General features: G+C 38.8%; 5 protein-coding genes across 7 annotated transcripts; 3 read left to right on the top strand and 2 right to left on the bottom strand.

Annotated features, from left to right (window-relative positions):
* Nucleotides 1-2596: 2596 nt before the first annotated feature.
* Nucleotides 2597-11768, bottom strand: EXTL2 (exostosin like glycosyltransferase 2). Of its 2 annotated transcripts, none has more exons than XM_014250924.2 (5): nt 11268-11768; nt 9597-9667; nt 7240-7667; nt 5826-5896; nt 2597-5242 (listed from the first exon to the last, which is right to left on the bottom strand). In XM_014250924.2, the coding sequence occupies exons 2-5, from the start codon at nt 9599-9601 to the stop codon at nt 4751-4753; spliced, it is 996 nt and encodes a 331-aa protein (XP_014106399.1). In that variant the 5' UTR covers nt 9602-9667; nt 11268-11768; the 3' UTR covers nt 2597-4750. The 2 variants fall into 2 exon arrangements, with proteins under 2 accessions (XP_014106399.1, XP_005520998.1); XM_005520941.3 differs by having other exon boundaries at nt 9597-9664.
* Nucleotides 11769-11842: 74 nt separating this feature from the next.
* Nucleotides 11843-40280, top strand: SLC30A7 (solute carrier family 30 member 7). Its single transcript, XM_005520938.3, has 11 exons — nt 11843-11980; nt 12148-12249; nt 16334-16447; nt 17873-17960; nt 19648-19774; nt 20737-20886; nt 23078-23128; nt 24849-24984; nt 32726-32816; nt 33677-33826; nt 34622-40280. The coding sequence occupies exons 1-11, from the start codon at nt 11901-11903 to the stop codon at nt 34667-34669; spliced, it is 1137 nt and encodes a 378-aa protein (XP_005520995.2). The 5' UTR covers nt 11843-11900; the 3' UTR covers nt 34670-40280.
* Nucleotides 40281-40415: 135 nt separating this feature from the next.
* Nucleotides 40416-59740, bottom strand: DPH5 (diphthamide biosynthesis 5). Its single transcript, XM_005520940.3, has 7 exons — nt 59606-59740; nt 56347-56471; nt 52995-53103; nt 43612-43732; nt 42668-42707; nt 41519-41622; nt 40416-40657 (listed from the first exon to the last, which is right to left on the bottom strand). The coding sequence occupies exons 1-7, from the start codon at nt 59738-59740 to the stop codon at nt 40434-40436; spliced, it is 858 nt and encodes a 285-aa protein (XP_005520997.1). The 3' UTR covers nt 40416-40433.
* LOC102113734 (uncharacterized) lies at nt 59697-104817 on the top strand. Of its 2 annotated transcripts, none has more exons than XM_088060588.1 (8): nt 59697-60102; nt 72817-73065; nt 79461-79499; nt 91475-91566; nt 96639-96821; nt 97350-97409; nt 99561-99662; nt 104542-104817. In XM_088060588.1, exons 1-7 carry the CDS (start codon nt 59697-59699, stop codon nt 99654-99656), a joined length of 1125 nt encoding a protein of 374 aa, XP_087916714.1. In that variant the 3' UTR covers nt 99657-99662; nt 104542-104817. The 2 variants fall into 2 exon arrangements, with proteins under 2 accessions (XP_087916714.1, XP_005520994.2); XM_005520937.3 differs by having other exon boundaries at nt 79461-79562.
* A 4208-nt stretch (nt 104818-109025) lies between these two features.
* Nucleotides 109026-113347, top strand: S1PR1 (sphingosine-1-phosphate receptor 1). Its single transcript, XM_005520936.3, has 2 exons — nt 109026-109159; nt 110549-113347. The coding sequence occupies exon 2, from the start codon at nt 110681-110683 to the stop codon at nt 111818-111820; it is 1140 nt and encodes a 379-aa protein (XP_005520993.1). The 5' UTR covers nt 109026-109159; nt 110549-110680; the 3' UTR covers nt 111821-113347.
* Nucleotides 113348-119191: the final 5844 nt, after the last annotated feature.

Here is a 119191-nt window from a genome sequence, read left to right as displayed (position 1 = left end):
GCCCCGCTGCGTTGGGGCTGCTTTTCCCCGCCTGGGGGTGGCCCGTGGCAGGGCGCCCCACGGGCTCCAGGCGGGTGTCGCGTACCCGGAGCGGGGCTGAGCCGGAGCGCTGCCTTAGCACGCGGGCGAGCTCCGCACGTGGACGGTCGGAGCGGCGGGGCCACCTCAGGCACGGGGGAACCGGCGGAGCGCCCATTGCGCTACCTGGGACAGACACCCTTTGTCGTGACAGACAAGCCGATTGACCAATCAGAGGCCGCCCTGCTACGCCTGCAGCCAATGAGCTGGCGGCAGCGCGGTGAGCGCCCCGCCCCAGGCCCCCCGCGGCCGCCGCTTCCCGCCCGGGCGGTGCCGGCCGCCCTCGGGCGCGGGGCTGGCGGGGCCGGGAGCCGCTTTGCGACCAGCGAGGGACGGCGCGCACAGCTGAGGCGCGGGGCTCTCCTCACCCGCTGGTTCGAGCGCCGGGCGCATTCTTCCGCCTCTCCCCTTTAGAAAGAATTGGTAAGAGCCAAATAGGGCAGACGGGCCGTCTGTTTTACAACTAAAGCAAAGATTGCAAAGGAGAGGCTCCTTGAGGAGAGAAAAAAAGGGGATAAAAAAAGTTACGCTTCCCCCAAATAAACAAAAAAATCCACTCTTGAAATGATGTTGTAATACAAAGCCATATGCAGCCCTGAGGTTCACATTATTATCACCAGCTTTCCCTAACACTATAAACAACCTACTGTAAGCACCAGTTCATATAATTAATCCTGGTGTGTCTGCTAGTGAGGCTAAACATGAGCGTGAAACACTTCTGACTCTTCAGTTTTTAATATGGTGTCATGAGCACTGGATAATCTTTAAAGCTTTACAAATAAGGTGAAGGACTACAGAAGACAGTGTAGCTGTTTATGTATTTGCTTACTTAATTTTTGTGTTAATTCCAATGCTTTTCACCCTATGTTATTACAGTGCTTTTTTTTTCAACTTTTTTGGAAAAGCTCCAAAACTAATGTGCTAAATATGACAATAATTTGTGACTGATTTCTGAAACCTGAGAAAATCTCATTTTCAGTGGTACTATTCCATACAAGATGCTTACAAGAATGAGATTGCAGTCTAACGTAGCAGCAACTTAAATGAAGGTTGTTGGAGCGTATTTGCTTTTCATGGAAATCAGTGTCAGTTTTTATTTAGACTGTTCTTTACAACTTTCACTTGTGTGTAACTCTTAACAGAATCTAGTCTTTCACTGATGTTTTTTTATTTACAAGCAATTCTCTAAGGAATTGCTTGTAAAGAGATGTAAATTGTGTAAGAGATGGGGTATTAAGGTATATTGTCCAGAATATTGTCCAGTTTTTTTGATGTCCTTTTTACTCAGACTTTCACTACAGTTCAATGTAATACATTTCTAAGTCAGTGCTGCCCTCTGCTTAAGGGGAGTTTGAATGAGCAGACTCAAAATAGCTTTAGCAACACTCTTTGGCAACGAAAGGAAAGACAGAATGGTCTACAGCTTGCTATCCAGTATCTAAAATCTATAGAAACAGAGTTTGTGTTAAAGCCTAAGATATGTAAACCCATCCAGCTAGACTGGTGAATCAGAAGGCAAATACTAGACTAGAAACTGAAACTGAAGCCCAGCTGTTAAATTTTTGTATACTGCTTTATATGCCTTCTGCAAAGTTAAAAATAGTTTTCATTTGCAGAAAAGTTTTCATTTGTGCCAGTTAGCCTTTGTAAGCATCAGAAATAAACTAAGCTTTATTTTCTTCCCTGTAAAAATATGTGCAAAATAAGCTCTATATTTTTTCAATTGCAGTGTCTCATAGTTATTGATATGATTATTTAATGAATTTCATTTTGTAAAATGCTAGCTTTAAGAACATTTCCAACTAGTACAACTTAGTTATTCTAATGAATACTATGCACTCGTTATAACATTTGAGATCAAATATCAAGGCTGCAGTGACATCTTGTGGCATTTTTTGGTAAAGAAGCAATTTTCTTGTGCTGTTGTATGTTAACACTATATCCTGATTTTTTATGAAGGATTTTTAAAATGTACATTTAGATACTATGTTTAAAATGCTGTGTTGCATTAACAGTAATTTCAACAGAACATTCAGAGGTGGTAATGATTCTGCTTAGACTCCAAAGTACTACCAAATGACATATGGATAATCCCTCGGAAGAAATAATCACATGCAAATTATTTTGTTTAAAACACAATTTTTTGGTAATGTGTTTCCAGTAAGGAATCTTAAGGTATTTTATAATTACCAAGAGATAAAAAAGAAATCCACTTTTAAAAAATAATCAAACAACCCCTTTTTGGTTCCAAAGTACAATGAATTATGGCTGGAGCTTAAGTCTTATCTTTGTATTTTCTTTGCTAGGTAAGACTAAATGATTAAGGTTGTTGGTTTTTTAATGTCTTTTCTTCCTTCATAAGAAGGCCTTACCTAAATTAAATGAATGTATGTGCCAACAAGTACACATTTTTTTAAAAAAAGAAATCTTGGTGCTGCTCATGAGTATGCAAACTGAGCTTACTTTAGACATCTTAACACTGAAAAATTTGGTCAATAATCTGAAAATAAACACATCAGAAGTTTGCTTTCTGTATTTTATTTTACAGTGGTGCAAATTAAATTTAACAGTACCATTAAAAGCTTGTTCTATTAATTCTTTCACTGACACAGAAGACCAAAAAAACACCCCCCAAACCAAAACAACTCCTTCACTCCAATAAGGAGTCCAATACTAAGACTTGGCTGAGTTGACACTTCATTTCACATTTCAAAAGTAAGGTTAATGACAACTGTGAGTCTTCACAACTCTAGTTGATACTGCACAAAACAGAAATCATGGAGAAGAGTAAGTAAATGAAATACAGTAAACTACCACTGGGAAATTTGCAATTCTGGAAAGATCATAGACCTGTTTGTATACTACTTATCACTACAGCACAATAATTAAAAACTACTTTTCACTATTATAACAAAATTAAGCAGATTTTACATTGCCATGTTAAGATTCTGCCCTTTAAATCTTACAAAAGTACTAGGAAGACTTCACTGAACAGAAATCAAATCCTTTAATACTGATAGAAGACGGTAAAAGAATCCTTCATTCCCCCTAAAGACTCACACCCTGCTGTAAAGAACTCTTCATATATTTCACTCTTTGTTCAGCTAACTTATTACAAAAAATGATAAAATTATACACTATTTTTGCAGATGCTATTTGTGTACTAGGTATTAGCTGTGACTGGTTGCCCACAGCTACCTTTGAACTGATTCTAAGAATCAATTAAAAGCTGATGCAGAGGAAACTAAATCTGCTTTGGATGCCAAATCTGATTCTGTGATCCAGGAAAATCACTGTCTTTTATTCTCTCCTCCATACTGTAAAAAAAGCCCAACCCTTCTGCAATTTCATTGGAAATGGTTTACCCTTTCTATGTCAATAGAAGGTTTCCAGGACTAGAAAGTCCCAATCTAACAAAAGCCATTAACAGCAGCTCTGTTTCTTGCTATAAATAAAGTCAGGGAATTCAGAGACTGATAATAGTCCATCCCTGTCAAATATCACTGTACTTTAAAGTACTTTTTTTTTGTCATAATGCTTTACCTATTGTACATTTTAACTCTGTTGTCATAGCCACCAAAAACAGAGGAAAAAAGGAACTAAAAACTAAATACTCATTGAAAGAATAGCTAAAAAAACCAATAGACCTGTAAAATCACAAAATGTACACAAAATGTTATTCTGTTGAACACCTTGTTCTTACTAGGAACAGTAAATAAGAAATTTTTAACAAAAACAAAATGAACAAAGTGAAGATTTTCCTGGGTGCATGTTTGTAATTACTGTATATGCAAAATATCAAAATAAAACTAAGTATTAAAGAGAATATTAATAAGTAACATTCCATCCAATTCTTCTGGCTGCTTATATAAGTTTCATATTTCATGTATTCATGTTTCTTGTATTTCCAACCACTAGGATTTACCTTCAGCTGCTTGCAGTGTTTCAGCAACTCTAGGCAAATCAATAATAGAAAAAAAGCCACATCAGAGATCATTTTCCATTAACTCAGCAAGAATAGATATTGTAGGCAATGGTTTAAGGACTATCTGAGATTAAGGTGAGGTACTCTTCTGGCTTTCATAGCAGCTTCAAGAACATCTCAGAACACCAAGTAGCTTATATACAAACTTCAAAGGGGTTTTATACAGGAGGCCAGAAGCCTGGCCAGCAGATCACTGTAGCTCTTCTACAGCTTCACCAGAAACTGGGTAGGAGCAGGTGAGGAGTGGGAAGGCAAGGAAGCATCTCAACATATAACTGTCAAAAATATGCCTAGACCTCATTTGACAGGATATGTATACTCAAGGAAAATAAAATCCAAATGTTAAGATCTGAAGAGTAGGAGTGCATTTTTGTCTGCATATTTCTGAAGAACTGGCCTAATTAATTAGAGTAGCTTTTCAGGTTTTAAGGAAAGAGGATGATTTTATCACAGCTAAGCATGACTTTATATTCTTTAATAGAATGTATTTTTTTCTATATATTCTTTTCTCAAAACTTACCTTTGTGAATTAGTTAGAAAGGAAAGAAAATACATAAAAAGCCTAGTGGAGAAAAATCAGAGGCAACAAAGAGGGATGGCCAAGATGCAGTAGTTACACCTTCTCTCCTTGAACTCAGTACAATTCACTGAGTATTGTTTAACATTTAACACCTTAAATTAATTGGCTTATATTTTATTTTTGTGATTGGCATAATTAGGAAAACCAAACTGAGAAATCATGATATTAGAATATTTTAAGGGCATGCCATCATAAATATTAACCAGTTTATTTACACAGTAGGATCTCTGTAACAAATGCTCTGCTCGGTGCCACATTCCAGAATAGCCACTGTTAGTGTCTTTTTCTAAATTTCTTATGTCAACAGGCTTCACAAACACTCCTGAAGGCTTTCCAGTATGCTTGGCTACCAGAAAATTCATGGCAATATCATCACAATTTTGAGTTTCATCTATTAAGGCATAAACTGCTTCTGGCTGCTGTTGAAAGTCTTCTAAATACCCACTATGAAAAAATGCTGCACCGATAAGCACCATAGAATACTGATCTCCATTCCCGAATCCAGGGTTCTGCAATTCAAAGCTGCCATAACTGTATACACCTGAAGGAGTAGAAATATGCTTTCTAGGAACAAATCCCACTATATGCTCTGGAAATTGCTGAAAAAGAAAAAAAGAAATTCAACACATACTTCACAGTGGGGTTCACTTAAGTGCATTCATAAAAGAGATTTATGCATTTTTTTAAATGAGAGGAGGACAACATTATTGCCAAGAAACAATTAAATTGTTGGCATATAGTCCTTTGATCTGCATAAATGTTTCAATTAAATGCAGTTTCACAAAACTGACAGTCTGCCTCATTCCACATCACATAGTGCCAAAACACCTACCCTCAATTGGCAGCTGTGTATTTGGCACTGAAAATAACTTTAGAGACAATTTCTTGTGTTTTGCAAAACAAAAAACACAGACTACTACACATTTAAATAAATTCAGCAGTTAACAATTTCATGGTTTTGTAAAGTAAGAGTTAAAATTTTGAAGTTATAGATTACAGATACAGATACTACTAAAGAACAACTTTGCAATTTCTACTATTCAACACTTCAAACTTCCTAAAATCTAAGTTTAAAGCTAGAAAACCAATGGTAAAATAGTATGGATACAGTATTGCTCAAATTAAAACTACTAATATCAAGTGCAGCTCACAAATACTGCCTGCCAAGGTGCAAAACATTACCTGCCAAACGGAAAAAGCAAAAGCAAGGTCATGAGCACTGACTAGTGTGTCATCATCCATCATTAAAACAGCTGAAGGGAGGAAAAAAAGAGAAAAACTTTCAATTGATCAAACAATTATAATATATGAGCACAGTATGCAGCACAATATTTGAGAAATGAAACATAAAACTTCTACAACTATTAAGCTGAATTGCAATTCATTGAAAGTAGATTGATAAAACATAATTAGATTTCAAAGCTAAAGCAAGGTTACAGCTTTGTGGTAACTGGAAGCCGACCTAAGTTTTAGATTATTTGCCAGGCTGTTACAAAACTCAGCAACCTTTGATCATCTGTAGTACAGCTGGAGAAATATGTGTTAGAAAACTTAGGAGTGTTTGGCAAAGCAACTTAAAATTTTACTAATCTTGTGTAAAGATATAACTAGAATAGAGTTAGATACTTTTCTTTATCATATGAGACTTACAAAGGATTCTTAGTATAAAATTTACTCATCTCACTACATAAGCAAGTTAAATTGCCCAGGCAACATTCAGTATTATTAACTACAGAAGGAAGACTGTTTGCCTTACGTTTTAGACATAAGACTACCAGGAAGTGGAAAAGGAAGGATATTCTTAGGTCTAAATTGCAGATGTATTAAAACTTTTGAAGTTTACAGTTAGCACAGATCTTACTACAGTAAATAAAGCACTTGGGAAGTTGAAGTTTCCAGTGTCTTCCTAGAAATCATGTGTTTGGATTTACAGGCATGATAGAAAGGGGGCAGTAAATACAGTTACCTTTACTAATCATCAGTAAGGTCAGGTCTGTAATGCAACATATGGGTTTTTTTTCCACTTGAAACAAACAGGATTTATTGTTGTACACCTCCTAGAAAGAGCTTAGGAAGAATATTTAGATGAATACCCAAGAGACTGGGGAAGGTACGCTTAAATCAAAGGGGGTGTAATTTGAGATAGAAAGCCAGACAGCTAGGGAGAGAAGCTTCTCAGAAGAACAGAACATGCTTGAGAACCTAGTATTAAGAGGAATGGATTAAATCAGGTCTTTAACAGATGACTTAAGTCCAGTTTAGTGCAGACATTCAACAAATACATGCATTTTGAATTTCAGTTTATATGAGAAGGAAGAAAAGTTGAACTACCTATGTCTGCCTCACAAAGGAAAGGGAGAACTGTTGCAAAAGACCTTGAAATGCATTTGACATTCCTTTTTTCCCCTTACTCTTCACTGACAGCCTGGTGGTGGTATGCATCTGATATAACACAGGTTTCCTCTATACTACCCACATTCTATTAAGTGACTCAAAAGATCCATTGATTTATTACACAGTATACCTCAACCATCTCTCTTTTAGCATTCAGATTTCAAGCATGAAAATAATATTAGTGATATGAACTGCTGATTACCTTTTGTTTCCAGGTCAGGGAAATTCTGCAGTCTGTTTCTCATACGATTTACAGTTTGAACTTTAAAGACAACAGGGACAGGATGAGGCCCCAGAGAATTCCACATTTCCTCTGGTGTCTTCTCACCAATGTTGTTCCACACAACAATTACTTTATGTAGGTGGGGGATTGCTTGATAATGATTTAAAAGCTTTAGCAATAAGTCAGTTCTATTGTATGTCTGCATAATAAGAGTGAATGAATCCAAGGCAGACTGACTCTGGGTTTTTGGTTCCCTTCTTGAATTGGGCAATTTGTCATCTTTGATAGTGGGAAGCAAAGCTGTTAAAGCCCCTGCCACAAGAAGCAAGACAATGATCACCACAGAGGTGAAGCGCAGTAGGCGGATTCCCATAACTCTTCCTGGAAGCTTACAGAAGTGAAAACACCTTTAAAACAAGCAACAGGAAAAAAGTCATTAAACCCAGGTACAATTTTGTCTCTTGATCAAAACTCACAAAATATTAAGTACATTTTAATTTAAGTAAGTAAATAAGGAGGACTTCAGCACTTTGGCAAATTACTTTCAATTACCAAGACAGGTGTTTCTGTGTTTACTTGCTTTTTATGTTTTTTGGTTAACTTTGGATTTCATTATTTTGTGAAAATAAATCTAGAGTAGTTCTTCAGAGTGTTCATTGTTTCCTGTTTTCTTACTAATACATTTTTGATTGAACATTTACATACCTCACCAAATCTATCCAGCTGAAAGTAGAAAGCAAATTTGTACAGAGATTCAGTGTTTTCAGCATTGCAGGAGCTCTACCTTAACTGGGAAGCAAAAAGCAGAGAAGGTGCCATCTGAAAAGCTCTGGCAGGAAGGAGGAAACGCTCACTCTTTTTCTGTTGCTCTGGTACCACGCAGAAGGAACAATAACTGATTTGCTGGACATTTTGTCAATAGTTTGTATATCTGCTTGATAACAGTAATCAGTACAGAAAATGTGATACTGATCATACTAAGGTTGTAACACACAGGTGGAGCAAAAGAAACACGCCAAATGCAGTAACACAGGAATGCAACAATCTCAGCAACACTGAACTGATACATCTAGAGCTCCTGAGAAAATGGCAACATGCTACCTATCAGCTAACTGGGAGTGCAGATTTCATTTCAGTCAGAGCTTTCTGGATCCTTGTGATCTTGGAACTAAACAGGTCTTAAAAAGCAGCTTCTAGACAGACAGTCCCTCAAATGTTCTTCACAGAGTGATAGGATATCCTGAGTTGGAAGGACTCATGAGGATCATTGAAGTCCAGCTCCTGGCTCTGCATGGGAACGCCCCCAAAATCCTATCTCACCATGTGCCTGAGGGCATTGTCCAAGCACATCAGGCTTGGTGCTGCGACAATTTCCCTGGGGAGCCTGTTCCAGCGCCCACCCACCCTCTGGCTAAGATGGTTCGATATTTCCTAATACCTAACCTAAACCCAACCTAAACTCAGCCTCATGCCATTCCATCGAGTCCTGTCACTGGTCACTACAGTGACCACTACACTCTATTAGAGAAGAGATAGGTGCTTTGCCCCTCCACTTCCCCTTGTTAGGAAGCTGTAAACAGCTGGGAGACCTCACAGACCCTTCTTGCCCAGGCTGAAAAGACCAAGTGACCTCAGCCACTCTTCAGACAGTTTCCCCTCAAACCCTTCACCATCTTCGTAGCTCTTCTTTGGACACTCTCTAACGGCTTTATATCCTTCTTATACTGCATTCTTATAAAGCTGTACAGAACCACCATGAGGTGAGGCTGCACCAGCGCAGAGCAGGTCAATCCACTCCCTTGCCCAGCTGGCAATGCTGTGCCTGGTGCCCCCAGGACAAGGATGTCCCTCCTGGCTGCCAGGGCAACTTGCCATCAACCAGGACCCCCAGGGCCCTTTTTGCAGCACTGCTCTCCAGCCTCTCGTTCCCCAGTCTGTCTGTACATCCAGGGTTGCCCCATTCTAGGTGCATTTTGGCACTTGTCTTTGTTGCACTTCATACAGTTTTCCTTTTCTCCTTCTTTACTTGCAAGATTAGTACAAATTGAATAGAAGATGAACATTCTAAGCTTGCTACAAACTCATTTTACATATTATTGTAATACCATTACTCATCTATGCATATTATTCATGTTACTCTGTGAGTAATTTCTAGGTTTTCAGCAGGGAATTCTGATCAAATTCAGTGGTCCAGGAGAGCCAAACAAGTACAATTTTTGAGAGAGTATCTGTGTGGTTTTTTTCACAGAATTCTGAATTGTTTTTTCCAAAGTGCAAATACCATGCTTAAAAATCTGAATGTAAATTATTTTAGTCTAAAATGCCTTGCAACTTACCTCATTGTTGCCACGTAGGATTGTTTTCTGGCTCGTTTTTACTGGGCAGTTGTTTGTGATCCTTGAATCTGCTGGAAATTAAAGGGACTCTATAACTGGAGTTATAACAACAATTATCCATATGCTAACCCAGCATTCTTTGACAGGTAGAAGTTACTCTCAGTTATTGACTGATACATGCATTCATGGCAATTATCCCATTCTTTTTCCTATTGCTCAGTTGAATAATTATCTCTGCCTTTCAACGAACACTCCTGAAAGAAGTTATTACACCAGATGGTTAAAAAGAAAAGAACAGTCTGTTTCTCTGCTTGTAAAATTGCTGCTTTGTGACAGTGCAATGTCTGTGTGTTCCATCCTTAAGTTCAGCTATGGAGATACAAGCAGGTCTCCCAAACCTGACAGCTGTTCTTTTGCTCACCAGACACCACTAAAATATGTATTTGGCAACCACAGTCAGGCAAATAACATGAATTTTTATCCCAATAATATTTTATTTTCTGTGTCATCCCCTTCACACTCTCCTTTCACTAAGATTATCAGTTACACCAGAGGTTTAAGACACAGTGTTTTGGTCTTCCCAAGAGGTTTGGCAGCTTGGAAAAGATGAGTGCAAGCACATAAAAGAAGAATATACAGGATGCAGGACAGCAATATAAAAAAGCTGTGCTCCTAGGTTGTTGGAGGGATTTTCATTCCTTTAAAACTCGGTGTACAACCAAAGTCATTAATTTTGATTTGAGAATGGTACTGTGAAAACTTAGAGAACAAGAATTTGTGGAAATTGTTGAATAATTGAACCTCTGTGGAATTCCGTAAGAGTAATTTGTTTGAGCTATATAATTTTGCTTCCTAAAACTACAGATTTGTTATTTGTGTGTATACCAATCTGAATATGTCCACATATACAGGTCTTCCCAAATTTGAGATCAAATCTTACTATTACTATTATTACTATTACTTTGTGACAAGAGGTCACTGAAACTATTTCCAGAAGCTAATTGCTTGTTCTGGTTGCTTCAGTTCATAGGAACAATCATGCCTGACTTCTAAAAAATTATTAGCAGCAGTGGCAATACAGCATTTATGAGGTCCACTAAATCCCCATCAAATGTGCTTTTGAAAAAGTGAACTTTAGATTCTCTTTCAGCAGTTTGCATCCTAGTTGCAACACTTACCAGTGCTAATATAGTGACTAACTAAACTTTAAAAGCATACCTAAAACGAAAATATAAATACTGTTTAAGAGACTTTACTTGCCATACCTTCTAGTATTTACAATAGGTGTAGTGACAGGCAATGATAATATTATTATATATTCTCAAAATAAACATCTATTTAGGTGTTTTAAAATTAGTATCACGGCACTTTCCAACAAGCAAATACAGATAAGTTTTACCAATTAAGTTATGGAATTGCAATGCCAGATTGACCTCTTTTTAAAAACCCTATAACACTACCTACAAAAACATAAAATTGACGAAAATAAAGCCCCTACATCAAAGATCAGTATTTTAACCCTCGTTCCAAGAAAAAGCTCTCGAACGGGGTCCCCTCCCTTGGCGGGCAGCGCCTTTTAACAGCACCCCGCAGTAGCTGGGCGCAGCCCGGCACAGCACCGCGCAGCACCGCACGCCCCGCTCGCCGCCCCTCGCCCACAGCTTCGCTCACGTTCCGCAGGTGCCGCTATCGCCGCTTCCTCCGGCAGGGCTGTGCTTCCCAGGGGTCACCGGCAGCACGGCAGGGCAGGGCGGAGGAGGAGCCGGCCCAGCCCCGCCGCTCGGCCCCGCAAAAGCCGCTCCGGTGACTCAGTGCGGCCGTGCGGGACCGCGGCAGCGCTACGGCGGCGCCGCCGTGCCCCGCTTCCTGCGGCGCGTCCCTGCGCTTCCTCCCGGCAGGCTCCGGGTTGTAGTCCGGGGTCCTGCGGCGGGCGGAGCGCTCCGGCGGCTCTGGCTGTCACGTACCGAGCGCGCTGCTTCGCCGCCCCCGCCCCGTGCCGGGCGCTGCTACCACAGCTGCACCGGGAGCAGCTGGCATCGCAAGCGGGACGCGAGCGAGCGGCTGGCACGGGATGGAGAAGAGTTCACGTTCGGGGCGTGTTGTGTTTCATTAGCGGGCGGCGCGGCCCCGAGCCCGGGCAGCTTCGCAGCCGCGGCCCGGCCCCCGGCGCACCCCCTCAGCCCCGGTGCCCAGCGGCGCAGGCGCGGTGGCGGCCGGAAGCGGCGTGTGGGCCGGTCGGGCAGCGCTCCCGCCCCGCCTGCCCGTCCTGCCGGTCCGGCGCGCCGCGGCCCCGCCGCCGGAAAGATGCTGCCCCTCTCCATCAAAGACGATGAGTACAAGCCGCCCAGACTCAACCTGCTCAGGAAGGTGTCTGGCTGGTTCAGGTGAGTGGCCCAGGGCGGGCCAGGCCGAGCGCTGCTGGCGTCGCGGCCGAGCCCCCGCGGAGGGGCTGTGCCTGCTGGTGCCGAAGCGCCCCGGCCGCCCGGCGAGCGGGTCCGGCCTCCTGGCGCTGTACCGGCTGCCGGTGACCCGCGGTGTGCTCCCTGCACAGGTCTATCCTGGCGGACAAGACTTCTCGCAACCTCTTCTCCTTCCTCTGTCTCAACCTCTCCTTCGCCTTCGTGGAGCTGCTCTACGGCATCTGGAGTAACAGGTAACCGGGGCGGGGGCGCGGCGGGGCGAGCGCGGCTGCAGCGCGCAGGAAGCGCCGCGTCCCGCAGGCCAGTGCCACGTCTCCTCTCGGCGGGGCCGGGCCTCCTGGCCCGCCGTCCGGAGGGGCCGCTCCGTAGAGCCTTGGGGGCCGCTGGAGAGCTTCCCCCGACCGGGACCGCTCTCGTGGGCAGCGACCGGCGCCGCCGTCCCCTCTGCCGGTTCCCGGCGACGCGGGGAAGGCGCTCTGGCGGGGGGCCGCGACTCGGCGCGTTGGGAGAAATGCTGTTTGGAATTGCCATTGTGCTCTGTGCTTTGCTGAGGAGGAAGCCTGGCCTTGGCCCGATGTACGGGACTTGGGGGCTGTAGCTGCTGCTTGCCACAGAGATCCTCTGTTAGAGTGTGGCTTCATCTGTAATTTGATACCTGGATATCGCTGCCTCAAACATCCTTGTCTTGAGGGAGAAACAGGATTTGACACATTCTTGTATAGCTGAGTGGTACTTTACATAGCACAAAAATTCACAAGAGTGGAAAAAATTGAGGAGACCTGACTAAATTGCTACTGAAAAATCTGTAGCAAAATATAAGCAATGCAGAATAATTTCAGTATTTACAGTATAAAGGTAGAGAACAGGCAATGGTGCTAGTATTTCTGTCATGCTTTACTAGTGGTAGAGAAGTTGTTTTTTGATGACTTCTCAGTCTCTCTTAATAGTTCAGTTCAGAGTGGAGTGGTGTGGAATGTCATTTAAGTCCACCACTGTCCTCCTTACCAAAAGCTGTAGTATGGACACAAATTACTGGAGCTCCTAAAAGTTCTGAGTGAATGCAGTGATGTGGATTTGGAAATAATTGCTTCCTAATGTTTACCATGTTGTTCTGAATCTCTCAAATGACACTATAAAATCCTCAGCTTTGATTACAGTAATCGTTACTGTGGCACTAGTGAGTATGCAGTGCTGTCATGGGCACAGACTATCCTGGCAGCACCCAGACCATTCTGAATGTCTTTGGTTTTGGCTTTGATGTTGATTCACTTTGTGGTTGTGTGAGTATTATTGTGTGCATATCCTGCCTATTTGAGTATGGACTTTTTTTCTAATAACTCAGCAGATGTAAATATTTTTCTTAGCTGTTCTGATATAAAGAGCTTTGTGTTCGTGTGACTTTGTTCTGATGTCTGCATTTTAAACATAACAGGTTTTTTTGGTAGTATGACCTTAAAAAGTCCTGTAGATGAGATAACTAAACTGAGAAGCTTCAGTGACACAGAACTTTGTCACTGAAAAAATATGGCATATTGAAATTCAGAAGATACTTATTTTTGTTCATACTTGAGATTAAAAATTAGCATTTACTGCATAGTTTTTGTGTATATTTCAAGTCACTAGTTTTGGGTATCTCTAAATCTAGATTTTGGGCTAGAGCAGTGCCTTAGCAAGTGATTCTTTAGTAGAGAGGGGTAGCAGAAATTAAGATAAGGAATGTCTTCAAAGCAGACAGGTCCTTCCTTGGAAGAGCAAACAAGTAACAAGCAAACAAGGAACCCTCTAGGGAGAATCATTTTGTCATTTTGAAGATACAGTTCCATTTCTCCTCACATGAGAAATTCTCCTGAGCTTCTGTTTGCCAAATAGATTGTTTCCTGAGCTCACAAAAGAGGGTTGTCCAAATGCTTCTTGAACTCTCTCAGGCTTGGTGATGTGACGACTCCCTGGGGAGCCTGTTCCAGTGCTCAGCCACCCTCTGGGTGAAAAACTTTTTCCTAATGTCTAATCTAAACCTCCTCCAACTCAGCTTCATTCTGTTTCCTTGAGGTCTGTCACTGGTCACGAGTTGCTGGCTGAGAGCTTGTTTGCTTTTTAAGGTTGAAATTTGCTACTTGTGCACATTTCTTTAATTTGATGTAAAACGAATCAGCTGTGGAAGTTTATTTAGAAACAGTGCGTTTGAGTACAGGGTTTCTACTAGTTTATACTTTGGATGATGTGTTTGGTTCTACAGGAGTTCTTGCAAGCATCCCATGTTGCTGGTGGTTCATGGTATTGCTGGTCATTAACTGGATCACTTGATTACTTTAGTAATCACTTTGCACACATTTTTTCTAAGATCTTGTTACTTTACAGGTCACTTAAAAAAGCCTCAGATGTAATGAGATTGGTCTCTTACCAGGCTTCCTGACATTTGTGCAGCTCAGTCACTTGTAGTTGTACCTAGGGTACAGAGCACAGTTACGCCATGAGGTGAATTGCATTGCAGATGCAATTCTGCTGACCCCTGCTGATAAATCCACGTGCCTCTGGCCACCTGGAATTGTTAGCTTAGGTCTTGAAAGCAGTACATCTGTATTGCTGTTGCACTTAAGGTAAGTCTTGCCTTACTGAGATTTGCAAGTGTGAACACAGCACCGTGGTAACTTGCTGCATGATTTCTGCTTCTAGAACTTGTATGGATTTTTGTTAGAGTAGCAGTCCTTATACACTTCTTTCCCAGAAGGTTCTGTAAAAAAACCAAAAAAAAACCCCAAAAAAACCACCACAAAACCACCAAAACCCAAACACCTCAGAAAGCAGTAGCTCTCTCTGCTTAGCCATGCTTATTCCTTCCATTTCATAGTCCATTTCATAGTACAACTTAGGGTTACTGTCTCTAGTTACCTTCTGTCTGAATGTTTGATGTACTGTGTGGTTGGTTTTTTTCCCGCACAGGATCTTCGTAACTGCTTAGAACCAAACCCAAAATGAACTGTTTTCCTAAAGATGTCATCTGGTTTTGGGGAGGGGGAAGATGTCACCAAAACCCTTCAATAATTTGATAGTCAATTCCATTTTGCTACTTCACAGGCATGCAGCCTATGAGTCTTGTTTTAAAGTTTGTTCAGAAGAGCTTTATCTCTCCTGCTTACAGTACCTAAGTACAATATACCATGCCTTCATCCCTCTACCCTAAATGTTATAGTTGAGTGTATGTATAACTCTGTATGTGTCCATAGAGTAGATATAAATATATAGAGCAAGATACTTGGACCTTCCTCTCCTTCAAACCTACTTTCACTGTTGAGATTTTAATCTGAAACATTTAAGATTAATTTTGTAATTGTTTTCAGTAAGGCTGAAATGGTTTGGCTCTTTAATGTGAAGTGGTTGGAACTTTGGCTAATGAAACTTTGTATTTGACTTCAGTCGGAATATGTTTCTATCCTCTAGAATTTGTTAAACCAGTAATGGCTTCTTGTGCTTCAGTTTCCAAGAACTGAGTTGCATTTGTAATTAGTCTTAGTTAACCAAAGAACTGGGAAAATGGACCTTTCGGGACTGTTGATTAACAATTGGTCAACAGTACCTCACTAGCAAATGTCTTTTAAAATACGAAGTTTTTGTTTTCATTTCAATGCACATTACAGACTGCAGACTTACAGAGCCTGTTCATGAGTAATTTGGTAAGCTTTGGCAACACTTGTGTGTGGCATTATCCCAATTTTACCTCTAGCCTATAAACTGATATGACTTCTACTGACTGGCTAACTCATGAACTAATTTAAGTTACTTTGAACTTTTTAGCATGCTGTAATTTTAACTGTCTTTCTCAATCAAGACTGACAAACAGTTGTGCATTGGTCTTTGAAATAAGCCATTTAACATGTGGTCTCTCAGCCTTCTGTTCCCTTCAGCCTCTAGACCTCAGAGGTGTGTATCTCCTAGTCAGTGCCTTGCCACTGCTAAGGCAAAGATTTAAAGTTGAATTATATTGATGAGAGATGTGGCTGTGGGTACATCTACTCCAGGTACTTTGGTTTGTGTCTGTGGAAATCACCTTTCACTATCACCAAAATCATATGCTAGGAGGACTTTTTTGCCGAGTGCACTTTCTAAGTGCCTTCTCTAAGCTGTCAAAAGCAGTTTTGGCATCATATTTGTGTTGGTGATGAAGCGTGGATGTCTCCTGTGTGCTAGCAAAACCATGCCTGAAACTTAGAAACACAGTGTATTCTGCTAGTGAGTAAAAGATTAATGTCTGTGGGGTTTTTTTTTCATACTCAACATGTGGCATATGGAACATAACACTCTATTTCTGTTCTCTTTCAGTTTAGGTCTAATATCAGATTCTTTTCATATGTTTTTTGACTGTACTGCTCTATTGGCTGGATTAGCAGCTTCAGTTATTTCAAAATGGAGATCAAATGATGCTTTCTCATATGGGTAAGAAACTTCAGGCTGTTACCTGTTATTATAGTAAATGCTTAGGTAGTCATTTTTCACTTAAAACAAAAGCCTTTTGCAGGACATGGAAAAATTATGTTGAAAGTGAGGGTTTTTTTAAGGTGAGCTATGTAAACGTCTAAGTTAATAGAAATAATAAAAATATGAAAGCATTGCTTTTGGGAAGAAGGTTTATCACTTGCAAGATCTCTGATCATACTAGTGGAAACAAGTTAGAGAGCAGAAAGTTGCCCGGCATTACTGTATATTAATGGCAGCAGTGAAGAGCAAGCAGCCACATCCTGGGTTTGTCCTCACAGTGCATTGAGGAACATTACAGGGATTCCCAGACTGCTGGTGTCCCATTTCTCCTTTGGAACAGAAAGCTACAACTGAAAGGACCCAAGTCTCAGTGATGCTGCACTGGAGATGATATGCCATGATTCTTGGAAGCAGCAGGATCCAGGAGCTGTGGCTGCCATTAACACAGATCCTCAAGGCTGAGGTGTGTCATCCCATACTGCCCTTGGTGGATTTACCTGCTGCAGCTGGCATTTGACAGGCACTTGGTTCCACTGAACATGGCAGTTGTGCCCTATAAAACAATACTGGCACAATATTATTAATTGGTAATGATTAACAGCAAATAAGTTGTAACATGAGCATTCCCCATAGCATTACTGACCTGTCAGCATTTAGCTTCAGCCACCTTGCTTAAGTGTGAATCATGTAGTTTGAAACTTAAAGCACAGTTCAATTTAGGTGGAAGCTCCAGTGTACATAGAAATCAGTTTAGAGAGAATCATACCATGAAATAATTGCAGTGAAAGCACGTTCTGTATTAATTACTGCTGAGCATTTAAACAGCTGGTGTTTCATTTATCAAAGGACAGCCACACTTTATTGTCTGATGTTTGCTACATTGAAATTACATATTATTCTAACCAGGCAGTTTATTATTGTCAAAATTTGATGTTTGAAGTAATTAATCTTTACTTAAGACTTCTACTGAAAGTCTACCTTTTAGAGGTGAAGCAAATTAATACGTGTCTGTTTGATATTATAACACCAGAAAACTTTGATTAGATTTTGCATGCTTATCTTAGTTTATGGCTTCCAAATTATGTTTATCCCATAACTTTGAGTAGACATAATCTTAAATGGAAAAATTTTGACATATTGAAAGATTTCTTTCCTCTAGATCAGTGAACGGCTGATCTGGATCAGGTAGTTTTCTGTCTGAGTACAATGTGGTCAGTTTTATATGCTCATCCCTAATTTATATGCCATCTTCCATTTAGCAAATTCCTATGTAATATAACTGCTTGAGAGCTAGAAGATTGCACTCCAGTCTCCTAAGTTCTAATTTTCAGCATGTAAATGAAAGTAATAATATCTGCTATTACTTTTTTTTGTTTCTTGCAGTTATGTTCGAGCAGAAGTACTTGCTGGTTTTGTAAATGGTTTATTCCTCATCTTTACAGCATTCTTCATTTTTTCTGAAGGTGTTGAGGTATGTTATGAAATCAATTACGCTATTACATTCTATAATTAATATGGATAAACATTTCTGGTTTTAATAGAATAAATTATTGAAATCAGTGAATTGGAAATTTAAATTATGTTAATAGTTGATTAAAAATCTGTGATGTGAACAGAGAATAGGGCCATCTGACGTTGCTGTTTCATGACAGAGAAACCCAGCTTTTTCAGTGTATCTGTACTAGCTTCTTAAATTGTATTTTGTTTATGTGTAAAGATTCTGTGAGATGGAGCCTGTCCTTTTTTGCAGCCAGTTAAGGTTGTCTTAGAAAGATCTTCCCTTCTCATTGTTAAAGAACAAATGAGGCCAAGAAAGAAAGGCCTGAACTAGTCATTTAGAGGAGAGAAGTTAATGATGAGAAGTTGGACCAGCTTGTTAAAGAAAGAGCACTGTTCTTCAAATCTTGAAGTCTGATATATATGGCAAGTAGTAATAGCTTAAACATTTACAAGGGCTCTTTTCTTGCAGTTTGTTTTTTCGGTTTTTTTTACATGATGGTTTGGGTAATAATTTCAAGATTGAAATGTAGACATTAAGGGCAACATCAAGGATTAAGAGTAAAACTGATAACTATTTCTAACCAGCTTGAATTAATGCTTGTACTTTTTAATGAAAGATAGAAATAGAAATACACTATAAATTTGTTTAGACTTTTAGTTCAGAAAAAGTCTATCAAGTTTTTCTTTTATTAACAGAGAATTGGGAAGAACTTTTTCTACATTAAACATTTTTTACATTGATAGGCTTATTAATACTTCAAAATCAGTTAAAAGTTAAAGCTGGGCTGAAATTGCCTAAAAGCCTGAGAAAGCTTCAAATCTAGAAACAGGAGCAAAACTTACTAAAAAAATTAAAAACTGTGACAAGGGCAAGGATAACATTGAAGCAAGATTCTCTTCTTGCTGATCTGATCTCCCATGCTAAGTATTCTCTTTGCTTGTGATGGTGACTCTCTTTCTCTCAGTTACTTTAAAATTTTACTGTGCCAAATGTTTTGTTGTCTTGCTATTTACTGCCTGTACCTTTCGTCCTTGTGCAGAGATGGTGAGTGTTTTTCTCCTCTATCAGTAATAATTTACACTCCTCAACACTTAGCTTGAGACACAAATTGTATTAGGTTTGTAATGTCTCATTGAGAAAAAAATTCCAGAGGAAGTAGGGTAAAAAAAGGAATTGGAAAAAATCAATCTAGATTTGAGAATTTCTAAAAAAAGTCATAATTTGTCCTGAGTCTTCATTTCATTCCCCTCATTGCCTCACCTTTCTAAGGAGAAAGGAAGAAATGGCATTCTAGACTGTTAGAAGGTGACTTAAGCAATCCACATACTGGAACAAACCTGAATATTTTCAGATAGTGTTGAGCCACATCCCACAGCATAACCAAATCTCATGATAAAGCTGAGCTAGAGTCTCAGAATATTCTACTGTACTTTCACAGCTTTAATAATAGAACTTTATTTTCAGACACTGAGAATTGGTCTGTGTATCATCCCAAAAACTGGAAGTTCTGAGTAATTTCTAATTATATCTGTATATATGTTACATATAAGAATGCTCCTTTATCTAAGTAGTTTGTGGTGTCTTTTAATAATGTAAAGGGATTGTAAAACTCTACATTTGCTTTTTGGTTTGTTTCTTTTTTCTTTTTTTTTTTCAGAGAGCACTTGAGCCTCCCGATGTGCATCATGAGAGACTTCTTCCTGTTTCTATACTGGGATTCATAGTAAATCTTATAGGAATATTTGTTTTTCAGCATGGAGGTCATGGGCATTCACACGGCTCTGGTAGGATGTAACTTCCAGTACTGTTTCCTTTCTTGGCAGCCTGTGTTCCAGGGCCTTATTATGCCCCAGTGAGAACCCCAGTATTGCATTTGATGTCTTGTTAATGGCAATTCCAGCCACATGTGTATGTGACCTCTTGCTGTGTTGACTTCTGTGTTTTATTACCAGCCCTGGTAAGCCACTGTTGTACTTCTCATGTTAATATCCATTAACTGGAGCACCTAGGAGTCCAGAAGCTGCTTTCTGGAGTTCATGCACTCTCCTGCACCTTATTGAAAGAGATTTGCAGAGCACCTTTTTGGACAAATTTAAGCTGGTCTTAAGCAAGGTTCTGGCTGGAAAATTTAGAAACAGTATTTGAACCAAATTTTAAGCATGAGATGATTCTGCTTCAGATGCTTCTCAACCCAGTGTCTTTTGAATTGAAATGCAGAATTTATTTGCCTAAATACACATGGTAAACTCTCTGCATTTTTTTCTGCAAAGCCTGTGGGTCTGTCTTTGAGCTTAACATATTAACTTAGACTGGTGGAAGAACATAGTCTTTGGTCTTCAAGCACAATCAAAGCTTGAATTTTTAATTATTGACTGTCATTTGCATTAATGACAGTCAATTTCTGCTTTCTTAAAACAGCTATTTTTAAAGTGCTTATATCTAAGGAAGTACATTTTTCAAATTGTACTAGAAGTCTAGCACCACAAGTTGCAGAAATGGGAGTGTATAAAACTACCTGACTTCTCAAACCTGGTGTATTTTATGTGTCCATTTATATATAAAATATGTCTGCACAGCAGAGCTATAGATGAAAAACACCTTGTGCTAAGTTTTTTATTTAAAGCTATACCTTAAGATGACCTAAAAAATGAATAGGTTTTGAGTAGCTGAGAAACAAATGTAAATGTACTTTTATTCATCATTTATGTATTCACAAATTCACCCTGATGGTGGTATTTGTCTATAGGGCATGAGCACAGCCATTCTCTATTTAACGGTGGTCTCAGCCATGGGCACGGTCACGGAGATCGTGGACACAGCCATGAACATAAACATTCCCATGGACACACTCATGGTCACGGCCATGGACACTCTCATGGTCAGGATTATTGTCATGGTAAGTACTGAGCTGATATCATAGACCATCCTGACTCAATCTAAATAACTTAGAGAAAAATAAAAAGAGAGTGTTGTCAGCTTGTTGTGATCATACATGGAAGTAGCTTCATTAAATGCCTGGTATGCTTTGCCAGCACCGTGTTTTGTGACTCATTTTGTGTGTTGCACTTGCAGTAATTTCAATGTTAGTCTTTAAAGATTTTGCTTTACCTCTGGTTTTTGAGTGGGCACTGTAATGTTGCATGTTGGCAAAAGATGGAATAGCTGTACACTATTGGAGTATAATGAAATTAGTTATCAAGTGCCCTGTTCCAATTCTTTCATTAAAATAAATTGACAAAGTTGAGCTGTTTTGCTACTGTTCTCCATTTGTATAATTTTACAACTCAAGATATTAGAAAAATGAACTAGTGAACTTTGGGTACTTATGGATTGTTAGTTGTACTTGGTTTGTTATCTCAAATATGACTTTCTCAATTTTGTGTAGTTGTAATCTGTTTTAAGATGGTTATGGAAAAGATACTTACTATGTTAGCTATGCTGAAATCTTTTCTATGAAGGCAAATGGTCTGAGAAGAGACATTCATGTAAAATATGGTCAGTAGCCTTCACTATGGGAGAAGAGCTTGTGTAGGTACCACCTATTTGAAACAATGCAAATGAAAAAAGCCTTGTGGTAATGCAGGGTCATCAGTCCTTCCTGCCTCAGCCATAAGCTGAGATCTGTCATGACTCAAAATTCAGAGCAGGGAATAGTGTGGGAACTGGCAGACAGGAGGTGACAGAGTATAAAAATACTTACTTAGCCCTTACTTGCTGTCCTGGTTTAGGGCAAATTTGGGGGAAAACCTCCAGTGGGGCTCCCCCCGGGAAGCAAACCCACGTGGCCCTTTTCTCCCACCCCCCAACCAGTTCGGGAAGAGATTTCTCTGAGAGAAGTGGAAAAAACCTGTTTATTTCACAGGCTCAGCACTACCCAGCACAAAAATGAATGATATCAAATTACAAAACCTCTCGCCCTTCAGAAAAGATGACAAACTTCAGAGGGTCTCTTTCCTGTGGGTGTTCACTCTGTTATCAGTCCCTCTGGCGCTGGAAAATGCCGCTGCCCAGGCTGGGCTCCCGGTAGTCCATGGGTGCAAGCTCCCGGTGCTCCCCTGAGTCCCCAGTCCAGAGCAGGTTTGATTCGTTTCAGAAAAAGGGAAATAAAACAGTCCAGGAAGACCTCTCTGCTCCGGCTAGTTGGAAAGCCAAGGCGATCTGTGTCTTGTTGTCTGTCTGTGCTGTAGTCAAAACTCCCGATGCAGGGGGAGCAAGTACAGTCTCTGATAACAGACTCAGTGCTTCTTTTCCACTCACTTTTACTCTTAGATGGAATTTTAAGAATACAAAACCTGTGTCTGGGTTAGGTGGACGAATGGGGATACAATTTAACATCATAATCAACCCAGGACACTTGCTATTCTTAGAAAACTGGCATTTCTTTTCCAGTAGTTCTGGAATTTGGTTGGAAAGCAGGAGTTCCCTGCTTCTGCCTCTTCCTTGCCATCCACATGGCCCCCACCCCTTGTAAACCAGTGATTGTAGCTATCTGTCGTGTGCAGTTTGATATTCAAATCAGCTGTTGTATAAATTATGTATATCTTCACTAGAAGCCTATTGCTATTCTTTAACAAGTTTTTCTCAAAATATCTTTCAGATTAGTGCTACAGAAGCATTAATCTGCTTGGATGAGAAGATTTTTTTACTTACTTGTTCCTTCTCTCAGTCTTATCCTTGTTTTATACATTAGGTAAAAATGCTTGCTTAAGTGAAGTATTTCTAGTTAGCAAATTTGTTTGAATCTACTCTTCTCGCTTGCATTTATGGCTTGGGTTCTTGAGGGGTCTTATATTGCTGTATACTAGCAAGGTCTTACCTCTCCTCTTGTTTTAATTAAGAACAAATGTAGATAATTTATGTTTATATACCTATGTAGAAGTCTATTGTGTAAAGTGATATTATATTTTAAAGAAATGCATTTTAAGACTTTTAACTTAATTGCTGCATTAAAAAACAATAGCTTGAGTAGAAGCTGATCATTGTGAGCAGCCTGTCTGTCCAAGATATTTCAGAAAGGAGGAGTGTAACAGAAGGACCACTAGAGAGAACCTTTGTTTTGGTTAATATGTCAATAATTGCCTTCACAGATGACCATTCCCTTGAAGTAATGGCTGGATCCAGCAAACAGATTTTACAAGGTATGATGAGAATAAGTATGATGGTTTATTTGCTTTATCACAGTCTGCCTGCCTGGGTCTGTCACACATCTGTTTTAGAGGGTTCCTCTGGATAAATTCCATGTTTTTCTTGAAGGAGCTATTTAATGAAGTTCCATTCCCCCTGTAAATAGTTCTGCTGTATCCTGTGCATGACTAGGTGTTGAGACATTCACAGAAGCTAAATGAAATGCAGTGTCAACACAGTTTAAAAGAGACATTTCAAAAGCTGGGATTCAGCTTCTGTTATTGATGCTAAAAAATCAATGAAAAACTAAGAAAGAGTTAGGTTAAAACCAGAAACCTAAGGAGCCTAATTGCAATATTTGTTCTGTAACATGAAGATACAGATTGATGTCATGCAGATTGTTGCAGATTGATATAATTGTTAAAGAGTACCTGAGCTTAAAACTTGCATTTCATCAAGCTCTTAGAGTTGGTTTAGAACAGATGGTAATTCATCTAAATTTCTTAAAGTAGTATTGGAGTCCCTGATCTCCTGAGCATTAGTTATGGATAATTTAAATGTTGGTTTTGAGCTTTGGTTGGCTGTTTGTTGGTTTTATTTTGATTTTGATTTTGATTTTGTCGTGTTAATGTAGTGGTTTAGATTTGTCAATTTCATTTCCTGGCCAACGCACCAAATAAATGTCGTGGTTTTAAAGCAGTAATTAAAGAATTACTAGAAAACTTACTTATTTTTTGCTGTGAGATATGGATTAGAACAAGAGCAAAACAGGTTTAGGTCTTAAGGTGTTCACAGGTTGATCTCACTTTTTCAATGGTTAAAACTGCTGTCAGTTCTTAGAAATGGCCAGCTGTTGGCTAGGAGAAAAACTCCCATCAGCCTCCAGCAGTTTTAACTTCCTTAGGTGTTTCCTCTTTGTTTTCTTAAATGCCAATCTATCACAGCTTTTTTCAAATGTTCAGAAGTTAAAGGGAGACAATTATGAGATGTAGGAGGTAGTAATTATTTGGCATACCCAAATGTACATAGGGTTTTATTCTTGGATGATTTTCTGGTTTGTTTGCAGTCCTTGAGAAGGAATATTTACAAGTTCTTCCAGAATTTACAGTACGCTGTATTGTGTTTCTGAATGACTTCCAGTCACTGCCAGCAGAGAGCTCCAAAGGCTAAACTTTGACTAGCTGCAAAGTATGTGTTTCTTTGTACTTGAAGGCAGTGTTATTCTTAAGAGTAAGGCTTTCCATGCCTGCAGTATTGTTTAATTCTCAGAACTATTTGTCTTGGATTTCTTTGCCAAGTAACTTCTAGAAGGTGTTGTCAATTAAACATTAGCATGTATCAAAGCTTTGCAGAACTGTTTCTGTTAACAGTTTGTCCACCTTATGCAGAACTCACGACTGTAGGCATCAAGGACTATGAGTTTCTGTACTAAAATAAAGGTGAGTATTGAGTGAAAAAAGTCTAGCTGCAGCTGTTAATCATTGTTCAAGTTAGTAGCCTTGCTATGAGATACCCATTACTGCTAAGTGCATAAAAGAATGTAAATTCTTCAAATGTCTCATATTCTACAAATACATTAAAATCTTTGTGTGTTTGACCCAAAACTGGCCACAAACTTGAAAAGTGTAGATCACATTATTTAGTTCTTGAAATTCACTTTTGTAAAACATCTCTGAAATGCTCCATTAGCTTTAAGAATAGCAAGTTGTAATGGTATCACTTGATCTCTTACAGGTGTTTTTCTGCACATTGTGGCAGACACGCTGGGAAGTATTGGTGTAATCATATCTGCTATACTGATGCAGAACTATGGTCTGATGATAGCAGATCCTATTTGTTCAATGCTGATAGCACTACTTATAGGTGTAAGGTAAGTATTGCTATCACTGGTATTCGGTAGGATTTTTGATGCTAATTACAGGAGAAATCACAGCTCAGAGGAAAAAGGGGTTTTGTTATGCTAATGACTTACAACATTTGCTTTTCTTCCAAGAGTGGTGTGTTACTTCTGTTCTATACAGACATTCTGGTGAGCTCTTACATGAGCTATCTTACCTTTTTCTACAGCTACAACTTTTGCTCTTAAATCTGCATATTTTGTCCTTCTTTGCATAGTACTACAAAAATGTCTTTCAGGTTCAAACTGTAGAGCTTCATCTCTGTATTTAGTACATGCTTATATAAACCAATGTACTCCAGTAAATGGAGCAGAATGGTTTCAGGACAGCAGAGTTGGGGCTGCTGGCACAGGATGTGTGCCCTTCTCCTTGACAAATCAAGGCTGTTAGGTTTTAATTTTGTTTTCTTATCTCAACAAGAATTGTCTTTTCCTTTGTATTTGCACTCTTTTTTTAAGATCTGATGGAAATGCTTCACGTACTTCTGGATTTCACAGTTGTTTCTTACCAAGATCACTGTGAATGTGAAGCTATTTGGATTAGACTGGTCAAGCAAATATTTCATTCAGTGATGTTATGAGGCTTTTTTGGCAGCAGTTTCAATGGTGCCGTAAGGCAGCGTGCCACAACTCCAGTTACAACCTAATAACTGAATACCTTTGTCTGTTCAGCAGTGGTGAGTGTCATCTGATGGACTGGAGCTACTTCTGCTCCTACCATGTATGGCATGTTTATGGCTTTGCATGGCAGCATTCACAGGATTATTGATGTGAATCTCCCTGTTAGTCAAAGTAGGGCAGCAGGCTTGAGATACCGCCCAAGAAATGTCTGTGCTAGAAATCACTGTGAAATCACTTTCATATAAACTTCGGGGATTTTGACTGCAACATTCTGTAATTTCATAAAAGACAAATTATTACAAACTACTTCTAGTACTGAAATCTCAAGAAATGGGAAAGAAAATGTGCAAGTTTCCAAACAGGAAGAAACTGTTGCTGAGGTAGAGGTAGTAGCTGAGTAACACACGAGTTTCCATGCATGTTGTATTTTAAGGATCCAGCTTTGTGTACAGTAGAAAATACCACATGAATGACAATTCATTTTATTCTTCCATTCATACAGTAGTTGAAATAACACTGAATTCCATAATAGAGGTGTCATAATAATGCTGTTTATAGGTTTTCTAGCACAGATAGAAGGAATGTTTGAGACCCATGTTCTATGCTGAAAATGCTGGACAAGTTCACTGTTTGATGTGTCTTTTGATCTGATGCCAGACTTCAGCCTGTAATGCTGTTTTGCTGGTCCACAATGCTATAAATGATCAGTAGAATAATCCTGCTATCAGTGTAGTCAGCTGCATCATAGCTGATAGAAGCAGGCCTTCATTTCTTGCCAGCTGACACATCCTGGCACATCAGTGGAGCAAACACTAATAGCAGGGTTGGGTGGTTTTGTGTTGGTATTTTATTTGTTTTCTAAGCAGTCCAACAGACTGAACTATTGACGGTTTTGCTTGAAATGCACTTTAATAATAAATAAGATTATTGGCAGTTTCAGATGGCTATTGAAAACTTGAGTCCCTTTTTGTGGTGTTTGACTTTAGTAGTCTTCATTTATACTTCTGGACGTAGAACCACTATTAATTTTGCCTTATTCTTCACTATGCTGTGTTTGAAATGTCCTTTAAGAATTAGTGCAAAAGGGTTTTCAGATTTTCCCATAAGCTGGTCTTCTGTAACAGTAACATGGGAGCCCAGGTGTTGCTTGCTAGGATATATAATACTTTTGTACTTAATCTTTTAAAGTTATCTAAATCTAACCCAGAGAAAAAAACCTACTGAAGTTCTGTGAAATTTAAAATTTGAGGGGAATAACATTGCAAAAATAATTTAAATTGGTAATGGCAAGAGCTGTGTCTAGTTCCAACTGGGGGGGGCGGTGGCAGGCTATTTGGGTTTGGGCTTTATTTCTTTGGGTTTTTAAATTGTCTGTCTACTCATGAGATACTTGTGTATTTGAGGTGGGACAGACAGGGATGTTCAATTTCTAGTACAGGAGTTGCTGTCAATTTCTGTGGGCCAATTTGAAACCTTGATAAATAATTTTCAGGGTAAATTTGGCTTCAAATTAAATAATTGTCTTCTGTTTCAAATGAATATTTCTTGATTTTGTTTGTGTGCCTTTTACTGTTAAACCAACTTTGATAAGGTAAAGTGGAGTAAGAGTATGTGTGTGTCCCAACAAGCAGACCCCATTCATGTGTGTTTAAAAATCAGGATCTGTTCTGTAATTAGGATCTTTGTGGCTGTAATAAAAGATTCATAGTTTTGAGCCAGAGATGTAAAAGCCAGTCTGACAAATTCATTCAAAAGTTTTAATGGTGTCTGAGGACTTTGCCCTACTTGGAACTGTATCCTCCGAGTTATTGCTTAATGGTCTGAGTTTGACTTACAGAGTCTGCAGGGTATGAGTAGGGGGTAGGTTAGATGCAAGACTTCTGCTTCTCTGTTATTTTGTTAGGGTGTTTTGTTGTGGGGTTTTTTTAGTTTGTTTTAGTTTGGGGGTTTGTTTTCATTTTTTTAATCTGTATTCTTTTTATGATACTTTTGTACACAAAGAGGGAATAAAGGCAGAACAGCAATTCTTACTACATTTTATGGAATTATGTCTGGTGAACCAGTAGAATATCAAAGCTATTGCATGAGAGTGCAGAGGAAAATCATTGCTCTTAATCCAGGATTGCTTGTGTCTTTGTGAGATAACTATTCATTTGTTTTATATTGAGTGTTTGCTTGCTTCACTGTTGGGCAGCTCTGTGGTTTATTTGAGGCTTGTCTCCTCCTATTAGTGGGTCTTCTCCGTTTAGGTTTTTGAAATGACGGCCACACTTGCCAAAGAAATCACAAAAATACCTGTATAAGATGACTAAAAAATTCACTGGTGCAGTGTAAAACTATACAGATTTCACCTGTTTTGCCTTGTGCATGTACAGAAGGGTTAAGCAATGCTTCTTCAGAGAAGTCAAGAAGTGCTTTTAAATCAAATGGTTGAGCCTTCTTGTAGACAACATCTCTAATTGGTGGAAATTGTCAGCTGCTGACACAGTTGCTCTGTTGCTTCTGTGATCCTTTGCTAAGGGTGCTGTAGGGTGACATTCTCTGCCTGACTCCTCATGAGTTAGCACAGAACATTCTCACTGCACAGTGAAAATCCTGTGTGGCATCTGAATTTTCCTGGATGCAACCACTAACATCTAATGACTCTTTCTTTGATAACTTTGTACTATTTCATGCAAGTAAAGCATAAATAGGACATGCTTAAAATAGACAAGTCTATCTTACCAGCATTTTAATTTTTTCTTTTTAACAAAAGCTTGACTATTTCACTGTAGTTTAGGCTGACGTTCTTCAAGTTTTTTCCAAAGTGTTGTTCACATAATTATATGTGCCTTGACTCAATAAACAATTTCTCAAGTCTCTAAACTGCTTTTAATATTTAAAACTCAATACTCATTTAGTTTTTAACCTTAGTATTCTAAGCCTTATTCTGAAATCTTGAAGCAATTTTAGTATTTCAGTCAGCTATATGAAACTAGTCATCACGCAAAAGCCACAACTCTGGTATAAATCAAGTTTGTCCTAAACCACTATTAGGCCCACATGTTTCTAGAAGGGCACAGCAGACTAAATCTGATACTAGATTGCACTAAGCATGCAGACTTCATATTAAGTGGTCAAAGAAATGAGGCAATTTACTTCAGTCATTTAGTGAAGTTGTTTCCATGGGTTACATAATCTTTTGCATAAAATCTTGAGCTGCTTCAACATGATATAATATGAAAGCTTTGGGGGAGGGTGTGCCATTGGGAGCATTTCAAGTTTGGGGCATAGCAGTATAAAAAAATTACTTTTTTTAAATGAAGTGCTGCATTCATTAAGATTCAGAATGAATTTTATATAGGAAAGCTCCTCCAAACTAGCATGTTTGTTGTTGGTGTTACTTTAAGCCATTATTGCTAAATGTCAAGCACTGCCTTTATTTACAGGGTAATGGTACCTGCCAGCCTTGCTTGAGAATCAACGTACTACATTGTTATGAGAACAAAGAATTCAAAATCAGTAAAGCAAATGTTAAACCTGTGGTCCTCGTCTTGAGCAAAGCTTGCAGTCTGACTAAAATTGCCATTGCCTAATAAAAGAATTTTATTAAAGTTCTGAAATAGGCCAACAGTCTTTACATTGTGGATATGGATGGTGGCTGGGAAAAAAACCCGGAATTTGGAAAATTTGCTGTAGATTTTGAGCTATACTATTTGAAGAACCCTTGCTGGTCTTGATCCTCAGCAATGTTTGTTTACCTTCCACAAAACCTGTCACAAATACCCCCTATTTTCTGTAGTGCTGAGAGCACTGAATGAATTTCCTGCTGCTCTCTGCACGCAGTGTCTGTCTAACGGGTTCTTTACCCAGAGTTGTTTTCAGCTTTGCAGTCCAAGATTGTGACAGTGCCAGGGTCTTGCTGGCTATGCCTACAAAAACAGTGGCATAAACAGGATGGCACTGGAAGGGGCAAGAGTATTATCTGAATTTGATGCAGGTTAAATAAGAGTCTGATGCTTTCATTCCTAATTTTTAATCAATCCATGTGTAGTAGTGGCAGGCTGGATTTATCAGATTCGTGTCAATAGTTAGTTTGTTTTGATTTGTTTGAACACCTTTCACTTTTTCTGTAGCAGTGTTGTGTGCAAATGTGATGTGCTGTAACCTTAGCTTCCTTTGCTTTTCTGGCCTTTGTAAAGGATATGTTTTTTTTATTCCAAATCTTGCTGTGGGTTAGTTCCTCTTTCAAATCTATTGTCTTGTAAAAGAGTGTGATATTTTAGATTTAAGGCTTGGTAATCAGAAAGCAATAGAATTGTGTCTGCTTTAATAGCAAAGCTTACTGACTGCTTATGCATGAGAAAGCTTTCCACTTGGTGGGAATTCAGCATTATTTGTTTTCCTCAATAAGCTTATAAATAAAAACAAACAAGGGGGAAGCACCAGTGCCATAGTTGTTGTGGAGGCAGACACTTTTTTTTTTCCACTAATGACTAAGCCAAAAAAAAAAAGAGAAAGCTTGGTCAAAATCTCTAACTGTATTTTCAGCCACCTTGGTTTTGTCATCTTCCTTTATGTTTTCTTCAGTCACATGATGTAGAACTGATATTTCTATTGCCTCCTAGTGATTAAGTAATTCTAGTTTTAGTTAATGTTTGAGAAAAGAGCTCCTCTGTGGAGTTCTGGCTTTTATACTGATGGTTTTCTACTTCAGTAGTATGCATGAAACAATGGAAAACATTAGGCATCATAAAACTGGATTCTGTTGTTTGTTATGTTAGTTTGGCTTACAGTAAGATACCATGTGAATTAGTATCCCCCTGGTTGCAGAGGGGCATCCGTGGCTGGTTTGCTGTGAACAACATTTGTGAGGGCCTGTCACATCACTGCAGCTGTCTTTTGGTTTTTCAGCTTTGCAAAAGACAAACTTTATATCTTAACACTGGCTCTAAGATAGAGGAAGAAGGTGTGACCTGGGATAAGCTTCAACTTTCACCAACAATATCAAGCCACATCCTGATTCACTTCTATTCTTTGGACTTTTAAGATGTTCTTGTTTCATAGCCTGTCTCTTCTAATCTACTTTACAATTAATTTCTCTTCCATCAGATAATGTATATCAGTTTTATTAAATACTGTAAATAAATTGTACAAATTAGACATTTTTATTAGCTTTCTTTCATGGCTTTTCTCACTCTTAGTGGAATGTTTCAATAAAAAGGCAGACTTACTACATCTCTATTCCTTTAGTTGTTTCCCTGGGAAAAAATACGCAGCCTGTACGTGTGTGGTTTTTGAAATCTTTGGATGCATATGCTAGAGAGGCCTTGTTAAATTTATGGGAATGGAGTAGTGTTCAAAATTCTTGCATTCACTTTGCATCCTGAACTGGTGTATTGGTCTTTCAAGTTTTTTATTAAGAAGCAAACCTGCATTTTAAATAGGGAGTTAAACTGAAATCAATTCATCAGTAGAGTGTGTTGGCAGCTCCAGCTCTCTTTGATTTAATGCTTGTGACATGGACATTATTTAGTGAGATGGGTCCATTAATAAGAGAACCTTTTTTCCCTAAACTTCTGTAATCCACTGTAGAATGTGACACTCCAATTAAGCTTCCTTTAGACAGATTGACAGTTATTGCATTGCTAAATGTTTGTCTTGGTGACAGGTCTAGTGTAGGCAACTCCTGCTTGCCCCTAATTGCTTCTTCCTGTTTCTGAACCAATGCCTTGGTGGCAGTGCAAACGTGGGAGGCCATGTGCTGGAGAGCACCAGGCAGTGAATTTGGCTGAAACAACCATTGTGCCTGCAAGAAGACTTAATTTTAGGATGGTGGTTTTTCCAGGGGTTCATTAGACAAGAGTCACGCAGTCTCTTGCTCCCTCCTACCCTGGCCAAGGTTTAGCCAGGGAGTGAGCTGAGCAGTCCATCAGCCAGCACTGCCCCATGTTCAAATGGAAATACCTTTCTAAAATTGATTAGGTCATTTGTTCACATCTACAAATACACAGCCGGTCTGTGCCATGCATTCCATGTCACTTCATGAGATTTTAAACAGAGGTCCTGCAGTGTCCTTTAATAACTGGTCCAGTTAATCTCTTACAAATGTTTCAGGTGTGCTTTTAATCCCGTAACTCCATATACTGCAGCTGTGATGCCAGTGCTGAACTCTGAAATGCAGCTTACAGTTTCTGAAATATATAATCATTTTCAGTCTGGAAAGTTAGGACTTGTATGCTCTTGAAATGAAATTGGTATTTAAGCTTTACTGTTGCACTACAGATATTTGTTATGCACTTGAAAATTTTATAATGCTCTACTGAACCAGACATGATGCACTACTCCTAAACAAAAAAATCACCACGCTGAGTACTTAGTAAGAGTATAACTTATTAGTGGTAGCTTCAGGGTATAGGCTTACTGGTCTCCCTGTTTTATTAAAAAACAGAAAGTAATAATAATAAAAAAGGGTATTAAATGTCTTCTTAGTTTGCTGATTAAACAAGACCATTTTGCCAGGAGGAGGGAACCTCTAATTGCTTCAAAATGTTTAACCCTTGAGCTTGGATGAGACCCTACACTTAGTTCACTTCAAGAATATGCTAAGTTGTCTCTTTCTGACAAAATAACTGTTGTAGCTGGACTGTTCCATACTAATTTTGTTTTATGATTACCCCATTATTATCTTAGTTCATAAGAAAAATATGCCTTAAACCAAACACAAAAGCAAACACAATTTCAGTTGAGTATTTTTATGGTTGCTTGTGAATGATTTGCCATTGCTGTTGGTTTTGAGCTATACAGCTGCTTTGTTGTATAACTTCTAAGATACCAAGAGATTTCATCTCAAGTCCCGTGATTAAACTACTAATCTTTTGTGACTGACCACCAGTTGACTCTGGAAACGCTGGGAGAGAAATAATCTTGCCTTTGATAGGACACCATAGCAATTTTGTCAATCCTTTTATTTTCTGCACTGGGTTTTCATGGTGACTTTCTCAGCTTCTGGTGGAGGAACTAAAGAAAAATTTCTCAGCATTAAGTAATCTTAGGTTGCTCCTTGTACCTTTTGAAAATGTAATAATAGCCAATTTCCTTTTTTTCTTTCTAGTATTGTTCCACTTTTAAAAGAGTCCATTGGGATTTTGATGCAGCGAACTCCTCCTTCCCTGGAAAATGCCCTCCCTCAGTGCTACCAGAGGGTGAGCTCTTAAGCTGTTTTTGCTCTGACTGATCAAGCTGCTGACTGACTGAGCCTCAGCTGGGTGTATGACAATATTTTATGTTTTTCCAGTAATGTCATTCAAAGGTACCGTAGAACACACAAATCAAGGTACCAGTTTAATTTATGTTAGTTCAGAAAAACAGATCCTGAAGCTATTCCTCCCAGAGTACTTCGTGCTTATACGTAACATTGGAAGTGTATTTATAAGAAAACAAAGATTACTCTGGATTTGACCTGTTCTCCTACTTAACTTTTCTATCAGTATGCCATGCCTTTGCAAAGTTAATACAAAGCACTTGAAGGAGTGCTGCCTTTCCTTGGGAGTTACAGGCTGTAATCATCGCATGGAGGGTCCACTCAAAGTGGAAGACAAAAAACCAAAGGGATTGCCAGGACACATCTAAACCCTCACAAAATTGTAATTGATATATGAATATATTTCTGTTAAAGTTAGAATCTCACAAATTGTTTCATGGCAAAATTTGCACATTTGCAAAACGGGCAGTTTTAACTGCATGCCATCTCAAGTCCAAAAGCTCTGACTTTTTGCTTGTGAATGCCTCTATTTTCAGAAATTGTCTCAGTAAAACATATCTAGAATATAAATGCAGCAGGGTGCAAAATCACAACACATACAGAAAATCATAAATCCATATGTTTTCATCTTCCTTACAATAACTGAGATAGTAATAAGAAATTTTGGTAAAAGATGACAAAAGGCACAGTGAATTAGAAGTAAAAGAATGCATTGGCTTTCATAATATTTTCTGTAAAAAAAACATAGTATTAACAAATATTTACTGAAATACACTTTCTAAAATTTTCCTCTATTTTTAGGTGCAGCAGTTGCAAGGAGTCTACAGTTTACATGATCCACATTTCTGGACCCTCTGTACTGATGTTTACATAGGGACTTTGAAGTTGTTAGTAGCTCCTGATGCTGATGGAAGGTGGATTCTAAGCCAGACTCACAATATTTTTACTCAGGTACGTCTTATCAGTGGAAATCACATCTCAAAGTGTAAAGTGCTTGTTACATTATGTGACACTGTAATCCATATCAAGAAAGGTTAAGTATTTCTGAGTTTCATATCTGTTTTGAAAAGCTTCCCTGCTCCAGCTGTATCAAACAATTCGAAACTACTCAGTTGTGTAGATGAAATTACTGTACCTCTCTGCATTAGTTTTTCATGCCACTTTATGAAATAACAGATGTAATTGTCTCAGGTGTATCAAATGGGGTTGATCTATATTGACCTATAAGGAACTAAGAAAACAGATGAGCCTTCTCTTAGGATAGAGTTTCTCACCACAGACTGGACCTACTCAGGCTTTTCACTGCATTGGCAGCTTGCACATGTGGTGGCTTTCTGGATAGATTTGTACTGTAGAACTGGTTTGAACAACAAGTCCCACATTATGCTCTTGTCCTTAGCTCCGTTTTAAACTGACAGTTCTTCAAGCAGCTTGCTTTTCAGGAAGTTAAACTGGCACAAAAGAAAGAATTACTTTTGTGCAGCTTCACATGTGGCAGTTATTTAGGATGAATCAGAAGAGGTAATGTGGCAAAGCTAACGTTAATACATCATTATCTGTGTGCATTTGACTGCATGAAGAACTCCTTATTCATCAGGTGTTCTCTGAGTGATGTGCTAAATGTGGAGATGAATTACAGAAAAATAAGATGTTGAGTATTTTTGCTAGGTCACTTATTGATGTGGGCTGATGCTCAGGACAGGAAACTCCTTTGGCTTTACTTAACCCTCCTTCCCTTTTCCACAGGCAGGAGTAAGGCAGCTTTACATACAGATTGATGTTGCAGCCATGTAGTCATTTTCTGGAATGGTGCTGTTGGACCAAAGTTTTCAGTACTGTACTGGTGTAACAACACTTCTTGAGACAGAGCCTGCCTCCACCACGTCTGGAATCGACTAAATAGATTTCTGCCCTCGGGCTATGGAGGGAGTTCACTTCTAAGGAGTAAATATTGAATGAATGTTATGGACTTTGGGTCTTGTTTTTTTGGGGGCCCCCAAAACTTGTAAGTTTTTGAGGGTTTTTTACTTAATAAGAATGTGGTACTGGAAACCCTGTCATGTCTTCAGTAAAGCTGCTGAAACCACTGCTCATTCCCATAAAACCAGTGTTATCGGCAATTGGAAACTTGTTTTGTAGACAATGTCACAATGGCTGACATGCTTCAATATAATTGTATGTTTGTACAATTGTTTGTACTTTGCAAACTTAATGAACCAAACCATATTGGGTTTTCAAAGTGCCTTTTATATCAGGAGAGCTATTTGCCAGCATAAATATGGAGCATCAAAGGGTTTTATTACTTTTACAAATAATCTTGTATGCAGTCTGATTATTTACTAGTGATGTATGCGGGGGGTTGTGTACTTACATAACTGTAGATGCTAGACTTCCATTATATTTGCATCTTACCAGACAGAAAAATTCTAAATGTAAAAGACAAAGTTGTTGTGAAGAGACTTGCTTCTGAGACAAGCTGGGTATTTTGTTGCACATATCTTGTGAACATTTTTTTAGTCCAAATATTAGGTTTAACTCCAATTCTTAGTCTCTTCATACTGTTGAGAGTAATGAGACATTACATGATGCTGTTCATGTTCAGTCACTTAAACAATGGGCAGTTGAAGGAAGATGCTGGTGATGGAAACAATGCTTGATGCTTTTTATTTTCCAAATTATGTGGTGGAAAAAAACTAAATCCTGAAATTGTGAAAGGTTAAGTCTCCTTGATTTTAATAGGTTGTTATAATGTTTATTAAAGTGATCAAGTTCAAATTTTTGCCTTTCCAAATGTTAAAAATGGTTGTTTCTGGCAGTTATATCCAAAATGGAAATAAGGACCACTTTTCATGCTGTTTTAGTTTATGCTTTTCCCAGGGTGACAAATCTTACATCTTTGACTATTTTACTGTAGCCTTGTGTGTTTTCTTAGGGGAGAAAGTTCTCAATGCAGTAAAGGTTGTTAGATTGGGTTTTTTCCAGAAACATTCTTCTGTCATATATTTTCTAGCATTTGTAATCACTCAGCTATCTGAGTATCACTTTGAAAAGCAATCTGCTGTGTTTGGTGTTACAGATGATAGTTCCACTATGCTGTAGTAGTTCACTTAGTAACAGAAGTCTTTTTAAGAGGACATTTTACAAACAGAACATGCTGAAGTAAAAGGACAGGCATTTTGCTGAGAAATCCTATCTGTCACTGATTGGTGCAGATTTTATGTTTATTTTGGTACTCATCAGAGGTCATAGTAAAATCAAGGCCCTGAAAAGCTGACAATGTCTGTGTAGTAAGTGCTAGGCACTATGAAATTACTGAAGATTGATTTGCAGAAATTGGTTTGTTTGCCATTGATATTGGTGAAGCAATCAAAGATGTGAAGAGTTTCTTGCACTCATTCTGTTGTTCCTATATAGCACCTGATTTCTTTTTATGTGAAAACACAACACTTGCCAAATTTGATGGTGGTTCCTGAATTTTCCAGTTGAGATACTGAAACATGAATGTTGATTTTGTCCAAATCTTGCAGGTGTACTCTTGTGCTTGAACTGGAAACTGGGTGCAAAAAAATGGTAGTACAAAGCCACCTATAATACTGGTTTTAATCTTTGCTGCCTCTTCCAGTCTTGAGATCCTTCCATTGCCATTTCCAATCCTGTTTGCCTTCCCTGGGCATGCAGGCACAGAGTGGCCTCCCAGCAGGCTGCGCGTTCCAAATCTCTCTCTCTCCTGGCCTCCTGCCTGGCACTCTGTCAGGCCCTCTCCCTGTCCCACCTGGCAGATGCAGTGCCAGGCCAGAGTTCCTGACTGAAAGATGGAAGTTACAAGGCACAGGGTGGGGTGCAGGAATCTGTAGAGCAGATTTGAGCGCTGCAGTTTATGTCTATGTGCATGTATGTTCACAGACAAGGTGATGAAAATCTGCTTGTGATTAGAGGGTGGAGGTACTGTTTTGTAGTGTGGTGCATATAGACTGCTGCTTGCTGGCTGCCAGCAGGACTTCCTCATTTTTTAATAGTTACTATTACTGCTATTTGAGGCTAGAGAAGATCAATTGATACAATTTTAAAGGCAAGCACCAGACAGATTCATTGCAACTGTGTCATGATCCAAGAGCTGGCTTTGGTTAAAGTCATCTCTACACCAGCATGTTTCAGGACCGACTGCTCCAGGACTTGTTGAAATACTGTAGTGCTGCCCAAGTTGCTGAGTTTGGCCACTATTTTAGTTTCTTAATGAAAAGACAATTGCTACTATTTGTTTCCAAGTGGGAACCTGGCAGAGTAGCTGTTTGATGGTGGTGATAGTGTTCTTTTAAATGTACATCTACCAAATTTTTAAAATGGGAAATGGAGTGAAAAAGCTTATAAGCTTTTTGTATAATTGTACAACTATTTTAATAACTTTTGATAATTTTTTTGCTTATTATGATTTAGCTGATTGTTGGAAGCATATGTACAAGTCTGAGTTTTCTAGCCAAGCAAGATAGCACTCCATTATGTTTAACTTTTATAGTAAGAAATGTATCATTTGTTTGTCAAATATAATTAGGGATAGTGTAAGGAAGTCAGTCTCAAAACAGAAATTAGCCTTTTTAGACTTTCTGAAAAAGGATAAGCATCACAAAATTCTACAAACACATGTTTAGTCAGCAACTGCAGTGACATGTAATATGTCAGTAACCAAGGGACATCTGATTTTATTTTTCACCTCCTAAGGGGATACTTGCTCAAGTTTTAGGAGAGTACAAACCATGCAGTTAAAAGCAAAAGTGCAGCTTTCCTAACCCTGAGAGCCAAAGCACCATTATTTGTGTTTTGCTAATTACTTAGCACTGGCTGCTTATGTAACACTTTGCTATGACACTTTATTGGAGATGCAAGGCATGATTTAAACAAAGACTTGTGTGAATGACTGACATCCAGAGTTGGGTGAATGTCTGCAGATCGTGTGCTAAAACTCAGCTTCCTGGTATCCACATCTTAATTTTGAATCAAGTTTTTAAAGTGTGGTTTTCTCATATTTTCATGTAGCTGATATTTACAGTGGGGTTACTGGTCTGTCTTCATGGGTTATTTTTTCCTGTGACTGAAACCAGTAACTTAAAACCCTATTGTTCCAAAGACCAAGCCTGCAAACTGCATGATTTTTACCACACCTACAGCAAAATAAGAAGATAAAACAAATGTTAGTGTGTCTATATTAAGATGCCTCAATGTTTTTTTGTGCTAAATAACAGTGGAAGAAAACTCCTCTTATGAATATGCACAGTGAGGACTGGTCCTTTATAGGCTAATCTGGTAAGTGTAGAGCTCTGGATAGACTGGCTCCTTTCATCAGGAGGGCCCCTACAGAGAGCTGAGTTACTTGTGTGATTTGCTAAGCTAAGATGAAAAGTAAATAAACGACTCTGCTTTTTATGTAATAATGCCTACTAAAGCAAAAGTTTAGTTCCATCATTAGTAAAAGCTGCTGACACTATTTCTACACAAAAATTGAAGCTGCTACTACTAATAAAATGGACCTTAGTGACCTAACATTCTTAATTTACTTTTGTTTTAAGAAGTAAAGCTGGGTTTAAAAGTGAAGGAAAATTAATGGTTTCTGTTTTAACTGTCTTAAGTGAACCTGTTCTGGGAATGTAAACAAGATACAAGAGGGGAGAATCTGCTGCTGAACTGCAGTTTTTCATCTTCTGCACAATGTGCAAACAAATTGTAAAGTCCATGGCTTTCCTTTCACATTGCAGATTTCAGTTGCAGTTGCGCATTGCAGATTTTCAGTTGCATGCTTTTATAAAATGCAAACCCTTATCTTTCTTCATGACACGAAGTTTTTAAATACCTGTTCAGAGCAACAATTTTAGTTAATAATTAAACCCTGTCCTGTTTTGTCCAGCAGCCATCAGATTGCTGAGTCTTGATTATCGCACCCCTTTAAGCAGGATATTTTTGTTTCTTTCTTTTTTTCTTTCTTTTTTTTTTTTTTTTAAATAATCTCTCTGATCCTCAATACTGACTCAGTAGTTAATTCCTCCTTTACAATTCTGTGAAAATCCTTATCTGCAGCTTACTGGGGTTCCCTTTTGGATTTGTCCCCTGTTCAAGCTTTGTTGCGATGTCCATCCCTGTGGGGACTTCCTTGGCCAGACACTGCTATAATGTGAAGCGATGCCAGCCATGCTGTGCCTGGCATGCAAAGACTGAGTCTTGCTGTGTGCAAATACTGCTCAACCTACTTGTCTGTTTCAGTGAGCCACAAAAGGTTCCTGCGTATGTTGTAATTTGGCAGAAATAATGCGTAAAAAGAGCTGGGTATTTCACTTCCCATGTGCATTGGAGCCTCTCACATGTATGCTGGGATCTTGTACAAGAGTTAAGTGAATCCCTACAGTATCTTGGCTGAAGTGTAAAATAATGTGAATGAAGCAATTGCCAAAATCATTCCTGGTAGCATACAGCATATTGCTTGCCTTTACATTACAAGAATTACTCTTAGCAGTGAGCTTCAACTGAAAAGCAAAGTGTGTCAAAGTACCTGTGAAGAAATCTTGCAGGTAACACAAGGCAGCTCACTAAAATTCTGAAGATTATATATGATTTTGTTCTGGAATGGTAATGTCAGTAGCTTAGCCACGGCTTGTCCCAAGTGCAATATTAAGAAATTTTTAATGTAATCTTTTCTACTTGAATACAGTCTATATAAAATGTTAAATATCCTATATTGCTGAAAAGATATGGGATCAAATTTCTTTCCAATAAATCTTCAGTTTAAAAAAAATATGCATACAGGTCTGCTTTGTTTTCATCATACTGTGAAGAATAGTTGAAATAGCAACCACTATCATCTACAAGCTGATTTTTAAAAGAATTCTTGCAGTCTGTTTGCTGGGACTTGGCTTGAGGTTAATTGTGGTTGCTGCAGTTGAGTCTAGCTCTTCATAAATGCTAGCATTAACATATGAAGAAATACAGTTCTATTTTAAGTTGCAGTCTTCTGAACTAAGAAATTCTGTGCAGCTTCTCCCCCCTCTTTCACCAGCTGTCCAAAGGGAAGATTCTTGGTTTTCTCTGGTTTAGAGCATTCTCACCTGTCTGTACTCTCCCAAGGCAAAGATGGACACAGACCTAACAGGTTTTGCACACTAATGTTCTCTATTGATAAGAGAACTCCTAAGTTTCTGCAAAGATGAAAGGCCAAATTTAACATATAATGCACTTACAACAATGTATGCAGTAGGCTGGGTTAATGCACTACAGCAAGTGATGCCACACAGATACCTGGTACTCTTATCCTAGTCAACAGTCCAAGACTGGTGTGGATGTCAATGACCTGAATGAAAAGTTTAGAAGTTTCTGGCAGTGTCTGCAGGGTAGAAGCTTATACCAGCAGGTGCAGTTTGGAGCCTTGGGTAAAAGCAGGTCCATGGTCCTGCAGTGTTGTCCTCTGAAGCAATATACAGTCTAACTACAGTTAGACAAGTCTTAAATAGTCACAGCAGTAACTTTATGCTGGTACGCAATTAAAGATGGAATAAAAATGTAAATGCCTCATTTTTATTTAAGTAGTCCTTTGACATGCATTATTGTCAAAACTGGAACTATCTACAGAGAAAAGTTTAAGCATTTCCAATTCCAGAGGATGCATAGTGCCTGTAACAATTAAGGAATGTAGTGGATCACCCAATTCCACAGTGGACATCTGCTGTAGTGTGCCTGAAGCAATCTTCTCATCTAGAGCACCTACACGAGCAAGGCCAACACAAACTGTGTTTTCAGTAATTTCTGTAAGAAAGAAGATTAAATGCTTATTGACTAATGGTCCTATCATAAAGGAAAAAGTACTCAAAATGCTTAAACCTTAACACTGCTTTCTTAAACCTCCAATTACTAAATTATTGGAGTGGCCTAGAAAGAAACTTCCTCTTCAAAGAAAATAAAGCTTAAGGATGTTGATAAGGAAGAAAGAATTCATTCAGGAATTGTGTTCACTTTGAAGAAACTGCTGCTTCTAATTCATTCTATGTAAAGGATAAAATTAAGTGACTTTAATTTTAACAGTATTGAAGGAATAAACTTTTTAAAAGAGGAGTAAAGCTAGATGAATTTGTTAAAAAAAAATTCTGTGACACAACTGCATCATCTTTATTAGTTCCTGTGATTTTACCCTTGGTCTCAATAAATATTTCAGTTTGCTATTGACTAGTGTTAAGAATTCAAGGTGGAAATCAGTTCTGCATCTTTGGGTTAACCTCTGCTCGTGTTCACATAGAGCAGAGTGTGACCAGTCTAAGTAAAACCAGAGCTGAGATTTTTTTTGAAGCTTGACTGATCTAAAATGCTCAGAATCCTTCTGCCTCCTGCAACTTTAATGGCTCAAAGAGCTCACAGTTCCACATGGATAGAAACAGTGCAGGGTTTCCTGACTGAGGCTTTGACTGGAGCCACCAATGCACCTTCATTGAAGCTCACTGAACTGTGCTGTGCTCAAGCTTGGCCAAATCCACCTCGTGACTAGGTTTAAGGCAGCCCAAATCCTCTGCAGAGCAGAATTCTGGGAGTCAGAGGAAGGGAATGGAGTTCAGAGGCTCATCAGGAGGTGTGACTGGAGAGGGGTGGTAGCAGACAGAAGCAGTGCAGTCATACCTGGTTTTAGTCCTTGGAGCCTTCTGTTTTGAATAATGGCAAGAAGCTGTTCTGCAGCTTGATTGACGCTCATGTAGCGCGGTGGCTCATAAATCTTTCTTCCTCTGCAGGGAAGGAAAACAGAGAAATTTCACATATAACCCATTTTCTTATCCCCAGAAATCTTACAGCTTATTTCAAGAGATCTCTAGACCAGCAGGTTGAACTTAAACAGGCCCAGGCTCTCAGGTTGGGTCTTTTAGACAAGAGTAGAATTTTTAAAGAATACAGAAATCTCACCACACCTGTGAAACAGCTGGGCTCCAGCTGCCATATCATTTAGAGCCTAAAAGCAAATTCAGCTGCTAGAAGCAAGTTGCAGGTTTTGCAGTTACTCTTGAAGGCTGTATTAGACTTAAATCCAAAGGCATACAACTGTTTTTCTGTTAAATGCCCTGTAGACAGATGATTATAGACTAGAAATATATTCTTAAATGAAATGCTGCTTTCTTTGCCAACTGTGGATTCAGTCAAACAGATTTTATTTTGAAACTCCAGAATAAACAAACCTCAATGATACTGTGAGACTTCACAAATGTTAATTTAGACCAGTTACAGCATGTGTATAAAGGAACCATTTATATTCACCATTGTCAAACCATACAGATTGCAGAGATGAGTAAGATGTGGCAAAAGCTTTTTGAATACAGTTAAACAAGCGTAAGAGCATTTTCTGTATATTGCTTATTTAACTCTTTAAAAAGGGTGTTATGTATTCTGCACTTTGCACTGTTCCAGCCAGTGTACAGAAGAATAAATTTAGAACACTTTTTCAGATATTAATGTTTCAGGAGGTGACAGAACAGTAGAGAAATAACACTTTAATTCACCTACCCCTTTCTGACTTAGTGCTTCTCACAGGAACAGTTACAGAAAAGATCATGTTCTGCTGCAACTCAATTCAGTTACTGTAAATAAAGCCAGGCCCTATTGCAAGGAACAAGAGTTTTACCCCTTGTAAGAAACAAAAGACAGTGGCCATTGAGAAGCACTAGAGGAAGACAGGTAAGTTCAGTATTAGACTATGGGCAAAGAACCTTTGTTCCTTGTACAAAAAAACCTTTATAGGGGCACTGTGTATTTCTATGTATTTTCAAAATGGTGACTCACTTCATGAGATTCTCCAGAGACTGCTCCTTCACTTTAATATCTGTAGAACAAAACACATTAAAACACAGGTTCCCTACAAGCTTCCCACTTAGTTTTCTATGTAGTTAAAGCTTTAACAACATTTTAGCTATTATAATATTATTATATTTAGCTATTAGAATATGGATCGCACTGTACTGTTTCATCTGTTAGTTAATCACAAAATCCTGTGACTTTATGCACATGGTTTTACCCAACAATAGGACTAATTTCACAGATTTCAGAGCAACACAGCCAAATAAAAGTCCTGGTAAATATACAAATAGGCATATTTACCGTAAGATAGTTAAATACTAGCACATTTAAGCACACCAGTTCATTGGGTCAATTCTTAAATTATGAGCATATTATGTCACAGAAGGTAAAACAGTCTGACTGCTCGACAGTGATTACATCACTGCTATGCAGGAACCTGACTTTCGTTAGCACTTCCTTACTGTCCCAATCAAAATTTAGAACAAGCTTCTGTTATGGGAAAAAAAAGGATTTGAGCAAAACTGAAATAGAGAAGAGGTCAGGTAGGTAAGACTCTGAACAGCTGCAATTTTATGAAACAAGTTGACCATAATCTTTCTAAGAGGAATGCAAATGTTACCTGTACTCAAATGCCCCCCCCAAATTATTATACTGAAAGCTGGATACATTTTTAACTGTGAATAAGCATTCCTTGTTGCATAATCAACTCCTAAACCAAAGTGACTCAGATGAAAAAGGTTAAAATGCAAAACTCCAAGATTGTAAATGCCCAGTTTACCAAATTGCTTCTACATCCATGAAGTCACTTTCAGTTCAAAAGTTTATCAGCACTAAACTTTTTAATATTACATTTGCTTATCTGGTGATCGAGTCAGCTGCGTAAACACTCAATACATAGACTAAAAGGCAGGAGAGTGGCTGCTGCTCACCGAGTAAGCACAGAGTGTGCATTCCATTCTGACTGTTCTTTTCAATCTTGTCAAAGAAGCTCTCTGGCTTCCATGTATCTGTCCAGAACACTATGGAAACCATTTCTCCGAAATTGTACAACTGTAAAACAGAGCAAATGCAGTAACACACATGTGCAATAAGAAAAAATAAGAACATGCAAAAATGTTAAAGACCAAGCCATGAACTACCTGTAAAGTTTTTACTGCATTCACCTTTCCAATGCATAATTAGTAACTTTTAATATACTTTCTATTGTTACTTAATTCTGAAGTCCTTTTAAAGGTAAAAACTTTGTAAGATTAACACCAAAATTATTATTTGTTATTTCTTACTTTGGTTAAGTGGTTTTTATTTCTTACTTTGCTTAAGGTTAGACAGTTTTGAAGAATGCCATAATTTGATGTTTTGGTTCTACTGATACAGTAGTGTTTATATTAAAATGGCATTTTGCTGCAGATGGAAGCTCTAGCAGACAAAAGAAGTTACAGTCAGGAGTAGGAGACAGTGGATACGAAGATCTGAAGACAGATTGTGCAGGAAGCAGAGAGGTACAACATGATTTATGCACATATGGTAGGAATATTGCTAGCAGAACACTCCTAGCAGATTCTATGTCAAGCATACTCACTGTCTCTGTTCTCAGTCTTAAGACATTCATTACCCTAAGTCCCTCATCTTGGTGAAGCCATTTGAAGCAATAGTCTTGCCAATCATCTCTGGTGATGCAAAAGTGAAAGTTGTAAGAAAAGTTAAGGCAGTATTTGGCTTGGAAGCAGTTTCTGCCATGAAATAGGGGAAAACCATGCATCAGTTTTGGTCTGTTTAGCTCTGGAATGGGGCCACCCCAGATGGATTTTACAGCTTGCCAATATTCTGTCTGCTCAAGCCCACCAGAGAAACAACAGCTACATGGACTACCCTTCCCACTTTCTCTGTACTCCTGGAAGGAAAAACTGCTTTTCCAAGCCCAGAGCAGGAGACAAAGGCACTGTGTGTGCTTTGGCAGAGGACCCTGCATAGAAGCAGCTCTGGCAGCCCTGTGCCATGTGGGGATTCCCCTATACATACTTCTCTTACTGTGGCATTAGGCTGTGGCTTTAACTCCTTTATGCTGGTACAGCAGAACTTGAATCACAGCAGAAACATGTTTATTTTTAAAAGCTCAAATTTTAACCATTCATGATGATAAAATTTATTCAAAGATTCCTGGAATAAAACTGAAAACATTTCCTCTTTTTAAGTATTTCATTCTAGCACAAGGACAAGAACATACCGTGTACATTTCACAACCTAAAGGTTCTTCCAGTAAAGTAAATACAGGTTGAACCAAATAAGTTGCTCCTGATGCAACTTGTTAGCTATTTCAAGGCTGTGTTCTAGAAAATGAAAAAAAAACAAACCCAAAAAACTATGCTTTGCCTATTTTTCATGTGGCTGCCTAGAACTCATTCCCATTTTGTACCAAATCTGAAAAACTAGTAGTACAAGAAGTTTCTCTCCTTCACTGTTACAGCATCTGGGAGCAAGATACCTTTAATTTCCCTGGTAGCATTCCTGCAATCTTCCACTAGTGCTGCAATGTCTGATACCAACCTAAGTGCTTGCCTTCAGCACCTGCAACCACTGCAGCCACCTCCCTAAAGCTGCAGTCCTTGTTCAGGACAGAAAGTGCCCTCAATTAACCTTAAATCTTACCTTGTCCCTTTGGCATTTTGATAACCCAAGGAAGAAAAACTTCCACCTCTGCCCTTTAGGAACGGAAAGGATGTGCAGAAATGGGAAAAATGTTATTATCTGAGAGGTATTTTGTTGGGAATCAGAACTCCTAAACTACTCTGCCTCATTCTGTTAAGAATGAGTTGGACATTCAACTTTATAGCCTAGAGTGCTTGTTCCAAGTGTTCTCTTTTCCATTACCCATTACAAAGATTCTCCATCTTCTTTGCCAACAAGAAGTTAAACAAGTTATCCAGTCATTCACTAATCTGTCCTTTGTTTACTGGGTTTTGCATTAATACTGAAGCCTGGATGTCAAAAAAGAGTAAAACATTTTTGTTGCCTGTCTCTTTAGTAGAAACACCTTCAGAACACCTTCATGAAGTACTGACATCGTAGAAAACTGTACTTAGTCTCAAAAAAATACACCTGTTTTCTCAGCACCTGGAAAGTACAGAAGTAGTTTCTACACTAATAAGGTAAAGTGGGACATATTTTATTAACCTCCTAGAAATGCTTTTGCAGTTTACACCCCTCTACTAACTAAACTTGTGAAGAACAGATTTCCTAGGATTAATGCACACCTGTTTTTACTTTAAATTATAGAGGGGGGAATACTACTTTTGAAAGTCCCTGGTACACCATCAATCTGAATGCTGAGGAACTGAAGCAGTAAGTGGATACCTCTATTTTGCTTGAATACTCATAACCAATTACCTTACAAACACTTCTACAGACACAAACCAATATTTCTTTCTCATCCAGTATTTGATCTCTGCAGGTGTGTGACATTTAAGCAAACAAAGGAACTGCTCTTCACCAGGGCAAACCTACATTAAAGAAGGAACTCATGACTGTATCAGAACTTACACTTAAAAAACGCTCTCCCTGTATCCATGCAGGATTCAATTTGTTCCTAATTTAGTTTCCTCTGCTGTGTTCTAATTTCCACCTCTTGAACTTGTGCATGAAGTATCTGACTTTCAAGAAAAGCCCTGTGGCAGAGAGAGCAGTAAATGCCAAAAATTGCACTGCTATCCTAAGGATACAGAAGACAGCAGGTCCTCTAAAGACAAAACCCACTGAAATGAAAAAGCATTTTTTCCACCAACCATAGAAGGCTGCAGAGGGTCCCCAAAATTCCAGGAATCATTCTTTTCACTGAAATAGAACGGTCTGACATGTTTGTTAACCAAGGAGTGTTACAACACAACTAAGGATTACTGCCATGCTTTGAGACTGTTCACGAGTTCAGTAAGATGATGAGCTGTGCATATTTGCAGAGACAGGATCAGGCTGTACAGTGGCTGGCACAGCTCTAAAGAGAGGCAAGAGCAAATGAAATTTCACAGCCAACTTGTGTGTGCTGCACTCTACATGAAGCATGTTTAGGAGCAGGCAATGTGTGTTCTGTACAAGCCCAAACATCTCAGGCATCACACTTGCACTGATGAGCAGATCTGTTAGAGTGCCTACATTCAGCTCAGGCACAAAAGTGCCAGAATTTCAAAGGGGCACAGTGAAATGGTTGGACAAATATTTTGTCTTTTCAGCTTGAAACCAAACTTCTTTCCTTCTCCTCAATGCTCAAAAACTTCACAGAAGTTTCAAAAGGTCATTTTGAAAGACCTCAGTCTTTGGAAATACCCCTTTCTCTGCACCCTCCCCCCAAGTAGTAACTGGCTTAAGTAAAACTTTGTGCACTCAAATTTTGCAATGCAATAGCTCAGGTCAGCAAAGGAAGCCAGAACTCTCTACTCTGAGGCAATGCCCTGCTGCTATTTTGCTCACAAAGTTGAGTTCTTCAACTCATAGTTACATCACCTCAGAACAAGATGTAACTTCCTATTTTATTGACATGAAAGAATGATTAACAACTTTTGGTACTTGTTTTCTGATAGTATTTTAACCCTTCTATTAATGCCATTTCTTATTTACTTCTTGTTTATACAAGCAGAATTGATTGCAAATTGAGAGGCCAGAATGAACTGTGAAAGTGCTGTACCATGATCTCGCCTTGGAAAGTCTTCATGCGAGTGGAATTTCAATGAAACTGCTGAGTTACTTTGTTAAAGACCAGTCTGAATGATATCAGATACCTGAAACTGTCCTGATCAATTGTCCTTACTTGAAATAGTGGTGTGGTCAATCACCACAAAAATTTAGAGCATAAAAGACGGAACAAACTGAGACTAAATAGGGAAATTAAAAAAGGAAGATCCATCATCCTCTCTAAAAAGTACTAAAGCAAGCAGGAGAGAAGATGCAAAATAATATTAAAGGTCAGTTGGCCAACAGCTGCAGAGAAACCAAGAAGTAAACATTTCAAAACACAGACATCTATTTTTACAGCATCTTTCCCAGAATTATTGCTGTATCAGCTTCAATGGTGACACAGCAATTTTTCACTTATGAACCTCCCTCCTTTCCTAACATTTCAAATAGCTTCAGAACTGGTCACATATCTGGGGTTCTTCCCAAAAAAAAAATAAGTTACTGCATTCTTCAGACCTGCCACCCTACATAGCCAAATACCTGAGAGCCTGTAGGGCTGAAATGCTATGGAGCTATGTTCCGGTCACAGATTACATTGCAGATAGTTCTCACAGCACAGGTAAATTATGGAAATTCAGATTCTTCTCAGCCTAATCACAACCCACTGGTAGGAACTAAGAGGCTTTTTCTCCTAAGACTATTCCTCAATGGATTTAGAGACTGCAGAGCACCTTGCATTATCCAGGTTACTTCCTGATAGATCTCAATGAGCACACCCAGAAAAGCTAAGACAGATTGTCTTTGTCATAGGGTTTCTGATGTAATGCTATGCAATGTTCATCCTCAAAGATAAGGAACCTGAGTTAGGTTTTTCCCTTTATTCTGCCTAACCTGTTAACAGCCCTCCAGACCATATACATCAAATTAAAGGGCTCCTACTGTTTTTTGTACTATCTATTGTTGCTTGACAGCAGCTTAAGAAGTAGAACGATTGTCAACAAAGAAGCAGCAAGAATCACTCAATCTTTTTTTTTTTTGCTTGGAATTGATCGTATGAAACAACCACAAGCCTAGCTCTAGCCCTTTACACTACCTTATTTAGCACCACAGACCTATAGCAACTTCAGATGCCTCTCATGAGAACCTTCACATGAAACTGAAATGTTTTACCATTCACATATATGTGTATTTGTCTTCTTTTTGTACTGCAAGCCAAGAGATTGCCCCAGCTGTCCCAAAAACTTCCAGTCCCCTTAGTAACCCCGGAGAGAAAGAAGCTGTGAAGAAAACATATTTGGCTGAGAGAAACCCACTCCACATAATTGCAGTCTTTAGAAGGCAGCTGAGACAAATCACATAAAATCAGTTGGAGGGACAAGCACATTTTGCTTTGGCTGCTTCTTGGATATGCTTAGGAAATAGCCACTCCACAAGCAGAACAAAATTCAGCTATCAAAATACTGAGAAAATAAACTTGAATAGGAGAGGATTCGCCCCCCCAAGGTAATGTCACCTTATCTTTAAAAACCTTCTAAGATTCTTTCCATCAATATCAAGCAATATTTCCTTCCTGCCCTGAAGGTGACTTAGGTTACTAATATGAAATGAAAATATCTAAAAGAAAAGAAACCCCCAAACCTGATGAAACAGATGTTTCTGGGCCATGTTTGCTGGTGACAAATGGCACTAAGCTGGACAGCAATTGTGAGTAATGAAGTAGTGTCACTAGCACTGATCTAACATTTAATTGGCTTGAGACACAAATGCCAACTTCTTAAAGGCTCAGAAGCTGGTAGTAACTGAAAAAAACAATCAGAGATGGAAAACAGTTTAACAGTCAGTCATTTTGTGTAAAGTCTCTCCTGTTAGAGCAAAGAATGTTTTTAAAGATGAAGGCACACCACGGGTGGGACTCAGAGGCTCCACTCTTGTACAGGGTTTCTATTTGACTGTGAGCACAGTAATTAATGATAGCATCCTTCAGCTTCTTCATCTTTAAGTAGTATTTTTTTAACTTGACACTGGAAATGTACTCACCTGTTCAGTGAAAACTCAAAAATAAAACAGTAAGCATTGATTTTGCATTTAAGTGATCAGCTGCTAGCAAAAAGGCTATTTTCTAACTGTAATTGTCTTACAAGAATTAAGTGGACTGCAAACAAAAAACCCGAGATGCGTCACTGAAAGAAACAAGGGCACATGCAGATGTTTGTTCTGAAGCTATTCAGGTGGAAAGTGGGTACATCTCAAAAGAAAGGCAGCTCTCTGCTAGAACATGTTTTTTTCCTAGCTACCCAACCAAAGGCTTTCAAAACAAGCAACATCAGAAACACTCAGAAAGGAGCGTCTCATTTTAGCCTTTTATCTCATCCTGTGACTTGCCTCCAGCTTTGCACTTCAGTTCTCAATCCTCTTTCTTTATGTTAATGTCACAATCTCAAGCCATTTCAAGCTGCATCATTCCTCCACATGCACCACAGGTCAGCATGATGCAGAATCTTCCAGATGTGTTTGACCACCAATAGTTCTACCTCAAGGATACATTACCAGCACTGGGTCAGAGAATTCTGTCCTGAGAGTACCACTCTGCCCAGCGACCTCCCCAGACCAACCCAGATGTCATGCAGATTAGAAAGGAAGGAGAAATATGCAAACTAGAGATCCTCAGTTTCCTGCATCTTTATTCTAGGCCTCAAAAACCTTAGCAATCAGCCCTATTCTGAAAAGCTGAGAGTGGGCACAGGTAAAGCCTGTTTTTCCTTGGCAGTGTGTGCAGATACCAAAGTGCCTGACTGTCCTCCACCACCAGTGCCTGGTTGTTCTCCACTACAACAGAAGTCAGAGTGACAAACACACCCACGTAGCAGACTCCAGACAAGGGGGTGAACCTGCAAAGAACATGCTAGGAGGCACTGACATAGGAGCACTTTTCTTGGTTTCTTTCCCATAACCAGATTTATTTGTTTTTTAAGGGAAAATAGCTTCTTCAGCCTCAGAAAGAAAAAATCTGGTACAGTGAAGCACAGCAAAAATATAAAAGAGGGAGGCACAGCAAATCACAGAGCCTTATGCACAGTCAGACTACCAGTTTGCTGAGTTACACTATCCCAGCACAGTTTATCAATATGTCAGAACTTCCAAGAAGTTTAATTTTCAAAATTAAAACCCCACTCTTTTCTTCAGTATTCCAAAACAGCTTCACTAATTCTGTTACATGAGCAAGACAGTTAAAAAAAAAAAAAAATTATTTGAAAATAGATATGCACCCCTCTTTATTATTTGGCAAAAACTACAGCTATTGAAAGGTAACAAACCATCACTGATGCTCTTCACTAAATCATTGTACAGGCAAACTGCACAGTACCAGAATGTTGTTGGCTGCACAGAAACATTGCTCTGATGACCAGAGACATTCTTTTGTGACCAGACTGTGCTGTAGCTGCATTTCACTGATGGCCTAATCAGCAGTTACAGCTCACTACGCACATGGCTCTCTGAACGGCGCATAAAGGTGTTTCCTGTTTTTCTCTACTAAAAAGGAGAGAGGGTTTGTATTACAATCAGATTAGAACAAGAAAAAAAGCAAAGCCTTTTCTGTGGTGAAGCAAAAGAGGAATCCCTCCTATACTTGACAGGAACTTTACAATTTGAGACACAATAACTCCAAAAGTAAACCAGTGGAAGTAGAAAGCCATGAACTTAAAGGCTTTTGAATGAAATTATAAACTTCCAACACAACTCTAGTTAATAAAAGGCTGTTTTTTTGTGAGATACACCTCACTTGCTGTTTATGCCAGTAAGAAGCAATCAAGAGTTAAACATACAACTGATTACATTCTGCCTGGCAATACAATCATTATTTCCTAAAATGCCTTATACGACAACAGGAATGTTGACTTAGGAGAAGGCAGCCCCTCTCAAGCCAGAATGGAAAAGGGGACTAATGCCAGAGTGAATAACATCCCATTTCCTTTATGGTCTGCTCCCTTCAGCATGGGATAAGGAAATAGCAATCTAATCTCAAAAACTCTGCATATGTGAATAACCTTAGGGACTGTTTATAGTATACTCACATTAGGTTTCTGGTCTATTTTTTTAAATTAACCTAAAAGCTCTATACTCTTCCTTCCCATGCCTGCTGAATTGTGGGGGAAGAAAACTTCAGAAAACTTAAAAAACTCTTTGGGCCTTGCATCTTCCTTCCTAATGAATGTAAGAGAACAGTAAAAAAGAGAGCAAGTAGTAGAAGCTGCTTGTCAACAGCCTGACAACAGAAGCAAACTGCACCACCATCAAGACAAAAGGGGAAGGGTGAGCCCCAGCCACAACTCTTGTTATACCCACCCCAGTAAGTGCAGTCATGTGGCAGCTGCTCTCTGTCTGTAGATTTTAGACACCAAGAAGCTTATTTCCTTCCTAAATGATAATTTTGCCCAAGTCTTGCAGCAATAGGCAGGTATCACTAAGAAAGTACAAGAAGAATTATTAAGAGTGTGAATGCTGCGCAGCATTCCCTTTAGCATTAGCTAATGGGACAGGTCAGACAGGGCAAATTAATCAAACTAATCAAAACCAAAGATAATACCCAAACTCACAGCAATAAATTTTCTGCTGCTGGCCAGCATAATTATTTGAATGGAGTACTGGAGTTGGTCAGTGGAAATTTGAAGGTACCAGGTGTTTGCTGAAATTAAAATAAATTGTGTTATTTTGTGTAGGAGGAATTCCTCCTTCCTGGTGATGGAAAGACACCAACTTGTCTGTAGTACATTTACATTCCTCTGCTTGCTTTGGGCTTTTGTAAAGTGGGAACTTGGCTTAGGGGTCCCATACACAGGGAACCATTCTAAACCTTGAGAGGGCAGGTTCTATGTTAAAGTGATGAATAAAAACAAGAGGGGGAAGCTTCATCTAATTTATATGTGATTAGTTATGATTTAAACACTGCCACAATATCTTTCATGCAGTAAAAGTAATAATGGAGCTATACGTGTGTAAAAGGAAATACTTTCTTGGGGATCACTAGACCTTTTCTACTTCACTCATTCAAGATGCACAAAAACTGTTATTTGTTTTATTAGTCCTTGGCTAGGCAAATCCCTCCTCCCTCATCAGATGGGCAGAAAGTGGAGACAGATCAAATTTATTAGAGAAAGAGTGCATCATATTCAAGACTTTGGAATTAGTTATGATCTAAATTGGACATATATGCAGGCTTGTGCATGTATTTCTTATATGACAAGATCAGCATAATTCTTTACAGGATAACAACCTTATTTAAAAATAAACTTATCAGGTATTACCTGATACCTGATGCTACCATCGGTGGTAGGAGGAAGCAAACATGAGCAAAGCTTTATCTGTAAAATAACTTTAAATACCAAAGGCTCCTGGGGGCAGAGGGAAGTTAGCAGAGCAGAGCAGAACAGAACTGCTACTATTAATTTTCATGTGAGCTCACTGAAAGGGGCTTTTGCTGACATGTGGCATGCTAAAAGGAAGTGTTAAAAATTTCTAACATTAAGTGTACAGTTGGTACAGATCTTCAAAACTGGGATTGCAACATGCACTGCCACAGCAGTAGAAGGAGCTCACCAATTCTAAGCTTAGCAGCTGTGAAATAATATATATGCATATAGAAAAATATTACCTGTAAACCACAGCAGCCCACTGCATTCATTATTGAAGCATTATGGATGACCTTGTAAGGAATCCCCAATTTTACTGCACGTAGCACTAAATCACTGTGTGTTGTGGCCCTGTGGTAAGAAAAGGAAGGAATTAAACATTGAAAACATGATGTTACCAAGTGTTACTAGCATTGCAGTTTGTTTTGAAATAAAATTAAACTCTTCAAAACAAGGACAATGCAGAGGTGGCAAAATGACAACAATATCCTATTGGTTACAGGAAAATAAAAACTCCAGTAAGGCTTCCATACGTCATCTGCCACAGATGAAATGCCAGGTATCCTCAGTATGGTACAGCTCTTTGCAACTTTCTGGCATCATTAAAACTGTAACACTTCTACAACTGTTACTTTATAAAGTAGCCTTGGCAAGTATTTGAAAAGGGAAGCTCCATGTATCCTTTGTCTTCTGCAGGTGTCTGTAGAACACCCATTGAACTGTAAATGTCAACTCTGGCACAAACTTCCACAAAACTCCAGGATTTCATTACTGACTGCACAGCCAGGCCCTCTCCCATCTGCACCAGTGTGTGCCAGGAATGCTCCATGCTCAGACAAGAACTCTGAACAGACAGAGGTGAACTGCACGTTTACTGAGAAAAAACATCCTTAGACTGAATCAATTTTCATATTTAATCCAGATTACTCAAATTAACAATGCCTAAATCTGAGTGATGAAGTTTATTCTGAAAGAGGTAAAATACTGTTGTTTCAAACAGAGCTAAGTTCAGCTCCAGGTCTAAGGCTCAAGAAACACCTTGCAGTGACTAACTGCTGCAAGAATTACTGGGTTTGCAGTTAAGCAGTTGAGATAGAGCCTTTCTAAAATGGTCAGTACATACAGATTGAGCAAATCTTTGAACTGCAACAATGTTTACATATGTATTTTGCTTGTATGTATGTGAAATATGAAAATGCACCTACCCCTTGCCTAAATTTATCAAACCTGATCAATGACCTTAGACATCTCATTCCCAAGATGTACCACACACTTTATGTAGCTATTCCAAAGAAGGAAGGAAAGAAATAACATGTGGCCATCAGAACAATGAACTAGGAAAATTGCTTTCACCCTGGCCTTGTTCAGTTACCCTAACAGAATTCCCCTGGTTTTAGCCTGATAATTTTGGTGCTGTGTCTGACCAGCACCCAGTCAGCAGATCAGGTGCTTCGGACTGGAACACAAATGTGGCAGCAACTGGCAAGGCTGTAAAGATCAATATTGAAAAAAAGAAATCAATTTCAGTGGAGGTTAAAAAAAAGGAATTTGAACTTGGGAAATCTGAAACCCTTATACAAACAGGCTCCCAGACCTAGGAGAAGCCAGTAAGTGATCTGAACCAATACCTTAGTTACTACACAAACATTGTTCCTGACTTCTAGAAGCAAAAGTGATGTAAGAATGTCTTCTCTAAGAGAAGAGGAGACTGGTTTTACAGCCTTGTGTTATTGCCTGCACATACCAAGGACAAGGAGCACTGGAGGATTTTGTGGTTATGCTAATAATGACCAAGGCATCAGCTGGCTTTATTCACTGAAATTTGCTCCAGCCAGCATTTTTTTTCTCACAGTAAATCTGCTTATAATGACTATAGCTAAAGGCAGAAGTGCCCTTATGAGCACTCAATTCCAATACCAGGAAAAGTTTCATGAAGTCATCCCTCCACAGCCAAAACCACAGCAGTATTTTCTGTCACTGATACAGATGTTAAGTTTGATGGGTAGTAATAATATGAATGTTAACACCAGCCTAGAGTGGTGGGCTTTCCACTGTACTACTCAAGTTGTCAGACTCTTGTAGCACATCCATGGGTGTTATCACATACACAGATAAAAACTTGCAGAGAAAACAGTGAGGATGACAGGGCACAGCCTGCTTTATTGCTTTAACCACTAACCACCAACACCTGGCATCTCCTGTGGCTCCCAAGTACTCTGCTCTCCTGCAAATATACTTGGAACTCTGTGATCAGCTGCAAGGGGCTTCTATCCTCCTCCCCTCTGGCCTCTCTTAGGACAGAAACATTCAGTACTCTATCCTGGTAACCTCACAACTCCCTAAGTCCTTAGGGTTCTATGTGAGCATAGGAGCAGTTCTAGCTGTGACAGCAAGAGCTAAGAACATGAACATTTATAGAGAAGCAACTAATTAAAAAAAAAAAAGGTAGTTTTTAACAATTATGTAGTATGTTAGCCATAACTGAAGTATTTGGACATTGAAACTAATGATAATGAGACAGGTCAGAGTACTGCTTACAAGTAGCAGCTACATTTCAATCCATGTCGTTTGTATTTTTCATCTTGAATGCTTGTATCAGTCATGGATCAGAGCACAAGGGTCCAGGTAATGTGGCTCTACACTCTGCACAAATCCTAGTTTTAATGTAAACATGGACTGCAAGTATTATTAATATTTCTGAAATACAGGGTCATCTGCCCATAATTAGTTTAATATAATATTCTCTTGCCAATTGCCTTCAACCTGTATTTACACAAATTATCTGCTTTTGACAGATGTGCACATTGCTCCTTTTTACATAAACTCCATTTTTTCTCTCACAAATAAGGTGCTCAGATTTCATTCTTCTTGTGCCCCTTGACACTGTGGTATAAATCCTGCACCACCAGCTGGAGATGAAAAGCTCTTCTGCATGGCTTGACATTACAGATTGATGATACCTGACCAAAGAGACAGAAGGACATCCCTCTGGTCATAGAAAAAGACTATACTTTCCAGCAGGAATAAAAAGTGAAAACAAAAGGCCTAATAAACCAACATGAGAAGACATTTATAATGACATAAGTGATTTTAAAAACTAGCATATATTAAAGTAGACAATACAAACAGTAATCTGTATTGATTCTAAAACAACTGAGTATAAAAGCTCAAGTTTATAAGTACAGTTAAAAGAATATTCCCCCAAAACAGCACATTTCTTATTTATGTCATAACCTAGAATTTCTTCTGTTATAAGACAAATAATGAGGCAAAGTATTTGTTATAAAAGATAGCACAGAGAATAAAATGATAATGAATGAAATTATAAGTATCTGCTGAAGGAAAGATTCACACATCCTGGAGGGTCCACATTCCTATCTATAATGGACATCTGGGAAAGGAAACTCCAAAGCAAGATAAAGCATAGACAAATGCACATATATTTTTAATACAATAAGGAATATACAGACACAAAAAGTGTTTCTGGCCTGAAAATCAGTTTCCTCATACAGAATTAGAGTTACAGAGAAGGCTTCTTCCTATAGAAAAAAGTGATGAAGCTACAGCAATTATTAAAATGTTGCTCTGTCTTACCCAAAAGGATCACCAACCACAAGAAATGCAACATCACAAACATCAGCTTCTTTTAAAAGGCTATCTGCTTCTTGTTCCACCATTTCTCGGTCAGCCAAAATCAATTCTTTTCCATAAAACTCTTCCTAGAAATTGAAATTAATAACAAACATCAAAATAAGACACTTAAGAATGTTTTTGTATCTCTCTGAGTGCTCACTCAAGAGCACAGCCAATGGACACTGGAATAGGTAACTTCATTATTCTCCCCAGCAACCTGCCCCATGTCTTGGTGAACCTCACCTCTGCTTGCAGGAACACCTGAGCTTCCCATAAAGCAGCTCCTGAGCTGACAAAAATCAGTGAATGTGAACTTTATCCTGAAACCAACTTGATTTTCCATGCTTTCTGTGTCAGTTGAGGAGCTGCACCTAAAGCAGCTCAGTCATGCTGAGGGTACCTGGGGGGACTCCGTGCAGAGTTAATTTAACCTGCTGCTGTAAGGCATCCTCCCTCACAGCCCGAGCCTAGTGCTTAGGCTACTGACAATACTGGCACCAAACCACATACAAATACCACACTAGCTACACCACAACCTGTTCTCTCAGATTTTTCCTTAGTACATTTTAGCTAACCACATCTAAGGCATGACTTCATATTAATCCTTCATCTTGAACTCTCTTTAAGAAGTACTTTACAAAGTATACAGGTAAACATGTATTTGATCATGTCCTTAATTTTTCTTCAGCAGCTCAGTAATCATTGTGTCTCTTTGTACATTTTAAATGCCTATATTTCCAGCATGAACTTCACACTTGTATATAAAACTTCAGTTAGTTCTAGAACATATTTTCTGATCATACTGAAAATATCTGCCATGTTGTGTCACCATGCATTTTACATGTTCTTTACATGATTAAAATTTTTTTCCAGGGCAAAGACCAAGAGAGGTATTTTTGTTCTAAGTAGTAGTCAGCAAATTTGTGTGGTATTATGAATATTAATAGATTGATAAAACTATTAAAGTCAGTTATCACCCAGAAAGGTCTTCCTCTGACTTCTGTGACTTCGCCCACACAGAACAGTGAATTGATGAGGAACTATCACACCTGTACAGAAGCAGAGTGGTGCTTCCATAAAAAAAATCCATCCCATAGTGAGTAATAGGTATGGGACCTCTGTTACCAGGTTACATTCCCTTCCCTGAATATGAATTCCTGCCCACTTTTGGGTAGGTTTTCCTAACTCTATAAAATCAGGTTATTATTTTCCTCATGAAACAGACCGTAACTTGTACAGATTCAACACAGAGGGGACCAAATAAATGTGTAAACAAATCTTGCATCTGTGATTTGGAACCACTGATGGTCACCCTGCAGTAATGCTGAGATCTGTACTAAACCAACTACAGCAAATTTTGACACCCCACTGGTTTTCATTAGGTACCTCAGCCCAGATGCACATCAGCACAAGGGGAGCTTGTCTGTAAAGCAGAGCACTCCATAACAACACCACACATCCCCTTCCGTGGGCTGCCATCATACCAGGCTGGCTTTGGCCCAACACTGTGAGCAAATGCACACTCCAGAACAGATTGGGTGCAGTCTCAGGAACACACCTTTCAGTTTGGCTTCATCCACGGGAATCTATTTGCATGCTTTGAGACTGTTCCACAATGCTAATCACAGCATGCTAAGTAGAGAATATACAGAAAGTAAAATGTAGATTCACTGGGAGCTCACTGCGTCCAAAAAGTTCTTTCACCAAGCTCAGGGTGGATTTGGGTGGTCAACATCAAATAACTTTCAATAAACATTTTAGGCCAACACAATAAACAAGCAAGACTTGTCATTTGACTTTTATAGCCTGATTTTAATACCACCAACACAGGAGGATATCTGGAAAGTCTCTGCAGGTAAATATCTGCTCTTTACTACTTGAGGGTTTTCCTCTAACTTTTTGTGGTGCTTAGGAGAGACTGACCTTCAGATTAGTAAATAAACTATTCAGCATTGTCACTTGTATATAAAACAGGCTGTATTATAAACACTTGGTTATTAACTCCTGAAGTCCCTCTTGGGACTTTAGGTATTTCAGGTAAGACAACGTTTTTGTTTTTATTGATCTTTTTTCCCCACTTATGTCATCTTTGGCATCTCAAGGTTTGCAAAAGCCTTAAAACAGTAAGAAATATATGACAAGAAAACCCAAAATAACCACATCAAAAATCATCAGCATTTTCCTATTATTCAGTGTTTTATTTTCAGACGGATAGGAATCCATTAATTTTTCTTTTGATAACAAATGCTCTTTCTGAAAAGTAAAAATCTCCAAGTAATCATTTCCATTTAGCAGTTTTCCAATTATCAAACCACAAAAAAGAACATTTTGTTTTGAATGGACTGACTACAATTTAGACTGCTTCAGTGTACTGAAAAGAGACATAAAACACAGAGCATATCTTCATATAGCAGATAAACCAGAAATTCTTTCCAAATATTCTAGCCTACCTTGTAGATGGAAACCACATAATGCTGACCACAAGCTAAAAGTCTCACATACTCTATGAATATGCTGCTCTGCATACAGGTACATTATGGGCATACAGAACTCAAGACCCAGATAGCATCAGCTTATTCAGAGGCAAGATTTCTGGTCTGTGGGCAGCTATGCTATTTTTTGGTATTATTGCAGCATTAAACTTCATCTTTCTGTGACCATCTGTGAACTCCTCAGAGCTACGATTTGCAAATTTTTACTACCCTTGTCTTCCATGAGGTGTGTTTACTTTAAAACTTTATCTCCACGTTGTCCAACAGCCCATCTCTGACTGAATTGTGCCTGTTCGGGGAATCCCAACATGCTGAGGCAGCTTGGCCCACGTGGAAACGTGAGATAATCAAATTGTAATTCCCAGCAGGCATGTCATAACACCTCCGGCTGATACAGAGATGCAAGGTTTCAAAGCATGTATTTTTCTGGTATGACTTGTTTGGTTTTTTTGTTTTGTTTTTAAACAGATTAGACACTTTCTAACCAAGTCCTCCAGTATCTCAAGGTCTGCACGTATTGGTAGGTTTTGAGATGAAAACTTGTGCCAACAGTTGTAGGAAGGAACATTTTATTTTTGCTGTAGTCTTCTTGCATGGCAGCAAAACAATTTCTCCTATAAAACACAGTATGTGAAAGTGACGTACACACTTCTCCCACGGACCCACCAGCCCCAGCACGGCCCCGTCTCCGTGGCACGAGAGGCCTCGGGCCTCGTGGCCAGACCTACCAGCGCTTCCTTGCCCACGGTGAGCACGGACGTGTAGGCCTCCAGGTACACCCTGCGGCAGCGCCGCACCGCCTCCAGGCCCTTCACCGTGATGTCCTTGGCATCCCCCAGGCCCAGCCCCACCAGGTACAGCATGCTCAGGGAGGGCCCGAGCCGCCACCTGCCTCAGGGGGGGAAACGGAAGCGGGGTCAGCAGGGGCGCCCCACCGCTCGCCAAGCCGGCCCCAGATCCGGGGATAGCTTGGCTCCCAGCTGCTCGTTTGCCGGCTCCCAGCTGCTCGTTCCCCGGCTCCCCGTTTGCCGGCTCCCGGCCGCTCGTTTCCCGGCTCCTCTCGCCCGGCTCCCGGCTGCCCGCGGCGCCGGTGGGGCGCAGGGGCCGCCGGGAGTTGTAGTCCCGGGCCGCGGCCGGGTCATGGCAGCGGCGGGCAGGCTCGGTCCGGGCGGTGTGCCCGCCGTGCCGGTCGCCAGCGGCCACAGCATCCCGGTGCTGGGGCTCGGTAAGTGGCGGTGGGCCCGCCCAGAGCCCGCCTGCCTGCCAGAGGCGTTGTGAGAGGGCGGGGGTCACGCCGGGGCCCGGCCTGGCCGGCTCGGCAGGTTCCACGCTGCCCTTGGCCCGCAGCCGGACTCGCCTCAGGCAGCTCCTGACCGGCGCTCCTCCGAGAGCCCCTGTGCTGCCCGGTGAAGCCTCGTGCTCCTGCCAAACGCGACCAGCTGGGCCTGCTGGGGAGCCGTGCTTTTGTGCTGCGAGCACATCGCTCCCCTCCCACCTGACCCGGGGCGATGTGCGGTGGTTTGGTGGTTTGGGTGTGTTTTCTTACCAGGCTTGGGAGCAGACTTTTCTTTAGAGCAGACTCTCATGATAGAATTAACCTTACTGCACCTGTGGAACTGAGATCCCATGTAGGAACCTTAGCATCTGTGAGGCACAAGGGAATGGTGGTTGATGATGATGAATATTTGATGCAGCTTAGTATTTCTTACACAGTCGCTATGTAGTGAGCAAAATGGCTTATGTTGTTCAAAAATTACTATTTTTTTTTCTTTTGGTGTTTTTTGGTTGATTATTTTAACCTGCAACACTTACTGCCAATTTACTTTCCTTGGAGATATTTTTATAACATTAAAGGAAAAAGAATGTAAATAGTCTTTTTTAGAGAATGGACTTGGTTGTCATATGTTCATTGTTTCAGTATATGCTGAACTGTGCTTCAGACTGTCTACAGAACCACCTTTTTATTGGAGGTAGTAATACATTTCTTGGGTTATGGGAAGAATAAACTGACTAGAAAGTAGACATGCAGAAAGATTCCTTTGTGTTGTCCACCCAATAGCTGCTCCCTGTCCTTTTGCTGTATTGGAAAGTTCTGAGTAGTCTATTGTTACACCTGAACTCATACCGCAGTGAATGGGTAGTGGCATACAAGAAAATCAAGTTTGATTTTTTCTGGCCCAGTAACTTCTGGCAGGTATGGCTTTCCAGGAGCTTCTCTTGGCTTTCAAGGAACTTCTCTTGACTTACAGTGGTGGTGTTGTCATGAGCAGGATTTGATTCTTTTGATTTCACTTGTTTGTCTTGCTAGAGTAATGCTTTACATATTGCTTTGTACAGTCTGCAGATGTTTGAGGATTGTGTAATAGATAGGAACCAGTCAGGTCATTTTAGGAAATCCTTGATATATGCTGCAAAATGCTGAGAATTTAAGAAGGGAGAAAAAAAAGTTGAAGACTTGCCACAGTTGCATTTGTGGTCAGGCTATAAATACCACAATATGCAGGCTAACACAATAGGATCTTTATGGTAGCTGTTCTCACTTCTCTTTTCCACATTAATTGCTTATTTTCCTTTCAGTCTTACTGCATTAACAAAAGATTTACTTGGATATGAAGTAGAAGCAAACTTTCTTAAATGAAAATGCATTTTCTGCAAGGCCATTTTCTGCAGGATTTGTTTGTCATTTCTTATCCCTCTAAACATGCAGACCTAATTGTTATCTGGTGCCTCAAAGACAACTTTAATAGATACGGTTGTTGCCTCTATTGCTAGATAATCTTTCTAAAAGCTTCAGAGAGATGAATATGCATAAAGATGGTTTCAACTATGCAGTTGTGTCACCTGGAAGGCAGCTCAGATAGCTTTGCAAGTTATTTTCAAAGTGATGAAACCCCTTTTGTAGTATCTGAGAGCTGAATTAGGAGACAGGTAGTGTGTTTCTTGGCCAGAACATGTTACTCAAGAGAATGCAACAGCACACTGGAAAAGCATTCTGTCAATAATATCTCTTCTTCTTGTTCAAGTTTCATTTATCAAAAGGTATTTGTGATGGTGGTTTTTTGGGTTTGGTTTCCTTTTTTTTTAATGGGTTTCCATGCCACAGCTTATTTGTCATTTGTATACAAGTTCAGTAAGTTGGTCAAGGTTTGATGCAAAAGCGGAGATGGGGGGAAGGAGGTTAAGTCTTTCATTAGGTTACCATTCTCTTTCTGGGGCTCTGTGCTCTTGCATAAACTGTTCCTAATGAGAAGGATCCATTTCCATTAAAATCTCTAGTGGGCAAGACAAATTTTTACACCAGAGAAGGCCATGGAGTATGCAAAATTTATGTTTAGTCTGAAGGGCTACTTGGAATAACATGCCAAATTGTGTATATCCAAAATTTCGTATCTACTTAGATGCATATTCTTAGTGTCTTGTGTCTGGCAAAAAGACCAGTCTACTTGCAATGGTAAAGCAAGCTGACTTTCCTGAGACACCAAGCAATTATATTATAGGGTAGCTCACCTCTATGCTAGTAATATGTTGTATAACTAAAGTTTTAATTAACAGATAAAAATAATCTGCACCTTGTTTATCATATAGCTATGAAAACTGCTGGTAACTTTATGTTTCATATGGTTTAATGCTAACTGTTTTGTTAGCCAACATTATTCATGTGCAGAGGGTCAGGCATGTTTATGGTAAATTTTCATTACAAAGGCTGCTTTCTACTTGAGTAGGCTTAAGTCGAAAAGAAATTGACATTTTGGCCCTAATAATTGTCTCAAGTGTAAATCTATGCCCCAGACAGTACATTACCTCACAGTGGCTGTAGATTGCCTTAGAAAAAGGATACGTTCACTATCTTGCTAGTAAGATTGGTGGGTGGCAAACAACTGATATAAAATGTGGCACTGTTTAGAAGTTACAGATGTAGTTACACTTTTTTATAGGAGCTACATGTGTCTGAGAATCTGATGGTGAGACTTTGTACTATAGTAGAAAATTATATTCTTACAGTTTTCTAACTGCAGAATACTTGGTGCTTACCTAAAGCAGCATCCTCAAAAATGTATCACTTGTCAAAATGGCATATGCAGTATCATCCTTGTCAGGTTTTGGAATAAAAATGCAAAGTTTGAATTGTTCATGCTTACTTCTGTTAAGTAGGAAGCTCTCACTTGCACAGTTGTCACTTCCTTTTTTTTTGAGTCTGAGGAGTGAAAATGGCACTCTCTATAGCATTTTATTATAATTCAGTAGCACAAGGGCTTTTCTTCCTGTAACTGAAACATTACAACCTTTGTCAATGTCATGTGCTGAATTGTTGACATCTCTTCAGGATTGTTTTGGTACTTTCTATTGAAACTCTCTTCATCCCCTTTGTATGGTAGTTATATACCCATTAGAACAGGATTTTGTATGTGTGTGTTTTTCTTTGTTAATTTGTGTTTGTTGTTTTGTTTGGGCTTTTTTAGGGATGGTAATAATTAAATTCAGGTGGCTTGGTCAAGTAGCCAGGGATTTCTTGTAAAGATGTGCTGGTTTTGATACCAAAAATGCATAGAATCTTTTTGTGTAATGTTGCTTTCTATGTAATCTTTGGGGAAGCTGAAATTAATAACAACTTGATGATATAAAAAGTCTCAAATGATACCCTCCAATTAAAGAATAAAATTAATTGCAATTCCATTGTTTGGGAAGGGCCATCAGGATGCAATTACTAAACAAAATCAAGTATTTATATTAATTTTGCATTACTCAGGTTAAACACAGTATTTTATCAGTAGTTAAAATGTTCTTTACAGAAGGTCATTCAAGATTGCCCAGCATCATTATTATAGGTACTGTAGCTGGAAAAACAGTCAGGTACTGCTTAGAGCAGCTTTTGGTCAAACAGCCAAGGCCTGGAGGAAAGTAATACACACACAGTCCTTCCAGACTCAAAGGAAACCACTAAAGTATCTCTGTCCTCATTTCAGGGTGTTTCATAGATAATGTTCCTGATACTCTGCTGTACCTTTGTCTGAGTAAATAAATTCATAAAAGTAAGTTTTGACTGATTTTTACTTTGCTGATTGCTTTAAGACATTGCATCATTTGCATTGCAGCCACTCAGGACTTCTTGTATTGTTCCCAGCTCTTTTCACAACAAATAGACCTCCTGGCAAAAAGCACAGAATCAGATTGCTCCACTTTCATTACATCAGGTTGTGTTGGGTTTTTTTTCATCAAACTGCTACATAAATTTAATGCTGAATGGAAGTATTTTAACATTCCATTATGTATTACTAATCCAGTTCCTTCTTAATTATTAATCCCAGAGTTGCTTATTCTCACTTTTAAGCTTAGCTGTGGTCAAAAAAATACCCAGTGCTGCTGGACTGGAATAAAATGAGATTTTTCTTTTCAATTCAATGGCAGTAGAGTCAAGCCTTTATTTTTTTTTTCATTTTCTACTGTTACTGCCTTTTTTTTTTTAATTCATGCCTCCTGTTTCTTCATGGCTTTGGTTCTTAAGGAAATTTATGGAACAGTGGTCCTGGTACCAAGACCTATGGCACTCGCTGCTATTAATCTTATCCTGTAATAAGAATTGGCTGTTTATTTCTTCCCTTTGTTTTATGTCCTAACCATTTTTTTTTATTCTCTTGAGGCTCCGCTTTTCACCCATGGTTACCAAGTTGCCTTAATAGCCTCTTGTGATGAACAAAATGCCACCTTTATAAATCTTTCTGTCTCAATTCATACACTGTTTCAGTAGATCTGACCTTGAGAAGTTGTACTTGATCTTTGGGGGCCTCCAGATATTTAACTTCTCTCCTGTACAGAATGTGGCCATATCCCAGGCAGCTGGGTGTTTGTAGACAGTGGAACAAAGCAGTGTCCTCTCCCAGCCTCACTAAACCTGGTGAGCTCCTACCTTCTTTGCTTTCTTCCAGCTTCACCTCCTTCCAGCCTGGTGCTGTTTTACTCCTTAAAAAAGACTGAATGCTCTACAAGTGTTGTTCTAAGGGATACTAATAAATGCATCTGGAGCAAAATGCCAGGCCAACTTTTGCCTACATCAGAGTCTACACAGTACAGAAATATTCTTCTTTTTTATGAGGGAATTTGCTGCTTTGTCTCTGCTCTCTTGTACACCTACAAATCTATGAGGTCAGATTTTTATATGTTTGCTGGGGATTTTGCCTTATATTATGGCATATAAACTGTGATTTAATAGCAGAAAAATAGCTTCCTTTCTCACACTGGATTCTTTTTGGTAATCACTGTATTACTGATGTGTTACAGATGAATTTTAGATGTCCTTCACTAAGTCTAAGTAATAAATCAATTTAGGTTTCTACCACTGTTTAATAATTAAAACTTCTACGAGTAAAAGCAGAGGCACTTCATGTGTATGCTTTTAACATTCCTTTGCCATTAAGACTTTTAAATGTTACAAGCGTAATTGCCCAAGAGAAGAACAAATGATTTGTAAGTAGTTTGAAATTAACAGAGAAGCAAGCTCCAGTATATATAATTTTTGTGTTTCAGTGTGTTCCTTTAGTGTAAAAGAATTATATTAAAAAGAAAAATAAAATTTAATATTAAAAAAATAAATTGGGGGGTGGGTGAAAGAAAGCCAAGCTTTATCTTTCATCCTTCATGCAGCAGATTTTAGTCATCATACCTTTTTTTCTTTGCCAGAGCTTGCTAGCATAGTGTTTTGGCAGCGTTGAATGGTGATGTCACATGCTGCTGTAACCTGAATTGCAGCAGTTCCTCATGCCACCCAATGGGGAGAAAGGAGGTACTAATTCCTGAACTCTCTTCAGTTCTAATGTTTATGCAAAGTACAGCACAGAGAGTAATACAAAATCCTTGTTAAAGGGGAAGCAGGGAGAGAAAGGGGAAAGCCCTCTTTGTGGCTTTGCAGCAGTTTCATAACTTGAAGGTCTGTTTGTCATTCTTAGTGCCTGAATGGAGGCACTTTGCATTCTAATGCGTAAAGTTCTAAGGCTGAATGTGCAGTGTGAGAGGAGGGGCTAGAGAAGATGTTATTTGTCATAGAAACTGTTAGAAAATGCATTTTAAATTCTAAAGATGACGTGGGGAAAAAATAAGCATTTATTCAGCAGTATTCTTTATTGTTGCACTAAGGGGAGCTGGGTTGTTGCTATCCTTGGAGCTCATGAACACAATTAGTTACCAGTAGGACACGTGGGTCTCAGCCCTCATAGTGTCAGGTGGTAGTGCAGGAGGAGGATCTGTCATCATTCACAAGTGCACTTTGCAAGAAAAGGGCACTGGTATGATGTCAGAAATTACCCATCAGCTTGAATTACAGTGTCACAATGGTAATTATTGTACATATATTTTCATTGTGTAAAGCTATGAGTCACTGCAAATCACAGTTCTCTTTATCTTTACAGTATTTTAAGTGGCTTTGACTTACTGGCCTCATGTTCAACTGCACATCTTAAATTTGCTGTCTGTCTACATAATTGGATGTTGGCTAAGTATAATCATAAATAATTTATATAACTTATTTTTAAGTCAATCTTTCATAGGAATGATTTTGATAATGTTCTAATTAAGTACAAAATATGGGCTTAATATTTTATTTTCTTTTGATCATTCCTTTTTGTGGAAGTTTTATAGAGGAGAAAAAATTTGTTGTGGGTTTGTCACATTGGGAGTATTTGTCTCATTTGTAAAATATTTCCAAATGTCTAATGTTAATTAATCAATGTCATCCTTATCAGATAGAGTGGTCTAAGTACATGTTTTAAAAAGGAAGGAAATAATATTTTTGTTCAGTCTGTTTATTTGCTGCACATAGTAAATATCCTTAATAGTTATGAAGTTAAAGTTTCTGTCCAGGTATGGTAAGTATTGGAAGTCATTTCAACTGAGTTAAGGGAATAGAATGAAAATAATTTAAAACTGCTTCACACCAGCAATTCTTCGTGCACTATTAACTGCTCAGATCTAGTCACAAAACATTATTCTGAGGAGAAAAGGTTTAGTGAACCCTAGAAATTGGATTTGATTTATGCCAGAAAATCTGCCTTTTCACTGCTTGAGATTTCTATGGAAGGAAGCCACAGTCTTTAACCAAATGGTTTCTAAGGTAACATCTTATAGCAGAGCATCTGAAACCAATTTGGTTGTTAATGAGAAATAGTTCTCACGGTGGTGGGAAAGTGGGGAGTGAAAGAAAGGCTTCAAGATTTGGCAGTCTGTCTATAAAGACATTTAAATAAATGTGTGTTGCTGCTCTGCTTATGAAATTTGTACATGAATTACACATTCATAATTGCCTTCCAAATGTATAGGTCTCTTTCTGGATTTTATTGATAGATCCTGCATGAATAAAATATTTGACTACTACTACTACTACAGATGAATAATATAAATAGCTGGCACTTTTCCAGTGGAAATCTCTTCACTGTTGCTGAAAAGAAAATTTGCATTTTTTGGGGTGATAGTTATTTCTGCTGCCAGAAATTCATTAATGAATTGGTGCCATATCAGAGCAATAGCATCCCACTGATACCAGATGCCACTTGCAGACTTTCTGGGATTGCCACGAGACATATTCTGAGAAGTTACTCTTGCACCTATTCTCTGTTTGAGGTTCTGAGGAGATAAATGGTGGGTCAGTGAACAGAAATGTGTGGTCATTTTACAGTAGATGATCTGAATATCCTTTACAGTCAGAGCCTCTTTGGGATGGAGGGAATACAGTGCTTCTGTCAACAGTGGCTCACTGCCATTTCTTCCTTCCTCTCAGGAAGAGAGAAAACCTGCAATTCTGGCTTCCCTTTCCCTGGATACATAATAAACACGTAATGGCTCTATCCTACCCTCATGCCTTGAGGCAAGGCTGTATTCCTGCATTTGTATCTTGGTGCCTGTGTAGACTTGCCTGAGTAGAATTGCAGAGTTTAAAATCATGCTTACTTTTTTTTGCTTATGTTACTGAACTCTATTAGTGTGTTCTGAGTTGCACAGGGGAAAAACACTCCCAGAGTGACACCTTTGCACTAAGCAATGGATCATATATAGCAGACAAACAAGCAAACAAAAGAATGGGAAGCATTACCGAAGTAAAACTTAGATACTAAAAAACTTAAACCATTCATAATCCAAATAACTTCTACAGAGGCAAGAGAAATTTGCATTAACTGACTGAGTTTTAGTTAAACCAGTGTGCTGCTTTTGCTCTGACCAATTATAAACCATTGATTACAAAATGGGAGTCTGCTCAGTGTCTTTAAGTTATTGTTGATGGTGTCCTTCCAGTTTTTCCAGAAGCCCTTTGTCTCCATAGGCTCCATTCCCTCAGGAGTAGCTGCCCTATTTTATATGCGCATTGGGTGCCAGTCCTGTACTCTGAATAAAATATCCAAGTTACTTTGTAAAAGTAATTGTTATTCAATGTGGATCTCTTACCTTGAAATAGTCTCTGGTTGCCTCATGAGAATTGTAGAGTGTGGTAACCTCATAGTGAGATTGACTTTAGTTTCACCTGCTGCAGAGGGAAGCACTACACTCTAGGAAGAGAGAGGATCCTTGAATACTGTGTCATCAGAAGCTGCATAGGATTTTCAGAGTAACTGACCCTGTTAAATAAAACTATGCCAAATAGTTTACTATGGCAGTAAGAACACTTGGGTTTTAGTGCTGGAGTAATAGAAAGTTAGTGTAAAATTATCAGCTTGTCTGAGAGCAGCTGTAGGGATGGTGTTGGGAAATGTAACAGAAAGAATGGCTTCAGGAGAAAAGTTCATGGAGAAGGTCTTTCTGGCTCTTTGTTGACTGGCTAGGACACAAGTGTGATTTTATTTTATTTTATTTTATTTTTTTTAATTTGAATAAAAGCATTTATTAAATCAAATTATTTAACTGCTGCTGCTAAAGGGGGAACTTGTTTTGCTCCATCCCTTTTAGTGGGTTTCCTCTCTGAGGAATTATTCAGGTTCATGAATAATTCTGAAACTGTACTCTCTTTTTTTGGCCATTTAGCAATCTTAGTCAGCTTGTCAGAGGATCATATGAATACAAAATCAGAAGGAGGATATAAGACAGACAGCAAGTAAGGATTGTCTGTCCTTGAGCCTTTCCTCGGAAGAGGCATGTGGTTTTGTGAATGCATTAACAACCTTGAAATGTGTTATATGTTCATTTGCATTATGTGTTATGTTTTATCGTTTTATCGTCACATTTTCTCATAAGGTAATTTGGAGATCAAACTATATGAACACCAAAAAATTCAATATATTCATAAGATGTGTTTTATTGATGTAATATTGAAATAGCAGAAATAAAACTAATAGAATCAAATATTTCAAGCCCGGTATGATATACAATACCATATATACACAATGAGTGTGTAAAAGTTGAAAAAAGAATGCTTGAGCTTTTGCTTTTGAGAGTTTTTAAGTGATTACTTGGAGATAAAAAAAAAGCACGGAATGGTATTTTTACAGGTGTTGTCCTTGTTAACTCTTTAAAATTTACTACTGATGTCAGAAGATCATTAATCTCTGATGTGATCTCTAAATATTCTGGCTGGGGTTTCACCAGCTGGAACTTTCCTAATGTTATTTCACTGGAATCAAGTAGCCAAAGTTATTCATGTCACTGGACATTTTTGTATATTCAAATGAATAATTGTTTCACATTGCCACAGAGAGAGGGAGAAAGCAGGGAGAGAAAGCAGATCCTGGCTCTGTTTTGAAAAACTGTTGGTGCTTTGGATCTCTCTCTCTGTAGTTCTGAAGCTTTGTGAGGGAGAACAGAAAGTTTAATGAGGCTGAGCTGAGATTGTGCATAAATCTGGCAGGGGGGATAGCGGGTGGCTCGTTACTTGTTTTACATATTTGGTGGGGTCAGGGGTCAAGATGTTGCTGATTTTCTGTTTTTGAGGTGTTGGGAGTGGTGTTGCTGAATGACATGTCAGGTTTTTTTCCCCTGTAGCAGCTGCATTGTAAACAGGAGTCTGTCTTTCTAATAATCTTTGTATAATTTTATGGGTTGTCAGAACATTCTCTCACTCCAGTTTTGATGGCAGTGTTCTTCAGGGTACTGAGAAAGTGGTGAGTAACTGACAAAATAACAGCGTAACCAATTAAGCCTGCTTTCCATGGATTTGTGTCCTCTGACCTATCCATATTTTCACTGCAGTATCCTTGTCCCTTACAACCACCAGTTTTTCACAAAATCCATAGGAATGTAATTGTCTTGCACGTCTTGCAATCTGTCAAATTTGGCTTAGTTCAGTCAGTGAGGTAACAGTGCTATTTCCCTAGGAAATAAGTTAAAATATTAGCTAAAAAATAGGAAGCCTTCCCAAACTTACTTACATTTGAGATAGTTTCTTGAAAGGAATTCCTATTTCTTATCAGCAAATTCTAGGGAAAAAATTTATTAAATATTTTTAAAAATAGGAAAGGGATGGAAAGGGTGCAGGTTCATACTAGTTTTAAATGCATGATTATATTCTGTCTTTAAGTATGTATGTTCAGTGTGAATTACATCTCTGTGAGCAAAGGGGAATGAATCCCAAACCTGTAAAAATGTTAATGAGTTCAAATAGCATTGTTTGAATTTCTAATAGAAAAATAATTAGTAAGTTCAGTCACTTTATTTTTGTCATCTTTCTGTATTTATGACTTGTAACTTCTTTAATCACATGTGTGAACACAAGAAAACTGTGGTTTCTGAAGATGCGAAATGTTATATTTGTAGCAAAATTAACTTATCAGCCTATTGTTCATGATGAAGTTGGCTTGCAAAGTGGTAATATTAAATAATTGTTGATTCCTTTTTAATTACTGTGTAGTGCACCAGGACTGTTGTAGTTCATTTTTAGACATAGAAATTGAGATAATTTCCTCCAGCTTGATCTTGCTGTCTTTATTTCTTGTGTAACGAGTGTGCATACCATCACTGAATGGGGAACAATAACAAAATTATTCTGATTTTTCCTTCTTAACCACTCTCTCCCTTTAAATTAAAGGGTTAAATTAAGAAAAAAAAAAAAAAGTTGTTTGTCCTTAATGTTCTTACTGAAATCCATTATGCATGAAGAGTCTGAGTCCATTTGCAAGACCTCTAAATGAACTCCATTCATTCTGTGCTTAGAAATGTCCATTCAGCCAGAAACAGACACAATAGTTACAACCTCATTTATTTTGCACCAGTACCAGCATATTAAAAGTGAAGGGTTTGTTGTGAAGAAGTATAGTAATTTTTCTGTGCTAGTTATATAATTCTGTAATAAAATTCCCGTAGGATTTGAATAATGTAAAATTGCATATATAGTCTTTGCCCATAATTGTAATGTAGTAGCATTGTAATAATCTAAAATTCTTAAACTAAAAATTCTTAAAATTCATGAGGATTTTGAAATAGCTATTTTGAAAACCAAGTTGACTTAGCTGAAGTTATTTTGATGTAAAACAAGTTTTAGAGACATTTATTTCTAGTTGGCTCAGAAGTTAAGCCAACTAGTAATTATTATTAGTGGCTTTGAAAAAAGAAGATTTAAAGTTTTGTCTTTTAGAACATGAAAACTTTGTTTATGTTTGGAAAGTAAATTACTTATGATGTGCATGTCAAAATTGTAGGGATGTAATATTACAGTTTCATCACTTCAAAATCCACAAAGATAAGTCAAGAATTCACTACTCCACATTTTGTTGGTCTCAAATGAAAAGTGAAAATTGTCCTTTTGTGATCAGAAGGATGTTGTGATCCTGGATGTGTTTGGGTGGGAGATCAGACCATGTTGTATCTTAGTTTAAATGACTTTGAGCATTGAAATAAGTACCATGTTTGGAGGGAAAGAGAAGCATAAGAGCAGGTACACATTTCACTTTAAATAATTCTTTAACCTGGGGTCCTTTATTCATTTATTTAGATTTAGCAATGGCTGAAGCCCTGTTGCGGTGGCCTGTTCAGGGCCTTGTCTCAAGTCTGTGAGGAGCTGATTTCTTACTGCCTGTTGTTTATGGCATGAGGGCCTTTAAGTACTAATCAGCTTGGAAGGAGGTGACTTTGGGAACTGACTGGAACTGGCTGAGCATTTCCTCCAACAAACTGTAGAAAATACTGTTTGTGGGAAGTGTGTGGAGTGAGGGTGAATGGGTGAGGGGCTTATGGCAGGAAAAACAACTAACAGGAAAGGGTAAGTAGAAACATCATCCTCCTTGCTCTCAACCAGTTCTTTATCTGGAGTCCTCCTGCTGGTTGCTCTTCCTGCTGAGTCTCCTCCTCCTTCCGTCCCCTTGACATGCAAAATACACGTCCGTCCAGTGAATCCCCACACGATGACAGTGTAACAGGATTTTGTTACTGAAACTCGCTGCATGCCCATTCTGTAACTCGTTTGTAAGATTCCATTGTTTTGGTTACTGCTGAATTTGACATTATGTGAATGGCACCTGCACTGTGGCCCAGCCTTGGATTGTACAATGCAATAACGATCTCAAGCTACCAGGAGTTCAACAGAGTAAAGATTCCGGAATAGATTTTTGCAAAGTAAATAACTTTAAAAGTTGTTGAGGTTTTCATGTTTTTAAAAATATTTTAATCTATAAATGTTATGCTTCTGTATGAAAATTAAGAGACATATACTAAATTTCCATAAAGTATGTTTTCTCTTTGATGATATTCAGCCTACCTCCTTGAATCACTTCTCTGCATTTAAATGCTGTTGATATTTGATTTTGATGGAGTTGCTTCTGATCAGCACCATCTTCTCCCACTTCATGTATTTTCCAAGCCTAAAGATCAGTCAGTTCCCATTTCTTTACTATTAGGAAATGAAAATTAAATAAGAAGGTTTTCTGACAATATATTAAAAAAAAAAAAAAAAGAAAAAGGAAAAATTTAAAACAATTATAAAACATGCCACTCATAATTCACTGCTGACAATTCACTTCTGCTTTTGTGTGTTTAGGTACTTCCCACCAGGGTGGCTATTCCCATGCCGCAGTGGTCCATGCCCTGAGGAAATGTGGCATTCGTCATATTGACACAGCAAAAAGATATGGCTGTGAATCGCTTATCCAAAAGGCCATCAGAGAGAGTGGTGTGAAGCGAGAGGACCTCTGGATAACTACCAAACTGTGGCACAGTGATTATGGCTATGAAAACACAAAAAAGGCCTGCTTGGAATCATGTGAAAGACTTGGTGTTGAATATCTTGGTATGGATTTTTACATATAGCTCATTTATTGTGCTTTCCATGGGAGTACTTGCAAAGATGAATAAATTCTGAAAAAAATATTTTTTGTAGTACAGATGGGTCACGAAACCCAAATTCTACCTTTATTTACACATTTGCAGGTATCTTGTTCTGCTCTCTAGAAGTTCACATGCATGCAATTGAGAGTCCAGTGTTTTTTCTTGTTGCAAAGGTTTTGTAAAGGTATTTTTTATTGTTAAATTATTTGAGGAGCAACTACATTAGTTTTCTATATTTTGCTAAAAACACTCAAAACCTATGAAACAAGGATTCATTAGCTTTACAATAATATATTGGGAATGGGGTGACAAAGATGCTGGTGTCTTCTGTGATCTGTTTTCTTTTTCTCAAGGAATAGAGTCCTTTCTAAAACCTACTTTGTAGATCTTTTAACTTTTTAAAATTCTGAATACCATCTTTGGTTTGGTCTGTTTGATGGAATATTCTTTGGAGAAAATGTTAGAAGTATCTACAAGAATTTAGAAAACTAAAAGCTTCACTAACAGTGCATTTGTAAATTTACCCGGATCATAAACTCCTTGTCAAAAATGTGATATTATTACTCCCTTATTAGATAGGCAGAGTTGCAGTAATGATGCCTATTAATTCTTTGCAACAAATCATGGGAGAGGAGGTACATGAAAATAAACATGATATTTGCTTATTTTAGCAATATACTTCAATGAGGATGTGAATTTTGCTGAATTAATAATGTATAATGTTAATGGCAGCTGTCTGCTGTATTCACTGCCTTTTTTTTTTTCTTGAGTACTTTACAAGGTGAACAGTCTCTTCTGTTAAGGACAGAGATACTTGTATGCACATCTTTGGCTCCATTCTTTCTGGAAATGTGTTCCTTAACTTCCTCTACAGGTACAGAATAATGCAAAATGAATGAAAATTCCTTTTTGTTTGTCCTGTACAAATGCAGGTCACTGCTATGAGACCCTCATAAACAAAGTTGCAAGCCCTGAGTTTCTCCTTTTAATTGAGAAATAACATTATTCCTCTTCTCTGTTTTTTGCTTGTTACATTTTGTGTTTGCTTTCTTTTTTCTTCTGCTTGCTCTGGCACTGGTGCTGAATGTTGATGAGAGGAAAACTTGACTCACTTCCAAGAAGTCATTTGCAGTGATTCCTTCTAGTACTGTAAGTTGTACTTATTATCTCAGGTAGTAGATTGGACTAAATGCTCACACAAATACAGAGTTTCTGCTAAGCAGAAATTCCTGAAAGAAGAAAAAGAATATCTGAGAGCGAGAAATATGCTGTCACCATGTGAGTGAATCCTTGGAATGGCATAAACAAAACTTGTTTGTCAGATGTGTTCAGACCTGAGACTTCTTGTGCACATATTGCCAAGACCAATTTAGGAATGTACGGCTGCCTGCACTATTAGTCTCCATACTAAATTTTTCCTCTTTTTATATTTTTGTTTTGGTTCCTTAATAACCTCGTCTATCTTACCTCCTTCTTCACCCTTCTTACACTGATGTGGAGATGTCTCAAAAATTTATAAAGCTGTTCCTGAGCCACTTAGTCTGCTATAGTGACCTAAATCAATGGTGATCAAATAAATCAGAATTCTCTAATTTCATTCTATGGTATTAAACAAGTACGTGGGGGTTCACATCTTCTGTAAAGATACATAGTTTGTAAAGAAAACTGAAAGATCCTAAATAATATATCTGTGATGTTGAATCTTTATGTTGGAGGGAAAGTTAGTTATTCAGAAGAGTGCAAAAAGAAAAAGCTACAGGAGCCCTGGCAGCTAAATGTGCAGCTAAGGTCTTTGTTAATTTTCTTGATTGTTCTTATGAGTTACCCTGTTCATCCATAAAGACTGAATAAGAAACCTGAGAAATAATCTAATAGGAATTAATAAATCTGTGCATTATCAGCATATGGAATGTGAACTGTTGACAGCAGTCACAGCTTTTTAAGAGAAAAAGTGCTCCATGTAAAATACTTTTTATGAAGCCTTTTCAGTGAACACTTTTCAGACAAATGGTACTAGGAGACCAGTGTTCCAAGATTTTTATTTGAGCTGGTAGATTATATATCCATGACATGATGGAAATTTGTATTATTTGTGGTCAGTGGTTGTAACAGATACTCTGCTCCTTGCATTTTCTAAATGTGATCCTCAACTAGCAGTCACAGTAAACCAATATGGAATGGGAGCAGATTTTACAGGTTTGGCAGTAGCAGAATACATTCCTTTGGATTTAGATCCAAGCTTCTAACTTCTTGAATGCTGATTTGAGGGTTACCAAATTCATAAACAATTTTATTTTCCTTTTGACTATTCCAAATTTGTCCCATTCAGGCAAATCTGCCCTATCAAAAATTCCCAGCTGGAGCTGGACAAATGCACTATCAGCATCTTCATTATAATAGACGAACCACATGAAATTAGTTTATTATCATAATTCAGATTCTCAAATGCTTCAAAACACTTTGTAGATTGTTTCACATTGATCCTTCTTCAATAGAAGCAAACACAAAACAAAACAAAAAGGATTGAGAGAGAAAAAAAAATACTTCATATCAATATTAAGTACAGTGACTGTTGAGAAAAGCAAGGAAATATGATTCCCAGCATTAAGACAGCTGGGAAGCATTGCAGAATATGCTTTTGCTTTTAGACTTCATAGAAGGCCGGGCTTGTTTTTCATAGGACTTCAAATTTGACTTTTAAAAAAACATTGTATTAGGAATTTGCATAGAATTGCAGAATTTTATTTCCACAACAACATCATGTTTGCTTTTAAATGTGTAAAATGGCCCTGTACTTTTCAGTTAAGAGGAAGTGTGTTGATTGTAGGTGCTGCAACCGCTAAGAAGCAATAAGCCATTCTATTTTAAATGTCTGTGTGAAAGCAACTCAAGTGTTAGTTTTTTCTGCACCACTGTGCATTGACATTTAATGACCTTCAGGCCTCTGCTCACTGCTGCACCATTACAGCCTGACTGTCTGCAAAGGATGTTTTAAAAAGCTGTTAAATACGAAACCAGATTGTGAAAGTTTGGAGGTTTTTTCCTTCTTTCTCCTGATACTGTGAATCAAGGTGGATTTTTTGATTTAAGATTATTTTTTAAAAATACATTGTTAGAAGGCATCTCAAGATATTGATTAATCTTTCCCATGCTACAAGACACCAACCTCATTCTCAACAAAAATGTAGTCTTTTCTTAAAAACCTTCAGTGATAAAGTTATATATTTCTTGATTACTATAACTTTAAGCTATTTCAGTCAATTATTTAAAGCTAATTTCTTGCCTCCAAAAGGAATTTAAGAGTGTTTGTGTTCTCACAGTAGCCCAGGAGGGAAAATACTTTAAGCAAAAGAAAATGTGTGTGTGGGTGTAAGGTGTGAATGTGTGTACAAATAAAGATGAAATCACAGACCTTGGTTTGTGAGGCGCTTGTTTTTATTGGCCTGCAGGTATGAGGGAAAGTTTTCTAACAGCTGCAATAGAAGTAAGGTCCTGGCTGTGCTGGGGTGCTTTACACATGACTGGCAGAAGGACTATTCTACTCTTTGTCTATGAGATAAGGCACCTTTGCCCCACATCTTTCATGAACACTTTTTGCAGTCAGGAAGACTGTACCTGGTGATCCAGGAGATGCTTTCTAGTCCTAAATGCCAATATTTTAAAATGTGAAGTAATTTTTATTTCAATGAAAAAGCCTAAATTGATGTAAACATAATTAGATGATATGGGCATGGTGTACCTGGTAAGAAAACCTTTCTACAATAAAGGACCAACAGCTAATCTTGTTTGCATCAGAGGCCTCAGACACTAATACAGAGAAAGGGGATGTGTTGTATTTTCTTGGATGTCCAAGGCCAGAGATCTTTCAGTTATCAAAGCTCTTGAAAGTCTTTCTTTGGACAATGTTTCAGTTTCCTGAGCTGAGTACAATGCATCTATGTCTGTGGAAATCCATTATGTAACTCTTTCTGTGAGTATTTGCAAACTCTGGTGTCTAACTGAATTGTCAGGCTTTTGAAGCAGTAACTGGTGGTGAAATTCTACAGAAGTTTGGTTATTTTTGCTGAATGACTTTTTTTTTTTTTTTAATAGTTAAGCAGTTCTTATTAGTCTGGTTTAATTCTGGTGTAATTCTTACATTTTTCTGGGAGGTAGGTATCAGATCCCAGTAATTTACACCTGCTTATATATGACACTTGCTTTATACAAGCAAAAAAGTTTAAAAACAAACATGGCAGTCTCTATGCAGTAAGTAGCGCCAGTAGCATGTATCATTTTGGATCAAAATGAACATTTGATATTAGCAATTCTTAAAGGTAATCCTTTGGGTTTATGTCTATTATAAATCAGTAGAAAGTTTATTGGCAACAGGATGTGAGTACTCCTGAGTTTTGAACATAACTTCACCAAATGCTTTAATCAATATCCCAATACTAGTTTTCAGTTAAATGTCACAGAATTGGTTTTTATTCCAATACCACATATTGGTATTTACTTTTAACAAATACAGCTTCATTGCTCAGAGAAATTAGTAAAGAAGTAATTAGGTAGATTTAGGTCAATAAGACTGCATATGGAATTGGAAGTGGATTTTATGGATAAAATGGGAAAGAGCGAGCAACTTTTTCCTTAAATGTGATGCAAAACCAGATGCTGCAGGTGATCACATATGAGTGATTATTGGCTTTTCTGAGCTAGTGTCTTTAAAAGTCTGAGAGTTTAAAATTGTATTTAAATGGGTGGTTGATATCAGGAAGTGCAAATGGAACTTGTGGATTTTGTGATACATCCAAAATAATGTTTTTCTTCCTACATCTCTAATGTATTTTCTGTACAGAATTCTGTACCGTTCTAATTAGATTCTTAAGGTAAGTAAAGCACTTAGTTGTTGCAATGATGTACCAAAATTGGAGCTGGTATATTATAATTAATTTCATACTACATTTTCATCTTAAATCAAGGTTGAAGTTGTATTTTTAGAGGGACCCATGGTTAGAGTAATCATTAGTGTAATCCTTAAATTGTGAATAAGAGGAATTTTCTTCTTTTTTTTTTCCCATTTTGTGATGATTCCCAAAGCAGAGGATCTGTATTTTCACAAAGAAGTCCTGTAAATGAACGGCGTCGTGTATTCAAAGAACAAAACACTCTTCTCATTGCAAACAAGTTGGGTTTTTTAGTTCTTTACTCTATTTGAACTGCCAGAAAAGGAATATTATAAAAACACTCTAAAAATGGTACACATTGCAGTCATCTATTTATTTTCTTTTCCCGTTTCTCATCAGACTAATATATGCAGCAAAGGCCAAAACCTGTTTTACTTGGATACCTGCAGTTATCTGTTTAATCTGCAGTTAGAATTTAAATAGAAATGTAATTGTTTTCCAAGTATCTCTAAATTTCTCCTTCAGAATGTCTAACAACAAACTTGTAAAGGAGTTATAGATTTGTGATTTTTTAAATTTAAATCTGATTTGGAACTCTTGAGTCCAGTACATATACATTTCTTAATTTATGTTGGAAATGCTTCCTTTTTCAATCGAAGGAGTCTTCTCTTGCAGGAAGACAGCGCACAAAGAGCCTCCTCACAAGGGACAGTGGAGGGGCAGCACTGCTCCCTTCTCTCTGGTGACCAGTGACCCAAGGGATGGCATGGAGCAGTGTCAGGGAAGGTTTGGGTTGGATGTTAGGAAAAGGTTCTATGATAATTTCATTAGCAGTAAATCTTAATTGTGTTTGAAATCATGCTAATATTCAAAAAAATGTAATAAAGCATAATTTTGTTCTATTAAAATACGATTTTAAAAAATTTCTTTAAAAATTCACAAAGGCTGACATGAAACTTAGACAAAAAAAACCTGCATAAATAATGTGCTATAGTTTCCAACAGAAATTCATAATTATTCTTTAGAAAGGAAAAAGACAGACCCGCTGCTGAGGTTGTATAAAATATCTGCAGAACTGTCAAACATATTTATCTTCTGTGAAATGGAAGACTTGCAGCACTTAATAAGTAGTAGTCCACCCATAAGTCCAGTGACCAAAATACTTTTGATTTAAACTTTTTGTTATGTGTGGAAAGTTATGTTAAGTGCATATGTGACCATGAAATTCTGATTACAGTGAACTAAACATGTGGAACACGTGTGACTTCGGCTTCCCTTAGCTGTTAATGTGATGTTATAGAATTAATTTATTGCAACTAACTGGATGCATCCAGTAATGACTACTGAGTAGTAATTGGAATTATTATGATGTGTTAGGGGCCACTGTGGAGGGAAAATGCTGTCTCATGTGGTTTGATACATTTATTTTTTGGACACTTTAATAAGCAGTCTGGTTCTGTTTCTTTTTTAGATCTTTATTTGATTCACTGGCCTGATGCACAAGTTCCAGGTAAAAGCAATCGAGAGGTCCGAGCTGAAACCTGGAGGGCGATGGAAGAGCTATATGAGAAAGGTGATATAATAACAAAGCCTGTCTTAGAAGAAGGAATTATAGTGTGCTTTGGGATTGGGAGAATCATAGTGAGAGATGTTAAAAAACTTAATTTGAACTGGATGCTCATATTTCAGTGGAATTTGGGTGTGTAAGTTTTGAATATCTCTTTGAAAACTGCAGTATTATTAATTGGGTCCTGCTGTTGTCAGATTCTGTCCATGAGATCAATAATGATATTTCTGAGGAAATCTAGTGATTCATTGAAATCTCTATGCCACCACAGAACACCATTGAATACTACAGAACATATTTGTAATAACCTTCTCTTTAAGTATAAATCATGCCAAGTTTTGTCTCCATTAGATCTTTTTTATAATTGAATGATACCATTTTCCAATTTATCCTAAGTTGTGCTATTTTATAACTGTATTTGTGTTTTAAAAGTTAACAAAATAAAATGGCTAAATAAGGAACAAATACTCAACTGCAGATTCTTTGGTACTAACTTTCGGGAAAAATTTTCGAAGAATGGAGCTACTCTCTCAAGTTTGGATAACTCACTTTGATTTTCAGTGCACAGCAAATTTCTGTATATGTTCATAGCTATAGGAAGAGTAGACTGTAGATTTAAGAGGAGGATTTTGCTCCTGAAGTATGCAGAATTATTAGAAATGATGTGAGAGAAGATCCTGTCATGCCATTCTTGGGCCATGTGGACCTCCATGTTTAAAGCTTCAGAGAAGTTCCACAGGTGGGGAGAAGACTTCTTGGGTAAAGCAATCTGTCCACTGACCCAGAGCTACTGAAACTAAGTGCTCGTAGCACGGGAGTTGTACAAAGGCAGTTACAGGCTCTGTGTCACTACCAGCTTTCCCAGAGCCTCTTACACTGCAGTCCTTTGTTTACTTTTGCTGTGCCTCTGCAAACACAGAAGTGAATTATCTTTGTACATCTTTTGTTCTTTTCATATTGGGCATAAATTGCTAAAAGTGTTTTCTACCATGTAAGACATTACAATATTCAATTTTTAAAGAAGTGCTTCACTGACCTAGTATTTCAAAGCATGAATAGCACATACATCCAAAGATGGATTATTCCACAATGCATTTCATGTTTCCACTGTGAAGGTTTTTTTTTTGAGGAGTGTTTAAGTTACTGCATGCCATTTGTGCCTAGATATGCCATCCTAATTTGCTGCAAACAGGTTGTATTTTCCACGTTCTATTATTATTCCTATCCTATGGGTGTCATACAGGATCTTTCTTTCTCTGTATCTTCCTAATGGAAAAGACTATAAGCAGTTCAGTGGTCTTTTAATAAGTCACTGGAAATACTATTGCTGTCCTCACAAACAGAGGGGAAAATTGCTTTTGATCTTTGTCCCGATGCATGATACCTCTTTAAAGACGTCTCGTGCTAGATTTATTTTTCCTGTGGTTGCATTACTTCAATATTGGTACCCAATGTGTTTTTTTCAATTTCCATGTTGTTACTCTCAGTCTTTTTCTGAATTTAAGCATTCTGTAGACTCATGATTTGTTTAGCTGAGGATAAATTTCCAGCTCTGGTTGTCGAAATTACCTCAGATCATTTACAGGGGAAGGAAAATGTAATGGTCTGGTTAAGTCAACTGCCTTAGAACCTTAACTGCCACACTTTTGCTTTAGGGGATACAGACTGTGGATGTCCTGACCATAACTATGTGCTCCTGAAATGACATGCAGATGTTAACCACTCTGGAGTTAGAAATGCAATGATTCCTGAGCAAAATGTTAAATAATTTGTTTGCATGGTTAACCACTAGATTTTCCACTGAAGATTAAACACTTGCTGCATATCTTTGTGACTTGCAATGTGTTACGTGAGCAACATGGTAGCCTTGGTTTGAATTAAATGTAGGATTTGGACAAAATCCTTACTTGAGGAAGATAATAAAATCTTCATTGATTAGGGGAAAAAAGTACAAGTTCTATGAACAAGGGAGTTCTTTGTCTTCTCTGAACTTGACATTAGTTTAGTTCAGGTAGTCATTGGTTCGTGTTTGGAATTCTGTTACTTTTTTTTGGGGAAATGTTTATTCTGGAAAAAAAAATATAAACTAAATGCTTCACATTCCAAGACTGACATTTTAAACAAATAATTTCCTTCTGAAATCAATTCACGAAGGTAATATTGAATTTATTCAGCTTGGTGGTGGGTTTAGTAGCTAGCTGTGTCGATCCTGAAGAGCATCTGAAAGTGCAGAGACAATAACAACCGTCCTCTGTAGAAAAAAAAATTGGTATTGTGGAACTGTCTGCAAAAGTCATGCAAGAGGGTTAAAGGATGTCAGTATTGACCTAAGTCTTTGATCTGGCTGAAATTACCAAGAATTTCTTTAATCACTTCTCTCTATTCACAGATAGTTTGAGTGCAGTTATTTGTAAATCTCATTCTTCAATTTAAATCCAGGTTAGTATTTATTCTGCAAAATCCCATCTACCTGGGGCAGGAAACATTATTTTAAGGTACTCTAAATGATTAATTATCTATTATTATTTTCAATTACACTAGAAAGAGAGTAAATAAACTCTTGGTACTCAAGACTGTAAAAGTAATGGAGGGGTTTTTTTAGTGATTATATTAACTTTTAGATTGGTCACATTGGTCAACAGCTGACACAAGCAAAATACCAACTCCATCTATATTGAAAGCTTGGAGAGGATTTTTTTTAAGTTATGTCTACAAAGATTGATTCAGGTTCATCTGAGAGCCCACACAGCTGCTGGGACACAGGGCTGTCATATAATGCCTTGCAGGGCTCTGGCCTCAAATGTCTTCCTACCTGAGGATAGACAGAACTTCTGGGTCTCTGCCCAATCCAGGCAGTGTGCACTAATTTATAAGACCATGTCCCCAGATAATATAAACTTTGTGCAACAATTTTTAAAAATCTGAATATTTTTCAGAATTATTAAAATAAATATTTTAGGAAGCAGAAGATTTGCGTAAAGAATTAAACAAAACTCATACTATACTGAGTCTGATTTTCATAAACTCCCAAGTACCTCTGGCTGTAGAGGCTCTATTGCCGCAGGTTTATTGCTATTTGAAGGCAGCAGGTGCCATTGAACTTGTGGAATTGATAGATGTGCTTTCATTGAGATGTGTGGGCATCCTTAAGTTTACTGTTTCTTAATCTGTAGCTGCTTAGTAATGCTACTTGTATGTTCTGCTAATGCAGGTTTGGAGTTGAGCTGTAACATCAGAATATTATCATAAATAGAAAGTAGTAGTTTCAAGTGATGAGAGAGATCCTTTGCTATCACTGAAAAATCCCCTCTCTGGCTTACCGCTGTTTTTTTGTTTCATCAAAAGGGATTTGAGGTTAGCATTTTCTGAAAGACTCTTTTGTCCTGATATGACATGAATTGGAATTATGAATTATTTAAAATGATAATCTGAATAGTGTTTGTAGGGATCTGGTTACCCTCTCCAATTGATTGCTCACCATACTGAAGTTTTGGGCTGCACTTCTTGCATCCAGCATGATTTGGAAACTAACTGGATGTGGTTGCTGCCCCAAGGCTGGAGTCTTAGGAGCACTTGAAAGAAGGTTTCATGTTTTAGCACTCTCCCCTGTGCTTGAATCCACTGTTCAGCTGCCTAAGGCAACTGAGCAGCTATCTCAAGATTGCACTTCAGGTTAAAAACAATTTCCCAGAATCCTCAGGGGTAAGTGAGCATACCCAAAAACACTCCTAGGGATTCTAAAGCCAGCGTTGTCTTTTACTGTAACACTATGACATACTACATTAATTATCTGTGTTAAAATAACACACCCTGGAAGTTTTACTTGTTCAGGTGTTTTAATCCTTCTGAATTGCATCTGGAATATGGTCCTGTGTCTTTCTGGTTTGCCCTTGAGCTAGCAAGTTTTTGCTAAACATACTTACCTTTTCTCCTGGCCAAATCCTTCAGTAGTTTCTTAGAGTCTATTAAATGTTCTACCAGCATCTTTCCCACTTGAACCTAAAATTTGTATTTTTATACCCTCTATCTTCTCTTTGCTACAAAGGCAAGATTGTACTTTTAGTCTGTTTTTGTAGTATTCCTAAAGTATAAACAGAGCCAAGTCATTAAATTCGCTGGTTTCCATTAATGTTTTTCCAGGAAAAAATGTGATAGAGTTCTGGTCAGCAAAGGTAGATAGATATTTAGGTGGGTAGATATTTATGGTGGTAGCCAAACCTATAGCAGTTGTATCATTCCATATCATTAATCAAACAGGCAAATTTTATGCACATTTCCCCAAATCATACAGAAATTATTAGAATGCTTGTTTCTCATAGTGATGAATTACAACGCTGCTTTATTCATGAGACCTTCATGTGCTGATTAAGAAAGAATTCAGTGCAGAGATTTCTGTTTTGTCTTACAGCCTAACATACGTCTTCAGACCCTGGGATTTGCATGCATTTAGGCCTGACCTTGCCTCCAGAGGGAATTGTGCCAACTCTTACAGTAGCTCGGTAGCTCGGGGATCAGAATTCTGTACCTGGTCTTGGTAGTCAGCCCCAGTGATCAGATTTTTTTAATGAACAAATTCTTGAGGAGCTTCTACTGATCAGCCATTGCAACTTCTTAATGTTGTGAGTTAAAAACAAGTGAATGGCAAAGAAGAATTATTTTCTTTACTGGTTTTAGAATTTTAGTAGGTACCTGAAAATATAAACTAAAGGAGTTAGAATGGAATTTAGGATAGTGTTTACCTGAACTAAAAACTGCCATTAAAAAAATCCTGTGAGACTTCTGATAGCCCAAACTGATAGCTCTCTATTCATAGCAGAAAAGATCTTGTTGCTAAACTGACTTCTAGTACCTCAGGAAAACATAGTTTTAATAATTAGTTTATTTAAAAGCTGTTAAATTCTTTTTTTATTATTGTTATCTTCTCTGACTTTTTAATCTGCTCCAGTTTGATTGGAGCTGTTTCACAGGAATCAGATTACTCAGGTCACAGTCAGAGTGAAGAAGACTATCTTTACTGCAGTGCTGAGAGGTAGAGAATTCTAGACCTGCGTCTTTGTTCAATAGCCTGCATTTGTGTTTTCCTTTATAGAGTCATGGAAAAAACAGTGCTAGGGAAAAGGGAGGAAAAAATTTCTAAAACTTGGTCAGTGAGACATTTGTGCATAAGAACTGGTTATTTCTGTTGTAACAGCTGAAATCAACTAGAATACTTGTAATATCAAGGCTATGGTTTAAATTTTTGTGGTCTCAAAATTGTCCTTTTGTGGAATTATCTTCTCCAGTACCTCAGAGCAGAGGCCAGGCTGCCTACAGAGTCCATTCCAAGATACATACATTGAGTCATGTATTCCTTTGACAGCTGCAACATTCCTATATAGGCATTTGTCGACTGGCAGATGAAAGCAGGGTGGCAAACTACTCTGACATGGGGAATAGTCACTGTATGTGCTCACTGGTAATTGGGCTGTTCCTAGCAAAATGACCCTTTCCATAAGCAGTGTCTTTGATGACCTTGATTTTGACATTGTGGCTAGCTCATCATCTCAGCAAGCTTTTCATACACATATGCACATGATTACTCGTCCCTCTATCTAAAAATGCTGGGAAGAATGAGGGCTTCCAGCCAGGGCTTTTTGCCTGAAGTTGGCAAGAGTATACTGTGGTGGTTGTTGTGGGTTCAGATCCCACTAGAACTTACAGCCATTTTATTGAAATTGTTTGCTTATCTTTTTAATGTTTAGCAGTGCAGCTTATGCATACACAAAGTATTCTTACTTGCATCAGAAATTCCTTGATGTGTCTTGACATATGTTTATGTTGTGATTATGTGTGTGATTTGAAGAGAATCTCATAAAGTAACAGAAATCGTTTTTGTAACTTTTTTCTTGCAAAAAAGTTGTTTTTTTAAAAAATTCCAAGTGAGAAAAGATATCTAATCCACCTTAATATTCTTACCATCTTCACTGTTTGGTGTAGAGAGTTCTGTCATCATATTTTCTTCCTCCATTATCTATCTGTTCTTAAAAGTAGGAAGGAAAAAGGTTCAGTGAACCAAATACAGTTTTTGTGCAGGTGGCACATATTTCTAGCACATCCTTTGCTAGGTGACATATTCTGCTTTAATTCTATATGATGAACACCTGACAATTCGAACTTGTGTTATAGCTCCACAAAATGTTTGCCTCAAGTGTGTTTATGGTGGTAGAAGTCAGATGTGAATGTTCATAAGTGGCACTGAAGTTTTAATAAGCAAAAGCACATAACTTATTTACCTAGAAACGGTTCTTTTTCATGTTGATAATATTCTGGCTGCATAAATGAGGATGTCTTGTGGGTTGTTATTATGAGAAGCACAGTTCAGAGATGTGTTTTCATGGGGAGGTGGTTGCAGATCGGTGAGGATTTTGGTTTTGCACCACACCCTCTTCAGCAGATAAGACAGCAATAAAGACATGGAAAAAAAATGTTGCACATATTTATGTTAAAAATCATACAGAAACCTTCATAATTTTAGTATCTTATTTAAAAATAAGAAATTACCATAGGAAAAGTTCTTTTGGTGCAGATGTAAAAGTGAGAATGAAGCTAAACTTGCATTAATGTCTGTGCTCATTTGTTTTGCTCATTTTTGTTTCTTCATGTCAAGGACTTAATGGGTAATTCTAAGTGTAAAAAATAAACCTTCAGAAGACTTTGTTTCATGACTTATTGTAGTATATGGTTTATGCCTTTTCTGCTAGCAAGTGAATCCTTTTTGTCAAAACTGTAAATAAGCAAGCTAAGCAAAAAGATTTAAAGCAGATGTTCAGAGTTGTGCAGCCATACAGATGTGCCAACAGGTCCCAGTGTGAATATAAGAACTCTTGTGAAGAAGGCAGTGTTGAAATATCTTTCAAAGGAAAGTCCTTGTCCAAAATAACTATTTCTTTTCTCAATAAATAATGTACACGATTTGTGGAAAAGGCGTAATTTATCTGTTTTGCTTATGTTGAAGTAAAGCCTTAGATTCTTAAGTATTTTAAATCAGTATTGATTTATTAACATTAGTTAGGTTGCTGTTATTCATACCACTTGGGAATCATTATTTTCTCTGATACAGAACTCCAAAAATTATTCCAGTTCAGGAAACCCTGCCATCATGGTTATAGGGGGAGCAAACTATTTAGAATCTTAGTATGTGCTGTCTGTAATACTTTCAAAGTGCTACTTTTAGGGGCACATATTTTATTTGCCTCTAGACAGGTTTTGATCACATTTTCACATCACAGTGTGTAGTGGCATTAGTGAATTAAGGTATGGTGAGATTGATTTTGTCCCACATAATGGATTGAGTTTTTTTATCTGGTCTGATTTGTAATGACAGCTGTAAGGATAAAAATGTGTCAACATAACTAAAATAACATTTCATTGAAGTAGTTAGAATGAGCAGCCAGGATATGAGGCAATGTGCATTAAGCCAGTACTATGCTGCATTATGCTCTTTAGTTAGCCATTTAACTGTTGTGGAAACTGCCTACTTGTAATGAGTTTTCAGTCAGGAAGTTAACGATTGGGCTCCTACTCATGGCTGTTCTCCTCTAGTCCTCACAGTTTATCATGATTCACATGTGACGTGTAGCAGGAGTAATGGTCACACAATTGCAGACAAGCACCTCTACTGTGGCAGAGAATAGGCTAAAAAGAAATCCATTGGAGGAGGAAGTACGATTTGTGTATTTACAGTTTTGCCACAGTCTTCCTGTGTGTCTCAGAGAGGGGCACTTAGTCTTCTGCTGTCTGTGTTTTAGCCAGTGCTGTGGGAACACGTGCTCTTTCACAGATTTAGAAGTTAATTCCTCATTGATTCTGTCTAAGAGTAGTCTGCTTTATTTATCAAGGCTTTGGCTTTCAGTCTGCATGTGGGGCACTCAGCCTACAGCTTTGATTTAGCAAGTTATGCTGAAATCAAATCTTGTATGGTTTGTATTAGTAGTGCAATTTTCACCCAGCGTGCGTATCAGAGAGAGTATGGACCTTTCCAACCTGTGCAACCTTCGTTAATAAAGATACAGTGACTGCTGTTGACCTCTTGTGAAAAGTAGATCCATTCGTGTTTTTATTCTGTGGCCTGAATAGAAGATACAACAGAATGGGCACTGTTCACTTGACGTGGGAATTCTCTGTTGCTCTGACTCATGTAGAGCAGCAGGGAGGGGGAGGAAAACGGGCTCCACACACCCGGTATCCAGTTTTGTAATTTACAAAATCTTTTTGATCTAAACTTTGCACATTCAATATTCCAGAGGGTATTTGCGAGTTTGATAAAAGTCTGTAGTAGTGCTGGAGAAAGATAAGGCTCACTATTGTACTAAAACAGTGTTTTGGTGCCAAGACAGTATATTTATGCTTTTATGTTGCAAGACTAACAGTGCCCATCAAACTTTGTATAATTTGTTATTATACAGAGTAAAGATGAAAATACCCGATCGTTCTCTAAGTTGCAATACAAAATACTTTAAGTTTAATACTCAACTATATTGCAAACCAGTCCATTATCATGATGTAGTGCTTCACAGTAGCTGGGAGAAATACAGTGTGATGAAATGTACCAATGTGGTGGGGACCAACTTATTTTTGTGTAGAATAGAAAAGATCCTTACTTTTTCCCCCATTCTAATCAACTGTTATTTTGCCCATATGTTTTCTGATGTGTCTTACAGAGTTTCATGATAGGGTTTCAAAGCTGGATGAAATTTTCTGTTCCAGCATTGTGGTCAGTCAGTTTTTAGCATGCATAAAAGAACTAGTGTTCCTATGTTTTTCTTTGGGCCTGTGAAGTCAGAGTCGCAAGGAATAGAACAAAGCCTCAGAAGATATAACAGGAGCCTTTGGGAGCTAGTGGGGAATTGCAAACTCTTTGTTTATTGCACCTGGCACTTTCTCAAAATCTGCTTCACAGGGGCCAGACCAATCATTTCCTCAAGCAGATAAGAAGGATGCTTTCTCTCCCTGAGTCAAAGCTCTGTGAGTTTCTAAATAAGACAGTAAAAATGTATATTTTAAGGCTACTTTCTAGAGGGATTATAGATAATAGATTGCAATATATTTTATCTCAGAAAACCTGAATGTCAGGACTAGTTAAAATGGTTAAGTTAAAAAGTATGGACTTTAAAACCACCTGCAATCACAAGAGTTGTAACAACATGCATTGTGCCTGAATTGTCTGAAATGAGATTTTAAGCATTCTAAACAGGTATTAAATTGGAATAATAAAAAATAAATTTGCTAAGCACAAGCAATTTTCAAGAGCATTCTGGTGTATTTGAGACCCATGTCAGGAGCTCTGGGGAACTTACCTCTGTTGGTGTTCCACAAGAGAGGAAATAGAAGGAAATGTGTCCCTTGCATCTCCCAGGTTGTTTCAAGGCAATGAGTCAGGACCATTTTACACAAGTTTCTTAATATGCATATTTTTTATTTCTGCTGTTGATATGATTTCATGGATCTTGTTTGATAGACATAGTCACAAGTGTCTGTCTGTCAGATAAAGCCCAGGAGCTAACCAGACCTTCTGTTTCTTATCCATCTTTTCTTAAATCTTCATTCTTAGGAATTAATTCAGAAGATGTAAATATGGAAGTAATTCTGTATAATCTTCTTCTTAAAGGCAGTCTTTCAGAGATTTAGACAATGCAGAGCAACTGTTTTAATCTTCCATCAGGCAAATGGAAGCAATTCTCTACAGTAGAATCCTTTGAGTGATTGTTCAAATTTAAGCTCTGTTTTCCAGTATTATGAATTTGAGTTTCCACCATGGATTGAAATAAGATTTTTAATGCAGTTAGAGTGTACAATTGTTTTATTATTTTTTGTATTATATATTATAATTTAATGCAAAAGTCCAAACATTTTAACTTTCATATAAATAACACCAAAGCAATGGAGTTGAAATGAAGTGTTCTAACTTCACCGAAACCAAGTATGTGTATGTAATGAAAGTAAATTGTTTTAAGTGTATTCCCTTAAGAAAATACTAGCTCTATAAAATCACTGAAATTCTAATTATTTCTCTGTTTTCTGGGAAAATGTTACTTTCTTGGCAGTTTTGAATTAAGCTTGGTCTGTGAGACACCATTCTAAACACATGAATGCTATAATACTGATTTTAGTAGAAATGGTTTAGATGGCTTTTAATGCAAAACATAACTGACCTGAAATTTCTTGTTGGGAAATCTAACATGATGGAACAGACTTCAAAGTCTCCTGTGAGAAATATGCTAGAAGCAAAATATCTTAGAGTATACTGTAGGGGGAAAAAATTGAAGCTATTCATGGAAATGTACTATTTCATGTCTGTGACTGAATTTTGTTTCATTTCAACCTGAAATGAAAGCTTTGTTCTTTAAGGGCAATAATGGCACGTTTTTTGTAACTCCTTAGCTTTCAACAATAGTGTATAATATTTGGGTTCACCATTGTGTTAAAACCATGTTTTTCTGTGTGGCAACTGACTGCTGTGGCATAATGATTTATTAGTGTTGACACTCCAGGGTTGTTTGTCAAAAGCTCAGCTTTTGCTCCTTCTGGCAGATTACATACAAATTATGTTAATCACTATAGTGCAGATTTTAACCTAATTATGTTATACATCTTGAACAATTATAATTTCAGTAAGGGAAAGATGTCTGGCATTTTATTTGTTAATATATTTTTTCTTCTTTTGGTATTCCACGAAAGAAGCTGAATTAAAAAGTGATGGTATGTGTGGAGGTTTTTTTGCTGCAGTTTATGTTTTAGCTTATGCTGCTAAAATATGTGAAAGCTGATTTTATTTTTTAGGACTTTTCAGAATTTCACAAAGGACTAGCAAAATGTAATTTCTTTTTTTTGTATATAGATAACACACGTCTATGCATCTTAAAGGATTGGTCTGCTCAAATCTGGATTAACAACAGTGATCAGACTTCTGTGTTCACACACAGAGACAGACTTTCCATCTGTAGCATTATAAACTGAAATGCAGCTCAAATCAATCCAGACAAAGTTCACATACTGAAGAAATTAGTCTGAGCCATGGTCCAGAGTGCACAGCCTAAGGAGACCCCTCCTAGCCTAGCCCCAGCTGCCTGCCTTGCCAACTGTGCTTAGCAAAGCAGAAGGACCAAACTATCCCAGGCAAGTCAGGGCTCAGGGGTGGTGGCAGGCCAAGACTGGGAGTTGGCCTTTTTCATATCTGAGGTTTGAAGGAAGACATCTGATTTCTGGCCTGTCAGCTCTTAATTTGTACACATGCATGCACACTTGAGGTTTATTTAAAAAATAGCCTTCATATCACCTAGGTCCCATTTGATTTCATTTGCTTGTCAATAGGAGCTGAGAAATCTAGCTACATTTTTAAGCTTCATGGTTCTTGCTAGCTACTGCTCATTAAATTGAAGATTTTAGACTGAGTTTTACGTAACATCTTGGAATGATCTAACAGAAAATAGGCAGTGTGACATGGTTCATTTGGGCTGTGTGTCCTTGGGTTGTATTGCTCACACCTTATTAGTCTTCAGCAAATGTTCTACTTTCCTTTAGTTTTGGCAAGCTGCTTGGAACACCATTTCCTTCTTTTCATTCTGGTGGAGTCCAATTGTTCTTTGCTTATACTACATCAGCCTTTCCCAGAATTTAGCCTGGAGTTTTTATACACTGGGGAGTTTCCAGTGTGTTTAGATTATAAAATGATTTCCTAATGTGACTGTGACAGAACCACGCTCCCAGATAACACTGTCAAACTAGATTTCAGTGCTGTTTTTCTGTGTTTCTTTGTGGTATTTTGCCCTACAGAAATGATGTGAAAAATAATTTTGTCTCTTGAAAGTGATATTTTTCAAATCATCCACCCAAGTAGTTAGGATTGTCCCAAAACTTTTTCTTGTTCTGTTTTTCTTTAGGTTTGTGTAAATCAATTGGTGTAAGCAATTTTCTTATCAGCCATCTTGAACAACTAAAGGAGGACTGTATGATTACACCACATGTTAATCAGGTGAGTGCATACATGTATTTGAAATATCTGGGTTTGGGTTCTTACTTTGGTTTTTTTGGTTAGCAACCTCCTCCCCTCTCCTATGCATGAAAGGCAACACCCAAACTATTTCCTTAGTCATACAATTTCTTTTTTCATTTCTATTTACGTATTGAAAACCATTCAGGAAGATGACCCGAAGGGTAGGGAAGTCCTTCCTCATTTTTCCCCACCCAGTTTCTCCCAGGCTACTTGTTTGTGTCTGGGTACAAGACACAAATGACTGGTCCCTGTGACAGTTTTTTGATGATAAAACTGTTTAGAAACAAAATTCAAGAATCACAGAACATTTAGCATCTTCAGAGAGAACCAGTTTTTGGAAAGCATGTGTTCAAAAACTTTTGTACTTCCTGTAAGCAACACTGAAAGCCTCAGTTAATTATATATCCATGTAAGGGTGCCCTTCCCTTGCTCCCCCCTTGTTTCCTATTTCACGTAAGTTCAGTGAACTCCTCGTTTAGGCAGGTGCTGTGATAGTCCTGGCAGAATTTGTTTTGCTGCCCTAGGCAGATCTAGGACGGCCACCTACATACCGGCAGGCTGCCAGGACACTCGACAAATGTTCCCTTGTTGCAGGTTTCTGCCTACAGCTGTGCTGGAAGTTCATGCTCCCATTCCTTCCACCTCCTGCCAAAGAAAGTGTGTGTATGCTGACAGGGATGTGGGAACTGGAATGGATGGAGTGCAGGCACATGCTTTTCCCCTTTGTACAGGTGGTCAGGATTTTTGGCAGGTGTTTATGGTTTAATGTCATTAACAGCCATACAAGGCTTGCTCAGAGTGTGACTATCAGAACCAAACAACTGTGATTTTAGCTGTCCACTATGGTAAAGATTACTAAAGGACAATTAATTAATGTTAAAATAGCATAAAACCATATAAAATATTTAAATTCAGTTATTCAAAATAAACCATTGAAATAAATATATGTTAAAGTGGGCAGGTTGATGACTGTTTAATAATTGGTGAATTTAAACAAGGTTCAAGAAATATCTTCAATACACATCTACAAAGGCTTACTAGAGGTTGGCATTAAATGTTACTACCTGTTAAGTAATAGTAGCTTTTCAGTTTTCTACTAAAGCACTGCAAGGAAGAAATAGTGATTTTGTTTTGAAATTTCCTCTTACCCACAGTGTCCAAATGTGTCCAGTAGTACTTTTTCAATGGTGTTCATGCATGGAGACAAGCTGTTTCCTGGTGCTATTTGACAAAACTCCCTTCCTGAGGCTAGGAAAGAGGAGACGAGAAGTTGAAGTGGTGGTGATACTGAGGGGTAGGAGAGGGCCCTTGCTAATCCTTTCTTTGAGGTGGTACACAGCATTGTTCTGAATTGAAAGCAAAAATCAACAGTGAATTACCCACACCATTGCCAAGTGCTTCACCTTAAATAGTTCTGTTATAGCATTAAGTTATACTTTTTAGAGTTAAAGGAATTTTATAAACCATACTTCAGCTTATCCTCAAAAAAGTATGTATTCTGGTTTTTGCCTAGTGTTGGAGAGTTACTGAGTCTGATGGTAAGATTACTTAAGTACCATCAAATAAATAATGAATTTCTAAATTCAAATTGGGACTGGAAATGCTCTACTGAATTCTTATTTCACTGTCCACAATTTATAGTACAGGTTTTTTACTGTATTTATGCATAAAATAGTGTACTGCTTCAATGGACTTAGAAAAATATAAAACATTTGCAAATAGTCATTGTATACAAAGTCTAAATATTGAAGAAATAAGTGGAGAAAAAATACTTCCCTTTTGGAATTCAGGGTGTTCTTACCGTTACAACAGTCCCTTTATGATATTAAAATTGAAAGCTGGGTTTTTTCTGTGAAGAAGAGAAAGTAGGAAGGCAGGAGAAATAAGCAATTCTTGTTTCAAAAGCCAAGTTTTAAGTACTGCCTTTCTTCTCAGTTCCTGGGGAAAAAACAGTGTCATCATGTCTTTTAAAGAAGTAGGAAAGGCCTGTCTTTTCAAGAATATGGTATTGCTAAGTTATTTATTATTAAGCAAACACCTTTTAAAATTTCAATATACAATTAAAAGTACTGGTAAGTACTTTATCATGTAGAGTGAAACTTACAAATTAGAAGTTCCAGGTTTATGTGCAGGAGTTTTGTAATTAACTTGGCAGTAGGAAGTTTGGATTTATGCTCAACTTTGAAGTCTCTCTGAAGGCTCATAGCCCTGTCACTCACTACAGGAAAAAATATATTTTATAAATATTTAATAAAGATATATGTTTCATTTACTAAAGTGATGTGCTGAACCCAAATATAAACTGTTCCTCTATGAATTCCATGTAGGAATGTTCATCAATATTTTTCCGGTCCTGGAGAAATGTGAATTACTGTGTAATGACCTCAGAGAGACTTGGTTATGTTGTTGATATTGCTATTTATATTGAGCTCTGTTGTGTAAATCTGTACAAGTTAGAAATTCATATGAGACATCAGAAAACAACCCCTTTGTGCATAAACTCACCTAAACTGTTCCTCTATATAGAAAATATTCATAGACTTTCAGTGTTTTCAGTATTTCAGTTTTTTAAAGAGAAAAAATGGGAAGACAGCATTCCCATTGAGAAAATTACTGAATTCCAGATGTGCAGAAACTTTATCACATGAAAAGGACCACAGCAGGGTGGAAAGAGTAAGGCCTCTGTGCACCATCATCTGAGGTATGACTTTCTAGGGCCATGTGTCAGGGTTGTTATTAGGCTCAACTGTTCCCCACTTGCTATGACTGTTGTAAAAAACACAGTGCTTTAGTTGGGGGTTCCCTGTGGCTGAGCATGTAGCAGCTGTGAAGTTCTGTAATGTGAACTGCATACTGTTCTGTTAAACAGATGCCAGTTTTTACATGCCAATCAATCAGGGTAGAGTGCCTGAAATGATTGAGATCTCCCTCTGCCATCATGTGACAGCCCTCGCCTGAGAAAAGTCTGGTGATGAAAATAGCAAGGGTGGGGCAAGACAGGAAGCAAGAATTGTTATTTTGAGGGGAAGCAAATGTTGACCACTCACCTTATGCCTCTTGTGGCTCAGGATCCTACTGCCTTGCATTCAGCTGCTGCTAGAACCTTCCAGAATTTTTTCATTAAAAACAAATTAAATTCAAAAGTGCTTATTTTATTTGATGCATTTGGTTATTTTAATAACATATTTTAGAAGAAAGATACTTGCTTCTACCAACACAAAACTGCATGTGTCAAAATTCAATTCACAAAATGTTGGAGTCTTTAGATTCAGTGAAAGGCACAAAGTATGATCTTTTCAGGTGGAAAATAGTTGTTGCTATGTATTCTGCTTGTGAAGCAGGCAGGTGATATCTCAGCATACTACCCTTGATTTAAGCACTTCTGATGTAACCTGGAACTCTGCTGCCTGGAATCTTACTAGAACAGCAGGTAAATTCTACTTGCAGTTTAATTAGTAGTAGATGCTGAATAAGTCACATGATGCCATAGAGGCACCACAGATGTTTCATCATTTGATCCTAAATACATCATTATTTATTTAATATTTTCTGAGCTACGCTATTTGCTATACTTACTGTAAAGAAGATCTGCTAAAATTGCTTATTACTCTTGTAATAATCTAATAATACACCCTGCTTGTTCTTCCATTTCTCCCCTAGTAGTTTTGTGTAGACACAATGAGACTATTTAATGTCCAGCTTAGCTGCAAACAAGTGAATAACTGTGTGACCTAAGCACTGCTCTTACACATATAAACACGAAATACAAAGGGTACTCAAAGGTCAAGAAACATCAAAGGTTGAAGACATGGATGTCTGCTGCTTGAACCTTGTTCCCGAGTCCACCTAGTAATTTAGATCATACCAGCTTTAGGCTGACTCAGCCCAGCCTTCCAGGGGCACAGTTTTTTCTTAGCTCATGTTGAATGACTGCCAGCCTATTGTTCCTGACTATTGTTGTCTGAAAAGACAACATGTACTAAAGATGAGAAACAGGAAATGTTCATTTGTCCTCTTAGAGGCAGAAGAAATTTTCCAGATTCCATGTATTGAGGTAATTGCTCAGAAGAGTATTTTTCTTCAAAATGCGTAAGAGTTCAATCCCTGGAACAATGCTGATGACCAGTGACAAAAATGTGTCACATGATTTTGTATTTTGTAAAAGAAAACACTACCCCACTTTGATCTAAATGCAGAGTAATGTATGCTTCTTACAATTAATAGACTGTGAAATATTTAAATAGCTTATTAAGGAACATTATAGAGTTTCTTTTCTGGCTTTAGCTACATGCCAGAGTATGTCTCTCCTCTGAAATCATTAGTGTCCAATAACTTCTTTTTCTCCCAACTACTGTGTCTTTGTAGCTTATTACTTTTCCTCTTTTAACTGGTTCTTGGAAATTTATGATCTTTTTTCCTACAAAGGGTCTCCTTCACACATCATTCCACAGCATAATTGCTTCCCTGCACAAGCTGATGGTGACACCACTGAATACAGGATTTGCCATGTGCAATCCTTGCCAACAGGCTTTGTTTCCAAGGTCAGGTCCTCACCTTAAGCAAATTGTTCTGGTTGGCTGCTTGCAAACCCAGCCCCTGCACAGCCCCCTCCCCTCACCTGGGCAATTCAAAGATCATTAGAAAGAATCATTAGTAAAGAAATAGGAAAGGACATAGATTTGGGGAAGGGAGAGTAATCTCAAAGCACCAATGAAAATGACCTGATGCTGACTTCCACTGTGCATTTGTATATATTTCTTAAAATCAGAGCAATAGTGAAAGTCCAGCTGCAGGTCAGGCAGACAATTGCACTTGTTTCTGAGGGAAACATAAAATATAGTTAACTGTTATGCCAATTACTGGTAAAATACATGATTAATACTCTTCATCTATCTTCTAAAACTGATACCTTACATCTACTTCCCAGAAGCAGTGACTTAGTGCATGTTCTATTTTTTAAACTAGAGAAAAATTATTTTCATTTTCATTGCTGCTTTCTACAAAGTGTACTCTCGGGGTTTTTACTAAAAGTTTATTTCTATTTATCCAAGGTTGAATATCACCCTTTCCAAAGACCTCAGGAGCTGGTTGATTATTGTAGGAGCAGAGATATTGTTTTTGAAGGCTACTGTCCTTTAGCCAAAGGTGAAGCACTCACTCATCCTGCAATCATTCAGCTGGCAAAGAAATATGGCAGAACTCCAGCACAGATTTGCATATGCTGGAGCATACAGGTAATGGAGGGTGGTAATAAAAACATGTCTCCTTTCTCAGGAAAAAAAGGCAAGTAGTTTGGGGTTTGTGCATCAAACCAGAATTTATACAGAAGGTATTTCTGCTTTATATGTTGATATTGTGAAAACTGATGTCTGTGCTGGAAATTTAGAATGTAGTACACAAATCATGCCACTATTTCAAATATTATTTGAAATAATCTGGTTGTAGAGAATAAGAGCCACCAACAAGAGATATTTTCAAAGTTAATGTTACAAGCAGTATCCCTCATCATTCCATTTATGTCATTCAATATGAAGTGCTAAGCAATGAAACAGTGTATTGAGTTGATATACACCGTATAATGTGTTGGAAATCAACACAGTGTATATAACTGCAGTTGCAAATGGCATAGAGAAATCTCAGTGTCCCCCAGAAGATGAAAGTAAAGCCTCAGAATGTGTGAGGAATTTCTTGTAATGGTTTGAAGATAGATAATTTTCTTAAAATCTGCTGATTTTAGTGATGAGAAACATAATTCTTTTCAGAATGGGATTGTCACTATTCCAAAGTCAACAAAGGCAGAACGGATAGAGGAAAACTGCAAGGTAAGATTTGGTTATGCACTCAAGTCTGACTAACATCTGAGTAAGAATTTTTAATATTTTGGTTTGCTTTCCCATTTTCCTTCCCAGGAAGGAATATACTGGGGTAACTCAGTCAAAATTGGCAAATGATGGTAACATGAAATGACCCTAATGTAGGAAAAAACTATAACTCCCAAATATCAGAAAAGACCTGAAGAGCTAATCACTGTGTATAAAGAAAAATCCATAGAAGACCTTTTGTAGTTGATTTTTGTAATTATCAGTTCTATTTATTACTTGTCTAGTTGTTGGAGATCCTAATCTGGTTATGGTTACGTTCTTTTTGTGATAGGCGCACAGGTCAAATGGAAGGATTTTGAATTCTATGCATAACAGTTCATGGAAGCTTTAAAACTCACTTGGGGATAACTCCAACATAAAGACTTTCTAAGGAAATCACAGTCCTGCCAGAGCTGACTCTTCCCCTACCTTCTCCTTCCACCCGATGTGCAGAAAAGCTTCCAGCATGAAGGGGCTGGACAAAGAAAAGTGGGAATGAATGAGAATTGGCAGTGTGATTTCTCCCCTGCAAGTTTTTAAAATTTCCTTTTAATACCAAATAGTTTTATTTCATTACTTGCTTTGTCTCTCTATTTCTCTAATCTAAAAGTCTTCTTTCTTTAGGGTAGGCAAAACCACAACTTATTTCCAAAAATATCATAGAGGTATGAACTGCTACGGCAAATCTGGAAGAAACTTTGCAAGAAGACAGGAAACTTCTGTCTGCTTTTTATATTCTTCTCTGTGTGTGCGGAGGTGTGAATCAATATACATGTAATGAGGATTTCTGCTGGTGGCCATGCCCGTTTATACAGCTCCTGCTGTTGATTGTTTATTCTGAAATACACACTGCCTTCTGTGGTACAAGCACAGCTGCTTGTGGTAGTGTATTGGGAACCAGATCAGAGAACAAAACCAGTTTAAAAATCTCTCTTTTTTTTATTTTCTTTTTCTTTTTATTTTCCCTGATAATATTTAAAATCTAGATTAATTTCACCTTTTTACAGAGTTAACTCTGTGGCATCACAAATTCACACAACTGAGGGACTGTGTTACATCCAAACTTAAAACTCTTAAGATGGAGAGTGGAAGGAACGGGCACAGTCCATTGAGTGTTGTTTATCACATCTCCCTTGTTTCCCTCATGTTTCTGTGTTGGCCTCTCTATCACTTCTGGTCAAGTTGGTCCTCATTACACCCTCAGTATATAATACATAGGGTTTCTATGACTGGTTTAAGCTTAAAAAGCTTGAGAGAGCACTGGGATTTGAATACAAGAATCATTCCAAAAGAGTGGTTGCTGGAAAATGTAAGATGGGAGGAGCTCATTTGGCTACAGTTCAGGCTCCATGGAGTCTTTTTATTGAGCACAGAGCTATGACAAAGAGAACAGAAGCAACTTCCTGATGATAATGTCTCAATAGACCACCTGCTAAGAAAGCACTCACACCATGGTTCACATGGCAGGTGTGGCCACAGGAGAAAGCAGTGGCTGTAAGAACCTGTGTTTGAAGACAGGTGATTGCTTTCTAGTTGGAGTTAGTATGGAGGCACTGTAGCACTGTTTCTGTATTTAGCCGATTTGTGAGAGTTTTGTCAAAGTAGAGTCATAGAGAAGACAGTCTTTGGCTTGTTAGCTTTGTGAATGTCCTGATACCTTCTCTTTTTTCTGAAGTTCTGAGAAAGAGAACTGTAACACTCTAAACTGAACATTGGGATGTAAGTGAAATACTGAGCTCATTCTTCCAAAGAGATTGCAGTCAGGGTATTCCTTTACCTACCTCTGGCAGTGACAATAGAGAGTGCTGTCAAAAACAGCTTTGATATTCCCCTTGTCCTGAATCCTTGCCTGAGGCCAATGTGCTACAAAATCATCTTAACATAGTCTGCAAATAAAAATGAGTCACTAAAGGAGCAAAAGATCCAATGGAGCCTGTCAGCTTGATGGAGTATTTTTATATGACAAAATATAAGAAGAATTTTTCAAACAAAAAATATATAAAAATTGGGCCTCACATTTAAGTGAATCTTAGTCAGTTAAACACTAGAATATATATCAGGTTGTTGATTTTCTCTGTGTTCATGATGTTAACTATATATGTATTCCCACAGGTGTTTGATTTTACAATTGCAGAAGACGATGTTGAAATTATGAATGGAATGCATGATGGGAGACATGTTTCCTGGGATCCAACTTCTATTGTGTGAATCAAGGTTTGAGCTGTTTTTCCTTTCTCAGGGATCAGTGAGTCACACCATGTAATTTCAATTCATGGAAGGTTACAGTAACAACCTAATCAAGATAGTGATGTTTGCTAGTAGTTATCACTGATTTGAAATGTTTAACACTGGCAACAATGTTAACAAAAGATATTTTTGAGGGCAGCGCTTCTGTACAACCCTCAAAGAGATTTTATATTTCCATCTCAAATTCTGTTCCTCAGTTCACTGAAGTCCATACAAAGACTCCTATTTATGCCACGGACCCTGCATCAGGCTGTTTAATTCAAATGGGGAGGTACTCCTTGAAAAATGTAGGGCAAAAGTGCTACCTGATAGCGTGCAATATAGGTGTTGGGTATGAAATAATTTTTCAAGTACTTCATAAGAGAGATACAAAATATAAAGAAGAAAAAGCTGGATTAATAAAAATGGTACTGCCATTATCATAACAGTATTTATGTTGTACAATGTACTGTAAATCTCCATCAAAAAATATAATCTCATTGCAATACACAATATCTGAACATCACCAAAAAGGTTTTAAGCATATCACAGCATTACTATGGCATTGACTCAGAGTTCTATGCATATTAGTTACTAGCCTGTACATAAATCAAAGTAGAAATCTTTCCAGACAAGTCCAGGTCCAGATAAACTCTTTGCAGGGCCAAGAGGTGAGCAGCAAGCCCCATGAGACAAAAAGACATCTTTGTTATTACTTACTGGAAATTGGGTTGAGCTTCTTGGAGCTTTTTGTGAGAATTTGTTTAGATTCCATTTTGGGTTTGTTCAGGAAATCTCATTAAGAGACTATACTGGGCCTCAGATTTTCTTATAAAATAGGTATCACTACAGAGAGGTGAATATGGATAAATGCAGCTCACAGATCTGTTTTGAGCAATATGCCTGCAGAATCTATTGGCTTAGTATTCAACTTGCAGTCACATTGGTTTGATATTTTAGGAGTTCCTGTGTCTAGAAAGGTATGGAAAATCTGATTATGATTTATATTGTGTGTGGACTTCCTGAGGCAGTTTTCCCAGTGCTGTTCTGCTTTAGTCATATTGTGAAACAAAGCTCCTTAGCTTTTTATCAAAAAGTGACTTACTGCAATCACATATTCTAGCCCACATTGTTTGTCCTCCAAGTGTAGAGCTTCTATACAGCTTGTCTAAAATCTAGACAAATTTACCTTTTGGATAACAGATCCTCAGAATTAATATCTAGTTCTTTCTGGTAAACTTGTCCACAAAAAATTTGTCTAGATTTGCCTCTAGAATAATTTGTATGAAAAACAAGATAATGTTTGAAATGCTGTTCACTAATACCTGCAAACATGTGGTGTTCTGAGAAATACACACAATCTTCAGAGCAAGGTTATTTTCTAGTTTCAAGCATGGCCTGCAGTCTAGGAGCCTCCAATACCTGGGGATACCACTCTAGGTGTCTAAGAACAGCTCTGTACCTGACTCAGCTATTGTGATGAGGGATTCCATAGTTCCAAACAGTAAGGCTCATTTATAAAACTGATGTAATTTTTAGGTTTTTTTTTTTTTTTAGCTTTTGCATAAAACTGTGGCTATGACTTAGTGAAAGTTGGAAAGATTGTCCAGAAATAAACCTTTCTACCAGTAGCTATCAGCTAATACTGCTTTTGAAAAGTCTCTTTCTAGAACAATGCTTTAGCAATATGAAAAAAAAATTAAAACTGTGCTGTTGAGGGACTCCTTGCTTCACAGTGTAAAAACAAGGTCTAGAAGTGAGTCATCTGTCTGATATTCCCTAAATATGGCTTTTGGCAGGGATGACTTTCTAAGAATTTACAAAACACAAGTTGGAGTTTCACCTCTAGTTCTCTCTAAAGAAACAGACATCACATCAACATACTGCTTCCAACATAAATGATGTGTCAAAGGAATCAAATCTTTATATAGGTTAACAAATTCTAGCTCCAGTATTACCAGAACAGGGTCAGTTAGGACTAGCTACATGGCTAGAGCTCCATGCTTGTTAGAACACTTTTGGGTTTTTGCACTTGATTCTCTGATCACCTCCCTGTTCTGAACTAACTGGAATTAAACCAGATCTTCTTGCTAATGCCCCACATAGGTGACGTTAGGCTACTGTGAGAATGGCTTTGAATTCATTAATTTATTTCAGTGTTCCTTCTGTCAAAGAGATTTTTCAATGTTTTTGGTGTCTGCACCTGCTTTTGCGAGGAAGGCATGCCACCATTTTCTCAGTCTAGGTCATGGTATCTAAGCAGTTCACTGATTAATGAGAGGAATAATCAGGAATAGTATTACTAAAAAAGCATTCTTAAGGAGCAGCTGTGGCATACTTTTCTAATTACATTCAGGGTGAATTGCTGTTGGTTCAGGACTTTTTTCTTTGGTGAGTTTTTTTTTTTCTTTATTTTATTTTGTAATCTTTCCTAGCATTTCCATTGCTGCTAGTTAGTGCTTTTAGAACTACAGAAGAGTTTAATTTTAGCTGTGTACTAAGTGAGGTGTAATTTGAGACAACACAAGATTTTAAGTGCTGGGACTCAGCTGACACAAGCTATCTTTCTCCCAGGTGTGATGAGCAGTTTTACACATTATGCCTCACTTATAGCCATTGTTTTCTGCTAGAAGCTGTAATTGCCCAAGAGACTCTGAAACCCTATTATCTCCTGTGGCCTTGGGATAGATCACTGAAGCATCTTCCTTTGACTGTGGTATTCACAAGTTTAATATCATGTTTGTTAATTTTGAATCATTGTGCAAGTCCCCTTTCTTTTGGTAAGGTTGCAGAAGGAACGACAGACTCAGTGGATTCATATTTTATGCTCCAATATACAACTACATTTGCATTACTCTGGCAGTGATAATTTTCTTCTTAAGCAAAGGCTGCTGAAGAAGAAGTCCACATCACCTCATCTAAATAAACCTTTCTAAAGTATTCCAACATTGATCAAAGAAATAAGACAACTAATAAGAAATTGGCAAGTGAACACTAACAAGATTTAGGAGTAGCAGGGAGGATTGATTTATGGTAAGAGATGCAGACCACAGAAGATCAAAATGGTATAAAAGTGCTGGACATACAAAACCAGAAAGTTTATTTATGTATTTTATTTCTTCTTTGGTCAGTTAGCCTAGAGGTGTTAATTTTTTAAGATTTTGCTTTGTTTTAAACTCAGAATTTATTCCTCAAGTGAATAATGAATAATGAATTTATTCCTCAAGTGAATAATGAAGAATGCATATTCTTCCCCAGGGTTGAAATTCTTCCTCTTTTTTTTATTTCTCTAAAACAAACTTCCCCTAGAGAGAAAATTTTTTCGCCTTTCTACAGTGACCCTTTTAAAGATACATTTCATCTGGGTAACCCATCATCTTGCCAGTAGGATCAGGGAATACACCAGAAAACTAAATTCTTCCCTATCATTATGTCATTTATGGTAGTGACTGATTGGGACACTCCTTTTCAGTTGAGATAAACCATTGCTTAAAATAAGATGCAATTTATCAGTGCTATCTACCTAAATGCAGTCAGCTGCCTTTGCGGGAGCTCTGTGGCTCCTAATGGAAGGAAACTCTTGAAACAAACAAGGAAAAGAAAAATATAAACTAAAAATCAATGGAAAAGCTGAGGCCATTTTTCTGTGCAGCCAAGTAACTTCCTGACTGACTTTGAGTAGGTCCCTCTCCTATTTTTCTTGCTTCCTTTTGGTTTTCATCTCTTACATTATTGGAGATGAAGGCACCTAAGAATGTTTCATTGGAAGATAATGGAAATGGGTTTTTTAAGTGAATATTCAGGAATTTTTTTTAATGAGGCTGCAGAAGTGTTTCTATCCTACTTGTCCCCCCCAGCATGACTTCCAAGGCATTATTTTCTGAGTAGCACAGGTAGAAAATAAACTGTAATACTGATAAGTTTGCAGATCTACTAGGCCAAGCCAACTGGATGATATTCACACCTCTGTGGTTAACCCATGCTTTTGAAAATGGAGTAAAGGTGGTGTAGCTCTTGCTGCTACTGACTGAATCCAAAGCAGTTAACTCTTTCCACATTGCCTCCCAAAGCTTTGAAGCTCACCTCTCGCTACTGTGCATTGGGTAAAAAGAACAGATAAGCCAACCTTCCGATAATTTTTTATGTTGCCGTGTTAGGAGACTTTCTCTGTACCTAGTTTCTTTAACTTTCTGCAGCCTCCAGTAAGATACCGACACACTTGAAAGAAAATGTTGGGTATTTGCACTGTGTGTTGCCAGTGTTGTAACACGGAGCCCTCTGTAAGGCACTGTAGGTGTGGCCAGAGTTGCGGGATGTGCTGCTCAAAGGAGCACGGCACAGACGGATTGGAGCAGGTCTCAGTTGCTGTGCCCAAGAGGAATGTGTGTGATCCTAATAGTGGCTTGGCCAGCCAGTGCCCTTTGAGGAGCATTCTGCAGCAGAACTACTAGTAGGAACTTATATATGTATGTATGTGTGTGTATATATATATATATAAGCAGTTTTATCATCCTGTTAATGATTGCTCCATATATTAAAGTGTGTTACAGTTTTGGGTGCAATGATATCCATGCAAACTATTGCATGTCACTTTCTCAGCTACTTCAATTCTTTCCCTTCAGACCTAAGCTTTTCCTAATAATATATTCAGCTTAGTGAGCTAAAAATAAAGTACATATTCTCACAAAAATGAATATAGTAAACTTTTTACAATTGCCTTTTAAAACAAAAGGCCATTTGATTAATATTATTTATCAATATCAAGAACTTAAAACCAGACCATCTAAGTTATAGAATACTGTTACTGAAAATATGTGTGCTTTAGTCTTTGCAATTTTCTTGTGACTTTTTCTTTTCTCCAAACCAGGTTTTTGATTTTAATCTGAGGAAAGAAGATATGGAATCTTTGAACACTGACTATTAACAGAAAATTAATTCATCTAACCTATTCCCTGTGGAAAGAATAATTTAAAACCAGATTGTTCTAAACTGGAAAAGTGATGTAACTGAAACATTAATTAGTTTTAAACTGAACAATAAATCTGAATTGTTCTATTAGGTACTCAGTGTACTCAAGAATCAATATAAATTGTTTGTATTTACTCTTATGTTAACAAATCAATAAAATAATTTACTCTTTGTAGCTTTGTTACAGATAAAGAAATACTTTCAGCATCTTCTCTGCTCTCTTAGACCTTTCTGGTATAGTCTCCCGTGGGTTGAGTTACCTCACAATATTATAATATTATAATTTTCTTCTACCTGTATGTACTTCATTTAAGGTGTCATTTGAACCCATTTGAACAAATCAGGCGTATTTTTTTTCCTTACAGATTTTGAAAAGTATCAGTTACTTGCAGGCACATAAGAGCATACTACAATGCATGTAAATCTTGACAAATACTTCAAAATATAGAATATTTGTCCAGGGATTGCAGCAGAAAAATTAATTCAACTTCTATATTTCTTCTAGTCATGAGAATTTTGGGGAATTTTGCAGGCCATTCTTGATATTTTCTTGGTGACCAAACCTGCACTCTGATAGTGTTTCACAGATCTCCTGTCATGACCAGCACTTCAGAGAGGAATGGCTCCCTTTGTGACCTAAGTTGCATCAGACTGAATAAAAGTATTTTTTGCTTATATGGACAAAGACTTTTGAAGGTGCAGAAGAATGACGTGTTGGAGAAAAATCCTTTGCTAATCTCTCTTGCAGGGATTGTCACTATCTTTTCAAGATGGATAAGTGTTCAGACACTCCTCTGATGCAATTGTGAGTTGTCCAGCTGCACTGGGAGAGTTCGGTCTGGTGGTGTCAGAGGCCACTAGTCTTTTGATATGCAGGCATTGGGTGGACCCCAGCTTACAGCTTCTTTTCTGACAAGATCAAAGCCTTTTCCTGCAAGGAAATTGCTCTGTGACTAGCCAGGTTTCTGCAATCTTCACCACACTAAGCTCTTACTGGAAGTTCCACAAGAGCTTTTTCTGTCACACAGTCAGTATTATTTTCTTATTGTTCATGACATTCCCTGAAACGTGAGTTTCTTCCCATCCTGAAAACTACCTAAAAGCATATACATACTTAGGATCCATGTGAAAAATGCATCTGCCTCTTTATGCTAGACATGTTGCAGAACTTTTTTTTTTTAGCCAGTTTAGCCAGATGAGGTGTCTGTTACGTATCAGTTTGGTGTCCTGATGTGCACAGCTTTCCTGCTGGCATTTGACCGAGACTTGCATTCTGGTTATTTCTGAAATGCATGCATAACATTGTGTTGTTCTTTTTGTTCTGACCATAGGCAATTCTAGAGTCGAGTTCTCAAAGGAACTATATATACACTGGATTTCTGTAGTAGAAGTGCAAGCTTCCTTATCAGTGGACCAGGTAGTTGGAGAAGGTACCAAGAAAGAGTTCTCATTCTCTTGGTGGCTTGTTCTCTGGGTGAGGCTGTAGTATAACCCTGGTGTAAATCCCCTTGCTAGACACTTACCAGCAACTACAGTTTTGGTAGAGTTGGCTGGACCAAACTGAGTCCTGTGTTTGTGTTTTAGCCCTTGTAAGCAGGTTAGAACCTGTGCAGTTGAGCCATGTTAACCTATCTTCTAAGAGGGTTTAGACAGCCTTCGGTGCAAATCCAGCTGATCTGGCTCCATTTGCCTGTGAAGTGTGAAGCTGTATTTCAGTTTTCTCACTGCCAAGATGTCAAGAAGGCTGTAAATGTGTGTGGTCGTCTAAGCTTAATGATGCTTTTTGTGATATCCACCTTTTGGAGTGGAACATGCCTGCATATTTTGCCCAGTGATGCACCTGGGCTGGGGAAACTCCTTGTATCACTAGAGGCTGAGAGGCAGAGATGAAGGACTTGGGGCACTGGTGGATGAGAGGCTGGACATGACCCTGCAATGTGAGCTTGCAGCCCAGAAAGCCAATTGTATCCTGGGCTGCACCATAAGCAGTGTGGGCAGCAGGTCAAGGGAGGGGCTCTGCCCATCTGCTCTGCTCTGATGAGACCCCACCTGCAGTGCTGTGTCCAGCTCTGGGGTTCTCAGCAAAGGAAAGACATGGACCAGACATGGTCAGAGCAGGTCCACAGGAAAGATGCAAATAATGGTCACAGGGCTGGAGCACCTCTTCTGAGGAAAGGCTGAGAGAAGTTGGACTTGTTCAGTCTGGAGAAGAGAAGGCTCTGGGGTTACTTTGTGGTGCTTAAGTATATGAAGGGGGCCCTACAGGAAAGCTGGAGAGGGACTTTTTACAAGAGCTTGTAGTGTCAGGACAAGAGAATAGCTTCAAACTGAAAGTGAGTGGGCTTAGTTTAGATATTGGTAAGAATTTTTTGCTGTGAGGGTGGTGAGGCCCTGGAACAGGTTGCCTGAAGAAGGGGTGCCCATCCCTGGAAGTGTTCAAGGCTAGGTTGGATGGGGTTTTAAGCACACTGGTGTAGTGGAAGGTGCCCCTGCCCATGGCAGCGGAGTAGGAACTGAGTGATTGTTTAAGGTCCATTCCAACCCAAACCGTTCTATGGTTCTGTGATTTTACACAGCCTCTGACAATTAATTTGTTGGATGTCACATCTCTGAGCTGGTATCCTCTCAGGTGGTAACCAATAGCCTGGGCATGAAAGCCTGCACATGTGACTAATGAAACCCTGAGTCATTCCATCCTTTAATTAAAGCATGTTCCTTTAATATATTCCTCTTACTTAAAATTATGTGAGAATTATTTCCTAGAGGAAAATGCCTAGTGAATGCAGTTTTATTTAGTATTTTCTATATATTAGATAAATAAGGGGGAAAGCTTGAAATATCTGGGGTCTGTCAGGCAGTTGCAGGGGATACATATGTCAGCCTCAAACATGATTTATCTTGTGTGCCTTTTCTGACAGTTGTGACTTAACGGCTATATTTTCCTCCAGGCTCTCAGGAGGCTAAATATCTTTTCAAGTTTCTAGCTTTGTGGTGGAAGAATAAATGTCTGTTTGCCAGTGTAATTTATCTGAGTCATTCTGGGAGAGGCGTGGAGCAATTGAAGCGTGACTATTAGCATAAATAAGAGAGGGACCCTCTTCCTGAGGGTAGAATACTCATGCTGTCTTGCAGAGGAAAGCTGCTTCCCCATAACAACTGCTGCTGCTAATTGAAAGGCACAATGCTTTAAACTAAAAGACCCAATATATTGAGTTTTGGCATATTGTGATATTCTTCTACATTTCAATTTGGAGTTAACAAGAGCAGAGCAAGGAAGGAAGAGAAAAAATTCTGCAGTAAGTGCAATGGTAGAATAACACCAGAGCTGGCATTTCACATATACCAAAGGTGGTTTTTCTTTTAAAAGTTTAAAGGGAGAAGGAATTATAAAACCTAAATTCACTTCTGTGTCTGTCCTTGTATAATATAGCGGTAATAGTATTAAGTAGTTACCATTGCCAATTTTGTTTCTAAAAAAAGTATTTAAAACTTTTCTTCATACTTTCAAACATGGGTATCTTACAGCATCCTCTGAACAGAAAGAGGCTAGGTTTGGTGGGGGTTTTTGGGGTGGGTTGTTTTGTTCTGTGGGGGTTTTTTTGTTTGTTTGTTTTTTGTTTTCATGTGGAAATACCAACACCTGGTGCTGTTTGATGGTGGCAGGAACTGAGTTTATCCCCAATGGGCCAGTTCTAGCTTCTACCCCACAGAGTGCAGCCTGGCACCATCCTCGCCCCATGGGGCTGCTGCCTTTCCGGGGGGGGCAGCTGGTGAGTCACTCTGCAGCCACGAGTGCGGCTGGCAGCTACCGGGCCTGCCACGGCAAAAACACACCTTGGTGTAGTGACAAAATGGAAGAGCTTCTTCCAGGTGTTTCCTTAAACCTGACTGACACTGTCCTGTAAGAGGGAGACCGGAGGTAGCATATAGGATGTTCCCTTTAGCCACAGCCTTTCTATGGTTACACGGGGGCAAGAAAGACGGGCGGGCGGGAAGCTGCCCCCGGCACGCCGCGAGGCGCAGGAGCCGTGCTCGGAGCCGGCCGGGCTGTGCCAATCTCTTCTTCCCTGGAATGCCGGGTGCGCCCGGTGGCGGGAGGCGGCGGCTCCGAGGCCAGGGACGACTGGAGCCCGGCCGCGGCGTCTCTCCCCGCGTCCCCCGGCCGGCAGGGCGAGGGGGTCCCGCGGGGGTGTCCTCCGCCTCACGCCTTCCTGCTCCGCCTGCTGCGGCCCCGCGGGGTCTGCACCGGCCCGGCACAGCAGCGCCCGCGGGTGCTCACGCCCCGCCGGGCGGGGCAGGGCCGGGGTGGCGGGCGGGGTTGTCCCGCCGGCGCTGGCTGGGCCGGGCCGGGCTTACAGGTCCGTGCAGGGAGGAGACAGGGAATCGGAAACGGGGCGGAGAGCGGCAGCTGCAGAAACATTAAAACCACCGAGCCCCCCAGCCCGCCCACCGGAGTTGCTCCGCGGGCACGCAAGATGTGCGGGACCGGTCTGGGCTCCGCGCCGCGCTTGAGCGAGGTAAGGCTCGGGGAGCCGCGCACCCCCCGCACGGCGAGGACGCCTGAAGTCCCAGCGCTGCGCTCCCTGCTCGGCGGGACCCCCGGGGGCACGAAACGAAAAAGAAGGGGTGGGGAGGAGGCTGCCTGGAGGCTGGCATGCCCGGTTGCGTGCCACGTCCGGCGGAGGCGGTGCGGGACGGGAGCCACGCGCGCTAGAGACCGAAGGAGAGCAGGAGCGGTGCGGGTTGGAGCCCGGGAGCGGTGCGGGACAGGAGCGGTGAGGGTTGGAGCCCGGGAGCGGTGCGGGTTGGAGCCCGGGAGCGGTGCGGGACAGGAGCGGTGAGGGTTGGAGCCCGGGAGCGGTGCGGGACAGGAGCGGTGAGGGTTGGAGCCCGGGAGCGGTGCGGGACAGGAGCGATGGCAGTTTTTGCCCGGGAGCGATGCGGATCGGAGCCCGGGAATAGAGAAGGAGGTCGAATCCACTGGTCTCGCATCTCTCGCTTTGCCCCGCTGGGGCTGTAATTTAACAAATCTGCCTGTTCTTTCCTTGCATAGTATTATGGGTTCAATTTTTTTTAAATGTCCACTACAAAACCTTTATATGTAAAGGGAGTTTCCTCTATATGTGTATTCCGTAATTATGCCCATTTCAAAAGCTTGCAATACTAGTTATTTAAATGCAAGGGGGTTTTTTTTTGACATTCTTTGTTTCAGACCCAAGGAAAGGGCTTGCTCTGTAGCTTAATTACATATTTTTCTTGCTTTTCTAAACTTTTTACTGCTGTGGATTTTTTAAAGCATGTTCTTACTTGTATTTATCAAGGGCACCCCTTACCTGTTTACAGCTTTAAGATGATCTCTTGTTTATATTTACATCAGTGAATTTACCACTGCTTAAGATGGTATCAATAAATTGCATAACTATTCCATAACTTTTCCCCTTCCAAAGTGTATTCAGACTTTATTAATGGAGGAGAATACGGGTCTCCTGTCAAATAATTTCTGTGCAGACTTTCATACATTTGGAGTTAAATCTAATCAAGCAAGCCCTTTCCCTTTTTAAATCTCTGCTGTTGTATTTCCCGCTGAAGAAAAAAGACTGGAACTTACTGCTGGGGAGCTTTGAGATCTTCTGTGTTGGAAGAAGTCCAGTAATGCAGTCCTTGCTGACTCCAACTTGTTGAGTTCTGCGTGACAGAACTTTTTTTGTCTTATTGGCTTTATGTATTGAATATGCCTAACCACCTTTTAAACCTATTTTACCAGCTGAATGAAACTGATTCATGTGTGAATATATTTATGACTCTGATGCACAGTTAAACCAGCAGATTACCTTAAACCCTTTAGCATTTGCTATACTGTTTGTCTTCCTTCTTTAAAGTCTGGGTTTTGTGCCTCTTGTTCTCAGGGCTGCAGTTTGTGAGGCTGTAGAGCAGTGCCAGGCAGACTGCAGGGCCAAGGAGCTGCGGGACAGCCACCGGGCTTGCGGTCGGCGTCACCGTCCGGTGGCCGCTGGGGGAGCAGTCCCTGGCCAGGCACCATGAACTCCGGCACCACCGCCCCGCAGAAGGTCACCAGCAACCCCACCAACACTGATGTCAACTATGTCATCAAAGAGCATTATAATTACACGGGAAAGCTAAATGAGAGTGTGGACACTGGAATTAAAGTGACGTCGGTGGTTTTTATCATCATTTGCTGCTTTATAATCTTAGAGAACATTTTTGTCTTGCTTACCATCTGGAAAACCAAGAAGTTTCACAGACCCATGTACTATTTCATTGGGAACTTGGCTCTTTCAGACTTGCTGGCTGGTGTGGCTTACACTGCCAACCTCCTGCTATCTGGACACAAAACCTACAGCCTGACCCCTAACCAGTGGTTTGTAAGAGAAGGCAGCATGTTTGTTGCCTTGTCAGCTTCTGTGTTTAGCTTGTTGGCCATTGCCATTGAGAGATACATCACCATGCTGAAGATGAAACTCCACAATGGCAGCAACAGCTTCCGCTCCTTCTTGCTGATCAGTGCCTGCTGGGTCATCTCCGCAATCCTTGGGGGGCTCCCGATCATGGGCTGGAACTGCAAGAACCTCTTGTCCAACTGCTCCACCGTGCTGCCTCTCTACCACAAGCACTATATTCTCTTTTGCACAACCGTTTTCACTGGCCTTTTGTTATCTATTGTGGTCCTCTACTGCAGGATCTACTCCATGGTGAGGACTAGGAGCCGCAGGCTGACATTTCGGAAAAACATTACCAAAGCTACTAGGAGCTCAGAAAAGTCACTGGCCTTACTCAAGACAGTGATCATAGTCCTGAGTGTCTTTATTGCCTGCTGGGCTCCCCTGTTCATCCTGCTTTTACTGGATGTGGGGTGCAAAGTGAAGGCCTGCCCAATCCTCTATAAAGCAGAGTATTTCTTAGTACTGGCCGTGCTCAATTCAGCCACGAACCCTATCATCTACACCCTGACAAACAAAGAGATGCGGAGGGCTTTCATCAAGATTTTGTGCTGCTGCAAATGTCCCCCAGCAGATTCTGGGACCAAATTCAAACGGCCAATCATTGGGGGGATGGAGTTCAGCCGGAGTAAGTCTGACAACTCCTCACACCCACAGAAGGAGGACGGTGACCATCCTGAAACCATCATGTCTTCGGGCAATGTTACCTCATCTTCTTAGGAGTAACCATGGGGGTGTATTTCAGAGTCTTCCTCTGAAATCAGGGAGCTGGGACGCCTCCTGCTCACAGCAGCAGCGTTGGGCTGAGTGAGCAAGTAGCATTAGTTCTAATGAGGCAAACGGTGCACTTGCGAGGCTGGAGTTCAAGAAATGGGACAGACTGTTCTGGCTTGAAAATCTTTTTCCCTGGAGCATGTTTTGTCTTTGCGCTGAAGCAGCTCAGGATTGTCAGGCGCATTCATATCCTGAAATCTCCTTAGTAACTCTGAAAGACTGATGCCTTGGTGAAATGATGCCTGGTGTGTGTGAGAGAAAGAGAGAGGGGGAGGAGGGAAAGGGAGAATGAATCTTTTTTTCTTTTTTCTCCTGTGAGAAGAATGTGAAGTTTTTTCTCTTCACAGCAAACCACTGACACAAAGATCTTTCTGTACTGAATTTAGTGGTGGCTCTGGTATCGTTGGTAATAAGTGTGTTTGTTTAGCACATAACATGGAAAGAGATCACACAAGTATAACTTAGACCACATACAACCATAATTGGCATAATTTTGCAGAGCTTTTAGTTAAGTCATAAGGTTTTATTTGCAGAGTCCAAAACTCTTGGGGTTTTACTTAGTAAGATCATAGCTGTGAATTTTTGCTGTCAGTCTGTATTATATTGAAGACCATGAGCTAGATTCTGCAGTTACTTTCGCCTGTACAATTCCATTGGCTGGATTTAATGAAATAGCTCAGAACGGCATTTGGCCCCATATTTTGATTGCCTTTTTATTCTATAACATTAAGAAACTGCATTATCATGAAAAATGCAAGGAAGAACTAAACATCATTTCTCTTCAAGATGACTTGAAAGTCTACAAAATAGTAAAAAATACTATTGACAACAGTGGGATTTTTGCCTAAGTAAGAAGAGCTAAAAACTGAAGGTGTATTTCAATGTCAGGTTCACAGTCTTTCCAGAAGTAAGGATCAGCTGGAAAATCAGAAAAGAGTACGCTGGGTTTCAGAAAAAACAGAAAGTTGAAGTGAAATGACTATCGATAAATGCACTTCCGTAACAAAATGTAATACATTTTGGCACATTTTATTAATGTTTATAATTTCAGCAAAGATGTCTGTATTTAATCGTGGAAGAAGTACCTGTTGTTAAATTGAATGTATTTGTTTTACAGCATCATTTTTACTTCTTTATTTTTCTAACCTGTGCTAATGGGGTTGAATGTGTACAATGTAAATAAGATACAGGAGTCTTCATGTGCCTAGAGTATTGCTGTAACAAACGTGGTATATCTGGGATAGCTGAGAGCAATTGACTTATCTACAGTCATCAGCAACTCCTAGGACTGGTATTTTGTAAAGAAAATGTATTGCCTTTGTAGTAAAATTTTCAGTGCAATTAAACTGTTGGGGTTTTTTTTTTCTGTTTTAAAAAATAGTATTTAAAATGTTTCTGACTTTTATTGTTCAATTTGCACATACCTTTATTGACTTCTAAACATTAATAAACTGATTTTTTTAAATGATTCTATTATCAGATTACTAGAAGTTTTTTTCTATTGTGGTGGTTTCATGCCAGGTGTGGTTTCCACAGAAGTAAATGAAAGAGTTCCTTGATTTTAGGGCATGCTGAGATTAAGTCCATTCTGTGGAGACATAATATGTAATGTCACAGGATCATGTAAAACATAAACTGAATTTTAAACTATAACTTTCTTGTCAGCATGTGCTGTATGGCTGAAATGCCACTAGAAGAATCTCTGCAATAGCAATCCTTCCCCAACAGCCAATGAAGTACAAACAGAAGGAAAACCAGATGGCTGCCAGTTTTACTATGACTGCCTAGAGTAGAAAAGTGAAGTAATTCGCTTGTATCACCAATATAATTTGTAAGTTCAATTCTTAGCTTATTGCAAACATCAAGGAAGTTTATGAAACACAGAACGATGGCCTCAACTGTGTGAGTGCTGCAGCTGCATTGGGTCTGCCAGCGAAGACCGTAGCAGTGTAGTTGAACGGATACTGTGTTACTTCTTCCAAAGGTTTGATTTCCATTTCCTTTCTCGTGGCTGTTCCCTCTCAGAATTACTTTTAAGTTCCATGGACCTCATACAGGATGCAGTTGGAGAGTGAAGATAAACCTCACCTTCTCGTACTGTATGTCATCACTGTGCAGGGTTTACTGTGGGAAATGAGAGCCTACTCACCGAGGAAGGTACTGGGTCATAACCTCACTTCCTGAAGGAAATTCCAAAAATGCCCTGAAGACAAAGGAGTGGAAACAGACTGGAATTTCTCTCCATCTGTCTGCCTGTATGGAAGGAATGATTTCATGTGTGCTCACTTCCTAGCCTTTTAATTAGTGACCTGAGCAGGGCTGGAAAAAGAGTTAAATCTGTATTTGTGCACAAGATAAAGTGTCTCTTGGCTCAGGCCTTCATTTAGGCAGGGATAATTTACCTTGGGTGCTGACAGTCATGAGGGAAAGCACTGCTTTGTCCCACGGATAAAGTCGCTTCTGTGCAGAGTACCAAAAATGCATAAACCATGGAACTTAAACCCCTATGCTACCTGTGAGTAAGTAAGACAATGTATCCCCATACATTGGGGATGTATGAGGCATACATGAGGCAATGCATAGGGACATCTGAGTTTGTAGGGGTGTTTTTATCAGAGGGGCTGGGGCCTTTCTGCTCCTGAAGCCTTACAGGCATTAAGGTTCTTTGTCCCACACATCTGAGATCCTATGACAAGGGCTGAGCTGTGTCATCACAGCACGGTGCCACTGACCCCTTGTGACTACCACCCCATTTCTGGGATGTACTGGGAGCTGATAGCCCACAGGTGAGTTATTTCCCTTCCCTTTGCTGGTATTTCTGTATCCCTTGCTTACCTCATCTATGCACTCTGGGCCTTTGTGGAAAATGACAATTTCCCTTATGGAGATGACTGTGTGATGGGAGCCCAGTTCTGGGAGGGAACTCAAAGCCCTACGAAATTCATGTGATAAAAGATGTGTACACCCCAGAGAGTGGCACTGGGCCATGGGAAGCATTTCCTACACTCACTAGTCATGATGACTGAAATCTACTTCCTCCATAGACACTCCACATGCAAGTAGACAAGATTCAGACAAGCAAAAATAACTAATAAAATAGTAACATTAGTAACAGTAAGGGTTCCTGCTGTGAAAAAAATGTAAAGGCCATTTTGTCCTGCTGCGGTGGGGGGGAACCCTGCAGCTCCTCAGCCATGGCCATACATTCCCATACCTAGGTTAGACCAGAGGTACCACACGAGTTTTGAGGCTGCAGTGTAGAAAGCACCCTTCCAAGCCCTGGCCTGCCTTCTGTGTGCATGGAAAGGTCATGCAGCTTCGTCCTGGTGGTGGCCATGTGCCAAACAGGCAGAGAAAATGAACTGAGAACTGAAAAGGTGCATTATACTGAACGTCTACCTGAAATAGAATAGCCTGAATTATTCAGAGCAACCTGGTCCTTTGATGTTTATTCTTTTTTTCTAGCTGTTCTTCCTATGCAAGGAATAGAACAGGGATAGAAAATGATCATAAAATCTGTCTGTTACTTCCCTGGAAACTCCCTGCCCAGGTATTCTTGTGTGAGAGGCAGGTATAGCAGGGTGCATATTGAGCAAGAGAGAAGCTGCAGCTGGAATTCCCCATGGACTTGGGCTTGTTGTATGCCACAGGCTGCCAGGACTAAAACTAGGGAACAGAAATGTGTAAAAATACTGTTATCCATCCTTATCTTACCTGTCACCTAAGAAATAGAGGGATTGCCCAAATATAACATTTCTTAATTCCTAATTTCGCCTGGAAGACCTCAATAGTGATTGCATTTTGTATGGGCTGAGGCTTTATCAGATGTTGTAAAAAGGGTCAAACTGACCAAGCATTCAAAAACATGGATACTCAAACTAGAGCTATATAACCTGCTCAGCTCTGAAATGCTGGAAATTCCCCAAGGTTCTCAAGTTTGCTAGGAAAACATCTATTGTATTTCAATAATTCCTCATTGGTTTAGTTTAGTTTTTTGGGGTTTTTTTCCCTTTTGAAAATTAGATTAATTCAATAGAACTAAAGCGTCAAGATTTAAGAAACAAAAAAAACCCAAACAAAATCCACCTTAATTAAGTTCCTCTAATTTGCTTTCACAAACTTTTCTAATCCAGTCTTTCTATTTACAGATGGAAAGAGTTTGCTTATTAGCTATCATCTGATTTATTCAGATAGAACCTTATTTCATTTTACATAGTTGGCAAGAATTGCATAGGGTCACGAAATCTCCCTCCAACTATTACTCTATGCAGAGGATTTCCCATGGTAATTAACAGTAATTAAATCCACTCTGCACACAGGAGCTATAAGAGCATGTGGTGCAGTAACTCATACAAGTTTTCTGATTAAATAAGAAGTACCTAGAGAAATCTGAAAGCCAAGCAGCCAATATAAATTACGATATTATCCAAAAGGTTGTTTGGGTGTGTCTGGGGGGTTTTATTTGTTTGTTTGTTGGTTTGAATTTTTTTGGTAAATTTGGAACATAATTAGTGTAGACTTATGTGATCCTCTTAGAAGGATGACAATGTTAAGGACTATCTCCCCTGCAACAGCAGGATGACACAAACCTTGTGTGTCACAGGTTTGAAATGTATCAAAGCAGCAGCAGCAGATACTTGTGCATATACAGTGCAACATCGTATGGGAGCTCCCCAAGCCCGCTCGGTACTGCCAGATCCCTAACTCTGCTGAAAAACCCTAAACGGCAGCAAAGCGGGAAGTGTTTCCTTGCACTTGGAGTTTCCGTGCTACCTTCCCGAGACAAAAAGACAGGAAATCCCATCAGCCACACCCAGGAATGATCCGGCTTGGAAAAGTCCTAATAAAGCCGGGCTCACAAAGCTCTGTCAACCTCTGCGAACCTTCCACTGAGCCTGAGGTAGCAGCCACATAATGGAAACCTGATACAAAGGCCAATATTTATTTTGAGCTTTTGTGAATGATTCCTTGGAGAAGACCCATTTTTAGGTGCACGGTACAATGACAGTACATAAAAACAGCTCGTCAGAAACGTGTGTGACCCAAACCCCATTAAATATTGATATGTCTGTAGCAATTGCAGTGTTTATTCAGAATCACTCTACTCATCTAAAAGTTGGATTAAAATACCAAATGCATGGCTTTGAAAACAAATGGACATTTGGAAAACGGAGGCTAGAGGGAAATCACCAAATAAATACTGGTTAAAATTATCTGCCAGGCTTTGTGAAATCATGGATGAAAACTGTTTCACTACCAGGAAACATCTGGTGTGAACCACAGTTGACAGCTGACACAGGTCCTGACCTGAGCTGTCTGCTCAAGGTAGTCTTGCTCTCTTAAACACAGAAACTCTTGGCATAAGCCTGTTGCTGTTGGAGACGAATAGATCACATGAACCCAGCTCGAGGTGTGGTGAAAGGAAGAGAGAACTTTATTTCTTCTCTCACAATTTATAGGTTTCTGACCACAGCCAGGGACTGGATGGTCAGGATAACACCTTTCCAACTGCACTGGCCGTAAGAGATGTCCATCACAAGACGTGTATCAGAAAGAATGTATACATATCTATGTTTACAGTTACTGTCCTGGGAAAGTCTTAGAAAACTATGTCAGCAAGCTGAGAAGCTGAGTTTTCAGGGCGACATAAGCCAAGACTTCTTGAATTAGCAGGGTAGTGGTGTAAATTGCTGGAATACTCTCAGACAGATTCTTGCCCATACTGAGCAGGCAGAGCTGAACAATGTGAAGGTGAGGGTGTGAATTACTTTAAGCAATAGAAATAGAATTTATATGGTTACACATAATGTGCAATAACAATTTTCATGATGTAAAAATTGTATTTGGCTCAAGATTGTGATTGAGAGTGTATGGGAGAACAGGTTTCAGGGATAATTTTGGATTGCTGAGGGAGGGAGCTGGACAACACTGTGATATTTTCCACTTGAAATGAAGGAATCCTCTGTGATAATGCAGACACAAAGCTGAGGATTTTGAGAATTTTCTCTTGTGAACTCTATCCTTAGATCTGTAATTCTTTCCTGAGCAACTCTGGGCAAGGTCTGATGAACACTCCCACACAGAAATACGTATAGTAGACACACAGGGATGTTTACAAGTGAATACTTTGAATTTTGTGGTACTATTCAAAGAGCTGGTATCTGTGTCATTTTGAATGAGGGGGAGAGTCTGCCAGGTCAATTATTACCCAGCTACTTGCAGTGTTGCCTTGTGCTTTGATGAACTGGATGCTGTATCAAGTTACTCTAAAGTGGAAGAAAAAAAATTCTACCTACATGTGCAACCCTGTCATGTTTGGAAGAAGGATCAAGATGTTAGCTGGAAAACATGTTCTGATGAAGTGCTGAAAAACAACTCATCACAGCCTGCATTGTTATCTTTCTTGCTTTCAGGCAAGACACAACTACGGTCTAACGATTTCTGCTAATCTGTTCGATGCCTGTTGTACAAGGAATTCATGTGAGCCATTTCCCAAACACCAGGCATTTTTACTTGTTTTTTATTTCCATCACAACTCCCACTTCTGCTGCTGGTTTAGGCATAAGATAAGAAATTGCTTGCAGCTTCTCTCTCTGATCAGGGTTATATGATCCATGCACCTTTTGAACAAATCCTCTGTGTTGGCACAGAGACATTACTTCAAAGCAGCCTACAACTCTACTCCAAACAGTGTAACAACTTCTTTTTTTCTGCTGTTATGCAAAATTCAGTACATTTTGCATTTTATCAGTTCTCTTGCTGGTTTTGTATGCCATATTGCAAATGTTGTTTGTGGAAATCTTTCAAATTAACATTCATCTCAGAAACTGTCCATTTCTCAAGCAAAAATATTTGAATTTTATTCTTCTAATAAGTAACATAGGTGTGAGGGAGAGAACTTGTCTGCACAACTGAGGTGACAGTGAAGAAACAGTGTTTCTTTCAACTTGAAATAGTTCGTCAGTGAATGTGGCTCTAGTCAGGACTCTAATGATACAGGGTGAAGTTTTTCTTTTCACTAAACTTGCTGAAAAATGCAGAGGCATTAAAGAGGGTTCAGAGGACAACAAAGCAAGGCGCTTTAATAGGATGAACCAACATAAAAGGCTCAGTGAGCAAAGCCTTTTCCCACCACATCGGCGAGAATGGGGAAACACAATACTCAGCCCAGCAGCTACGCTATGGAAGTATGCTGGGTGGTACAGAAAGAAAACGTTTTAAAGCTCCAGACAAAAAGCAGAGTCTGTCTATAGAAACCAGAACCAGTTAAAACATGCAAAGTATTTCAGAGTATTTTCAAAGTATTTTGATGTTTGA

Source organism: Pseudopodoces humilis, chromosome 10 (assembly GCF_049639895.1).
Source record: "Pseudopodoces humilis isolate 2021_Gansu_Grassland_sample_001 chromosome 10, ASM4963989v1, whole genome shotgun sequence".
In the NCBI taxonomy this organism is placed as follows: domain Eukaryota; kingdom Metazoa; phylum Chordata; class Aves; order Passeriformes; family Paridae; genus Pseudopodoces; species Pseudopodoces humilis.
The sequence above is the reverse complement of the archived record's forward strand: the minus strand, read 5'-3'. Positions and strand labels throughout refer to the sequence as shown.

Excerpts from the sequence above, each read along its gene's own strand:
- SLC30A7 (XM_005520938.3), top strand. The coding sequence starts at position 11,901 with ATGCTGCCCCTCTCCATCAAAGACGATGAGTACAAGCCGCCCAGACTC. Across the intron at positions 17,961-19,647 it reads TTTTTTCTGAAGGTGTTGAG|AGAGCACTTGAGCCTCCCGA; the intron begins GTATGTTATGAA and ends TTTTTTTTTCAG. Across the intron at positions 23,129-24,848 it reads CAGCAAACAGATTTTACAAG|GTGTTTTTCTGCACATTGTG; the intron begins GTATGATGAGAA and ends GATCTCTTACAG.
- LOC102113734 (XM_005520937.3), top strand. The coding sequence starts at position 59,697 with ATGTCCTTGGCATCCCCCAGGCCCAGCCCCACCAGGTACAGCATGCTC. Across the intron at positions 60,103-72,816 it reads CATCCCGGTGCTGGGGCTCG|GTACTTCCCACCAGGGTGGC; the intron begins GTAAGTGGCGGT and ends TTGTGTGTTTAG. Across the intron at positions 73,066-79,460 it reads ACTTGGTGTTGAATATCTTG|ATCTTTATTTGATTCACTGG; the intron begins GTATGGATTTTT and ends TTTCTTTTTTAG.
- S1PR1 (XM_005520936.3), top strand. The coding sequence starts at position 110,681 with ATGAACTCCGGCACCACCGCCCCGCAGAAGGTCACCAGCAACCCCACC.
- DPH5 (XM_005520940.3), bottom strand. The coding sequence starts at position 59,740 with ATGCTGTACCTGGTGGGGCTGGGCCTGGGGGATGCCAAGGACATCACG. Across the intron at positions 56,472-59,605 it reads CCGTGGGCAAGGAAGCGCTG|GAAGAGTTTTATGGAAAAGA; the intron begins GTAGGTCTGGCC and ends TTCAATTTCTAG. Across the intron at positions 43,733-52,994 it reads TGGGCTGCTGTGGTTTACAG|TTGTACAATTTCGGAGAAAT; the intron begins GTAATATTTTTC and ends TCTGTTTTACAG.
- EXTL2 (XM_014250924.2), bottom strand. Across the intron at positions 5,897-7,239 it reads CCCTGACCTGGAAACAAAAG|CTGTTTTAATGATGGATGAT; the intron begins GTAATCAGCAGT and ends TCCTCCCTTCAG. Across the intron at positions 5,243-5,825 it reads TTGCTTTTTCCGTTTGGCAG|CAATTTCCAGAGCATATAGT; the intron begins GTAATGTTTTGC and ends TTTCTTTTTCAG.